Source organism: Salmo trutta, chromosome 4 (assembly GCF_901001165.1).
Source record: "Salmo trutta chromosome 4, fSalTru1.1, whole genome shotgun sequence".
In the NCBI taxonomy this organism is placed as follows: domain Eukaryota; kingdom Metazoa; phylum Chordata; class Actinopteri; order Salmoniformes; family Salmonidae; genus Salmo; species Salmo trutta.
Window position 1 is genome coordinate 23,247,447 of NC_042960.1, and position 133,745 is coordinate 23,381,191.

The window sequence follows — 133,745 nt, forward strand, 5'->3', positions numbered from 1 at the left end:
TGTTTATGAAAAACTGTTTATTTCTGTATTACATGATTGCAACTTGCTGAAAAGTGTCAACAGTGTTCCTATCATCTGGATTAAGCAGTACATCAAAAATGGTACTTACAGAGTACATCAAACATGATTTAGACCTTGTTTGTGAAAAACTGTTTATTTCTGTATTTCATGATTGCAACTTGCTGAAAAGTGTCAACAATGTTCCTTTCATCGAGATTAAACAGTACAGCAAAATGGTACTTACAGAGTGACTCAAACATAATTGAGACCTTGTTTATGAAAAATTGTTTATTTCTGTATTTCATGATTGCAACTTGCTTAAAAGTGTCAACAATGTTCCTTTCATCGAGATTAAACACTACAGCAAAATGATACTTACAGAGTGACTCAAATATAATTGAGATCTTGTTTATGAAAAACAGTTTATTTCTGTATTTCATGATTGCAACTTGCTGAAAAGTGTCAACAATGTTCCTTTCATCGAGATTAAACAGTACAGCAAAATGGTACTTACAGAGTGACTCAAACATAATGTAGACCTTGTTTATGAAAAATTGTTTATTTCTGTATTTCATGATTGCAACTTGCTGAAAAGTGTCAACAATGTTCCTTTCATCGAGATTAAACACTACAGCAAAATGGTACTTACAGAGTGACTCAAACATAATTGAGACCTTGTTTATGAAAAACAGTTTATTTCTGTATTTCATGATTGCAACTTGCTGAAAAGTGTCAACAATGTTCCTTTCATCGAGATTAAACAGTACAGCAAAATGGTACTTACAGAGTGACTCAAACATAATTGAGACCTTGTTTATGAAAAACTGTTTATTTCTGTATTTCATGATTGCAACTTGCTGAAAAGTGTCAAAAGTGTTCCTATCGTCTGGATTAAGCAGTACAGCAAAAATGGTACTTACAGTGCATAAAACATGATTTAGACCTTGATTGTGAAAAACTGTTTATTTCTGTATTTCATGATTGCAACTTGCTGAAAAGTGTCAACAATGTTCCGTTCATCGAGATTAAACAGTACAGCAAAATGGTACTTACAGAGTGACTCAAACATAATGTAGACATTGTTTATGAAAAACTGTTTATTTCTGTATTTCATGATTGCAACTTGCTGAAAAGTGTCAACAATGTTCCTTTCATCGAGTTTAAACAGTACAGCAAAATGGTACTTACAGAGTGACTCAAACATGTGTTAGACCTTGTTTATGAAAAACTTTTTTAAAATATATTTCTTAATTGCAACTTGCTTAAAAGTGTCAACAATGTTCCTTTCATCGAGTTTAAACAGTACAGCAAAATGGTACTTACTTAGTGACTCAAACATGTGGTAGACCTTGTTTATGAAAAACTGTTTATTTCTGAATTACATGATTGCAAATTGCTGAAAAGTGTCAACAGTGTTCCTATCGTCTGGATTAAGCAGTACAGCAAAAATGGTACTTACAGAGTGAATCAAACATGATTTAGACCTTGTTTATGAAAAACAGTTTATTTCTGTATTTCATGATTGCAACTTGCTGAAAAGTGTCAATGTTCCTTTCATAGAGTTTACACAGTACAACAAAATGGTACTTACAGAGTGACTGAAACATGATTTAGACCTTGTTTATGAAAAACAGTTTATTTCTGTATTTCATGATTGCAACTTGCTGAAAAGTGTCAACAATGTTCCTTTCATCAAGATTAAACAGTACAGCAAAATGGTACTTACAGAGTGACTCAAACATAATTGAGACCTTGTTTATGAAAAACTGTTTATTTGTGTATTTCATGATTGCAACTTGCTGAAAAGTGTCAACAATGTTCTTTTCATCGAGTTTAAACAGTACAGCAAAATGGTACTTACAGTGACTCAAACATGTGTTAGACCTTGTTTATGAAAAACTGTTTATTTCTGTATTTCATGATTGCAACTTGCAGAAAAGTGTCAACAATGTTCCTTTCATCGAGAATAAACAGTAAAGCAAAATGGTACTTACAGAGTGACTCAAACATGATTTAGACCTTGTCTATGAAAAACAGTTTATTTCTGTATTTCATGAGTGCAATTTGCTGAAAAGTGTCAACAGTGTTCCTATCGTCTGGATTAAGCAGTACAGCAAAAATGGTACTTACAGAGTGAATCAAACATGATTTAGACCTTGTTTATGAACAACAGTTTTTTTTATATTTCTTAATTGCAACTTGCTTAAAAGTGTCAACAATGTTCCTTTCATCGAGTTTAAACAGTACAGCAAAATGGTACTTACAGTGACTCAAACATGATTTAGACCTTGTTTATGAAAAACTGTTTATTTCTGTATTACATGATTGCAACTTGCTGAAAAGTGTCAACAGTGTTCCTATCATCTGGATTAAGCAGTACATCAAAAATGGTACTTACAGAGTACATCAAACATGATTTAGACCTTGTTTGTGAAAAACTGTTTATTTCTGTATTTCATGATTGCAACTTGCTGAAAAGTGTCAACAATGTTCCTTTCATCGAGATTAAACAGTACAGCAAAATGGTACTTACAGAGTGACTCAAACATAATGTAGACCTTGTTTATGAAAAACTGTTTATTTCTGTATTTCATGATTGCAACTTGCTGAAAAGTGTCAACAATATTCCTTTCATCGAGTTTAAACAGTACAGCAAAATGGTACTTACAGAGTGACTCAAACATGATTTAGACCTTGTTTATGAACAACTGTTTTTTTTATATTTCTTAATTGCAACTTGCTTAAAAGTGTCAACAATGTTCCTTTCATCGAGTTTAAACAGTACAGCAAAATGGTACTTACAGTGACTCAAACATGATTTAGACCTTGTTTATGAAAAACTGTTTATTTCTGTATTACATGATTGCAACTTGCTGAAAAGTGTCAACAGTGTTCCTATCATCTGGATTAAGCAGTACATCAAAAATGGTACTTACAGAGTACATCAAACATGATTTAGACCTTGTTTGTGAAAAACTGTTTATTTCTGTATTTCATGATTGCAACTTGCTGAAAAGTGTCAACAATGTTCCTTTCATCGAGATTAAACAGTACAGCAAAATGGTACTTACAGAGTGACTCAAACATGATTTAGACCTTGTTTATGAAAAACTGTTTATTTCTGTATTTCATGATTGCAACTTGCTGAAAAGTGTCAACAATATTCCTTTCATCGAGTTTAAACAGTACAGCAAAATGGTACTTACAGAGTGACTCAAACATGATTTAGACCTTGTTTATGAACAATTGTTTATTTCTGTGTTACATGATTGCAACTTTCTGAAAAGTGTCAACAGTGTTCCAATCGTCTGGATTAAGCAGTATAGCACAAATGGCACTTACAGAGTGCATCAAACATGATTTAGACCTTGTTTATGAAAAACGGTTTATTTCTGTATTTCATGATTGCAACTTGCTGAAAAGTGTCAGCAATGTTCCTTTCATCGAGTTTAAACAGTACAGCAAAATGGTACTTACAGAGTGACTCAAACATGATTTAGACCTTGTTTATGAAAAACTGTTTATTTCTGTATTTCATGATTGCAATTTGCTGAAAAGTGTCAACAGTGTTCCTATCGTCTGGATTAAGCAGTACAGCAAAAATGGTACTTACAGAGTGAATCAAACATGATTTAGACCTTGTTTATGAACAACTGTTTTTTTTATATTTCTTAATTGCAACTTGCTTAAAAGTGTCAACAATGTTCCTTTCATCGAGTTTAAACAGTACAGCAAAATGGTACTTACAGTGATTCAAACATGATTTAGACCTTGTTTATGAAAAACTGTTTATTTCTGTATTTCATGATTGCAATTTGCTGAAAAGTGTCAACAGTGTTCCTATCGTCTGGATTAAGCAGTACAGCAAAAATGGTACTTACAGAGTGAATCAAACATGGTTTAGACCTTGTTTATGAAAAACTGTTTATTTCTGTATTTCATGATTGCAACTTGCTGAAAAGTGTCAACAATGTTCCTTTCATCGAGATTAAACAGTACAGCAAAATGGTACTTACAGAGTGACTCAAACATAATTGAGACCTTGTTTATGAAAAACTGTTTATTTCTGTATTTCATGATTGCAACTTGCTTAAAAGTGTCAACAATGTTCCTTTCATCGAGTTTAAACAGTACAGCAAAATGGTACTTACAGTGACTCAAACATGATTTAGACCTTGTTTATGAAAAACTGCTTATTTCTGAATTACATGATTGCAACTTGCTGAAAAGTGTCAACAGTGTTCCTATCGTCTGGATTAAGCAGTACATCAAAAATGGTACTTACAGAGTACGTCAAACATGATTTAGACCTTGTTTGTGAAAAACTGTTTATTTCTGTATTTAACCTCTCTGGGCTATGTGGGACGATTTCGTCCCACCTACGTAACAGCTATTGTAATTCCAATGGCGCGATTTTTGAATCGTTAGAAATACTATTACTTCAATTTCTCAAACATATGACTATTTCACAGCTATTTAAAGACAAGAATCTCGTTAATCTAACCCCACTGTCCGATTTCAAAAAGGCTTTACAACGAAAGCAAAACATTAGATTATGTCAGCAGAGTGCCCAGCCAGAAAAAATCTGACACCCATTTTTCAAGCTAGCATATCATGTCACATAAACCCAAACCACAGCTAAATGCAGCACTAACCTTTTATGATCTTCATCAGATGACACACCTAGGACATTGTGTTATACAATACATGCATGTCTGTTCAATCAAGTTCATATTTATATCAAAAAACAGCTTTTTACATTAGCATGTGACGTTCAGAAAAAAAACCACCGCAAACTTCCGGTGAAATTACTAACAGTTTGCTAAAATACTCACGATAAACGTTCACAAAAAGCATAACAATTATTTTAAGAATTATAGATACATTACTCCTCTATGCACTCGATATGTCCGATTTTAAAATAGCTTTTCGGATGAAGCACATTTTGCAATAATCTAAGTACATAGCCCGGCATTACAGGGCTAGCTATTTAGATACCCACCCAGTTCAGCCTCCACCAAAATCACATTTCCTATAAGAAAAATGTTCTTACCTTGCTTGTTCTTCATCAGAATACACTGCCAGGACTTCTACTTCAATAACAAATGTTGGTTTGGTCCCAAATAATCCATCGTTATGTTCCAACAGCGACGTTTTGTTCGTGAGTTCTAGACACTATCAGAATGCTTTTTCACGGTCCCGCGCATGGCGCGTTGGCTTGTCAAAAATGTCTAAATATTCCATTACCGTACTTCGAAGCATGTCAACCGCTGTTTAAAACCAATTTTTATGCCATTTATGTCGTAGAGAAGTGATAATATTCCGACCGGGAGTATGCATTGAGCCTAAACAGCCGAATAAAATTTCTCCTCAGAAGCGACTCATGCACGCGCATCATTGAAAGGTCCTCGGAGCAGCCACTTACAAAAGGCGATAATATGTTTCAACCTGAGGCTCCCTCGTAAACCTTCAGGGTTTTCGCGGGCTCTGAGAGCCTATTGGAGCCCTGGGAATTGTCACGTTACAGCTAAGATCCTTACTTTTCAATAAAAAGAGGTAAGACGCACGACTCCTTGTCAGACAGGGTACTTCCTGCTTGAAGCCTTGTCAGGTTTTTGCCTGCCATAGGAGTTCTGTTATACTCACAGACACCATTCAAACAGTTTTAGAAAATTCAGAGTGTTTTCTATCCAAACCTGAACAATAATATGCATATTCTAGCTTCTGAGTTGGTGTAGGAGGCAGTTAAAAATGGGAACATATTTTTCCAAAATTCTCAATACTGCCCCCTATACCAAACAGGTTAATGATTGCAACTTGCTGAAAAGTGTCAACAATGTTCCTTTCATCGAGTTTAAACTGTACAGCAAAATGGTACTTACAGAGTGACTCAAACATGATTTAGACCTTGTTTATGAAAAACTGTTTATTTCTGTATTACATGATTGCAACTTGCTGAAAAGTGTCAACAGTGTTCCTATCATCTGGATTAAGCAGTACATCAAAAATGGTACTTACAGAGTACGTCAAACATGATTTAGACCTTGTTTGTGAAAAACTGTTTATTTCTGTATTTCATGATTGCAACTTGCTGAAAAGTGTCAACAATGTTCCTTTCATCGAGATTAAACAGTACAGCAAAATGGTACTTACAGAGTGACTCAAACATAATTGAGACCTTGTTTATTAAAAACTGTTTATTTCTGTATTACATGATTGCAACTTGCTGAAAAGTGTCAACAGTGTTCCTATCATCTGGATTAAGCAGTACATCAAAAATGGTACTTACAGAGTACATCAAACATGATTTAGACCTTGTTTGTGAAAAACTGTTTATTTCTGTATTTAATGATTGGAACTTGCTGAAAAGTGTCAACAGTGTTCCTATCATCTGGATGAAGCAGTACAGCAAAAATGGTACTTACAGAGTACATCAAACATGATGTAGACATTGTTTATGAAAAACAGTTTATCTCTTTATTCATCAATTGCAACATGCCTAAAAGTGTCAACAATGTTCCTATCATCGAGTTTAAACAGTACAGCAAAATGGTACTTACAGAGTGCATCAAACATGATTTAGACCTTGTTTATGAAAAACTGTTTATTTCTGTATTTCATGATTGCAACTTGCTGAATAGTGTCCCCATCGTCCCCAGCACTAACCTTTGACAATCTTCATCTGATGACACTCCTAGGACATCATGTTACACAATACATGCATTTTTTGTTTGATAAAGTTCGTATTTATATATATAAACAGCATTTTACATCGGCGCGTGACTTTCAGAAAATATTTTCCCTCAAATGCCCCCGGTGAATCAACGCTACATTTTACAAAATTACAATTCGAAAACATTGGTCAAATTTAATATTGTCATTCAAAGAATTATAGATTAACATCTCGTGAATGCAACCACATTGCCAGATTAAAAAATAACTTTACTCGGAAATCACACTTTGCAATGAACGACGTGGTATGCTCAGAAAAATAGGCTAGGCGATTCAGGTTAGCGCCATCTTGGAGTCATCTTAAATCAAAAATACTATTGTTAATATTCACTTACCTTTGATTATCTTCATCAGAAGGCACTTCCAGGAATCCCAGGTCCACAACAAATGTAGTTTTGTTCGAAAAAGTTAATAATTTATGTCCCAATAGCTCCTTCTTCTTAGCGCGTTCCGAAGGCTACTCATAATGTACGAAGCACGCGGGACTTGTCCTCACGAATGTGCAATTTTTATTTTATTTACGTTCGTTCAAACATGTCAAACGTTGTATAACATAAATCTTTAGGGCCTTTTTCAATCAGTACTTCAATAATATTCGAGGCGGACGATTGCATTGTCTTACTAAACGTTTCGGAACGAAAGAGTACCCACGGGCACGCGCATCATAGTAGTAATGGCCCTCCATCTATGACAAACTTTCCAGGCCTTTTGTTCAGTCAGTTATTACCGGAGAGGACTCAAACCACTTTGTGATTAGTGTAGTGTTAGTGTTAGTTAGCTAGCTACATAGTTGTCTTTGCTGTCTTTGTATCTAAGATAATTGTGTAGTTTAGAGTAATTATCGAGGTTAGCTAGCCAGCCGCGATGCGACGCCGTTGTCCAGACTCCAGACTTAGTATACACACCTAGTCATCATCAAACCCACTGCTAGCTAGCCAACCATTACCGACTAGCAGCGCTAGCAGCGCTGTAGATACTAATACATTACAACGGAACGATTTGACTTGTGCAGTGTTAGCTAGCTAGCTACATAGTTGTCTTTGTCATAGCTTGATAATTGTGTAGTTTAGAGTAATTATCGAGGTTAGCTAGCCAGCTATTTTCGTCCCCCGCGACGCTATTTTTCCAAACCTAGCCAACTATTACCGACGAGCAGCATTGTAGAAACTAAATACATTACAAAGGAATGTCTTGATTAGTGTTATGTTAGCTAGCTACATAGCTGCTTTTGTATCATGACAAGGTGTAGTACTGAAACTATCGAGGTTACCTAGCCAGCTACACGTTCAAACAAAGTCAACAACGCAGCCACTGCTAGCTAGCCTTCTCCACCAGCCAGCAGTACTGTATCATTTTCGTCATTTTAGTCAATAAGATTTTTGCAACGTAAGCTTAACTTTCTGAACATTCGAGACGTGTAGTCCACTTGTCATTCCAATCTACTTTGCATTAGCGTAGCCTCTTCTGTAGCTTGTCAACTATGTGTCTGTCTATCCCTGTTCTCTCCCCTCTGCACAGGCCATACAAACGCTTCACACCGCGTGGCCGCTGCCACTCTAACCTGGTGGTCCCAGCGCGCACGACCCACGTGGAGTTCCAGGTCTCCGGCAGCCTCTGGAACTGCCGGTCTGCGGCCAACAAGGCCGAGTTCATCTCAGCCTATGCTACCCTCCAGTCCCTAGACTTCCTGGCGCTGACGGAAACATGGATTACCACAGATAACACTGCTACTCCTACTGCTCTCTCCTCGTCTGCCCACGTGTTCTCGCATACCCCTAGAGCATCGAGCCCGCGGGGTGGTGGCACTGGAATCCTCATCTCTCCCAAGTGGACATTCTCTCTTTCTCCCCTGACCCATCTGTCTATCTCCTCATTTGAATTCCATGCTGTCACAGTTACCAACCCTTTCAAGCTTAACATCCTTATCATTTATCGCCCTCCAGGTTCCCTTGGAGAGTTCATCAATGAGCTTGACGCCTTGATAAGTTCCTTTCCTGAGGATGGCTCACCTCTCACAGTTCTGGGTGACTAACCTCCCCACGTCTACCTTTGACTCATTCCTCTCTGCCTCCTTCTTTCCACTCCTCTCCTCTTTTGACCTCACCCTCTCACCTTCCCCCCCTACTCACAAGGCAGGCAATACGCTTGACCTCATCTTTACTAGATGCTGTTCTTCCACTAATCTCATTGCAACTCCCGTCCAAGTCTCCGACCACTACCTCGCTTTCATCCAACACTTCTCACTCTGCCCCTACTCGGATGGTATTGCGCCGTCCCAACCTTCGCTCTCTCTCACCCGCTACTCTCTCCTCTTCCATCCTATCATCTCTTCCCTCTGCTCAAACCTTCTCCAACCTATCTCCTGATTCTGCCTCCTCAACCCTCCTCTCCTCCCTTTCTGCATCCTTTGACTCTCTATGTCCCCTATCCTCCAGGCCGGCTCGGTCCTCCCCTCCTGCTCCGTGGCTCGACGACTCATTGCGAGCTCACAGAACAGGGCTCCGGGCAGCCGAGCGGAAATGGAGGAAAACTCGCCTCCCTACGGACCTGGCATCCTTTCACTCCCTCCTCTCTACATTTTCCTCTTCTGTCTCTGCTGCTAAAGCCACTTTCTACCACTCTAAATTCCAAGCATCTGCCTCTAACCCTAGGAAGCTCTTTGCCACCTTCTCCTCCCTCCTGAATCCTCCTCCCCCTCCCCCCCTCCTCCCTCTCTGCGGATGACTTCGTCAACCATTTTGAAAAGAAGGTCGATGACATCCGATCCTCGTTTGCTAAGTCAAACGACACCGCTGGTCCTGCTCACACTGCCCTACCCTGTGCTTTGACCTCTTTCTCCGATCTCTCTCCAGATGAAATCTCGCGTCTTGTGGCGGCCGGCCGCCCAACAACCTGCCCGCTTGACCCTATCCCCTCCTCTCTTCTCCAGACCATTTCCGGAGACCTTCTCCCTTACCTCACCTCGCTCATCAACTCATCCTTGACCGCTGGCTACGTCCCTTCTGTCTTCAAGAGAGCGAGAGTTGCAGCCCTTCTGAAAAAACCTACACTCGATCCCTCCGATGTCAACAACTACAGACCAGTATCCCTTCTTTCTTTTCTCTCCAAAACTCTTGAACGTGCCGTCCTTGGACAGCTCTCCTGCTATCTCTCTCAGAATGACCTTCTTGATCCTAATCAGTCAGGTTTCAAGACTGGGCATTCAACTGAGACTGCTCTTCTCTGTGTCACGGAGGCTCTCCGCACTGCTAAAGCTAACTCTCTCTCCTCTGCTCTCATCCTTCTAGACCTATCTGCTGCCTTTGATACTGTGAACCATCAGATCCTCCTCTCCACCCTCTCCAAGCTGGGCATCTCCGGCGAGGCCCACGCTTGGATTGCGTCCTACCTGACAGGTCGCTCCTACCAGGTGGCGTGGCGAGAATCTGTCTCCGCACCACGTGCTCTCACCACTGGTGTCCCCCAGGGCTCTGTTCTAGGCCCTCTCCTATTCTCGCTCTACACCAAGTCACTTGGCTCTGTCATATCCTCACATGGTCTCTCCTATCATTGCTATGCAGACGACACACAATTAATCTTCTCCTTTCCCCTTTCTGATAACCAGGTGGCGAATCGCATCTCTGCATGTCTGGCAGACATATCAGTGTGGATGATGGATCACCACCTCAAGCTGAACCTCGGCAAGACGGAGCTGGGAAGGACTGCCCGTTCCATGATCTCGCCATCACGGTTGACAACTCCCTTGTGTCCTCCTCCCAGAGTGCTAAGAACCTTGGCGTGACCCTGGACAACACCCTGTCGTTCTCCACTAACATCAAGGCGGTGACCCGATCCTGTAGGTTCATGCTCTACAACATTCGCAGAGTACGACCCTGCCTCACACAGGAAGCGGCGCAGGTCCTAATCCAGGCACTTGTCATCTCCCGTCTGGATTACTGCAACTCGCTGTTGGCTGGGCTCCCTGCCTGTGCCATTAAACCCCTACAACTCATCCAGAATGCTGCAGCCCGTCTGGTGTTCAACCTTCCCAAGTTCTCTCACGTCACCCCGCTCCTCCGCTCCCTCCACTGGCTTCCAGTTGAAGCTCGCATCCGCTACAAGACCATGGTGCTTGCCTACGGAGCTGTGAGGGGAACGGCACCTCCATACCTTCAGGCTCTGATCAGGCCCTACACCCAAACAAGGGCACTGCGTTCATCCACCTCTGGCCTGCTCGCCTCCCTACCTCTGAGGAAGCACAGTTCCCGCTCAGCCCAGTCTAAACTGTTCGCTGCTCTGGCACCCCAATGGTGGAACAAGCTCCCTCACGACGCCAGGACAGCGGAGTCAATCACCACCTTCCGGAGACACCTGAAACCCCACCTCTTTAAGGAATACCTGGGATAGGATAAAGTAATCCTTCTAACCCCCCCCCCCTTAATAGATTTAGATGCACTATTGTAAAGTGGTTGTTCCACCGGATATCATAAGGTGAATGTACCAATTTGTAAGTCGCTCTGGATAAGAGCGTCTGCTAAATGACTTAAATGTAAACGTAAATGTTTGTAAAGACTGTTGAATACTAGTGGAAGCTTTAGGAAGTGCTAAATTAATCCTAACTCACGGTGTGTTTCATAGGCAAAGTGTTGAAAGTGATTCCACAAATCAGATTTCCACTTCATGTTAGGATTTGTCTCAGGGTTTTGACTGCCATATGAGTTCTGTTATACTCACAAACACCATTCAGTTATAGAAACTTCAGAGGGTTTTCTAGCCAAATCTACTAATTATATGCATATTCTCGTTTCTGGGTATGGGTAGTAACCCGTTTAAATCGGGTACGTTTTTATCCGGCCGTGAAAACACTGCCCCCTATCCCCAACAAGTTAGATTAACGAGAGTCTAATCTTTAAAATGGTGTAAAACAGTTGATTGTTTGAGAAAATTTTATTGTGATATTTTAGTTGGTTTTGTATTTTGCGCCGTGCGATGCCATTGGCAGTTGGCTAGGGGTTCCGCTAGCGGAACGTCTGTCCTCAACAGGTTAAACTAGTGGATAGGAACACTGTGGATACTTTTCTGCAAGTTGCAACCTTGTAAAACAGAAATAAACACTTTTTCATAAACATGGTCAAAATCATGTTTGATGCACTCTGTAAGTACAATTTTTTCGGAACTGTTTAACCTCAATGATAGGAACACTGTGGACACTATTCAGCAAGTTGCAACCTTGTAATAGAGAAGTAAACACTTTTCATAAATATGGTCTAAATAACATTGATGCATTCTGTATGTAGAATTTTTGCAGTACTGTTTAAACTAGATGATAGGAACACTGTGGACACTTTTCAGCAAGTTGCAACCTTGTAAAACAGAAATAAACACTTTTTCATAAACATGGTCTAAATCATGTTTGATGCACTCTGTAAGTACAATTTTCTCGGAACTGTTTAACCTCAATGATAGGAACACTGTGGACACTATTCAGCAAGTTGCAACCTTGAAATACAGAAATAAACAGTTTTTCATAAACAAGGTCTAAATAATGTTTGATGCATTCTGTAAGTACAATTTTTGCAGTGCTATTTAAACTAGATGATAGGAACACTGTGGACAATTTTCAGCATGTTGCAACCTTGAAATACAGAAATAAACACTTTTTCATAAACAAGCTCTAAATCATACTTGATGCACTCTGTAAATACAACTTTTGCAGTACTGTTTAAAAACTATATGATTGGAACACTGTGGGCACCATTCAGCAAGTTGCAACCTTGAAATACAGAAATAAACACTTTTTCATAAACATGGTCTAAATCATGTTTAATGCCCTCTGAAATTACAATTTTTGCAGTACTGTTTAAACTAGATGAATAGGAACAACATGGACACTTTTCATCAAGTTGCAAACTTGTAAAACAGAAATAAACACTTTTTCATAAACAAGGTCTAAATCATATTTGATGCACTCTATAAGAACAATTGTTGCAGTACTGTTTAAACTATATGATAGGAACACTGTGGACATTTTTCAGCAAATTGCAACCTTGAAATACAGAAATAAACACTTTTCATAAACATGGTCTAAATCGTGTTTTATGCACTCTGTAAGTACAATTTTTGCAGTACTGTTTAAACTAGATGATAGGAACACTGTGGACATTTTTCAGCAAGTTGCAAACTTGAAATACAGAAATAAACACTTTTTCATAAACATGGTCTTAATCATGTTTGATGCACTCTGTAAATACAATTTTTCCGGAACTGTTTAACCTCAATGATAGGTTTTGCAGTACTGTTTAACTTCTTTGGGAAAGGGGGCAGTATTTTCACCGCCGGATAAAAACCGTACCCGATTTAATCTGGTTACTACTCCTGCCCAGAAACTAGAATATGCATATAATTAGTAGAATTGGATAGAAAACACGCTAAAAGTTCTAAAACTGTTTGAATGGTGTCTGTGAGTATAACAGAACTCATATGGCAGGCCAAAACCTGAGAAGATTCCATGCAGGAAGTGGCCTGTCTGACAATTTGTTGTCCTTCTGTTACATCTCTATCAAAATTACAGCTGTAACGTGACACTTTCTAAGGCTTCCATTAGCTCTCTAAAGCCGCCAGAAAGTGGAATGGGGTGTCTGCTGTCTCTGGGCAAAGTATAGGAGCAGAGTTTGTAAGTGGTCAGTCTGGGGACAGTGAGACTGGAGATGCGCAGTCACGAGAACTCTCCATTTTTTTCTTTCTCTCTTTGAATTAATTCAACGTTGCCTGGTTGGAATATTATCGCTATTTTACGAGAAAAATAGCATAAAAATGTACTTTAAACAGCGTTTGACATGCTTTTAAGTACGGTAATGGAATATTTAGAATTTTTTTGTCACTAAATGCGCTCGCGCGTTACCCTTCGGATAGTGACCTGAACGCACGACCAAAACGGAGGTATTTGGATATAACTATGGATTATTTGGAACCAAAACAACATTTGTTGTTGAAGTAGAAATCCTGGGAGTGCATTCTGATGAAGAACAGCAAAGGTAATCCAATTTTTCTAATAGTAATTCTGAGTTTAGGTGACCCAGAAATTGGCGGATGTCAAAATAGCAAGCCGTGATGGCCGAGCTATGTACTCAGAATATTGCAAAATGTGCTTTTGCCGAAAAGCTATTTTAAAATCGGACAGTGATTGCATAAAGGAGATCTGTATCTATAATTCTTAAAATAATTGTTTTGTATTTTGTCAACATTTATGATGAGTAATTTAGTAAATTCACCGGAAGTTTTCGTTGGGTATGCTAGTTCTGAACATCACATGCTAATGTAAAAAGCTGGTTTTTGATATAAATATTAACGTGATTGAACAAAACATGCATGTATTGTATAACATAATGTCCTAGGAGTGTCATCTGATGAAGATCAAAGGTTAGTGCTGCATTTAGCTGTGGTTTGGGTGTATGTGACATATATGCTTGCTTGGAAAATGGCTGTGTGATTATTTGTGGCTAAGTACTCTCCTAACATAATCGAATGTTTTGCTTTCGCTGTAAAGCCTTTTGAAATCGGACAATGTGGTTAGATTAACGAGAGTCGTATCTTTAAAATGCTGTAAAATAGTTGATTGTTTGAGAAAATAGAATTTTGGTATTTTAGTTGGTTTTGTATTTCGCGCCGTGCGATGCCATTGGCTGTTGGCTAGGGGTTCCGCACCTGTTGTGGATAGGGGGCAGTATTTGCACGGCCGGATATAAAACGTACCCGATTTAATCTGGTTACTACTCCTGCCAGTAACTAGAATATGCATATAATTAGTAGATTTGGATAGAAAACAATCTAAAGTTTCTAAAACTGTTTGAATGGTGTCTGTGAGTATAACAGAACTCATATGGCAGGTCAAAACCCTGAGACAAATCCTAACAGAAAGTGGAAATCTGATGTGTGGAATCACTTCAAACCTTTGCCATTGAAACACACAGGGACTTATTAATCATTTAGCACTTCCTAAGGCTTCCATTAGATGTCAACAGTCTTTGCAGAGTGGTTTGAGTCTTCTATCGTAGAAACTGACCCAAAGAGAGGCTTGGGAAGTTGGTCACAGGGGGAGGGCCATTACTGCTATGACGCGGGCTCCCATGGGAACCCTTTTGTTCCGAAACATTTAGTAAGACAATGCAATCGTCCGCCTTGAATATTATTGAAGCTCTGGTTGAAAAAGGCCCTAAAGATTTATGTTATACAATGTTTGACATGTTTGAACGAACGTAAATAAAAAAAATTGCACATTCATGACGACAAGTCCCGCGTGCTTCAGTACATTATGAGTAGCCTTCGGAACGCGCTAACAAGAAGGAACTATTGGGACATAAATTATTAACTTTTTTGAACAAAACTACATTTGTTGTGGACCTGGGATCCCTGGAAGTGCCTTCTGATGAAGATAATCAAAGGTAAGGGAATATTTACAATATTATTTTTGATTTTAGATGGTTCCAAGATGGCGCTAACATGTATCGCCTAGCCTATTTTTCTGAGCATACCACGTCGTTTATTGCAAAGTGTGATTTCCCAGCAAAGTTATTTTTAAATCTGGCAATGCGGTTGCATTCACGAGATGTTAATCTATAATTCTTTGAATGACAATATTACATTTTACCAATGTTTTAGAATAGAAATTTTGTAAATTGTAGCGCTGATTCACTGGAAGCATTTGAGGGAAAATATTTTCTGAACGTCACGCGCCGATGAAAAATGCTGTTTTTATATATAAATATGAACTTTATTGAACAAGAAATGCATGTATTGTGTAACATGATGTCCTAGGAGTGTCATCTGATGAAGATTGTCAAAGGTTAGTGCTGCATTTAGCTGTGTTTTGGGTATTTGTGATGCATCTAGTTGCTTTGAAAATGGCAGTGTGATTTTTTTTGGCAGGGTACTCTCCAAACATAATCTAATGTTTTGCTTTTGCTGTAAAGCCTTTTGAAATCGGACAACGTCGTTCGATTCAGGAGAGGTGTATCTATAAAATGGTGTAAAATAGTCATATGTTTGAGAAATTGAAGTTATAGCATTTATGAAGTTTTGTATTTCGCGCAACGCGATTCCACTGGCTGTTGACTAGGGTGGCAAGCGTCCCACGTTCCCAGACAGGTTAAATGTCTGGTTCTTTTTTTCCTGACACCGTAGGCTCATGTACTTTGACGTGAAGCGGTCAAATTAGCGCTCTATTTTAATTTTTTACTTTTTTTCCCCCAGAAAAATGGCCTTAACTCAAAAAGCGTTGAGGCCTCGATTCCATCTTGTTCGGGGCCAACTGCCCATTATGCCAAACCAATGCTCACCAAGTTTCGTCTTCGAAATATTTTCCGTTTGGAGAAAAGGCCACATCGTGATTGGTGATGTTTGTTACATTTGCAATATGATTCCATTCGCCCTCCTGTGGTATAATCCGGGACAGGTGAGAAATGAAAACATTTTGACATTTTTATCAAACGGAAACCGAACATCCGAGAGACTCCGTTCGATGACTTCCCGGAAGATCCGGTCCCGACGCCGTCCGCGAGATTTACAAACGTTTGCGGACGTCTAGTAAGGGACCATACATTTGCAATATGGACTTCCTCACTAATCATACAGCAAATGCCGAAATGTTCCCTTCAGGGAAGCACCCTCCTACGGACCCGAGTCAATTGTGGCCGGCATGAGTGATTTATGGAGATTTTGAAAAAAAACATAGTCTGTCAGTGTCCACATACTTTGTCGGCGTGGTGATTGAATGGGAACAAAACACTCAAAAATGTTTTAAAAGCATTCAGTGGGCATCAAGACCTCCATGCCCACTATGGGAACGCCATACTACGGACCCACTCAAAAACGTTTTAAAGACAAGACTCTCCTTTATCTAACCACACTGTCCGATTTCAAAAAGGCTTTACAGCGAAAGCAAAACATTAGATTATGTCAGCAGAGTACCCAGCCAGAAATAATCAGACACCCATTTTTCAAGCTAGCATATAATGCTGTTCTTCGTCAGAATGCACTCCCAGGACTTCTACTTCAATAACAAATGTTGGTTTGGTTCCAAATAATCCATAGTTATATCCAAATACCCGCGTTTTGTTGTGCATTCAAGACACTATCCGAAGGGTAACGAAGGGTGAGGCGCCCGGCGCGTTTCATGACAAAAAATTCAAAATATTCCATTACCGTACTTCAAAGGCTGTTTAAAATCAATTTTTATGCGATTTTTCTTGTAAAAAAGCGATAATATTCCGACCGGGAGTCGTTGTTTTCGTTCAAAGACTGAAAATGAAAACATGGAGTCGTCTCGTGCACGCCAGTCTCATTGTTCTCAGATCGACCACTTATCAAATGCGCTACTGTTTTTCAGCCATGGCCTGCAAAGTCATCATTCAATGTTCTGGAGCCTTCTGAGAGCCTATGGGAGCATTAGAAAATGTCACGTTACAGCAGAGATCCCCTGTTTTGGATAGAGATGGTCAAGAAGGCCAAGAAATGGTCAGAGAGGGCGCTTCCTGTTTGGAATCTTCTCAGGTTTTGGCCTACCAAATGAGTTCTGTTATACTCACAGACACCATTCAAACAGTTTTAGAAACTTTGGAGTGTTTTCTATCCAAAGCTAATAATTATATGCATATTCTAGTTTCTGGGCAGGAGTAATAATCAGATTAAATTGGGTACGTTTTTTATCCGGCCGTGAAAATACTGCCCCCTATCCATAACAAGTTAACTAGGCAGAAACTTGGCTATGAAGTGAGGTTCAGTCTAGAAGAGTTGGTCAAATGGAGAGCGCACACTTCAAAGGACTATCTATGTTCAAAGACCCTTTCCCCATTTGAAGCAACTTTATCATTTTTCAACAAACAATAAACCTAGATAGTAGCGCCTGATTGATAGAGCCTGTTTTGGGTTACATACTAGGAAAGGGGGGGTTCTGTTCTCAAACAATTGGAATAGAGGTGCTACCTTACATACTAGGCCAGGACAGACCAGGGGCTGTATAAAATTTAGCAACCCTGTTGTCAGAGTAGGAGTGCTGATCTAGGATCAGTTCCTCCCTGTCCATGTAATCTTGGGTTCATTACCTGTTGTCACGACTTCCGCCGAAGTCGTCTCCTCTCCTTGTTCGGGCGGCATTTGGCGGTCAACGTCACCGGCTTTCTAGTCATTGCCGCTCCATTTTTCATTGATCCATTTGTTTTGTCTTGATCATTTTCATTCCCCAATCGCACTGCATGTATTTATTCCTCTGTTCCCCCTCATGTCTTTGTGTGGAATTGTTTGTGTTACGTGTTTATTGTTGAACATAAATGAGTGTGATTGTTTTACGCGTTTTGCACTTTTGCCTATGGGCTGGAGGTTTTTGACGCAGTTGCGTCCGTCTGTTGGTTTCTCATGCCTCAAAAAAGTGTGCGCCTGTTCACAACTCTCTGTTCTCCTGCACCTGACTTCGCTACCAGTACACACACACCTGACAGAATTCCACACCACCCATGGAGTCAGCAGGACAGATACCCGGTCAGAGGAGTCGAGGAGCGCGTCCAGGAACACTTGGCAATGCTACAACATCTCGGTACCACGATGGATCGCGTTGTCCAGACCATGGACCGCTGGGAGAGACAGGAAGTCTCTCCAGTGCCTCGACCAGCACAACCGGGGTTACCTCTACCCGTCCCTCCTGGATCCAGTCCCAATGGGATGCGTCTCTCCCTTCCCAGGGAGTATTATGGGAGGGCAGCACAGTGCCAGGGGTTCCTATTACAGCTGGACCTATACCTGGCTACCGGTTCACCCAGCTCCCTCGGGAGGCATGAGACGAGGGCGGAGTCTACTCTCATCCAGAGTCCTCTGTTGTCCAACTGTTTGTACCTGTTTATTTTCCTGAGTTTTCCCCGCATTCCCAGCATAAGGAGCTCGTCGATTCAGGCGTGGCTGGGAATTTTATCGACAGATCGCTCGCCCTTTGTTTAGGGATCCCCATTATTCCTGTGGTTAGACCTTTCCCGGTATACGCTGTGGATAGTCGACCATTGGGGTCCGGGCTAATCAGGGAAGCCACCATCTCCCTGGCCATGGTGATGCAGGGGGGTCACGAGGAGAGAATCAGTCTCTTCCTCATTGAGTGTCCTGCGTTTCCCGTGGTACTAGGCATTCCCTGGTTAGATCGTTATGACCCCACCATTTCATTGCAACAGAGGGCTCTCACGGGGTGGTCGTGAGAGTGTTCGGGGAGGTGTGTAGGGGTTTCCGATGGTGCTACCATGGTGGAAAGTCCAGACCAGGTCTGCATCGTGCGCATCCCCCCAGAAAATGCCGATATGGCTCTTGACGTCTGTAAAAAGAAGGCGACTCAATTACCATCCCATCGACCACCCCATCGGGGATTGTGCAATAAATCTCCTGGTAGACGCTGCACTTCCCAGGAGTCACGTGTATCCCCTGTCGCAAGCGAAGACTGCTGCTATGGAGACATATGTCTCCGAATCCTTGCGTCAGGGGTACATTCGGTCCTCCACTTCACCCGCCTCCTCGAGTTTCATTTTGTGAAGAAGTTTGACAGGTACTCGGGTGCCAGAGCTAAACCACGTCCACCCCCAGGTTACGGCCTCCAGCCTCAGACCAGGACTCCTGGCTTTTCTGCTCTATCCTGCTGCCTTTGCATCTATAAGGAGGGGAGAGTGTTGAACTTGTCAAACGTAACAGCTGTATTGCTCTGTACAACACTGTATTAGATTTGGGAGGGACGGTATCTTGTGAAACGATTTAGTAGAAAGATCACAGAAGTTGTTGCTTTTGAGTAATGGGTGTCTTATCAGTTTATTCTGGTGCTTTGCACTTACTGAGCAGCTCAATACCAACACAAGGGTCATTTTCACTAAGTATAACTGGTCATTATTAATCTGCACTAAATCTGAAGAATAAAACATTTTTGACTGTTTAATGCAAATTCTGGTTGCCCAAAGCCTACATCTGTGTGCTTTTTTCTTCATAGAAATGAAAATAGATAATTGTAGGCCTACTACAGTGACTTTGAGGGTCTTAATAATGGGGAAAGGTTGTCATGAGGTTTAAGGGACACTGCCTCTGACCACAGAGGGGCGCCATTACATAGCTTGTCATAGTGCCTTAATGCAGGGCCCATAAAACAACTGTCAACTCTAGGGCCATAACAGAGTGCAATGGGAACCACATTTACTAGTTCACATAGTGGTCTGTGGAAACGTATGTTACATGCATAATACAATTTAACTACATGTACATGGGGGAATCCCAGACTGACAAATGGCCTGTAAAGTCGTTTTGTTCACTCACAGCAATGGACAGTTTCCAGGCATTGCACGTGAAAATAGCCAAACCGATGGGAAAAGCTGGAAAGAGTTATTTGAGTGATTTTGTGTTTTGGTATTTCACATGCATTTCGAGTGAGATCAATGGTGACAAATGGCTTAAAGTGGATAAGTAGTTGGCACCGCAATATTAAGGGAGATTAACCGACAGGGGGAGGGAGAAAGCGTGACGGGGAGAGAAGGGTGGTGCACAGCGCAACAGTTCTCGCAACACCGAGTCCAGAATTCATCGTTTTTAACAAAAAGAAGACGTTTGGGTTTAAATTGGGGATTTCAATCGGGTGAGTTCTGTTGGTGTACATTCACGAGGTAGCCTTTACTTTACACAGTACATTTAAAAAGTGTGCAATTAGACGGCCTAGAAGTCATTCAAACCCTTGTGCTATGCTTGGTAAATCCGCTAGCGAGCGCTTATGGCGCATGGGACGTCCAGGGTTACCGGTTGATGGGCACAATATTTGCCATATCTGATTAATATATATCTTAAAACTGACATGCTCTACTGCTTATTTGAATTCATATTTGAGAGAGTAGCCTACCATTCACATTCTATTCCTTATTCTGAGCCATAGGCCTATCCATGCTTTTACGTTTAAGGTGCTTAGCAGTTTCCACTGGTCCAAAGTTGGCGACACTTTAATTGGATTGGTAATGTATTTTTATTCCAGTTTACTTTAGCTAGGTGAAAAACAACTCTGACCAATTATTATACTATATCTACCTCAACTCGGACTTTCTGTCTGTGCATATGTCTAATGACCACCCCTACTCCCTCCAAAGCTCCCTGTGTGCGTGACAACCAGCTAATATGAAATTTCGAAGTTGCCGCTTATTTTGGGTTTTAATAATTTTCGACGGGTACATTTGTGTCTTGTGCCATGTTTGCTTGGTAAGTGGTTAAATCCTGTTGTATCTGTTAGTGGTGCCAAAAGTATCAAATTAGAGGAGATGTACTACTGTGATGTTGGATACAGTTTGCATGTTGGATGCAGTTTGCACGAGGCAGGCTTGATGATGATGACAATGGTGATGATGAGTATGAGACAGTGCATTCCAGTCTCAGATGGTCAACTTCTATTTTATTTAACTAACTCGCACAATAGAGAGGGCCATACAGTCAGCCATAAACATCCTGACCGTAATGGAACTGTCTTTAGTTCACCACATAGCTACTAAGCCTTGAACCCTCTCAAAGTCCCGCTGCCAGCTGTTCACCTCTCCTGTCATCTCTTTACCACAGCTAGTACACTACTCTGTCCTCAGTTTCCTTGTTTGTACCTACTTGTTTTGCATTGTGTCTGGTCTGTGTCCCCCATTGAGATATGACCCACATCACCAGTCACAAAACGAGTCCCTCCCCATGCAGTTAAAAGACAGCTGGATGGGTGTAAACAATAGCAGCGTCCTCTATACCAGCTGGCAGTAGCCTGAGAACCATATCCCTGATAGCCATCCAATTCTTTCAGGTCAACAGAAAGTTGTCAATAAGAGCCTATTATTAGGGGTGAGGAATCAGTTTGGGATTGGGTTTAAGATATTACCACCTGTTACAGATGGCCCAGTATAGGCCTACTGCAGTGTTTCCCAGTCCTTGTCCTGGGGACCCCAAGGTGTACACATTTTAGTTTTTGCCCTTACACTGCACACCTGATTCAAATAATCAACTCATAATCAAGCTTTGATTATTTGAATCAGGTCACTGTGTAGTGCTAGGGAAAAATGTGCACTGCCTGGGGTCCCCAGGACCAAGATTGGGAAACACTGGCCTACAGTACATGGTCTTCTTGGTATCTAACCCACAAAACAGACAGGTGTGAAGATGTGTGCCATGATTGTTTCCTACATACTCTTGTTGTTCAGAATCTACACATAGAAGGCAGATGATGGTTCTTGCCAACTGGTTTCCCAACATTTTTTCCAGAGAAAGTCAGAAACATTTCAGATGGTTAAGGTCTCCTTTTGTGATGGCCTCTCAAGAATTTGGGTTGATGAACTCAAATCTCAATAAAACAAAACTTTATTTGTCTCATGAGCCGAACATAACAAGTGTAGACCTTACCATGAAATGCTTACTTACAAGCCCTTAACCAACAGTGCAGTTCAAGAAGAGTTAAGAAAATATTTACCAAATAAACTAAAGTAAAAAATAATAAAAAGTAACACAATAAAATAACAACAATGAGGCTATATACAGGGGTACCAGTACAGAGTCAATGTGTGGGGGTACAGGTTAGTCGAGGTAATTTGTACATTGAGGTAGGGGTGCAGTGACTATGCATAGATAATAAATAGTGAGTAGCAGCAGTGTACAAAACAAATGGGGGGGGGGGGGTCAATGTAAAAAGTCTGGTGGCCATATGACTAATTGTTCAGCAGTCTTATGGCTTGGGGGTAGAAGCTATTAAGGAGCCTTTTGGTCCTAGACTTGGCGCTCCGATACCGCTTGCCATGCAGTAGCAGAGAAAACAGTCTATGACGTGGGCAACTGGAGCCTCTGACCATTTTTTGGGCTTTCCACTGACACCGCCTAGTATATACAGTGGCAAGAAAAAGTATGTGAACCATTTGGAATTACCTGGATTTCTGCATAAATTGGTCATAAAATTTGATCTGATCTTCATCTAAGTCACAACAATAGGCAAACACAGTCTGCTTAAACTAATAACACACAAACAAGTATATGTTTTCATGTCTTTATTGAATACACTGTGTAAACATTCACAGTGTAGGGTGGAAGAAGTATGTGAACCCTTGGATTTAATAACTGGTTGACCCTCCTTTGGCAGCAGTAACCTCAACCAAACGTGTTCTGTAGTTGCGGATCAGACCTGCACAACTTTGGAATTTTGGACCATTCATCTTGACAAAACTGTTTCAGTTCAGCAATATTCTTAGGATGTCTGGTGTGAACTGCTCTTGAGGTCATGCCTTAGCATTTTAAATCGGGTTGAGGTCAGTACTGTGACTGGGCCACTCTCCAGAAGGAGTATTTTCTTCTGTTGAAGCCATTCTGTTGTTGATTTACTTCTGTGTTTTGGGTTGTTGTCCTGTTGCATCACCCAACTTCTGTTGAGCTTCAATTGTCAAACAGATAGCCTTACCTGTAGATAGCCTCCTGCAAAATGTCTTGATAAACTTGGGAACTCATTTTTCCATCGATGATAGCTAGCTGTCCAGGCCAGGAGGCAGCATGCCTGCCCCAAACCATGATGCTACCTCCAGCATACTTTACAGTTGGGATGACGTTTTGATGTTGGTATGCTGTGCGTGTTTTTCTCCACAAATAGTGTTGTGTTCCTTCCAAACAACTAATCTGTCCACAGAATATTTTGCCACAAGCGCTGTAGAACATCCAGGTGCTCTCTTGCGAACTTCATTAAAGAAATTGGGACAGCAGTGGCTTAATCTGTGGTGTCCTCCCATGAACACCATTCTTGTGTAGTGTTTTATGTGTCATAGACTCGTCAACAGAGATGTTACCATGTTACAGAGATTTCTGTAATTCTTTAGCTGACACTCTAGGATTCTTTTTAACCTCATTGAGCATTCTGCGCTGTGCACTTGCAGTCAGGACGTCCACTCCTAGGGAGAGTAGCGACAGTGCTGAACTTTCTCCATTTATAGACACTTTGTCTTACAGTGGACTGTAAGATACATTTGTAACCCTTTCCAGCTTTATGCAAGTCAACAATTCTTAATCTTAGGCCTTCTGAGATCTTTTTTGTTCGAGGCATGGTTCACATCAGGCAATGCTTCTTGTGAATAGCAAACAACATTTTTGTGAGTTTCTTTTATAGGGCAGGGCAGCTCTAACCAACACCTCCAATCTTGTCTCATTGATTGGACTCCATGTTAGCTGACTCCTAACTCCAATTAGCTTTTGGAAAAGCCATTAGCCTAGTGGTTCACATACTTTTTCCAACCTACACTGTGAATGTTTCAATTATGTATTCAATATAGACAGAAAAATGCAATAGTTTGTGTGTTATTAGTTTAACCTCTCTAGGGTTTTACATTGGCGTTTTACATTGGCGCGTGAGTTCAGGAAATATTTTGCCTCCAATACTGCCGGTGAATCAGCACCACAATCTACAAAAATACTCGTCATAACATTGATAAAATATTAAACTGTAATTCAAAGAATTATAGATTAACATCTCCTGAATGCAACCACATTGCCAGATTTCAAAATAACTTTACTGGGAAATCACACTTTGCAATAATCTGAGTACTGTGCTCAGAAAAAAACACCAGGCGATACAGATAGCCGCCATGTTGGAGTCATCTAAATTAATAAATAGTATTAGAAACATTCCCTTACCTTTGATGATTTTCATCAGAAGGCACTTCCAGGAATCCCAGGTACTAAACAAATGTTGTTTTGTTGGATAAAATCTATAATTTATGTGCAAATAGCTTATTGTTGTTCGCGCGTTCAGTTTAGCTACTCCAAATGTGCGCGTGGAAAATGTTACGCCGAAAACTAAAAAAAAATGGTATTTACGTTCGTTCAAACATGTCAAACGTTGTAAAACATCAATCTTTAGGGCCTTTAGAACGTGAAGATTCAGTAATATTTCAACCGGACGGTTCCTGTGTCTTGAAAAAGGTTTTGGAACGGAGGATCCACCCTCATGAACGCGCGCCAAGAGGTGATGTCATTCCCTGCCTCACCAACTTCCCCACCTTCTCATTCGGTCTCTGTTTATCTTAGATGCTTCAAACAACTTCCTAAAGACTGTTGACATCTAGTGGAAGCCTTAGGAAGTGCAAAATGAACCCTAACTCACCGTGTGTTCGATTGGCAATGACTTGAAAGGACTACCAGCACCAGAATTCTCACTTCCTGCTTAGATTTTTCTCAGGTTCTGGCCTGCCATATGAGTTCTGTTATACTCAGACATCATTCAAACAGTTTTAGAAACTTCAGAGTGTTTTCTTTCCAAATCTACTAATAATATGCATATTCCAGTTCCTGGGCCCGAGTAGTAGGCCGTTTAATTTGGGTACGTTTTTCATCCGGCCTTGAAAATACTGCCCCCTATCCTAGAGAGGTTAAGCGCACAGTGTTTGTCTATTGTTGTGACTAAGATGAAGATCAGATCAAATTTTATGACTAATTTATGCAGAAATTCAGGTAATTCCAAAGGGTTCACATACTTGTTCTTGCAGCTGTAGGTCCTGGATGGCAGGAAGCTTGGCCCCAGTGATGTACTGGGCCGTACGCATTACCCTCTGTAGCGCCTTACAGTCGGAAGTCGAGCAGTTGCCATACCAGGTGGTGATGCAACCGGTCAGGATGCTCTCAAAGGTGCAGCTGTAGAACTTTTTGAGGATCTGGGGACCCATGCCAAATCTTTTCATTTTACTGAGGGGGAAAGGGTGTTGTCGTGCCCTCTTAATGACTGTCTTGGTCTGTTTGGACCATGATAGTTTGTTGGTGATGTGGACACCAAGGAACTTGAAACTCTCGACCCGCTCCACTACAGCCCCGCCTGTCCGGCCCCCATTTGATGTAGTCCACGATCAGCTCCTTTGTCTTGCTCACATTGAGGGAGAGGTTGTTGTACCCTTACCACCTGCGGGCGGCCCATCAGGAAGTCCAGGATCCAGTTGCAGAGGGAGGAGTTTAGTCCCAGGGTCCTTAGCTTAGTGATGAGCTTCGTGGGCACTATGGTGTTAAACACTGATTTGTAGTCAATGAACAGCATTCATTGGTGCTCCTTTTGTCCAGGTGCGAATGGGTATTATGGAGTGAGATCAAGATTGCTTCATCTGTGGATCTGTTGGGGCAGTATGCGAATTGGAGTGGGTTTAGGGTATCCGGGAGGATGCTGTTAATGTGAGCCTTTCAAAGCACTTCATGGCTACCGTTTAGGCAGGTGACCTTTGCTTCCTTGGGCACAGGGACTATGGTGGTCTGCTTGAAACATGTAGGTATTACAGACTCGGTCAGGGAGAGGTTGAAAATGTCAGTGAAGACACTTGCCAGTTGGTCCACGCTTGCTTTGAATACACGTCTTGATAATCCGTCTGGCCCCACGGCTTCGTGAATGTTGACCTGTTTAAATGTTTTGCTCACATCGCCTTCCCGAGAGCATTATCGCACAGTCGTCCAGAACAGCTGGTGCTCTCATTCATGCTTCAGTGTTGCTTGCCTCAAAGCAAGCATAAAAGGCATTTAGCTCATAACTGGGCAGCTTGTGTCTGGGTTTCCCTTTGTAGTCTGTAAACGTTTTCAAGTCCTGCCACATCCGACGAGTGTCAGAGTAGGATTCAGTCTTAATCCTATATTGACGCTTTGCTTGTTTGATGGTTTTTCTGAGGGCATAGCAGGATTTCTTTTAAGCATCCGGATTAGTGTCCCACTCCTTGAAAGCGGCAGCTCTAAGCCTTTAGCTTGATGCGGATGTTGCCTGTAATCCATGGCTTCTGGTTGGGATATGTGCATGCGGTCACTGTGGGGATGATGCCATCGATGCACTTACTGACGAAGCTGATGACTGAGGTGGTATACTCCTCAATGCCATTGGATGAATCCTGGAACATATTCCAGTCTGCAAAACAGTCCTGTAACGTAGCATCTGTGTCATCTGAGCACTACTGAGTGAGTCACTGGTACTTCCTGCTTCAGTTTTTGCTTTTAAGCAGGAATCAGGAGGATATAATTCTGGTCAGATTTGGCAAATGGAGGGCGGGCTTTGTATGCATCTCTGTGTGTGGAGTAAAGGAGGTCTAGAATTTTTTTCTCTCTTGTTGCACATGTGACATGCTGGTAGAAATGAGGTAAAACGGATTTAAGTTTGCCTGCATTAAAGTCCCCGGTCACCAGGAACGCCACTTCTGGATGAACATTTCAGTAGGTGGTTCAGGTAAGTCATGACATGGCACAACTGGGGTGGTGGGCCTTTCCTCTTTTGTTCTTTGTTGCTCCTCTATTGTTCCTCAAGCAAGGGGGAGGCCAATGACATCATAACTTCCTATCAAACCAAATCCTTGAATGCCCTACTCCTTGAAGTTTGCAGTTGTGTCAAAAAAACACTATTTTGCTCAAAACATATTTGAAGAATCTCAAATATAAAATATATTTTTATTTGTTTAACACTTTATTCTTTACTACATGATTCCATGTGTTATTTCATTGTTTTGACGTCTTCACTATTATTCTACAATGTAGAAAATAATACAAATAAAGAAAAACCTTTGAATGAGTAGGTGTTCTAAAACGTTTTACCGCTAGTGTCACGACTTCTGCCGAAGTCGGATCCCTCTCCTTGTTCGGGCGGCGTTCAGCGGCCGACGTCACCAGTCTTCTAGCAATCGTCGCTCCACCTTTCATTTTCCATTTGTTTTGTCTTGTTTTCCTGCACACCTGGTTTACATCTCCTCATAATTACTATGTGTATTTAGCCTTCTGTTCCCTCCATGTCTGTGTGGGGTATTGTTTATTGTCAAGTTTGGCACGCTTCCGGCTGGTTTGCGCCGGGATCTGTTTTGTACCAGTGCTTTGTGGCAGCCGGTACTTTGTACTTTGTTGTTGTACTTTGTGCTGCCTCACTTGTTCTTTGGGCATTTGTTTTGTGACGCCTTTGCGTCTGTTCTAATAATTGCCTCAGTAAAAGTGCTTTGTCCACTCATCTCTGCTCTCCTGCGCCTGACTTCCATGCACCAGCTACACCCATCGTTTGACAATATGGTTGTATTGTATGTCATGTGAAGTATTGATCACAATATCAGTCCTCGCATTCCCAATCCTAACCTTAACCTTTGCGAAAAACAAATGTATTACTGAATAGGCACTTTCCAACATGAGTTCATCAATCCAAATTCTTAACCTCTCTGGGAAATGTGGGATACACTATTCAACAGCCAGTGAAATAGCATGGCGGCAAATTCAAAACAACAAAAATCTCATAATTCAAATTTCTCAAACATACAACTATTATATCCCATTTTAAAGATAATCTTCTCGTTAATCCAACCACATTGTCCAATTTCAAAAAGGCTTTACAGCGAAAGCATAATATTAGATTATGTTAGGACAGCACGTAAACAAGAAAAACCACACAGCCATTTTCCAAGCAAGGAGAGGCGTCACAAAAACCAGAAAAACAGCTAAAATGACTCACTAACCTTTGATGATCTTCATCAGATGGCACTCATAGGACTTCATGTTACACAATACATGTATGTTTTGCTCGATAAAGTTCATATTTATATCCAAAAAAAACATTTTACATTGGCGTGTAATGTTCAGAAATGTTTTGCCTCCAAAAACTTCCGGTGAATGAGAACATCAATTTCCAGAAATACTCATCATAAATGTTGATAAAATATAGAACAGTTATTGAAAGAGTTATAGATACCCCTCTCCTTAATGCAACCGCTGTGTCAGATTTCAAAAAAGCTTCACGGAGAAAGCACACTTTGCAATAATCGGAGTACGGCGTTCAGAAAACAACAACCGCCATTAGAGAAAGCCGCCATGTTGGAGTCAAAAAAAGTCCGAAATAGTGTTATAAATATTCACTTACCTTTGGTGATCTTCATCGGAATGCACTCCCGGGAATCCCAGTTCCACCATAAATGTTCGTTTTGTTTCGATAATGTCCATATTAATATCCAAATACGCGTTTAGACGAGTTATCCAAATGTGCCATGCTCGCGCATTTTGTTGAGACGAAAAGTCCAAAAAGTTATACTACAGTTTGCAGAAACATGTCAAACGATGTATAGCATCAATGTTTAGGATGTTTTTATCATACATCTTCGATAATATTCCAACCGGACAAATCCTTTGTCTTCAGAAAGGAAAAAGAGAGCACCACGCGCTGACGGCCACACGCATGAATGATCTAATGGCACTCAGCCAGACACCTGATACAAATGTATCTCATTCCCTTCCAGTTCACAGTAGAAGTCTAAAACAACGTTCTAAAGACTGTTGACATCTAGTGGAAGCCTTGGGAACTGCAAAATGACCCCTAAGTCACTGTAGAATGAATAGGGAATTAATTTTTTTTAAACTACAAGCCTCAGATTTTCAACTTCCTGGTTGGATTTTTCTCTGGGTTTTGCCTGCCATATGAGTTCTGTTATACTCACAGACATCATTCAAACAGTTTTAGAAACTTCAGAGTGTTTTCTATCCAAATCTACTAATAATATGCATATCCTACCTTCTGGGCCCGAGTAGCAGGCAGTTTAATTTGGGCACGTTATTCATCTGAATTTCCGAATACTGCCCCCTGTCACCAAGAAGTTTTAAGGACATTATTTTGGCTATACTTCATTCCAGAATAACTTTAACTGTCTATGGCCCAATAGAATCAACCAGTAGCCTGTTTAGCTAGGCCTATTCCAATGACCTTGGCCAGCACAAACCACTCCAAATGCTTATGCTAGTATGTGACCATAAAACCCTTGGAATTACAGTGACCTTCGCCAAGACCGGAAGTGAAAAAATAACCTTCCAACAGAGTGGTCAGTCATGCATGTAAGCCCTAATCACTGACACGGTGATCTAGCATTTAATCAGTATCTAATCAGTAAGGTCCGGCCCTGACTCCCTGCCTTCTGCCACCGTGATCAGTTTAATGGAGTATACCACTGTGAGTGAGAAGTGATGGCCAACCCTATGCTACTTAACCAAGCTAGTCCCCCTCTCACCACATTGAGCATGTGTGTGTGCTTGTATGTGTGTGTTAGCGTGTGTGCACGTGTGTGTGATCTTGACTGGTGAAGTCACAAGCCTATTAGCCAGCAGTCTTATGTTTGCCTCCCCTCACTCACCATCACATAGCTGTGCTTACTAATCCTGCGCTTATTCATTCTATCTGCTGGGATTTAATGGGTTAATTTGACAAGCCACAAATCAGATATTGTTATGGAAATGTGATTGTTGGTTGGATAACTAGGTGGGATCTGTCTGTGTGACAGCAGGTGATGTTGTGGGGGTTAATGGTAGAGGTTTAGGTTGGATAAGGGATAGTAGGGGAAGGAGAGGGACGGGAGCAGAGAGTGAACTGAACTGTCCCTAATTTAGTTAAGCTCTGGGATTTGGGGATTACCTTTGGCAATGAATCTTGTTATGTGTCTGTGCACAGTGAGAGGAGGGCACAGATGTAGGAAGGTTGGAGTGTGTGTGGCATAATGCAGCCTTGCAGGGAGGTATACATATGCATATTTAATAGAGCGGGTCTTGTGTGCATGTTAGTATGTGTGTGTGTGTGTGTATGTTCATGCATGTGTGTGTGCCAAACAGCCAGCCTGTGATGGAGTCAGAGGGATTAGTGATGGACACAGTGGGCATAAGAATGAGAGTTTCACTGTACCTCAACACACTCACGCTATGAACCAAGAGAGGAAGGAGGGAGGGAGGGAGAACAAGATAGGGGGACACGGAAGGGAGGAGAGAGATTGGGTTGGTGAGAGGGAGGCAGGGGGTGAGGAGGGAGGCATGAAGGTATATTTTATTTTATTTAGGATCCCCATTAGCTGAAGCCAATGGAAAAAGCTAGTCTTACTGGTGTCTGACACATAATGAAACAGACATTACAGACAAAAATACTTTACAATCTACATACATTTAAAACAATTAACATGTAGACATACCAGATGTGTGTGTGTATCTATCAGTTACACATACTGTACATGTCAGTACATACACACAAAAAGTAGGAGAGAGAGAGATAGAAAGAGAGCTAGAGGGAGACAGATTAGAAGCCGAGGCAAAGCCTTATCCCTTAGGCTTTGTTTTAAATGAAGGGACAACAAGAGAGTGTCACAACTTCCGCCGAAGATGGTCCCTCTCCTTGTTCGGACGGTGTTCGGCGGTCGACGTCACCGGTCTTCTAGCCATCGCCGCTCCACCTTTCATTTTCCATTTGTTTTGTCTTGGTTTTCCGCACACCTGGTTCACATTCCCTCATCTGACTAAATGTATATATCACTCTGTTTCCCCCCCATGTCTGTGTGTGTAATTGTTTGTTTGTTACAAGTGGTTTGCATCAGGCTGGTTTGTGCCGGGTATGTGTTTGACCCGTGTGTTTTGTTTATTGAACCGTTTGTGTACTTTGGGCGTTATCGCTGTTTTCCTTGGGCATGAATAAAGTGCGCTTGTTATCACCCATCTCTGCTCTCCTGCACCTGACTTACCTTCAACCAGTTGTGCACATCGTGACAGAATTCCACACCATCTATGGAGTCAGCAGAAGCAGGTACCCCTGTTGTAGGGGTTGAGGAGCGTGTCCGGGAGCACACGGCGATGCTCCACCATCTCGGCGCCGTCATGGACCGCGTCGTCCAGACAATGGATTGCTGGGAGAGACAAGGAGTCCCTCCAGCACCCTCCCCAGCACAACAGGGGTCTTGACTACTTGCCTCTCCTGCACCGGGTCCCAGTGGAATTCGTCTCGCACCTTCCAAGGGAGTTTGATGGGACGGCGGCACGCTGCCAGGGGTTCCTGCTGCAGCTGGAACTGTATCTGGCGACCGTCTACCCGGCTCCTTCGGGATGTGAGAGGGTGTCCGCCCTCGTCTCGTGCCTCTCGGGGAAAGCCCTGGAGTGGGCCAACGCCGTGTGGGTAGAAGGAGATGCGGCGCTGGACCACTTTGAGGGTGAATGTCTTTTCCACCTGAGGCAGGGGATGAGGAGCGCCCAGGAGTTCGCCTTGGACTTTTGGACCCTGGCCGCCGGAGCAGGATAGAACGACAGGGCCTTGATCGACTACTATCGCTGCAGCCTACGCGAGGATGTCCGTTGGGAGTTGGCCTGCAGGGACACCACCCTCACGTTTGATCAGCTGGTGGACCTGTCCATCCGGCTGGATAACCTGCGGCCACCCGTGGACGTTCAGATGCAGCTCTGTCGGTTCCATCTCCCAGCACCACCGCTCCGGTGCCTATGGAGCTGGGAGGTGCTGCGCTCAGGGAGGCCAGAGGAGGGGCCTTCACGTGCACCATCTGTGGCCGCAGAGGGCACACTGCCGGTCAGTGTCGGGTCGGTTCCTCTGTGGGTTGAGGCAGCAGGCAAGGCACTCTGGCGTCACCCCAGGTGAGCCTTCACCATTCTCATCCAGGGCCCTCTGTTGCCCACCTGTTTTTGCAAGTTAACTTTCCTGAGTTTTCCTCGAATTCCCAGCATAAGGCGCTCGTTGATTCAGGCGCGGCTGGGAATTTCATAGACAGATCATTTGCCCATAGTTTAGGGATCCCCATTGTTCCAGTGGCTAAGCCCTTCCCAGTTCACGCCTTAGACAGTCGACCAATACGGTCAGGGTTAATTAGGGAGGCCACCGCTCTCCTGGGCATGTTGATGCAGAGGGGTCACAAAGAGAGAATCGGTCTCTTCCTCATTGACTCTCCTGCGTTTCCCGTGGTGCTATGTCTACCCTGGTTTACCTGTCATGACCCCACTGTTTCATGGCAATGGAGGGCTCTCGCGAGAGTGCTCGGGGAGGTGTTTAGGGGTTTCCATTGGTGCTACTACGGTGGAAAGTCCAGACCAGGTTTCCACCGTGCGCATTCCCCCCGAATATTCCGATTTGGCTCTTGCATTCTCCAAGAAGAAGGCGACTCTACCACCCCATCGCCAGGGGGATTGTGCGATCTGTAGGTTCATGCTCTACAACATTCGCAGAGTACGACCCTGCCTCACACAGGAAGCGGCGCAGGTCCTAATCCAGGCACTTGTCATCTCCCGTCTGGATTACTGCAACTCGCTGTTGGCTGGGCTCCCTGCCTGTGCCATTAAACCCCTACAACTCATCCAGAACGCCGCAGCCCGTCTGGTGTTCAACCTTCCCAAGTTCTCTCACATCACCCTGCTCCTCCGCTCTCTCCACTGGCTTCAAGTTGAAGCTCGCATCCGCTACAAGACCATCGTGCTTGCCTATGGAGCTGTGAGGGGAACGGCACCTCCGTTCCTTCAGGCTCTGATCAGGCCCTACACACAAACAAGGGCACTGCGTTCATCCACCTCTGGCCTGCTGGCCCCCCTACCTCTGCGGAAGCACAGTTCCCGCTCAGCCCAGTCAAAACTGTTCGCTGCTCTGGCACCCCTATGGTGGAACAAGCTCCCTCACGACGCCAGGACAGCGGAGTCAATCACCACCTTCCGGAGACACCTGAAACCCCACCTCTTTAAGGAATACCTAGGATAGGATAAAGTAATCCTTCTAACCCCCCCCCCCTTAAAAGATTTAGATGCACTATTGTAAAGTGGTTGTTCCACTGGATATCATAAGGTGAATGCACCAATTTGTAAGTCACTCTGGATAAGAGCGTCTGCTAAATGACTGAAATGTAAATGTAAATGTGCGATAAACCTCCAGGTAGATGCCGCACTTCCCAGGAGTCACGTGTATCCCCTGTCACAGGCGGAGATGGCGGCTATGGAGACATATGTCTCAGAATCTCTGCGTTAGGGGTACATTCGGTCCTCCACTTCACCTGCTTCCTCGAGTTAATTTTTTGTGAAGAAAAAGGAGGGAGGTCTGCGCCCATGTATTGACTATCGAGCCATGTATTGACTATCAAACCAGATCACTGTGAAGTACAGTTACCCGCTACCTCTCATAGCCACAGCGATTGACTCGATTCACTAAACTAGATTTCAGGAGTGCTTACAACCTGGTGTGTATCTGGGAGGGAGACGAGTGGAAGACAGCGTTCAGTACCACCTCAGGGCATTATGAGTACCTCGTCATGCCGTACGGGTTAATGAATGCTCTGTCAGTCTTCCAAGCCTTTGTGGACAAGATTTTCAGGGACCTGCACGGGCACGGTGTAGTGGTGTATATCGATGACATTCTGATATACTCCACTGCATGCGCCGAGCATGTGTCCTTGGTGCGCAAGGTGCTTGGTCGACTGTTGGAGCATGACCTGTATGTCAAGGCTGAGAAATGCCTGTTCTTCCAGCAGTCCATCTCCTTCCTAGGATACCGCATTTCCACCTCAGGTGTGGAGATGGAGCGTGACCTCATTTCAGCCATGCGTAATTGGCCGACTCCCACCACGGTGAAGGAGGTGCAGCGTTTCCTAGGGTTTGCCAACTACTACCGGAGGTTTATCCGGGGTTTTGGTCAGGTAGCTGCTCCTATTACCTCACTGCTGAAGGGGGGCCCGGTGCGTTTGCAGTGGTCGGCTGAGGCGGACAGGGATTTTGGTAACCTCTGGGATCTGTTTACCTCGGCTCCCATGCTGGCGCATCCGGATCCGTCTTTGGCGTTCACGGTGGAGGTGGACGCGTCCGAGGCTGGGATAGGAGCCGTGCTCTCTCAGCGCTCGGGAATGCCACCGAAGCTCTGCCCCTGTGCCTTCTTCTCGAAGAAGCTCAGCCCGGCGGAGCGAAACTATGATGTGGGGGACCGGGAGCTGTTGGCTGTGGTCAAGGCGTTGAAGGTGTGGAGACTTTGGCTTGAGGGGGCTCAACACCCTTTTCTCATCTGGACTGACCACCGCAACCTGGAGTACATCCGGGCAGCAAGGAGACTGAATCCTCATCAGGCAAGGTAGGCAATGTTTTTTACCCGTTTTGTTTTCACCCTTTCTTTCAGACCAGGTTCCCAGAATGTTAAAGCAGACGCACTGTCCTGGCTGTATGACCATGGATCCTACCCCCATACTCCCGGCCTCCTGCCTGGTGGCAGCGGTAGTATGGGTAGCTCAGACTACTGGAGCGGGCCAGCCACCACCGGCCTGAGGAGAGACACATGGAGCGAGGGGTTAATACGGTAATCGGGGGGAAGCTATAACCGGTAACTAACCTTGTTCAGTCTCCTCAGGACTTTAAATGGCCCCATAAACCGCAGCCCCAGCTTCCGGCAGGGCAGGCAGAGGGGCAGGTTTCGGGTCGAGAGCCAGACCCGGAGCCACTGCGGAGCCTCACTGCGGTGACGGTCTGCTCTGGCCTTCTGGTGCAGCACGGCCTGCTGGAGTGAACATGGGCGGCGTCCCAGGTCTCCTCCGCGCACCTGAACCAGTCATCCACCACAAGAGCCTCGGTCTGACTCTGATGCCAAGGCGCCAGAACCGGCTGGTACCCCAGTACGCACTGGAAGGGGGAAAGGTTAGTAGAGGAGTGGCGCAGTGAGTTCTGAGCTACTCGGCCCAGGGCACGAACGCCGCCCACACCCCCGGCCGGTCCAGGCAGAAGACCACAGAAACCTACCCACATCCTGGTTCACTCTCTCCACCTGCCCATTAATATTGGGGTGAAAACCCGAGGTAAGGCTGATCGAGACCCCAGACGTTCCAAACGCCCTCCAGACCCTTGAAGTGAACTGGGGACCCCAATCAGACACTATATCCTCAGGCACCCCGTAGTGCCGGAAGACGTGTCTAAACAAGCTTTTTCAGTGTATCGAACTCCCAACCTTCCAGTCTCAGGGCAGACACTCGAAACACACAAGGCCACTGAGTTGGTTAGCAGCAAACCTAACCCTATCTAGTTTACTTACTTACCAGGATGTTTAGAATTTATGGAATATTAAAATATTTCTTAAACTACTCGAAAGTGATTGCTCTTTTGTCTCCTCTGCATTTTAGCTGAGCTGCGATGCAATTGGCCAGTGTGCAAGCGCGGCCCCGTCGGGCGGCTGAGGAGAGAGAAGAGCCACCCCCAGGACCCGCCCCTCCCTCCACTCATCACTCTGACCACCAGTTCAAGAATATGAAGAGCAAGTTCTTCAACGAACTCACCCACATGCCAAGTGAGCCCTGAACACAATGAACACACACACACATCCATCCATCCATCGCTCATTCTGTGTGTGTAATTTCGTTTCACATAATGTCCTCTCATCCTTTCTTCTCTTTCATTTCATCCCCTGCTTTTCCTCCACGTATCACAGATCATAAACTCAAAAGTAAGTTAATATTGTTTTCCCATCGCTTGTGCTCTCCTTTCCATCCCTCCTCACAATAACATGTCAAATATCATTATTCCATAACATAAGGCTACACGAGGCCTATGTATGTTGTGTTATACACTAAGTGTGCAAAACATTAAGGACACCTGCTCTTTCCATGACATACACTGACTAGGTGAATCCAGGTGACAGCTATGATCCCTTTGAATATTTGTTTTACAAAGTCTTTATATAATGTATAGTCTGTATTCCCCTAACTGTTGTCTGTAATGTTTGGATACTCTGTTGTATACTCCGTTTTTCTATATTGTATATTTTGAGTTGCTTAAAAAAAGGGTAAAATTAAATACATGATCCCTTATTGATGTCACTTGTTAAATCCACTTCAACCAGTGTAGATTAAGGGGAGGAGAAAAGTTAAAGAAGGATTTTTAAGTCTTGGATTGTGTATGTATGCCATTCAGAAGGTGAATGGGCAAGACAAAATATTTAAGTGCCTTTCAACAGGGTATTGTAGTAGGTGCCAGGTGCACCGGTTGGTGTCAAGAACTGCTGGATTTTTCCATGCTTAACAGTTTCCCGTGTGTATCAACAATGGTCCATCACCCAAAGGACATCCAGCCAATTTGACACAACTTTTGGGAGGCATTTGAGTCAACATTGGCCAGCATCCCTGTGGAATGCTTTCGCCCTATATTGAAGCTGTTCTGAGGGCAAAAGGGGGAGGGTGAAACTCAATATTAGGAAGGTGTCCTTAATGTTTTGTACACTCAGTGTATATGTCATAACTCTACATAAAGCCTATGTTGTATAATAGATAGCATAAGGCTACATAAGTATTATATGTATGTTATATGTATGTTGTTATGTATGTTGTATTATAGATGTCATAAGGCTATATAAGGCTTATGTCTCTCTCTCCCCCAGTGCCCATGTGGGCAATAGGAGCCATAGTGGTGGTGGTGCTGGCTCTGGTGGCCTGTCTAGGTTTCTGTATCTGGAAGAAGTGCATCAACAAGGGCAAGAAGCCCAAGAAAGCACGCGAGAGGAAAGGAGGCCGAGGCAGAAGAAAGAAGGAGGGAGCCGGAGAAGGAGAGGAGGGCAAGGTGAGAGGAGACAGAGGGAGGGAGGGCAATATAGTATGTGGTGTAATGGGTTCAAGTACTTAATTTGCAACTGGGTTTGAAATTATCTGAAGTGATTTCCAGATGTAGTGTCAGTAACTGTGTGAAGGGAGAGACTAATGCAGTGGCTGATAAATGATTGATTCTCTCTCATTAAGGAAGGAGAGGGTAAGGAAGGAGAGGAGGAGGAAAAAGAGAATTTCGGAAAACTGGAGTTCACCCTGGACTACAACTTCACTGACAACCAGGTGTGTGTGTCTGTGTGTGTGTGAGTATGCATTCGTGTGCATGCGTTTGTGTGCATTTCTGTCTTGTCCTCCTTCACATTTGACCTCCTTGATGTGAAGTGTCTGACTAATAACACGTCTAAAGGCTCTCTGACCTCTGTTCTTTGTCTGCTCAGCTCTCAGCTTTAACCTCTGACCTCTTATTTGTGTCCTCAGTGACCTATGACCTTTTCCTCTTAACGGCTGAGCATTAAGCTGTGACCTTTAGAGGGGACATTTTCTATCTGCTAAACCGCTCTTACATTTAAAAGTCAGTTTAAGTGCACTGCGATATTATGCGGCTTGAATTGAATCCCGGTAAACATTGCATATATGTGACAAATGAAATCATTTTTGGGATGAAGTCCTGTGCCGTTGTTTTGAAGTGTTCCGTTTGTGTTTGGAAAATTCTCAGGTTTAATTTTGCTGCGTTTCCGATTGAGAGGTAATTTGCAGCATTTATCATTCCCTTTAAAAGCTGCATCGCAATAGCCCTATATGGATTGAATCCCGGCCTAAATCCGCCTAAATTATCACTGCGTTCAGTTCTTACGGACATTGTTAAAAATATTTTGACTGCCATTGTTTACCTCTGACCTTTTCCCCCTCTCTGCCCCCTCTGCCAGCTGATCGTGGGTATCCTTCAGGCTGAAAACCTGCCAGCCATGGACATGGGCGGCACCTCAGACCCCTATGTCAAGGTCTACATGCTGCCAGACAAGAAGAAGAAGTTTGAGACCAAAGTCCAGCGCAAGAATCTCTGCCCCGTGTTCAATGAAACCTTCATCTTCAAGGTCAGTATGGGGTGCTGGAGAACAGACAGTGATAGAGAGATGTGGTATTCATTCATGTGTATATGTAAAAGCCTTAGAAAAGCTCTTACAGTACTGAGGTTTATGTAGTCGAGAACACTGTCCTGATCATCTCCTTCCTGTTCTGTGTGTTCCTCCACAGATCCCCTACCAGGAGCTGGGCGGTCAGACTCTGGTCCTACAGGTCTTTGACTTTGATCGCTTTGGTAAACACGACGTGATTGGACAGATCTCCATCCCCATGAACAGTGTGGACCTGGCTCAGCCACTCCACGAATGGAGGGATCTGGTTGGAGGAGAGAAAGAGGAGGTGAGGACGGATGAATACAGTCTGTTTGGGTTTAGGGTGCATGTTTTTTACGTCTACCTGTCTGTCTGTATCTGTCTGTCTCTGCATATCAAACTATATCGAACTGTCTGTTTAAATACATCTTTCTATCTTCGTGCCTGTGTGTGTTTGTCTGGTCACAGGTAGAGAAGTTAGGGGACATCTGTATCTCTCTGCGCTACGTCCCCACGGCCGGTAAATTGACCATCAACATCATGGAGGCCAAGCACCTGAAGGCAATGGACTGCGGAGGCTTGTCAGGTGACCTTCTATTAGTCCTTATACTCTCCTAGTCAATACTAGCCATGCTGTGACGTTTCACTCTTCTAGTCAAAACTAGACAAAACTAGACAGTAAACTCAACTAGCCATGCTGTGACATTACGCTCTCCTAGCAAATATTAGCCATGCTGTGACCTATTAATGACATCTGGTTGCCTACATTTTGTTGAAGTAATTCAACTTAAACCATTGGGCAGCATTACAGAGTTGCAGACACTACACATGAATCTACTACACAATCATTTGTACTCAATGTTTTTCATCCAAGTGGCTCACCCTCTGTTTGACCTCTGTAACTAACATTCCTCTCTGCCCCATGCCTTCTCCTACCAGATCCCTTCGTTAAAGTGGTGCTGCAGCACCAAGGCAAGCGGCTGAAGAAGAAGAAGACAACAGTCAAACAGAACACTCTGAACCCCTACTTCAACGAAAGCTTCAGCTTCGAGATTCCCTTTGGCCAAATACAGGTATGTACAACAAACTTCCCATAAGGAAGACATCTTGGGGTCGTGATAACAGGTTTTCCTGTGGGTTGGGCGACCTGTGTTTGATGACTCTCCCGGTGTTTCTCTAGAACATTGCACTCTCCTGCCATTTCCTGCTGTATGTTGAACAACACTGTACGGGTGGTGGTATTTTGATTTCATGTGACTTTTTTAACTTGACGCTTTTTCGCTCTTCCCTTTCCTCTTGCAGAAAGTCCAAGTGTTGATCACGGTGTACGATTACGACAAGCTGGGCAGCAACGACGCCATCGGGAAGGTTTGGATCGGCTTCGGTGCCTCAGGGGTGGGCCTTCGGCATTGGTCAGACATGCTGGCCAATCCAAGACGTCCCGTGGCCCAGTGGCACGCCCTGTGTCCTGAGGAGGAGGTGGATGAGGCCCTGAAGAAACCCATCCGCTAAACGAATACTGATACGTTACGGAACATTCTTGTACATGTTAAAACAAACAAAATAAGACCTGAAAACTACACAACAGTGGATAAGCTCCACCCAAAGACCACAATAGTGCTGATCATGACATTACGCAATACTCCCAGTAGAAACTCCAAGAAATCCAAATTTAACCACCACTCAAACACTACAACCCATCTGACATTTCTGATACATTTTTGGGGTACTCTCTCCTTCCTTATTATTCTCCATAGAAAATCTAAATAATGAACATTTTTGGCCTATTAACTAATTGTACTGTATGTTTTTACTTTTGTGTCCCTTTTGACCATTTTGATGTTAAGTTATGAGTATGGCTGACTGTTTCGTGGCTTTTTGTGAGCGAGATAAGGCAGTATTGTGTGTATGAATGTGTGTGCGTGTGTCTGTGCGTGTGTGTTCGTGTTAAACCATAGTACATGAAAGCTTTCTCTTATTTATCTCCTGAATGTAATGTGAGTGGTTGTAAATAACTAAATAAATAATTCCCCAAATTACCAGATGGATGGTCAGATAGATTTGCAAGCTTAAGTATTTATTTATTTGACCCTTATTACAGATGAGCCCTGAATTACATTCGATCACACCGACAGCGTCATTGCCTTTTGGTACACCAGAATTACATTAATTTCCAATGAAACGCTGCATTTGCCTTGCAGCATTGCTTTGCAGAGGCAGTTGCAGTGTCGGTGTGGTGCATACGTTGGATTTATAGAACGTATGCGTCAAACTGTATATGTAGACAGCTTGACAGAAATGGTAGCAGATGTTGAACTTTTGTTGCATACATATCCAGATGACGCTGTCGGTGTGTTCGAAGCGTAAAACTCACTGAAATAGAAATGGCATTCAAACTTAAATTTGATCCAATCCCATATCATCATACTATTACTATTTATTTTCTATTTATCCAAGTAATCCCCACTTAGATCAAAAGAGGAGGGACACCTCACCTAAAATGACAGCATACACATTGGTGGTCATTAAAACAAATTAGAAAGTGTGTTCAGTACTGTATTTTGTAGTATTTTCTATCTTATTAAAAAAGGGGGGTTGAATTTTCCAAAGTTATCAAGTTATATTTACAATTTGAGCAGCTGAGCGAAATCTGTGGGATGGCTGGATTATTTCTACGTCCTCTTCCCTCCTCCCTCCCTCCCTGTCTGTCGGATGGACGAACTGGACAGGCCTCAGCCAAACATGTGAGCAGGGATTTAGAGATGGAGGAGGGAGGGGGGAGGAGGAGCTGGTGAAGATATACACAAGCGGTAAAAAGTTTTAGAACACCTACTCATTCAAGGGTTTTTCTTTATTTTTATTATTTTCTACATTGTAAAATTATAGTGAAGACATCAAAACTATGAAATAACACATATGGAATAATGTAGTAACTAAAAAAGTGTCAAAATATATTTAATATTTGAGATTCTTCAAAGTAGCCACCCTTTGCCTTGATGACAGCTTTGCACAGTCTTGGCATTCTCTCAACCAGCTTCATGAGGTAGTCACCTGGAATGTATTTCAATTAACAGGTGTGCCTTGTTAAAAGTTCATTTGTGGAATTTATTTCCTTCTTAATGCGTTTGGGCTAATCAGTTGTGTTGTGACACGGTAGGGGTGGTATACAGAAGATAGCCCTATTTGGTAAAAGACCAAGTCCATATTATGGCAAGAAGAGCTCAAATAAGCTAAGAGAAACGACAGTTAATCATTACTTTAAGACATGGTCAATCAAAAAAATGTCAAGAACTTTGAAAGGTTCTTCAAGTGCAGTCGCAAAAACCATCAAGCACTATGATGAAACTGGCTCTCATGAGGACCGCCACAGGAAAGGAAGACCCAGAGTTACCTCTGCTGCAGAGGATAAGTTCATTAGAGTTACCAGCCTCAGAAATCATCAATTAATTGCACCTCAGATTGCAACCCAAATAAATGCTTCACATAGTTCAAGTAACAGACACATCTCAACATCAACTGTTCAGAGGAGACTGTGTGAATCAGGCCTTCATGGTCGAATTGCTTCAAAGAAACCACTATTAAAGGACACCAATAAGAAGAAGAGGCTTGCTTGGGCCAAGAAACACGAGCAATAGACATTAGACCGGTGGAAATCTGTCCTTTGGTCTGATGAGTCCCAATTTGCGATTTCTGGTTCCAACCACCGTGTCTTTGTGATACGCAGAGTAGGTGAACGGATGATCTCCGCATGTGTGGTTCCCACTGTGAAGCATGGAGGAGGAGGTGTGGTGGTGTGTTGGTGCTTTGCTGGTGAAAATGTCTGTGATTTATTTAGAATTTAAGGCACACTTAACCAGCATGGCTACCACAGCATTCTGCAGCGATACTCCATCCTATCTGGTTTGTGCTTAGCAGGACTATCATTTGTTTTTCAATGACCCAAAAATATACCTCCAGGCTGTGTAAGGGCTATTTGACCAAGAAGGAGAGTGATGGAGTGCTGCATCAGAAGAACTGGCCTCCACAATCACCCAACCTCAACCCAATTGAGATGGTTTGGGATGAGTTGGACTGCAGAGTGAAGGAAAAGCAACCAACAAGTGCTCAGCATATGTGGGAACTCCTTCAAGCATTCCAGGTGACTACCTCGAGAAGCAGGTTGAGAGTGTGCCAAGAGTGTGCAAAGCTGTCATCAAGACAAAGGGTAACTACTTTGAAGAATCTCAAATATAAAATATATTTTTATTTGTTTCTATATATATATATATATATATATATATACAGAGAGAGAGAGAGAGAGCAAGAGAGAGAGAGCAAGAAAGAGGAAGAGCTGGATGAAGAAAAGATGCATGATAGAGGAGATAATCATTACTGTAAGAAATCACGTAAAAAGAGAGATGAAACCTCAGGCCTCACACTGACTGGATATGTCATAGCTCCAACAATACTTACCACAAAAAACAAATCATCATACTATTACTATTTATTTTCTATTTATCAAAACTATGTATTACTGTCATAGTTATGGAAGACTCTGCTCCCGATAATTATACATGTTAGAGGGCAAATGGTGCTGTAGTTTCCAAGCTAACAAGTCATTCAACAAAATCACTGCTACTAGCATTCAGCAGTGGCAGTTTGGTGACAAGAGTTAAGGCTCTATTGAATCCGTATTGAGGAAATTCAGTGTTACAGCGTGATTGAAATTTAAAGACAATGTTCTTGCGTTAGCGGAAAACGCATTCACGGTAAATGCTGCATATGTCGGCTCAATGAGAAATTACCTTTACATTTCTATCGCAGAATCCGTTATGCTTCAGTGATACAGATTGAATGGAGCGTGTGTGTGTATATGTGTTCCTCCACACATGTGAGACAGACAGTGTCATTACTGAGCTCTCTGCAAGTAGATCAGGCCTATAATTCCCTTCTGCCTGTCTAGTATGTGTTGATGATTACTAGAGTCTGCTGTAATAATGGTTTCTAGTATCAGGTGTGTTGTGTGTTTAAACCAGAGTGTGTCTTAGTGGTTACACATCTCTCCAGCTGAGGGCAGTGTTTCCCTAGTTGAGTAATATGGGAGCAGGATGACGTTGGCCAGCCTAGACACTGATACAAGGTCGATTTTGAGTCATTATACTTTCTCCCACGCTCCCAATAAAGTAATAAAAGTGTGTGTGTGTGACAATTTCCAGAGGAACATCAAGCTAGCAATCTCAGCGAGTGTACACAGTTTTATTATCAATACATTATTATAACTTGAATAATATTGCATTACATTATTATAACTTGTATTTTTCAATAACACATTAGGACATGCAAAAGAAGAGGGTGGCCACAATAAGAGAGGAAAGAGGGGATGGTGGGATCTCCCTCCTTTCTTGTTCCCTCCAAAGTTGTCTTCTCCCTTCGGCCCTATGAGAGCGGGAGCTTCTTTACTTCCACCGACCGCCAACCTTCCCCTTACCATGGACCTTTTTACTACAGGGGAGAGAGATAGGGAGAAAGAGAGCTAAATTCAGAAACAATTACTTGTAGATAAATGCAAACACAGGTTACTGTGTCATACAAACACGTTACTGAAAAAAGTGTCTAAAAAGTTCATATAAAGAAATCAAAAATAGAGTTACTGTACTTACAATTTCTGGGCACTCGTGATTCTATTCAAGAGAACGATAATCTGCACACAAAAAAATTATACAAGAGATCACATTGCATCAGTGATTTCACGAATACTACACAACAGTCGTACACGGTCGCTCACACACAAGCCTAAACATCTATGGATTCTGCCTTTGGTACATGTGTCCAGGTCTTCCCACCTGATATTTCTGTTTCTTCATGTGATCAATGAAGTCAAACTTATTCGACTCCAGTGTGTAGATCCAGTTCCACATCTCCTGAGCTCGTTGCCTGGGAGACCAAGAGAAGGTGGTAGCTTGTATGTAGCTTTAGTCTTTCATTTTCAATCAAGAAGCCCTCAACAGTCTTGACTATGGAGTCAGCTGGTAACCATAGCAACACAGTTGGCAGCCAGGTGTGTGGGCTTTGGACATGAATTGTAGAAAACTCTGATGTGGTGGTGTGAGGAAGATTTTGGCCCATGTGTATTTGGCTTGGGGAGGCGTGTGTGATCGGCCGGGACTCACTTCAGGGCGTCCTCTCTCAGGTTGTCGATCTCCAGTGTGGGTCGTCTCTCAGCCAAGGTCTTCTTCTTGATCTCTCTCCCCGTTAGACGCTTCCCCCTCCCCCGATGCTCCACCTGAAACATATGTCAAACACATCTATATGGTTTTAAGTCACAAACTTAAAACCATATAGAATGTTGTGATTCTATTTCTATGTTTAAAACAGTATGACAGAACATTTGGCCCGCAACTGTAAGTTGACCAACAAAATAGATATTTATCTTCATAAAACACATTTACTGTATGAATCCAAAAATCTGTTCCTAAAGCTAACAAGCGAATGACAGTGGACATAAGTACCTTTTGCAGGAAGCCCCCAAAGTTGGCCCCCATGTTGGAAAGAACCTTCTTCTTCTTGGCCTCATCATCGTTCTTCTTTTTAGCCTCCTCATCTTCCTTTCTCTGCCGTTCTTCCTGAGCATGAGAGAATGATAAAGTTAGAAAGGAAAAATACATTCTTAACACGACACAAGTCTATCTGTTGCTTAAAACCAGGGGTACCACAGGTGTGTACCCGGCCATACCACAATCCCGAGGTACAAGAGGGGTGTTGTCACGTTTTGACCAATAAAAGGGGTCATTTATAATTGTAGTATGGTCAGGGCGTGGCAGGGGTTGTTGTTTTTGGCGTGTTTTGGGGTTGGTTTGTTTCATGGGGATTTGTTCTATTTTCATTTTCTATGTTCTTTTTCTATGTGTGGCCGAGTATGGTTTCCAATCAGAGGCAGGTGTCTTTCGTTGTCTCTGATTGGAAGCCATATTTAGTCAGCCTGTTTTTTCCTGTGGGTTGTGGGTGGTTGTTTCCCGTATAGTCTGTGCACCTTACGGAAATGTTTTGTCATATTGTTTATTTTTTGGTTAAGTGTTCACGTTAATAAAAGAAGATGAGCACTTTACACGCTGCGCCTTGGTCCAATCCTTCCGACAGTTGTGACAGGTGTATATTCAGGCCTACCGCGACCCTGGGGTACCACAGTGGTGTCTATTTGTCTCTACCACCACAGGGTTGTGAAGTTGACCCTACCACAACCCTGGTGTATCACAACGGTGTGTTTTGGACTACCGCAATCCTGTTCTGCCGGTCCCGCTCCTTCTCCGCTCGAACTCGCTGCACCTCTGCCCTCTCAAACCGACGCTTCTCCTGTGGGAATGAGAGAGGGAAAGGATGAGAGGAAAGGACTTGGACTTTTTCATATCAACGTTTTTGATCATGAACTTGTGCGCTCCTTGACCAGGATCGTGTTCTGTTGGGACGAACCGTAAAAAAAAAACATTGTTATTGGACAAGTTCAGGTAGTTAAGGTTATACTTCCTCTGTTCTATTTCAACACTTCAACATGAAGTAAACAGGGAGTTGACTCACAATTCTGTCCTTCAGCCCAATGAGCTCCTCCTCCTCCTTCTTCCTCTGGTCAAAGTGGACATCAATCAGACTCTGCAACTCCAGGAGGTCCTTCTCCATCCTCTTCCTGTGGATGTCCTGAGAGAATGAGAGAGGGAAAGAGAGAGGATTGAGATTAAATAGATTATTATTCAGAGATGTGGTGTAAAGCGGAGCTACAAGCATCTATATTAATGTTCAGTAGTGAATTTGAAATGGAAGGGGAACGGCCAATCAGATAGTGGGCCAATTCCTTGATATGAGATGGCATCACTCACATCAAAGTCCACCCTATCCCCCTCTGGAATCTTGGGAGGGGCTAGCTGGGGCACCATGGGCCTTAGAGAGAGAGAGAGAGAGGAGAAGGGATGAGAGAAAATAAGTGAAATAGAGGATGAACAGAGAAATAAATGTTTTGACTTATTTGTCATACATGCACACAAAGCAAAATTGCCACACAGAAAAGTGAACATACTTGGGTAATGGGAGTTTCTCCTCTGTATAGAGAGAGAGAGAGAGAAGTATTAACACATGAAAGCACAGAAACATATATTCTTGTTCTCATTCTAAAGACCGTCCTGAATAAAATAGAGGACACAATTCTCAAAAACAGGACAAAAAGACAAGACAATATGTTTTGCGTGAATCATAAGTTGATATCAAGAGGATGTACCAAAAAATATTTGAGTTATGCCTACAGATCTGACGTTAGTATTTGACCTCCAGAGTACAACAGGAGCAACAACATGCACTATCATCATCATCATCACCATCATCATCAATGAAGTGTCAGTGTGTGCAGCTACAGCAACAGTACAGCTTTGTGGATGCGGCCATTATTTTTTTTCTAAAAAGAGAGAGCGATATACAGTAGATATTGAGAGAGAGAGAGAGAGAGAGAGAGAGAGAGAAAAGAGAGCGAGATATACAGTAGATAATGAGAGCGAGAGAGAGAGAGAGAGAGAGAGAGAGAGAGAGAGGGGGGGGGGAATGGTGAGAGAAAAATAGAGATGGGATAAAAGATTGAAGAAGAAAATTAATAAAAGAAGAAAGGAGTTAAAGACAAGTGCAAATAGGAAAAACAGGGAAGGAGGGAGGTGCAAGAAGACAGATATGGAACGATTGAAGAGAGAGTAAGTTTAATGCAGTGGTGCCGACAAGCTTAGGAAAACTCACATTTCCCATCATGCACAGAGGGCTAGGCCACATCATTGACTACAACTGTGTGACCCCAACAGCTACTAGAGGGAAATGTAGTTTTCTAAGAATTGTACTGTACAAGCTTTCATAATTATGAAAACACATGTTCACACATGTACATGCAAGAAGTAATTGCAAATGTTCTACATATGAGGATATACACTAAGTGTACAAAACATTAGGAACCCCTGCTCTTTCCGTGACATAGACTGACCAGTTGAATACAGGTGATCTCTTATTGATGTCACTTGTTAAATCCACTTCAAGCAGTGTAGATAAAGGGGAGGATACAGGTTAAATAAGGATTTTTAAGCCTTGAGACAATTGAGACGTGGATTGTGTATGTGTGCCATTCAGAGGGTGAATGGGTAAGACAAAATATTGAAGTGCCTTTGAATGGGGTATGGTAGTAGGTGCTAGGCGCACAGATTTGAGTGTGTCAAGAACTGCAAAGCTGCTGGGTTTTTCACACTCTTTAGTGTCCTAAGTTTTCATAACTGTTACCTTAATTGCCTACCATCTGTAAGCTGTTAATGTCTTAACGACCATTCCACAAAAGCATGTTCATTAATTGTTTATGGTTCATTGAACAAGCATGGGAAACAGTGTTTAAATCCTTTACAATGAAGATCTGTGAAGTTATTTGGATTTTAAGAATTATCTTTGAAAGACAGGGTCCTGAAAAGGGATGTTTCTTTTTATGCTGAGTTTATATAAAAACAACAAGAAAATAATTTTTGGGGGAATAAATCCAATTAAGAACCCAAATAGCATTAATGCACTACCTTTAGCCATAGTCACATGGAGAAAGGCACATGGTTCCAGTCTAAAGTGGTGTAGTGTTATACAGGATAAAGGGTGTAATTTGAGACAGCCATTGTTAAGTTAAAGTAGTAGTGTTGTAGGGGATATAAGGTGTAATTTGGGACACAGACAGTCTAAAGTAGTGTTGTGTTGTGGGGGATATAGGTTGTCATTTGAGACACAGCCAAAAGTAGTGCAGTGTTATTGTACATACAGGGTGTCATTTGAGACAACTAGTCTCACCTCCTCCATCCTCCTCCTGCGATTCTTCTTCTGGCTCCTCCTCTGGCTCCGCCTCCTGCTCCTCCTCAGCCTCCTCTGGAGAGAGCGAGAAAGAGAGAGGGGGGGGCAAATGGAGAGAGAAAAAGTCAGAGAGCAGTTCAGAGGACAAGATAAGGGACATGGGGCACTGATGAAACCAGGGCAGTGTGGTAGACAGGGAAAAAACTAAGACAAAGTGTGGAGAAGAAAAATACACAAATATGAGATAAGGGGATGGAGAGAGACATTAGAATGATGATTAAAGAGATAGAATATTAAAGGAATGGAGGGAGATGGAGAGTGAAAAGTGAGATGGAGAGTGTGTGGCTAATATGGTGAGGGAAAAAAGTATTTGATCCCCTGCTGATTTTGTACGTTTGCCCACTGACAAAGAAATGATCAGTCTATAATTTTAATGGTAGGTTTATTTGAACAGTGAGAGACAGAATAACAACAAAAAAATTCAGAAAAACGAATGTCAAAAATGTTATAAATTGATTTGCATTTTAATGAGGGAAATAAGTATTTCACCCCTCTGCAAAACATGACTTAGTACTTGGTGGCAAAACCCTGGTGCACTTCACAAAATAGATGGCATCATGAGGTAGGAAAATTATGTGGATATATTGAAGCAACATCTCAAGACATCAGTCAGGAAGTTAAAGCTTGGTCGCAAATGGGTCTTCCAAATGGACAATGACCCCAAGCATACTTCCAAAGTTGTGGCAAAATGGCTTAAGGACAACTAAGTCAAGGTATTGGAGTAGCCATCACAAAGCCCTGACCTCAATCCTATAGAAAATTTGTGGGCAGAACTGAAAAGTGTGTGCAAGCAAGGAGGCCTACAAACCTGACTCAGTTACACCAGCTCTGTCAGGAGGAATGGGCCAAAATTCACCCAACTTATTGTGGGAAGCTTGTGGAAGGCTACCCGAAACTTTTGACCCAAGTTAAACAATTTAAAGGCAATGCTATGAAATACAAATTGAGCGTATGTAAACTTCTGACCCACTGGGAATGTGATGAAAGAAATACAAGCTGATATAAATCAGGAATTGTGAAAAACTGAGTTTAAATGTATTTGGCTAAGGTGTATGTAAATTTCCGACTTCAACTGTTTGTATGTTGTATCACACTCCTTTGTTTGGTCATGAGTGTCTCATGAGTATTGGTCATCCTTTTTTGCTACCCTCTCTAAAGTTATTGGTCTTGACCTGTTGCCTTGTCCTTTGATAGCTACATTTGGAGTTCCATCTGTGCTGCAGTCTCACCAAAACTAAAGCAGATGTTGTAGCATACTGTAGCCCACCGACAGATCTTACTTCACTTGATGTCCTCCAAACCATCCACTGCATCAGCCTGGTTGAAAGACCTAATGTATTTTCTCAATTTAGAAAAAATGTAATACACAGAGCATGTACTGATAACTTTTTCCTTAGATGGCGACCTTTACTTTCCTTTTTTTAAACAATTACACTCTGTTGGTCAGGAGTAAGAATTTTGGCCGACAGGGGAAGGGAGGGGACAATATATTGTGATGTGTTTTAATATTATGTCTTTGTTTTTTGGGGGCTCCTTTTGTTTGTTTTCACTTTGTTGGGGGGGAGGGTGGGGTGGGGGTCTTGTTCCAATTACAAAATGATATGTTTGTAGTTATACCACAAATTGTAAATTGTATGCCTTCATATTTCCAATAAAAATCTATATATAAGAAAATAATGGGTGTTCACACAACATAGAGAAAGACACACACAAGGGGATTGTGTGTGTTGGACCATGGGGATTTCTGCTATAAATTGTCCCAGGGTGCTGACATCTTCCTTGCTGACAAGCAGAGATTGACAGCGTGAACAGGTGAGAATGTTACGGCCCTAAACACAATGAGGATACAGTTTCTAGCACTTCTTCAGTTCCCCTTCTTTATTTCTCTCCTCTATTTCCCATTCCTATTTGTCATCTTGAACAATAGACCAATAGATGACTTTGCTGTGATGTAGAGTAAACTTGATGGTACACAGCAAATTGGCTAGTGTTCATTTTTCAGTGTAACATTTCTAGCATTGATTCACTCTATAAGAGTGAAATTAACACTCAGTGGTGCAAAATAATCTCCTGCGTTGGTGTTGATAGCCAAAATTAAAACAGTCCCATCAAGACCACCACCATCATTATCATATTTCCCAGCATGCTCTACTGCAGGTAGCTTTTTTAGGATTGTTTTTAATATCTGTGTTTTTGCATGTACATTGAATAATCTTATGCTGGACAAATATAAATAACATTTTTCTAAACAAATCCAGTCAGTTAGTAGGATTTATTGCACTTGTTACTGAAATGGTTGTTCTGGTTTAAATGGTTTACGTAGTCTTTTAAAAAGAAAAATCAAGCTTCCTAACCCTGACAGTCATTCCGAATGCAGGTTAATAAAAATTCCAACTGTAGGATATCCTAACTTTGTCTGGATTCCAAATAGGAATTACACATTACTTTGCCAGCCAGCATAATATGATTTAGGCCATCAAAGTAAGGCCTTATAATATATGTAATGTAAAGTCAAAAAGTTTAATTTGTAAAATATTCACCTAGGTACTAATTTGGTGAAAGCCATAGGCCTTTAAATAGAAAGGTTTCAACAAGAATTTAACACTAACTCTAGATTAACACTGAGTGTTAATTACCCCACATTTGAGTAATACTGGCAAGTGTAATGCAGTGTTACACTACCAAGTGTGTAATTAACATGCAAATTGTAACACTATAATCAGAGTACTTTTTACACTCTGTAGAGTGGGCCCATATGTCATTTGAGGTAGTGTTAAAATGTACTCTAACCTGTCTGGGATGGGGGCAGTATTTTCACTGATAAAAAACGTACCCCATTTAAACTGGTTACTACTCTTGCCCAGAAACGAGAATATGCATGTTATTAGTAGATTTGGATAGAAAACACTCTAAAGTTTCTAAAACTGTTTGAAAGGTGTCTGTGAGTATAACAGAAATCATATGGCAGGCAAAAACCTGAGAAGATTCCAAGCAGGAAGTGGCCTTTCTGCAAATTTGTAGTCCTTCTGTTGCTTTTCTATCAAAACTACAGTATCTGAGCTGTTACGTGACACTTTCTAAGGCTTCCATTGTCTCTCTAAAGCCTTCAGAAACCGGATTGATGTGTCTCCTGTCTCTGGGCAGATAACAGGAGCACAGTTTGTCAGTGACTGCCTGGTGAGAGAGAGATTGGAGATGCTAATATAAAAAGTTGTTTTTGATATAGATATGAACTTGATTGAACACAACATGCATGTATTGTATAACATAATGTCCTAGGTGTGTCATCTGATGAAGATCATCAAAGGTTAGTGCTGCATTTAGCTGTGTTTTGGGTTTTTGTGACATATATGCTTGCTTTGAAAATGGCTGTGTGATTATTTTTGGCTGTGTACTCTCCTGACATAATCTAATGTTTTGCTTTCGCTGTAAAGCCTTTTTGAAATCGGACAATGTGGTTGGATTAACAAGAGTCTTATCTTTCAAATGGTTTAAAATAGTCCTATGGTTGAAAAATTGAAATTATAGAATTTTGGGAGAGAATTTTGGGAGAGAAATACAACCACCTCCTGGGATTAAGAGAATTAGTGAATGACCTCACTGAACAAGAGGGGCAGGTGGAGAGAGAGAGAGACACAGACACACAGAGAGCGAAAGGGGAGAGAGAGAGAAAGGGGAGACAAAAGAGGGATGAGAGGAGCATACCAGGGCCAGAAATAAATGCCCAGCAATAGGTGGGATGAGTATTTTCTTCCCTCTCTTTCCACAAATAGGGTCTTCCGTTGATAGAGGGACTCCGGGAAACGTAGTAAAACAACTAAAACCCATATTAAAGAGAGTTGAATGGGGTATTGTTGGGATACATGTTGATTAACTGATTGTTATGGCTAAATGTGGCTGGTGTGATAATGAGAATGCATGGCTAATGTTTAGTGTGATAACTCTTCATTTATCAAAGATGAACTGAAGTGATTTGAACTTTAGCACTCACAGACCGTGATAATAACAGTTTTATTTTCATATACAACAAATAGATATCAATATCTGACATTCTGTTTCTCCATGAAGACACCACACCACTTGCATTGTCACCGTGAGAATTTGTGGAGAGAGAAAGGGGAGGGAGATAGAGCGAGAGAGGAGAAAAAATATCAGACATCATGTGTCAGTGAATAGCTGTACTGTGTTTAAGAATGTGTGTGTGTGTGTGTACCTATGTGTTGGTGTTCTACTGTGTTACGCTGCCCTCCTGGTCAATGAAGGGGATGAAACAGTCCAGATGAAAGGGAGGGCCGGGCATTCAGGACCAGCCTGTCCTCCCCAAGGTCCAGAAAAAGGGAGAAAGAGGAGGCCTGGAAAGAGGAGGAGGGAGGGAGTGAAGGAGAGAGGACAAGAGAATGTTGCTGATATTCGTATTAATATTGTAACACGCATCCAAAGTTGACCAGAAAAAAACTCTGGGCCCTATTAAATCACTGCCACTTATGTTGATTGGATAAATATTTTAAAAAGGTGTGTTGGTGCTGGGCTGGAACAAACCCCAGCACATCTTGTGGGTCCCCAGGACCAGCTAAGAAGAATACTGGCATAGAGTATAGGAAGGGAGTGAGTAAGCAGTTTAACACATTGAGTATATGGAATTATGAATGGGTTCACAACAAAGTATATAGATATAGGGTAAGGAAACAGTTTGAGCATAGGTGGTGAAGGATGGGTTCAGGACATAGTCTATAGGGAAGGGGTGTCGAAACTCTAAATTATAATGATATGATATGGCTTGAGAGGGGGAATAATCCGGCCCCAGGGTGGTTTGAGTTAAATAAAACTAAAAACGCAATATACTTTAAAATGACTAAATAATGGACCTACATTCATATGGTTTCTTGACTGTGTCCAGCTCGCTAATAATCACTAGAAAGTCTGGGAGAATCGAAAATTCCCCCAAACGATGGATAGAGGACTATTTTTTACAAATTTTGACTGTGAGGAAATACAACAGATTTTTTGTGCGGCCCTCCGAATGCTTCCCCTGGAGCAAAATGACTGATACCCCTGCTATAGAGGAAGAGATTAAACACAGAGTATAGGGGGAGAGGGATGTGTTTAGGACTGGGCTTGTGTCTCTTGTTCTGGATCGGTGTCCCGTCTACGGGACAGCTGTTGCTCAATATGCATAATGTGACTAGAACGTTGCTGTAAACAACAACCAATTTCCCGGTACATATAAGTGTCTTATATGGGCAGAAAGCTTACACTCTTGTTAATCTAACTGCATTGTCCAATTTACAGTAGCTATTACAGTGAAAAAAATACCATGCTATTGTTTGAGGAGCTAGCACAACACAAAACACTTATCACGGCGACATGTTTGATACATTCACATCTGAAGGTAAATAATGTACTTTACGTTCTGAAATCTTGCTCAGATTTGTCATCTTAAGGGTCCCAGTGATAAAATTTAGTATAGTTTTGTTTGATAAAATCCTTTTTAATTTCCTAAAAATATCCATGTAGTTTGCACGATTGATTTTGAATTTCCACTCGTTGAACTTGCAAAGAAAGACATCTGTGAAAATCGAACGCAAAACTTTGTTTCAACCAGTCAAATTAGGTTTGTATTTATACCTCAGACGCTCTTAACTAAAAGTAACCAGCCTTTGCTATATCATTCTGCATTCAGTATATCCTATGGCAAGCCAATTTTAGCCAGGAAGACATGACATCACTTGATTGACTGTGTCACGTCCAGACCAGTAAAATGGGTTATTTGTTCTTATAGTTTGGTCAGGACGTGGCAGGGGGTATTTGTTTTATGTGGTTCAGGGTGTGTTTGTGTATGTGTTCATGTAGAGGGGGTATTTGGTTTATATGGTTCGGGGTGGTTGTTTATGTAGAGGGGTATTTGATTTATGTATTCCGGGGTTTTTGGGTAATCGTTCTATGTTAGTTTATTTCTATGTTCTGTCTAGGTGTTTGTATTTCTATGTTTTGGTAATGGGGATTGGGGCCTTCAATTGGAGGCAGCTGTCTATCGTAGCCTCTGATTGAAGGTCCTATATTTAGGAGTATGTTTGTCATGGGATTTTGTGGGAGATTGTTTCCGTGTATAGCTTCATGCCTTACAGGACTGTTAATCGTCGTTGTGTTTTTGTATACGTGTTTGTTTTGGTTTTCCTTCTTTGTCCTCAATAAAAAGAAGATGAGTATACATTTTCCCGCTGCGTTTTGGTCTACACCCTACGACACCCGTGACTGACTGTATCTTGGTCGAATGACCATCTATCGTTTTGAAACATAGCTAGCTAGATAGCCAGTGCTTTACAAGGGTATGTGTTTCGAAACAACTTACAATATAGCTACTAATACTGGAAAAGCTAAATCAAAGTCCAGGTATACAGATTTTGGACGATATTATAGCAGAAATCTACCAGGAAAGTGTCATGGACTAAGTTCGTGAATATAGTTTAGATTCAACAGCTAAAGGAGAGGACGTGACCTTTGACTGGTTGGTGAAATACGTTTTTTTTATATTTATATATATATAAAATCCCGAATGAAATATGTGCATGAATACTAAACAAGGTACTCGAAAGCCATATCATGTTAAAGTCAACATACAATACACATCGGGCTCCTGGGTGGCGCAGTGGTCTAACACACTGCAGTACCTTGTTTCAAATCCAGGCTGCATCACATCCGGTCGTGATTGGGAGTCCCATAGGGCAGCGCACAATCGGCCCAGCATCGTCCGGGGTAGGCCGTCATTGTAAATAAGAATTTGTACTGACTTGGCTAATAAAATAAAGAGACTTGGGACCAGCAGCACAATCTTGTGTAGAGGACTCAAGGTGCTCTAAATAGTGTGTAAATGTTACTTTGTGTGTGGTTTGTGGTGTGTTCACTTATGACATTAGATCAGTGTTGGCTGCTAACTTGACCCTTATCTTAAATATTTCACTTCTGTGTTTGGAGACATTGGATCAGCATTCTTGTCACGTCTCCTGTTAGTACATTTTATGTAGGGAAGCTAATGATCCATCATGTATGACATTCCTGGGAGTGTGTAAACTTGTATTTTTTATTAACATAGCATTTTTGTATGTTTTCTATAGTTATGTTCTTGAAAATGTATCTATTTACCAATTCGGCCACTTGGGTACATTTGGGCAAATCGTGAGGGGCACCTGGGTGACTTTTTATTTTATTTTACCTTTATTTAACCAGGTAGGCTAGTTGAGAACAAGTTCTCATTTGCAACTGCGACCTGGCCAAGATAAAGCAAAGCAGTTCGACACATACAACAACATAGAGTTACACATGGAATAAACAAACATACAATCAATAATACTGTAATGTCGTGTGTGTAGGTGGCAGGGAAGTCAGGCGCAAGAGAATCGAACTTGGTATAAATGGAGTAGTTTAATAACGTTTAACAAAACTCCAAAACCAAAGTATATAATAAATAAAAGTGGGTACACGACGTCCTCGCGCAGACTGCTGCGGTAATGGTCAATCAGGGCCCTGTTGTTCCATCCCGCGCCGGCAGCCAGGGTCCTAAACTCCAGGGCAAACTCCTGGGCTCTCCTCATCTCCTGCCTCAGATGGTAGAGGCGCCCGGAAACAGTGGGTGAACTCCTCAAAATGGTCCAACACCGCATCTTTCTCTCCATACACGATGCTGGCCCACTCCAGGGCTTTCCCGGTGAGGCACGAGACGAGGGCGAAACTCTTCTCATGGTCCGATGGAGCTGGGTGGACGTGGCCAGATAAAGGTTTAATTGGAGGAGGAAACCCTGGCAGTTGGCAGCACCTCCGTCATATCCCTGTGGCATGGAGAGACGGATCCCACTGGGTTCAGGTGGGAAAGGGGTGCTCAGGATAGACCCCGGTTGTGCTGGTGGATGCGCTGGAAGAACTCCCTGTCTCTCCCAGCGGTCCATATTCTGGACAACGCGATCCATGGCGGCGCCCAGATGGTAAAGCCTCTCCGTATGCTCCTGGACGTGCTCCTCCACCTCCATGGCCGGGGTACCCTCTCCTGCTGACTCCATAATTGGGTCAGAGATTCTGTAATGTCGTGTGTTTAGGTTGCAGTGAAGATAGGCGCAGGAGATTCGAACTTGGTATAAATGGAGTAGTTTAATAACGTTTAACAAAACCAAAGTAAATAATAAATAAAAGTGGGTACAAGAACCCGTCGCGCACCAATCCATAATACACGAGCAATACGAACAAACAATCTCTGACAAGGACATGAGGGGAAACAGAGGGTTAAATACACAACATGTAATGAATGGGATTGGAACCAGGTGTGTAGACAAAACCAATACAAAACCAATAGAAAATGAAAAATGGATCAATGTTGGCTAGAAGACTGGTGACGTCGACCGCTGAGCACCGCCGTAACAAGGAGAGGCATCGACTTCGGCAGAAGTCGTGACAAATACAGTAGAAAAATCTATATACAGCATGTGCAAATGAGGTAGGATAAGAGAGGTAAAGGCAACAAATAGGCCATGGTGGCAAAGTAAATACAATATAGCAATTAAACACTGGAATGGTAGGATGTGCAGAAGATGAATGTGCAAGTAGAGATACTGGGGTGCAAAGAAGCAAAATAAATAAATACAGTATGGGGATGAGGTAGATTGGATGGGCTATTTACAGATGAGCTATGTACAGGTGCAGTGATCTGTGAGCTGCTCTGACAGCTGGTGCTGAAAACTAGTAAGGGAGGTAAGAGTCTCCAGCTTCAGAGATTTTTGCAGTTCATTCCAGTCATTGGCAGCAGAGAACTGAAAGGAAGAATTGGCTTTGGGGGACTTCATACTAAATGTCATGTAGCTTGCTCATTCTTGAAGTTATCAGTCTGAAACTTTGCACATACACAGTTGCCCACTTGGGACACCATCTAAATTACCTCCAGCTTCTTAGCTGAATGTGGGGCTTTTCTTTTTCACGTAAAAGTTGGTGCAACAAAAATGAAATAGAAAACATATTATTTTCTTTGTATTATCTTTTACCAGATCTATTGTGTTATGTTCTCCTTCATTCATTTTACATTTCCACAAACTTCAAAGTGTTTCCTTTCAAATGGTATCAATAATATGCATATCCTTGCTTCAGGTCCTGAGCTACAGGCAGTTAGATTTGGGTATGTCATTTTAGGCAGAAATTGAAAAGAAAGGCCTGATCCTTAAGAGGTTTTTAAACACAGAGTATAGGGGGAGAGGGATGTGTTTAGGACTGGGCTTGTGTCTCACCACTCCAGGCAGCTGTATCTCTGCTATCAGAATCTCTGGATCACCTATAGGGGGTTCCACTAGCAGACAGAACTGGCCTGGAGATGGATGGAGATAAGAGAGGAGACAAGATGAGATGGAGAGGAAGAGAGAGGTGGGTTAGAGCAAGAGTGAGAAAGAAGGAGAAAATTAATATGTTCCAGTTTGGAATGTGACAATCAAATCCACAGTGGGCAACTCAGACAGACCTACCGTTTGGCTGGTTCTGGAGGTGTGTGAGTATCCCTGTGGAGAGAGAGAGCGAAAGAGAGATTGAAGGGGGGGGGGGGGCGAGAGAGAAGATTGAACTCTTCCACATACAGACTGTAGTTAACTCTACACCATGCTCTAGTGGTGAAGTATTGATAACAGAAGTGAGTTTTGTGTGGTGTGTGTGTGAGTGAGAGTACAAGAAAGAGTGAGAAAGAAAGAGCAAACAAAAACATACTTAGGGTCAATTTCCTGAATCACCGGTTTGCTCTTGGTGTGAATATTCTGTTCGTTCACAGAGAACAGAAACGTCCTGTTCTTCAGAACCTTCCAGTCTGGGAGGGAAGGAGAGGAATACACATGAAGTAAGGAGAGAAACAGAGGAATATTACCTCATCTGGAGCAGAACACACAGAACACATGCCTGATTAATGTTCACACACACAAAAATGTTTTAATAAAATCCATATTCAAGCTTACACACACACACTAAAGATACAGGCACACACACCTCGGCTGAGCTCCAGGTTGTATTTGTTCTCCGGCCCCTCTAATGACACAGCGATCAGAAACTTCTGGAATAGAGGATCCTTCTACAAACACACAGACAGGAGATACACACACACACACACACACACACACACACACACACACACACACACACACACACACACACACACACACACAAACACCTGGCATTTCTCGAAGAACTCTTCATTGATGACCACGTCGTAGGCTGTGCAGCCTTGGGAGTCTGTGGGGACAGGACACAACCAGAGGTGGGCCCAAGTCACTATTACTTGAGTTACAAGCAAGTCAAGTCACAAGGTCCGAGTCTCAAGTTGAGTCCCAAGTAGAACGGGTCAAGTCCAAGTCATGCATTCTATGAGCAAGTCAAGTCAAAAGTTTTTTGAAGTCACAAAATTTATCTATACATGCAATGACTGAAAATCTTTATTTATTGAGGCTACCAGACAACCCTTTTCATTATTTTGATGACGTAATTGTAAAATAGGGACCTTGTAGCAGTCAGTAATAAGGGCAGGAAATCAGCACAAGGCAAGGCATGTAAAAGTGCTCAGAGTGTAGATATTATTTACAGGTCTTGGTGATCCAATGGTAAGAGCTCCATATCATACAAAATATATAAGTCAATTTACCAAATATACACAACCAAAAAATATTGCTTCTGTATCAGGCTTGACTTGTCCTATCTGAATGGACAAAGGTAGAGGGAAAAACAGCACAGTCTCCCCTTGAGAAACCAAATCGAATTTGTCTAACAGCTCAAACAGGTAAGTGCCTTCAGAAAGTATTCACACCCCTTGCCCTTTTCCACATTTTGTTGTGTTACAAGGTGGGATTAAAATGGATTTAACTGTCATTTTTTTGTCATCGATGTACACAAAAAATATATATATACTGCTCAAAAAAATAAAGGGAACACTTAAACAACACATCCTAGATCTGAATGAAAGAAATAATCTTTTTAAATACTTTTTTCTTTACATAGTTGAATGTGCTGACAACAAAATCACACAAAAATAATCAATGGAAATCCAATTTATTAACCCATGGAGGTCTGGATTTGGAGTCACACTCAAAATTAAAGTGGAAAACCACACTACAGGCTGATCCAACTTTGGTGTAATGTCCTTAAAACAAGTCAAAATGAGGCTCAGTAGTATGTGTGACCTCCACGGGCCTGTATGACCTCCCTACAACGCCTGGGCATGCTCCTGATGAGGTGGCGGATGGTCTCCTGAGGGATCTCCTCCCAGACCTGGACTAAAGCATCCGCCAACTCCTGGACAGTCTGTGGTGCAACGTGGCGTTGGTGGATGGAGCGAGACATGATGTCCCAGATGTGCTGAATTGGATTCAGGTCTGGGGAACGGGCGGGCCGGTCCATAGCATCAATGCCTTCCTCTTGCAGGAACTGCTGACACACTCCAGCCACATGAGGTCTAACATTGTCTTGCATTAGGAGGAACCCAGGGCCAACCGCACCAGCATATGGTCTCACAAGGGGTCTGAGGATCTCATCTCGGTACCTAATGGCAGTCAGGCTACCTCTGGCGAGCACATGGAGGGCTGTGCGGCCCCCCAAAGAAATGCCACCCCACACCATGACTGACCCACCGCCAAACCGGTCATGCTGGAGGATGTTACAGGCAGCAGAACGTTCTCCATGGCGTCTCCAGACTCTCTCACGTCTGTCACGTGCTCAGTGTGAACCTGCTTTCATCTGTGAAGAGCACAGGGCGCCAGTGGCGAATTTGCCAATCTTGGTGTTCTCTGGCAAATGCCAAACGTCCTGCACGGTGTTGGGCTGTAAGCACAACCCCCACCTGTGGACGTCGGGCCCTCATACCACCCTCATGGAGTCTGTTTCTGACCGTTTGAGCAGACACATGCACATTTGTGGCCTGCTGGAGGTCATTTTGCAGGGCTCTGGCAGTGCTTCTCCTGCTCCTCCTTGCACAAAGGCGGAGGTAGCGGTCCTGCTGCTGGGTTGTTGCCCTCCTACGGCCTCCTCCACGTCTCCTGATGTACTGACCTGTCTCCTGGTAGTGCCTCCATGCTCTGGACACTACGCTGACAGACACAGCAAACGTTCTTGCCACAGCTCGCATTGATGTGCCATCCTGGATGAGCTGCACTACCTGAGCCACTTGTGTGGGTTGTAGACTCTGTCTCTTGCTACCACTAGAGTGAAAGCACCGCCAGCATTCAAAAGTGACCAAAACATCAGCCAGGAAGCGTAGGAACTGAGAAGTGGTCTGTGGTCCCCACCTGCAGAACCACTCCTTTATTGGGGGTGTCTTGCTAATTGCCTATAATTTCCACCTGTTGTCTATTCCATTTGCACAACAGCATGTGAAATTTATTGTCAATCAGTGTTGCTTCCTAAGTGGACAGTTTGATTTCACAGAAGTGTGATTGACTTGGAGTTACATTGTGTTGTTTAAGTGTTCCCTTTATTTTTTTGAGCAGTGTATATATCTTTATTACATAAGTAGTCAACTCCCCAAGTCAGTACATGTTACAATCACCTTTGGCAGCGATTACAGCTTTGAGTCTTTCTGGGTAAGTCTCTGAGAGCTTTGCACACCTGGATTGTACAATATTTGCACATTATTCTTCTAAGAATTCTTCAAGCTCTGTCAAGTTGGTTGTTGATCATTGCAGGCAGCCATTTTCAAGTCTTGCTAGAGGTTTCCAAGCCGATTTAATTCAAAACTGTAACTAGGCCACTCAGGAACATTCAATATCATATGTGTGGCTCAGTTGTGTGTGGCTCAAGTTGGTAGAGCATGGTGTTTGCAACGCCAGGGTTGTGGGTTCGATTCCCACGGGGGACCAGTACGGAAAAAAAATATATATATGAAATGTATGCATTCACTACTGCAAATCGCTCTGGATAAGAGCGTCTGCTAAAATGTAAATGTAAATCTTGGTAAGGAACTCCAGTGTGTATTTGGCCTTGCGTTTTAGGTTATTGCCCTGCTGAAACATGATTTCTCTCCCAGTGTCTGTTGGAATGCAGACAACCAGGTTTTCCTCTAGGATTTTGCCCGTGCTTAGCTCTATTCCTTTTATTTTTAGCCATTAAAAACTCCCTATTCCTTGCCAATGACAAGCATACCCATAGCATGATGCAGCCACCACCATGCAGCCACCACCATGCTTGAAAATATGAAGTGTGGTACTTAGTGACATGTTTTGTTGGATTTGCCCCAACATAACGCTTTGCATTCAGGATATAAGTACATTTCTTTGCCACATTTTTTCCAGTTTCCCATTAGTGCATTATTGCAAACAGGATGCATGTTTTGGAATATTTTTATTCTGTAAAGGCGTCCTTCTTTTCACTGTCATTTAGGTTAGTATTGTGGACTAACTACAATGTTGTTGATCCATCCTCTGTTTCCCATATCACCTCCATTAAACTCTGTAACTGTTTTAAAAGTTAAAATTTGGATTCTTACATATAATTCTGTGTGTGTTGTACAGAGATAAGATAGTCATTAAAAAAAGAATGTTAAACACTATTATTGCACAGTGAGTCCATGCAATTTATTATGTGACTTGTTAACCTCTCTGGCGCATGTGGGACGAACTCGTCCCACCTACGTAACAGCCACTGAAATCCAGTGGCGCGATTTTTGAATCGTTAGAAATACTATTACTTCAATTTCTCAAACATATGACTATTTTACAGCTATTTAAAGACAAGAATCTCGTTAATCTAACCCCACTGTCCGATTTCAAAAAGGCTTTACAACGAAAGCAAAACATTAGATTATGTCAGCAGAGTGCTCAGCCAGAAAAAATCAGACACCCATTTTTCAAGCTAGCATATCATGTCACATAAACCCAAACCACAGCTAAATGCAGCACTAACCTTTTATGATCTTCATCAGATGACACACCTAGGACATTGTGTTATACAATACATGCATGTCTGTTCAATCAAGTTCATATTTATATCAAAAACCAGCTTTTTACATTAGCATGTGACGTTCAGAAAAAGCATAACCCTCGCAAACTTCCGGGGAATTTACTAACAGTTCGCTAAATTACTCACGATAAACGTTCACAAAAAGCATAACAATTATTTTAAGAATTATAGATACATTACTCCTCTATGCACTCGATATGTCCGATTTGAAAATAGCTTTTCAGATTAAGCACATTTTGCAATAATCTAAGTACATAGCCCGGCATCACAGGGCTAGCTATTTAGATACCCGGCAAGTTTAGCCTTCACCAAAATCGCATTTCCTATAAGAAAAATGTTCTTACCTTGCTTGTTCTTCATCAGAATACACTGCCAGGACTTCTACTTCAATAACAAATGTAGGTTTGGTCCCAAATAATCCATCGTTATATCCAAACAGCGACGTTTTGTTCTTGAGTTCTAGACACTATCAGAATGCTTCTTCACGGTGTCGCGCATGGCGCATTGTCGTGTCAAAAATGTCTAAATATTCCATTACCGTACTTCGAAGCATGTCAACCGCTGTTTAAAACCAATTTTTATGCCATTTATCTCGTAGATAAGTGATAATATTCCGACCGGGAGTATGCATTGAGCCTAAACAGCCGAATAAAATTTCTCCTCAGGAGCGACTCGTGCACGCGCCTCATTCAAAGGTCCTTTGAGCAGCCACTTACAAAAGGTGATAATGTGTTTCAGCCTGAGGCTCCCTCGTAAACCTTCAGTTATTTCCCGGGCTCTGAGAGCCTATTGGAGCCCTGGGAATTGTCACGTTACAGCTAAGATCCTTACTTTTCAATAAAAAGATGCAAGACGCACGACTCCTTGTCAGACAGGGTACTTCCTGCTTGAAACCTTGTCAGGTTTTTGCCTGCCGTAGGAGTCCTGTTATACTCACAGACACCATTCAAACAGTTTTAAAAAATTCAGAGTGTTTTCTATCCAAACCTGAACAATAATATGCATATTCTAGCTTCTGAGTTGGTGTAGGAGGCAGTTAAAAATGGGAACATATTTTTTCCAAAATTCTCAATACTGCCCCCTATCCTCAAAAGGTTTTAAGGACAGTTTTACTACTGAACTTATTTAGGCTTTCCTTAACAAAAGTGTTGAATACTTATTGACTCAATATATTTCAGCTTTCCATTTTTTATTCATTTGTAAGATCCTTCTTGCTCAGTTTGGTCGAACATCCAGCTCTAGGCAGTTCCATATTTTTTCAATTTCCCACTGTGCTCCTGGAAACTTTCAACACTCTATAAATTGTTTTATACCCTTCCCCAGATATATGCCTCATCACAATTCTCTCGGAGTGCTCCAGACAGTTCCTTGGACCTCATAGTATAGTTTCTGCTCTGACATGCACTGTCAACTGTGGGACCTTATATTGACAGGTTTTTTTTCTAAGTCATGTCCAATCAATTGAATTGACCACAGGTGGACTCCAATCAAGTTGTAGTGACATCAAGGATGATCAAAGGAAATTGTATGCACCGGAGCTCAAATTGGAGTGCCATAGCAATGGGGTGTGAATATTTATGTAAATGTCATATTTCAGCATTTCATTTTCACTTTCATTATGGGGTATTATGTGTAGATGGGTGAAATACAACATATATTTAATCCATTTTGAATTCAGGCTGTATCACAAGAAAATGTGGAATAAGTCAAGCGGTTTGAATACTTTCTGAAGGCACTGTATAACAAATGGGTACTTTTTCCACCACTGACCATCTCAACAAGAGAACAAGCACTCTCCACTGGTGGGAGTTTGGAGAGCGCCAGTGGAGAGACGTGCCTTCGCCGATGTTGACATATCAAAAGACAAGTAGACCTACATATTGCTTGACGCTCCATTGATGGTGAGCTTGCAAAGTAAATAGTTAATATTCTTGATCACCAAACTATTTTTGGAACTGCATATTACTTTGTTATGGCAATCCGCTGTTCTTAGAATTTGATGTTTGTGCTGCACCCCATCCTATAGCTGTGCAGCAAATCAGCAATCTATTCGCTAGCTCACCCAACCTGTGTTGATTGACAGTTTGCTGATCCAATCAAAGGGCCATGTGTGCGTTTCACTAGCCAATCTGTTGCAAGTTTATTTGCAAGGATGATGCTGCGGCTGTCTCTGGCTGCATGGAGAGTAATCCACGGAGACACTGTACCACAAAATACGTGACAAAACCTGGCCAGATAATTTCAAGTCATCAGTCTCAAGTCAAAGATGAGTCCCGAGTCTTATGTGAGAAATGGCGGATGAAACGCATCTATGTGCAAATTAGGCCTGACCCCATTTAGTCGACTGTCGGTCCAACAAGATTTTTTTTAGTGTAGCAGTCGCAAATAGATATTTTTTTTCATGGCACACGAGACACCGGTCTGATTCGCCCCTGTCTCAGTGGACTAATCCATTGGGGAGGCAGTGGGAATGGCACTGTCCAAGAACAAGGGGAGTGTGGCTAAGATGCACAAGGCATGTCTCTCTCTCCCGCCATTTTGTGCGCATTCATTGTTTCATAACTTCCTTGTGTGAATTGTTTGCCCTTTGATTGTTAGTGGTTATCAATTCCGCATTACATATCACCAGCAGTACATTTACCGTTAATTCCCATAATTTCTCATTTACAATGTTTGTTTGGTTGCGGTAATTTATGTTAATGCTTTCAATATATTATTATTACAGTCATTTACCAATCTCATTGTTGAAGTGGACACCTTGTTTGCAGAGAACTTGTGAGAAACAAGTTTTGGTTTATTTCATTCCATTTACGAATTTTGTCAATTTATTAATGATATTTTGTTTGGATTGCTCCTGTCAATGTTGAGTAAGGACACGCACCTGATTATGCATATAGAAGTAGGCCTAGGCTACCAGGCCTGTGTGCAAATGTAGGCCTATAAAATGTGCCCATTTGGGGATGTCTAATAGGATTTCTGATTGTTTTAACCCCCCACGTACTAATGAGTTGTGGAGCTTTTCAAACAGCTTCTCAAAGTATTTTTTTCTTCACCTCAAACAGCAAGTAAACAAAGTATGTTTTTAGAATCCATTGAGAATGACAATAGTTCCTTAATATATTTGAAAAATATTTGAATCTCTCTCCCTTTCGATAACCATTCGGCATTAAAGAGAAATGTAATGCTCTGATCCAGTGGAAATGTCTTAAAAATACCTGATTACTTCTTATCGCTTGCACGGAAACCCTGAGGGCCCCAGAACATGTTATACAATGTTGCAAGTTTGCTAGGGCAAGCTTAGGGCCAGACCCATTTAATAATTGCACAGCCCTACCGCAAATATTGATATGGCATATAATATTATTGATATAACCATCATATCGAAGTAAACTTGGAAGTGACGTGATATGTTGTGTGGTCCTCCCACTACGACTCGGAAAAGCATGCAGTTTATTAGGCTACACATGAAATAAGTTATTTAAAAAATTGTGGTGACATGATGATTGATGCTTGGCTGCCATTTGACCCCAAAAATATAATCTCACTCTTATCCATAATGATCTTGTAGGTAGACTACCCATGCCAGGACCAGAATGGGCATAATTGTGTATATAATGCAACAGTTTTTGTGACAAAACCATCAGTTGGAGTTGATAACGCGATGGAAACCGATTTAACTTGTATTTTTTATTAGATACATGAGAATTTACATGCAAGAGTTCTTATGTGTACCATGTCATCACGCACAGCCTTTTATCTGCAATAAGTCAGTTCAGGTTCTGAAACTAACTTTTTGGTCCACCAGCCTCACATTTTTTACTAGCCAAAATATTTTTGACATGAAAAAAATATGAAAATGCTTTGTAATGTTTCTAAAACAATAAATGTGTTACCAGTTAAAAGTGATGTGGTAAATTGTTACATTTTATTTCATTTTTTTGTGACCTGATGAGACAATGAGACAAATGTTCAGCTGCCCCTATAAGGGCAGAAGGTTACCGTGGCAATAAGGGGCAAGAGAGCAGCTCTAGTCATCAGTGACAGTGTGCCTGTGAGATTCTGACTAGTAGCAGTTTAAGCAAATTCAAACATTGAAAAACAACCTAAGCAATGTAAATTGCCAAGAAACATAGTCTCACTTCTGTAGACTTTCAAGTAAATTAGACCAACTTTTATGCCTGTGCACAACGCTTCTAAAAATGACTCTTTTGCACTTCAATCGCAGTGCACACAGCTCACCTGTATAAGACTATTTCAAAGATAAATACACAACGCAGAGACAGAGGACGTGAAGTCAATAGAGTAATAACGATCAAGGGAAATATTGTTTATTATGTGATAGGGAATTATCAATGGAAATAGATGGTTTTCAGTTCAACATCTGTTAGGAATGTCAGTCCTGAACTTATAGCTACGCAACGTGTGGCACACTCTCATTGGTCCAACCTGAAATAGGATACTTGTTATTTGGCCATTGGCCCAGTTTTATTGCAAGGAATTCAAATTGGTCAATCACAGGCTAGGGCTGGGTTATAAACTACATACTGTCCCTTTGTTCAGGGGAGAATCACTGAGAGAGCATTGAGGACAGGGGAGCATGAACATCTACCATCTACTTCCAAGCATGATTTGCCCGCTTTGAATAAACCAATTTTCCTCCCCCTGATTTGCTTTGGGACCTGTGTTATTAAAGAAGAGTCATCCGTTGGAAAACCCTGAGTTTATCTTATACACAGACAGTTCAAGCATTGTGGAGGGGGGTGTGAGGAAGGCAGGCTGGGCAGTTACTACAGTGGGGGAAAAAAGTATTTGATCCCCTGCTGATTTTGTAGGTTTGCCCACTGATAAAGAAAGTTTCTAAAACTGTTTGAATGGTGTCTGTGAGTATAACAGAACTCCTATGGCAGGCAAAAACCTGAGAAGGTTCTGTTCAGGAAGTACCCTGTCTGAACATTTCTTGCCCTTGTTGATTCTCTCTATCTATTACAAGGGATCTCTGCTGTTACGTGACACTTCCCACGTCTCCAATGGGCTCTCAGAGCCCGGGAAAAACAGGAATGACGTAATTCAAAGCCCTGGCTGAAACACACGAGAGCAAAAGCTAAGTGCTCTATCAGTGGAGAAATGCTTACGCTCGTGACCTGCCCCGCCCCTGTCTTTCGGTTTTTCCCTCAGTTTACAGACATGCAGATTCCCGGTTGGAATATTATCGCTTTTCTACGAGATAAATTGCATAAAAATTGGTTTTAAACAGCGGTTGACATGCTTCGAAGTACGGTAATGGAATATTTAGAATTTTTTTGTCACGTTCTGCGCCATGCGCACGACCGTGATTTACCATTGGGATAGTGTCTAGAACGCACGAACAAAACGTCGTTGATGGAACATAACGATGGATTATTTGGGACCAAACCAACATTTGTTATTGAAGTAGAATTCCTGGGAGTGCATTCTGATGAAGAACAGGAAAGGTAAGACCATTTTTCTTATAGGAAATGTGATTTTGGTGAAGGCTAAACTGGTTGGGTGTCTAAATAGCTAGCCCTGTGATGCCGGGCTATGTACTTAGAATGTTGCAAAATGTTCTTCATCCGAAAAGCTATTTTAAAATCGGACATATCGAGTGCATAGAGGGGTTCTGTATCTATAATTCTTAAAATAATTGTTATGCTTTTTGTGAACGTTTATCGTGAGTAATTTAGTAAATTCACCGGAAGTGTTCGGTGGGAATGCTAGTTCTGAACGTCACATGCTAATGTAAAAAGCTGGTTTTTGATATAAATATGAACTTGATTGAACAGACATGCATGTATTGTATAACATAATGTCCTAGGTGTGTCATCTGATAAAGATAATCAAAGGTTAGTGCTGCATTTAGCTGTGGTTTTGTTTTTTGTGACATTATATGCTAGCTTGAAAAATGGGTGTCTGATTATTTCTGGCTGGGTACTCTGCTGACATAATCTAATGTTTTGCTTTCACTGTAAAGCCTTTTTGAAATCGGACAGTGTGGTTAGATTAACGAGAGTCTTGTCTTTAAATAGCTGTAAAATAGTCATATGTTTGAAAAATGGAAGTTTTCGGATTTTAGAGGAGTTCGTACGCCCATCATTGGATATTGGAGCAGACGTTCCGCTAGCGGAACATCTAGATGTAAGTTAAGCATGTCCCAGTTTAGGTCACCTAGTAGCACGAGCTCTGAAGATAGATGGGGGGGCAATCAGTTCACATATGGTGTCCAGAGCACAGCTGGGGGCCGAGGGTGGTCTATAGCAGGCGGCAACGGTGAGAGACTTGTTTTTAGAGAGATGGATTTTTAAAAGTAGAAGTTCAAATTGTTTGGGTACAGACCTGCATAGTAGGACAGAACTCTGCAGGCTATCTCTGCAGTAGATTGCAACACCGCCCCCTTTGGTCATTCTATCTTGTCTGAAAACGTTGTAGTTAGGGATGAAGATTTCAGAGTTTTTGGTGGACTTCCTAAGCCAGGATTCAGACACGGCTAGGTTGGCAGAGTGTGCTAAAGCAGTGAATAAAACAAACTTAGGGAGGAGGCTTCTAATGTTAACATGCATGAAACCAAGGCTATTACGGTTACAGAAGTCATCAAAAGAGAGCGCCTGGGGAGTAGGAGTGGAGCTAGGCACTGCAGAGCCTGGATTCACCTCTACATCACCAGAGGAACAGAGAAGTATGAGGATAAGGGTACGGCTAAAAGCTATAAGAATTGGTCGTCTGTGACGTCCGGAATAGAGAGAAAAAGGAGCAGGTTTCTGGGGGCGATAAAATACCTTCATGGTATAATGTACAGACAAAGGTATGGTAGGATGTGAGTACAGTGGAGGTAAACCTAGGCATTTGGTGATGATGAAACCAGAAGATGTCATAGCATGTGTGGGTGGAGGAACTGAGAGGTTGGATAAGGTGTAATGAGCAGGGCAAGAGGCTCTACAGTGAAATAAGCCAATAAACACTAACCAGAACAGCAATGGACAATGCATATTGACATTAAGGAGAGGCATGCTTAGCCGAGTGATCAAAGGGTCCAGTGAGAGTTAGATAGCTAGCCGAGCCATAGGTAGCAAACTGGTAGAAGATGGAGGAGGTCTGTTTTTAGCCACCTCGTGCGATTCCGTCTGTAGATTAGTGGGGTTCCGTGTGGTAGGGGGGACCAGTCCAATTGGTAAAATAATTAGTTATCGTGGCCCAAGAAAATAGTTCGATAGACCTATTCAGATAGCAGCCGATAAGATAGCTAATGATTAGCGGGCCGCAGATGGGCATTCGGGTTATGTCGCGACGGAGGGGCCAGTTGGATAACTCCCTCGGGCAGATAATGTCGGTGGTCCAGTCGTGAAGGCCCGATGGGGCTCCGCATCGGCAGTAAAACGGGTCCGGATAGGTGATTGTAACCCAGGAGAGGCTGATGGAACTCTTCAGCTGGCTAACTCCAGAATAGCCCAAGAGTGGCTGATGAAACTCTTCAGTTGGCTAGCTCTGGAATAATTTATGTTAACTCCGGGACCAACGTTGCCAATAGTCACTCAGGTAGCAGCTAGCTAGCTGCAAGATCCAGGTGTAAATGTCCAGAGCCTGAGGTAGAAATCCGGGGATATGGAGAGAGAATAGGTCCGGTAAGCTCTGGTCTGAGTCGCGCTGTACAAAAATTGCCGATAGCTTTTCGAGCTAATGGATAGCTGAGGACCGCTAACCGTGGCTAGCTGAACTCCAATGTTAGCCAGTGAACTGGCTAACCTCTGGCTAGCTTCTGTTGTGGATTTCAGATTTGAGGTAAATAATACTTTTATTTTTTAAATTGGTGAGGCGGGTTGCAGGAGAGTGTTTTGAGGTTGAGTTTTTAGAAAAAAAATATGTAAAAAGATATGCGAAGAAAATATGTAAATATATATATATATACACGGGACACGACAAGAGGAAGACAAAGGACGTCTGAACTGCTACGCCATCTTGGGATGAAAGAGATGATGATAATCTACCATCTGAAGCTGAGGCAATGTCCCTTGACTGTACCTGAAATGATACAAGATCACCAGTGAAGTGTTCATTAGAGAAGTCCTTATCAACCAGTGGAACGGAAGAAGAATTCCTCACTAACAGGCAGACTGTCAGAACATAATTTCTAATAGTTATCTATGATACCAGTGTAGAAGAGTGTAGAAGACTGATGTGTAGAAGACCAGTGTAGAAGACTGATACCAGTGTAGAAGAGCTGATCACTTTTCAGACTGATACCAGTGTGGAAGAGCTGATCACTTTTAACCTCTATGGGACCGGCGGGACGAATTCGTCCCACCTACGTAACAGCCAGTTGAATCCTGTGGCGCGATTTTCAAAACGTTTGAAATGCTATTACTTCAATTTCTCAAACATATGACTATTTTACAGCTATTTAAAGACAAGACTCTCGTTAATCTAACCACACTGTCCGATTTCAAAAAGGCTTTACAACGAAAGCAAAACATTAGATTATGTCAGCAGAGTACCCAGCCAGAAATAATCAGACACCCATTTTTCAAGCTAGCATATAATGTCACAAAAACCCAGAAGACAGCTAAATGCAGCACTAACCTTTGATTATCTTCATCAGATGACACACCTAGGACATTGTGTTATACAATACATGCATGTCTGTTCAATCAAGTTCATATTTATATCAAAAACCAGCTTTTTACATTAGCATGTGACGTTCAGAAAAAGCATACCCCCCGCAAACTTCCGGGGAATTTACTAACAATTTACTAAATTACTCACGATAAACGTTCACAAAAAGCATAACAATTATTTTAAGAATTATAGATACATTACTCCTCTATGCACTCGATATGTCCGATTTTAAAATAGCTTTTTGGATGAAGCACATTTTGCAATATTCTAAGTACATAGCCCAGCCATCACGGGCTAGCTATTTAGACACCCACCCAGTTTAGCCTTCACCAAAATCACATTTCCTATAAGAAAAATGGTCTTACCTTTCCTGTTCTTCATCAGAATGCACTCCCAGGACTTCTACTTCAATAACAAATGTAGGTTTGGTCCCAAATAATCCATAGTTATGTTCCATCAACGACGTTTTGTTTGTGTGTTCTAGACACTATCAGAATGGTAAATCACGGTCGTGCGCATGGCGCATAACGTGACAAAAAATGTCTAAATATTCCATTACCGTACTTCGAAGCATGTCAACCGCTGTTTAAAATCAATTTTTATGCCATTATTCTCATAAAAAAGCGATAATATTCCGACCGGGAATCTGCAATTAGCTAAACAGCCGAAGGAAAATACTGCACGGGGTCGAATCGGGCACGCGCCTAATTCCATTGTCCTCTGATGGGCCACTTGGAAAAGGCGATAATGTGTTTCAGCCTGAGGCTGCCTCGTCATCGTTCATGTTTTTCTGAGACTCTGAGAGCCTATTGGAGCCGTAGGAATTGTCACATTACAGCTAAGATCCTGACTCTTCAATAAACAGAAGCAAGAACAACAACACCTTGTCAGACAGGGTACTTCCTGCATGAAACCTTCTCAGGTTTTTGCCTGCCATAGGAGTTCTGTTATACTCACAGACACCATTCAAACAGTTTTAGAAACTTTAGGGTGTTTTCTATCCATATATAATAAGTATATGCATATTCTAGTTACTGGGTAGGATTAGTAACCAGATTAAATCGGGTATGTTTTTTATCCGGCCGTGTAAATACTGCCCCCTAGCCCCAACAAGTTAAAGGACTTGGTGAATGATAACCTTGCCAATAGGAAGATTGAATATTATTGTCTTGTAGACAATAATATTTTGGTGTGAATTTCCTCCTCAAATAAAATCTAATTTTATTGGTCACATACACATGGTTAGCAGATGTTAATGCGAGTGTAGCGAAATGCTTGTGCTTCTAGTTCCGACCGTGCAGTAATATCTAACAAGTAATCTACCAATTTCACATCAACTACCTTATACACACAAGTGTAAAGTAATGAATAAGAATATGTACATGTAAATATATGGATGAGCGATGGCCGTGCGGCATAGGCAAGAAGCAGTAGATGGTATAGAGTACAGTATATACATATGAGATGAGTAATGTAGGGTATGTAAACATTATATAAAGTTGCATTGTTTAAAGTGACTAGTGATACATTTATTACATCCAAATTTGTATTTTTAAAGCGGCTAGAGATTTGAGTCAGTATGTTGGCAGCAGCCACTCAATGTTAGTGATAGCTGTTTAACAGTCTGATGGCCTTGAGATAGAAGCTGTTTTTCGGTCCCAGCTTTGATGCACCTGTACTGACCTCGCCTTCTGGATGATAGCGGGGTGAACAGGCAGGGGATCGGGTGGTTGTTGTCCTTGATCTTTTTGGCCTTCCTGTAACATCGGGTGGTGTAGGTGTCCTGGAGGGCAGGTAGTTTGCCCCCGGTGATGCATTGGGCAGACCTCACTACCCTCTGGAGAGCCTTACGGTTGTGGGCAGAGCAGTTGTTGTACCAGGTGGTGATACAGCCCTAATACAGGATGTGGTAGGAATTGTAAGGGACATCATCATTACACCTGTTAATACTTATTTTCTATAACTTTGTTTGAAATCTATTTCTTATTGTAACAGCATGTACAATATGCCCTTTGTGTTTCAAAGAGATGCAAGGTGTTTAATAAAAAACTTTATGCTTACTGCTAATGTTTTTTATACTTGTCACGACTTCCGCCGAGGTCGGGTCCTCTCCTTGTTCGGGCGGCGCTCGGCGTCGGCTGTCTTCTAGCCATCATCGATCCACTTTTAATTTTCCATGTGTTTTGTCTTGTTTTCCTCACACCTGGTTTCAATCCCCTCAATCACTTGTTGTGTATTCAACCCTCTGTCCCCCCCATATGTCTTTGTGTGGGATTGTTTATCTGTTTCATGTATGCGCACGTTAGACTGGTTGCGCTGGGTTATGTCAACCCGTATTGTATTTCGTGTTCGTTGTGCCGTGTGTTTTTGGTTCGCCTAAATAAAAGGCTCCGTTTGCTACCCAATATCTGCTTTCCTGCACCTGACTCCCTTACAGCCATTTACGCATACCTAACAGAATCCCACACCCCCACATGGAGTCAGCAGGAGCAGGTACCTATGGTAGCGGAGTCGAGGAGCGCGTCCAGGAGCACACGGCGTTGATTCACCATCTCGCAGCCACCATGGACCGTGTCGTCCAGACGATGGACCACTGGGAGAGACAAGGAGTTCATCCAGCACCTCCACCAGCACAACAGGGGTTCCCACTACTCGTCCCTCCTGTACCCGGTCCCAGTGGGATGTATCTCGCCCTTCCTGGGGAGTATGATGGGACGGCGGCACGGTGCCAGGGTTTCCTGCTACAGCTGGACCTATACCTGGGCACCTTTTACCCGGCTCCCTTGGGAAGGGAGAGGGTGTCCGCCCTCGTCTCGTAAATCTCAGGGAGAGCTCTGGAGGGGCCATCGCCGTGTGGGGAGAAGGAAATGCGGCGTTGGACGACTTTACGGAGTTCACCCGCCGCTTCCGGACAGTCTTCGACCGCCCGCCCAAGGGTAGAGTGGCGGTTGAACGTCTTTTCCACCTGAGGCAGGGGACGAGGAGTGCTCAGGAGGACGACAGGGCCCTTATCGACCACTACCGTTGCAGCCTGCGCGAGGATGTCCGTCAAGAGTTGGCCTGCAGGGATACCACCCTCACCTTCGACCAGCTGGTGGACATGTCCATTCAGTTGGATAACCTGCTGGTCACCCACGGACGTCCAGAGAGGGCTCTGTCAATTCCCTCTCCCAGCACCACCGCTCCAGTACCTATGGAGCTGGGAGGTGCTGCACTCAGCGAGGCCGGAGGAGGGGCTTTCACGTGTACTATCTGTGGCCGCAGAGGTCACACTGCTGGTCGGTGCCATGTTGGTTCCTCTAGGGGTCGAGGCAGAAGGCAGAGTACTCTGGCGTCGCCCCAGGTGAGCATGCACCACTCTCATCCAGAGCCCTCTGTTGTACACCTGTTTTTGCATGTTTATTTTCCTGAGTTTTCCCCGCATTCCCAGCATAAGGCACTCGTCGATTCAGGCGCGCCTGGGAATTTTATCGACAGAGCATTCACCTATAGGTTAGGGATCCCTATTTTTCCAGTGGTTAGGCCTTTCCCAGTTCACGTTCTGGATAGTCGACCAATAGGGTCCGGGTTAATTAGGGAAGCTACCCTCCCCTTGGACATGGTGATGCAGGGGGGTCATGAGGAGAGAATCAGTCTCTTCCTCATTGACTCTCCTGTGTTTCCTGTGGTACAAGGCCTTCCCTGGTTAGCTCGTCATGACCCCACCATTTCATGGCAACAGAGGGCTCTCACGGGGTGGTCGCGAGAGTGCTCAGGGAGGTGTTTAGGGGTTTCCGTTGGTGCTACTACGGTGGAAAGTCCAGACCAGGTCTCCACCGTGCGCATTCCCCCCCGAATATGCCGATTTGGCTCTCGCCAAAAAGAAGGCGACTCAATTACCACCCCATCAACGTGGGGATTGTGTAATAAATCTCCTGGTAGACACTGCACTTCCCAGGAGTCAAGTGTATCCCCTGTCACAGGCGGAGACGGTGGCTATGGAAACATATGTCTCCGAATCCCTGCGTCAGGGGTATATTCGTTCCTCCACTTCACCTGCCTCCTCGAGTTTCTTTTTTGTGAAGAAGAAGGAGGGAGGTCTGCGCCCGTGTATTGACTATCGAGGTCTAACCCAGATCACGGTGAGGTACAGTTACCCGCTACTGCTCATCGCCACAGCGATTGAGTCAATGCACGGGGCATGCTTCTTCACAAAATTTGATCTCAGGAGCACTTACAACCTGGTGTGTATCCGGGAGGGAGACGAGTGGAAGACGGCGTTCAGTACCACCTCAGGGCATTATGAGTACCTCGTCATGCCGTACAGGTTGATGAATGCTCCATTAGTCTTCCAAGCATTTGTAGACGAGATTTTCAAGGACCTGCATTGGCAGGGTGTAGTGGTGTATATTGATGACATTCTGATATACTCCGCTACACGCACCGAGCATGTGTCCCTGGTGCGCAGGGTGTTTGGTCGACTGTTGGAGCATGACCTGTATGTCAAGGCTGAGAAATGCCTGTTCTTCCAGCAGTCCGTCACCTTCCTAGGGTATCGCATTTCCACCTCGGGGGTGGAGATGGAGAGTGACCGCATTTCAGCCATGCATAATTGGCCGACTCCCACCACGGTAAGGAAGTGCAGTGGTTCCTAGGGTTTGCCAATTACTACCGGAGGTTTATCCAGGGTTTTGGTCAGGTAGCGGCTCCCATTACCTCACTGCTGAAGGGGGGCCCGGTACGTTTGCAGTGGTCGACTGAGGCAGACAGGGCTTTTGGTCACCTGAGTGCTCTGTTTACCTCGGCTCCCGTGCTGGCCCATCTGGATCCCTCTTTGGCATTTATGGTGGAGGTGGACGCGTCCGAGGCTGGGATAGGTGCTCTCTCAGCGCTCGGGTACGCCACCGAAGCTCCGCCCCTGTGCCTTCTTCTCGAAGAAGCTCAGCCCGGCGGTGCGAAACTATGATGTGGGGGACCGGGAGCTGTTGGCTGTCATCAAGGTTCTGAAGGCGTGGAGACATTGGCTTGAGGGGGCTAAACACCCTTTTCTCATCTGGACTGACCACCGCAACCTGGAGTACATCCGGGCAGCAAGGAGACTGAATCCTCGCCAGGCGAGATGGGCCATGTTTTTCACCCGTTTTGTTTTCTCCCTTTCCTACAGACCAGGTTCCCAGAATGTTAGGGCAGACGCACTGTCCCGACTGTATGACACAGAGGAGCGGCCCATGGATCCCACTCCCAGCCTCCTGCCTGGTGGCGCTGGTAGTGTGAGAGCTGGACGCGAACATTGAGCAGGCGTTACGTGCAGAGCCCGCTCCCTTCCAGTGTCCCCCACTGGGCGTCTGTACATTCCGTCTGTTTTCCGTGACCGGTTGATCTATTGGGCCCACACGTCACCCTCCTCTGGTCATGCTGGGATCGGTCGGACGGTGCGCTGTTTGGCTGGGAAGTACTGGTGGCCAACTTTGGCCAAGAACGTGAGGGTTTATGTTTCTTCCTGCTCAGTGTGCGCACAGTGTAAGGCTCCTAGGCACCTGCCCAGAGGGAAGCTACACCCCTGACCCGTTCCACAGCGGCCTTGGTCACACCTGTCGGTGGATTTTCTTATCGATCTCCCCCACTCACAGGGAAACACCACGATCCTGGTCGTTGTGGATTGGTTCTCTAAGTCCTGCCATCTCCTCCTTCTGCCCGGTCTCCCTACAGCCCTACAGAGTGCGGAGGCCTTGTTTACGCACATCTTCCGGCACTACGGGGTGCCTGAGGATATAGTGTCTGATCGGGGTCCCCAGTTCACTTCGAGGGTTTGGAAGGCATTCATGGAACGTCTGGGTTCTCGATCAGCCTTACGTCAGGGTTTCATCCCGAGAGTAATGGGCAGGTGGAGAGAGTGAACCAGGATGTGAGCAGGTTTCTGCGGTCGTATTGCCAGGATCGGCCGGGGGAGTGGGCAGCATTCGTGCCCTGGGCCGAGATGGCTCAGAACTCGCTCCGCCACTCCTCCACTAACCTCTCCCCTTTCCAGTGTGTACTGGGATACCAGCCGGTTCTGGCGCCTTGGTATCAGAGTCAGACCGAGGCTCCTGCGGTGGACGACTGATTCCGGCGTGCGGAAGAAACATGGGACGCCGCCCACGTCCACCTTCAGCGCGCTGTACTGCGGCAGAAAGTTGCCGCAGACCGTCACCACAGTGAGGCCCCGAAACGTGCCCCTCCACCTGCCCTGCCGGAAGCTGCGCCTGCGGTTTGTGGGGCCATTTAAAGTCCTGAGGAGAGTGAACGAGGTTTGTTATAGGTTACAGCTTCCCCCCGATTACCGTATTAACTCCTCGTTCCATGTGTCTCTCCTCTGGCTGGTGGTGGATGGCCCGCTCCAGGAGTCTGAGGTGCGGGAGGTTCCATACTCCGTTCGCTCTATACTGTATTCGAGGTGTCGGGCAAGGGGCCTTGAGTACCTCATGGAGTGGGAGGGGTACAGTCCGGAGGAGAGGTGCTGGGTTCCGGTGGAGGATGTGTTGGACCCTTCAATGCTGCGGGAGTTCCACCGTCTCCGTCCGGATCGCCCTGCGCCTCTCCCTCCGGGTCGTTCCCGAGGCTGGCGTCGGCGCGCTGCTGGAACCGCGCGTCAAGGGGGGGGTACTGTCATGACTTCCTCCGAGGTCGGGTCCTCTCCTTGTTCGGGCGGCGCTCAGCGTCGCCGGTCTTCTAGCCATCATCGATGGATGATTAAATGATAGTGTCGTTGACTATCATACGGTATTGCACAGTGTATAATATAGATACAGTAATATTACACTGTTGGCTTCATTTTCCAGTATTGGGCTGAGTTTTTGTTAGCCCAACCATAGTGAAATTACACTGGTGTTTTTTTTCGCACAGTTGCTAGGTTGCGATAATTTTTGTTACACTATTTTACAGTACAGACAGTTTCTATCATAGTTTCCCCATGGAAACTCACAACTCAGCTCTATTACACTGAGGGTTTCAGTGTGTAGCTGTGTTTACTATAGTTATATTGCACTACTTTACAGTACAGACAGTAACTATCCTTTAATTGGAAACAGACAGCTCTATTCCACTCAGTGGCGATTTTAGCATGAATCTCTGTGGGGCCAAAAAATAAACAAATAATTATGCATGCCAGCGAAGCCACTACACAACACTAAACAATTGTGTTTTCCACGAACTGTTAGGGCCTACATAAAGCTGTCCCAACAGCAGAGTCCCAAAAGTAATCTCAACACCTTACCACTGCTACACCTGGCTATCAGCGGAGCCTTGTCTGGTAGCAAAAAAGTTAATTCAGCCTCATTTACTGTCTTTTAAAAAACATAGCTGATATGGCTGACTTGTTTAAACGAATGTCGTTTCTACTGACAATTGAGATGTACAAACTATGGCAAAAGGGAACGTCGAGCAGATAAGAAGCAATCTGTAATTTGGATTGAGACAATGAGAGAGCTAGGACGGAAGTTGTCAATATAACTATTTGTTCAGCACTTTTGAAATGTACAGGGATAGAATTCAGAACATGGGCCGTTCTTACAGTATTCTCCCTGTACACCAACTCAGAACCATAGGATAAATAACGGGGGCATATAAACAGACAACAAAAGCTTGTACAATATTCGATGATTACATGTCTCTAAAAGGCTATAGGCTACATGTGCACCACCAATTCCAAATAGTAGGTGAAATTAATAGGGGAAAAGGGACCAAATGATTAGCGTAAGGCACATAGGCTACTAACAGCTTACTACACAACATACACTTAAGTATTACTTTCTTAGCTACAGTATACATATCTCCCTGGCATATTACATCATTTATGCAGCAGAATACAGTACATTTTTGGACTCACCTTGTTGTGCTGTGCTCACTTCCTTCCAAACCACTCATTGTTGAATATGCAATTTCCAACTTATTGTGTAATGTGTATGTCCAATGGCCGATGACCGCCGATACGTTTTATCGACCATTTCCCTTCATTATTTATCTTCATATGACAAGGATTGAAAAGTAGATTGCCAGTAGATTGTCGACTTGATTCATGACGATGACTGCTCGCTAAGATTTTGAAAGTATGATGTTGACATGATCAGTCCAATCAAAGCGAATCTACAAATAACCTGATTTGACGTCATTTTATCTTAAGCCTTCTTGGATGGCCACTTATAATGTAATTCTATGTCAGCACCCAAAGGGCTAGAATTTTCGAGGTCTCCCCTTAGACTTTGCAGTGACGTAATGTTCCCATGAGTGACAGAACACTGAGCCAATCACGGCGCAACTCTCCGTATTTTCTGCTGGCTTGCCCCACCGCCACAGAAAGCACTGAGCTAGGCTGAAACACCTGCATTTTGGAGCTGCCTTAGTCAAAAAAACAAAAAAGAGAGACCATGTTTGTATGCGGCTTTATTAACTCAATGATATACTGTATATATTTTTTACATTGTTTGCAAACTGATGTGACATGTATTAATGCTAAAATAACATGCAAAACAAGCATGCCCCCCCCCTGAATGAAGGGTCACCACTGATTACACTACTGTTTTTTTCACACAGTGTGTGAAAAACTAGCTGTAGCTAGTTTTTCAGTTGCACTACTTACAGTAGTCTACACACAGTAACTATCCTAGTTTCCCTTGGAAGCTCACATCTATTACACTGAGGGTTTCAGTATATAGCTGGGTTTACTATAGTTTTGTTACATTAGTTTACAGTACAGACAGTAACTATCCTAGTTTCCCTTATAAACTCAGATAACAGCTAGATTACACTGCTGGTCTTACACAGTGTGGCGCTGGAGTTGCCATATTATTTTGTTATACTGCAGGGTATAAACTACCCATCTCTTCTTCCCACAAAGAGAAAGTACCATTTCCAGTATGGTTTTTCGCCTTCAGAAATGCAAGCTGTCCCTGCCCACAAGAAGTGTGGCACTCAGCAGTCACAATGAGGTGCTTTCCGCTGAGAGAAAGGCAAGTGGAGTCTCCATGGGCACTGAATACAGTGATGGAAGGCTACAAACTCCAATTCCGATGCTGGCCACCGCTATAGTTATGGCGCCTCAAATGTCTCAGGGTCTTCTAGTGTTGACACCCTGGTTGACTGATTGTGTCTGAATGAGTTCAGATGAAGGGGTGTCAATCTACATCCAAACCCCTCATTCTGGCCAATGGTTCTGTCTGACAGACACGTTAACCGGCCTTTACAGTTGTTCATACACGCCCCTCTCGCTGTTGCGGGTGAAATAGGGGCTTCCCCCAGTGTGTTGTGCCCAGCTAGGGCAATGGACACTTTTCATAGACACAGGCAATACGAGGGTTGGGCCAGGGTCTATCCAACCAGACTCTCACATTGCATGGTGGACACTGTTACTGCAGCATTTTGGCTGGCCCGCCAGCCTTTGCCTTTTCCTGTGGTGGCACATTCTACTGGGGGAGTAATTGCCTTACCTGGACGATTCAATAGTCTGCCCCATCCAGGGAACAGGCCACGAAGAACACGAGGACCCTCTTGAACCACATTGGAGTTCTGGGCCTCACCCTAAATGAGGAGAAGAGTCACCTGACCCCCTCACGGAAGGTGATCTACCTCGGGATGTCCATAGACTCGACTCATGAGGGCACGTCTCCCTCAGGTGAGAGTAACAAAATCCTATCCTACCTCAACTGTTTCTGGCTCGGACGAGCCATGTCAGTGTTAGTGTGCCAACAGTTACTCGGACTACTGACAATGGCTTCACTGTTGGTTCCGCTGGGCATTCTCCATCAGGCCACTCCAGCGATGGTTCAACTCCCATGGCCGGCACCCAAAACAACACAGACAACTGTTGGTGATTTGTGCATGTTTGAGGATTCTATCGAAGTGGCTATCCAGCTCCTTCGTAGTAAAGGGTTGAGCCGGATCAGTGTCCAACACAGAGGGTTGGTGTGCACTGAAGCCTCTCTGACGGGTTGAGGTGCCGTGTTCAGAGGCAGATAACCGCTGGATCCCCCCATGGAGTGGTCAACACATCAATGTGCTGGAGCTCAGAGTGGTTTGCCCAGATCTTCAACAGTTACAGCCCTCCCTGGTAGGACAGCATTTCCTGATCAAATGGCTCGGGAGCTCTTGCCGTGGGCCCAGACCCGCTTGGCATCGCTGCAAGCAACACATATCCCTGCGGTCCTGAACAATGCAGCGGACATGCTCTCGAGAGACGACCCGCTGGGGGGGGGGGGGGGGGGACTAGAATCTACGCCCTCAGGTGGTGCTACAGCTTTGGGACAGGTTCAGGAGAGCACAGGTGGACCTGTTTGCATTTCAGGAGAACACTCATTGATGTCGGACCCTATGGGTCTGGATGCCCTCGCTCAAAGCAGGCCAGCAACGCCCCTTTACGCTTTCCCACCATTTCCCCTGATCACAGCTACACTAGACAAGGTAATCTTGATTGGGCACCAGCTGCTCTTGATAGTTTCATGCTGGCCGAGACCACTATTGTTAAGTCTGCTGTTGTCTCTCCTCTCGGGTACCCCATGGCAGCTGCCCCTAAGACCCAACCTCTTCAGGCTGGGGGGACACTGTGGCATCCGGACCCACACCGCCTCCAGCTTCAGGTTTGGCCTCTGAAAGGCGTCAGTAGACCAGTCTAGGCCTGCAGGACAATGTGGTGAACATGTTTTGGAGAGCCAGGGTTTCTTCCACTAATGCGTCATATCAAATGTGGTGGGGCATATGCTGTAACTGGTTTGAGAGCCATATGTGCAAATGGTTTTAAGTTTTTCACAGTCACTGCATGATGCGGGCCGAGTGGCATCAACATACGACTTGGGAAAGCATGCAGTTTAGGCTACAGATGAAATTGGCCTAAATTTTGAATTTATGAAAAATGTGCAGTTTTACAGCTAATATCCTGCAATTCTACACATTATTGCCATAGGATGGAGTCAAATATTTTCTGTTTTTAATAATGATAATTAATGATCATGGTAATTCGACCATGCTTACTACAAGTTTCGATAGCTGGACTAACTTACCAATAAAACATTGGTTTTGGTGACATGGGCTAATTGAGTGACTGCTGATGCACAACAACATTTCTAAATTGCACGTTGTGCATTCTATTATTCTAACTGTCAACAGTAAATTGAGACCCGAGTGAGATACATTTTTATGCATTTTTTATTGTGAAATTGGTCTGTGGTCCTACAAAAGAGGGGGCATGCGGCCATCCCTGATGTACCCGCACTGTATCTGCTAGGTGTTGGCTAGCCTGTTGAGGAAAGACGTTCCATCATCGGAACCCCTCACCAACAGCCAATGAAATAGCAGGGCGCCAAATTCAAAACAATAAAAATCTCATAATTCTAATTTCTCAAACATACAAGTATTATACACCATTTTAAAGATAAACTTCTCGTTAATCCAACCACAGTGTCTGATTTCAAAAAGGCTTTACGGCAAAAGAATACCATTAGATTATGTATTACAGAGAAATTATTTTATAGAATAGCATGTCATATCACTTAATCCGGCATAAAACACGACACGTTACAAGTGGAGACAGACACATCGGGGACGCAACTGCATCCTTCTTATCGAATTCCGAGGCGCATATTGAAGATGTTAGAAGAACTGTCCACATTTCGTTTTCATCAGCCAATAAGATGAGTAGGCCTAATGAACAGCATAACCACTAGCCTATATCAATCTACTATCCCCCATAGTACACAAGTTGACCTATTCTATGGGTCAACTTGTCCTTCTGTGCGAGAAAGAAATGTGATTATGCATGTAATGCTTTAATATAAAAGGTGAATTTTTATGGTGAAAATTATCTTCCCCAAACTTGAAACTCACGCACCACCTATATATGCCAATTAGGCTCTACACCGGTTGTAAAGCGGATTAATGTGCTTCATTTTAAGAAGTTATTTGTCCACTTTAGTTGTGATAAAAACCTTATCAAAACATATAGGCCTATTGGCTAGGCTACATGAGGTGTGCAACTATGATTTGAAAAAGTCGCACTCTTTCTTGCCTTAACAAGTGATAAGATTAAATTAAGAATAGTCTGATAGGTGACAATATTATCACTTGTGAATGATGTATTATCACTTGTGAATGATGTATATCAATGATCAATACATCATTCACAAGTGATAATACATCTTTCACAAGTGATAATATTGTCAACTATCAGACTATTCTTAATTTAATCTTGTCTTTACATAGACTAAATAATATACGTGTGAAATTAGTTTTGATTTAGAATGAACCAATTTCATGCACCTATCTCTGCACAGGGCCAGGGGGGAAAAAAATGGAACCTATGCACTTAAATGGCAAATGGAGGACGCTTTTTCCGTGGTTTATTTTCATGCCAGCCAGTCAGGCAATACTCCTGTTGTAAAGTGGTTGTTAGGTAATAATGCAAGATACGTTCTGAGCAAATAATGTAAGAAATAACACACGCAAAAAAATACTGCAAAGTTGTCTCGACACCATTATTATCACACACACCCACAACCTCCCTCACCCTCCTTGGTCCTTCCTTACCCTCATGCGGCTGATCCTCTTCTTCCAGGAGCGCAGGCCAGAGAGGATGATCTGGGACAGGGCCTGGTAGGAAAGGCGCAGGCCAATCCCCTCAGGGGTGATGGTGAACTGTAACGCCACTGCCTGGTGGGCCTCCGCCATCTCTATGGAAACAGGACCAGAGTTACATACAATAACCTGCTCTACTTAGTCACATATTTCACTCTACTAGTAGTCTAGAGTCACACATGCCACCACCTGGTGGGCTTCTGCCATCGCTATGGAAACAGGACCAGAGTCACATACAATCATCTATTAAACAGGAAATTACAGTTAGAACTACAGTACCATCACTAAAGAAACAGGACCATACAGTTGCATAAAATATTCTACTGATGGTCTAAATCAGGGTTCACCAATCCTGTTCCTGGAGATCTACTGTCCTCTAGGTTCACTCCAACACTAATCTAGCGCACCTGATTCTAATAATTAGCTGGTTGATAGGTTGAATCAGGTTAATTACAACAGGGGTTGGAGAGAAAACCTACAGGAGGGAAGCTTGCCAGGAACAAGGTAGCAGAGCCCTGGTCTACATCTTCGAGTTCAAGGCCAACCGGGATAATGTTTTTAGAAAGCAGGATTCCCCATTTTAGTCATTGGGAGTATGGTGGTCTTAGTGAGAGAGAGAGTGAGAGATGAAGAAAAAAAATCATAACACAATCATGGTACCAATACTTGCTTCTATTTCACCAGAAGTATATCTTTGAACTTTTTTTTAAATTTTTTTAATTGCACACAGAAGTTATAACGTTAATTTGCAGCCTGCAGTACAACTTGAGGTACTCACTGAGCTAGCCTGCAACATCACTTCCTGGAGTAGCTCAAACTGCACATGCAACGTTTCCAAAAACTCCTCCATGAAGCAAGATGGTGACAGGCTAAAACTACACATTTTCATGTTCAAATGCGCCACTGAGACTTCACATAGGAAACAATGGGGCGGCGTCATCAATGGCTCCATCCATTCTTTTTACAGTCTATGGGCCTACCACTGAGTCCACTGATAATCCCTGACAATAACGTTCCACAGATGTCTGGGACATTTCAACCATAATACTAATACCTATCCAATAGAGCCGGGACAATACCAGTATCGCGATACTTGTTAGTGTTGTGGCAAGGAAACAAAAAACACAAAAGCGGATTTAACTTCTTTAGGAAAAGAGCCCTAATGTTGGAAACAAACATCATTATGTTGTCATCGAGTCACATTTATTTATTTTACAAGCTATTGCACACAATACTGTACGTGCAGCAGGTTATTAAAGGACCAAATAGTTTGGCCTGCTTCATGTTTTCATTTTTGCCATGTAAAAAATATTGTGATAGTGGTATCGTCACAGTCTATATAGAAGAGAAAGAAAAAACATTGGCATGTCCAATCAAGTGCTCTCTGATGGAATCAAGTTTTGGTGAACGACAATGTGCCACTGTATTAGTCTATTACCAATATTTTCAGATCTACATAAATAACCTAGGTAGGTCTACATGACTTCTGTCAATGACTACCTGTCTGTGCAGTTATAGTCTCTGTCATTCCTTACATGGTTGAAATGAATCATTTGCAAATGTCAAAGCTATAAGTGTAGCCTATACTGTAACTGTGCCGTGAAAAAAAGATGCACAGATGTGTGGGGGCACACACACAACAGGGGTAAAGTTCACTGGTACAGCTTGCCACTGTTGTGTGACAGTTCACATCATACCAACATAACTGAACTGATTCCAGTTGTAATAGCTACACACCGACACACACATCCCTGCCTATGTACACACAGGATTTGACGGTTCACCTATACACCCACATTTAAAATAGCACACAGAAGGAATTATAAATATAATTTGTCAGCCTTCAACTTGAGCTACTCAATGAGAGAGGGCAGCACTGAGCTAGCTTGCAACGCAACTTCCTAGAGTAGCTCAAACTGCACGAGAGAGAATGTGTTCGCATGTGTGTTGGAATGCATATTTCGCCCTTCTGATGGGGTTTGCATCTCTCTTTCTCTTCCCATCTGTCTCTTTCGAAAACCAGAGAGAAAGAGGCAGTAAGAAGAGCGAGGAAGTAAGAGGAGCGAGAGAAAGAGAGAGAGGAAGTAAGAAGAGCAAGAGAGAGAGAGAGAGAGAGAGAGAGATTGAGAGGAATGAGGGAGTGGGTGTTTAATCTCGGAGACACAGTAATTTACAAAGAATCCATGCACACACACACATCAAAATGTGGAGGTGTGCACACACACAGATGAAATACATAAAAAATGTGCATGTGATACAAGTACAGAGAATAACAACACAAGGTATTGTGAGAATGAAGGAGAGGATTGTTATTTAGCATAAGAATCTTCCATGCTTAGGGGAAGGCAGCTGCCATGCCTCCCGCTCCTCTCCTCAAGAGAAAGACTCCATCTCCTCTCTGCAAGTGAAAGACTACATGCCTGCCCTGCATCCACAAAGCCTGAACAGGTTCAAACATTGAATTCTACAGTGTGCAAACAATCCAGATGAGTTCCTGCGTTATTAATCTACATTTGCAAAGTAATTGGGAATAGTTTCAGAGAACACTGGTTCAATACTGTGTGTAAAACCCCCCAGCTATAGCTCTCTATGTGGGGTCTTGGAAGCCTTACATTGTAAACAGCACTGAATTAAACAATGGAAATACAACTATAATGTAGGCTACTTTTCCTGGCAAGGTTGTGAAACAAGTTACAAGTTTACAAATAACCTTTGCACTCAGTAGCCTGCAAACAGGCATCTTGGAAATGAAATACTATGCGGTAAAGCATGTTTGGCGTGATCATTGGGATAAAAGAAAGAAATCGCTCTAATGTTAAAAATACTCCATTCACAATGGGCAGACTCAAACTGCGGGAACATGTGGTGCGCCGCATACAGTTGTTTATACTACATGTTAATTGATAATACATGAAATCAATTAACTGTGTGTAGGTCTGTATTATACAGAATATAAAGGATAGGCCTACTTTCTCCACCTATATCTGATTGCAGTGACATGAATTGTGCAAGAAATTCAAGCGAAGGGAAGAATTATTTTAACATTTTGGGCTAAACAGTTGCCCATCCACTTCCTACCTGTGTGTAGGCCTATCAGCAACACCTTTCAGTTGTTATGAGGTGTCTATAGGAAATCTACAGTCCAATTTAGGCCCTAGCCTACTTGTAGCCAATAGTCTAAATTTATGCAACATTCCTACAAACTAGGGAAGCATTATGTTTTAGCCCCCCAAAAAAACTTGTTGCAAACAGTGGTGGAAAAAAATATCCAATTGTCATACTTGAGTAAAAGTAAAGATACCTTAATAGAAAATGATTCAAGTGAAAGTCACCCAGTACTGTACTACTTGAGTAAAAGTCAAAAAGTATTTGGCTATAAATATACTTAAGTATCAAAAGTAAATGTAATTGTTAAAATTGTTTCAAAAACGATTGATAGGCAGTTTAAATGTCTTGAATTCAACCATTATTGGATTCAAATACACATTTAGATGTGTGAACAGCCATCCACAATAATCACAATCCGTAAAGCGCAAATAGCTAAATGAAACAGCAGCATTGTGATTTACATCGACTGTAACCTACAAAAGCCTATTCCTGCTCTTTTCCCACGATCCATCAAACACATTTGGTGTGTTTCATAGTGGTCTCTGATTTGTGGCCAGACTCGCCCAGGTGGAACAAATTTACATTTGCGCTTTTTTCAATGCTGAATTGAATGGCATTAAGAAAACAGAAGTGTTTCGCAAACACCCTTTCTGAAATTAAAAGTAATCATCTAGTTTTTCTAAAGTATCTGTAATCTGATTACAATATTTTTGCTGGTAATTTAACGGATTACAGTTACCGTTTTTTTGTTGTTGTTTTTTTACGGATTACAAGTAATCCGGTACTCCTCAACCCTGGTTCCACGTCCCTACAACGAAGGGTGAGTTCATTCAATATCGCACATTCGTCGCTCGCTACACACAAAAGCACAGCTTCTGGTGCAGCAATGAAATGTGTGTATGGGAAAACATTTATCCAAGCGCACTGAACACTGAAAACCACGCCCAAGGAAAACCACAACGAGTAGCAACAAATTTGATAGAAATACCTGTTTAATCCTGAAATGTCTTGTCGTAAAAGCACACCAAATAAGAAGTTATTCAAACACCGAATCTCTTTTTTTCCCTTCAACCACTCCTCTCACTTCCAGTGAAAACAGACTGGTGTAGGTGGGCAGCGTCGCCAGAGAGCCACATACATGGAAGACTTAACGCGCACAACCCCGCCTCTTTTTTTGTCACATGGTACGCGGTAAACACCCTTTGCGAGCGCATTTATTAATGGAGTCAATACAGTAAATTATCAATCAAGAATTGAGGCAGTTTCTTAACTTCTGATGTAGTTTATTGTTCTTTATTTATCACAGGCAATAATAATCATAATAGTGCACTTTCATTTTTTTTTTAAATATAATACAGACATTTCTTATATAATCATCCTCCTCATGTTGTTTCCCCCCCACATTACTGTTTTAAATATTTAAGAATTGTTTTGATCTACTGTGTATGAAGGGGGGGGGGGAATTACAGTTTTACAATCTTGGAATGATCAATAATGATGACAATAATCATATTGTGAGTACAGTGTGAATAAAGAATCAAGATATGGTTTCATACTTACTGTATACAATGGACAGAGACATGGGGAGGGGTGTGATTATATAAGGATGGGGTTGGGTTGAGGTATTTTCATCTGGATGAGAGGGTGGGGGGGTTTAAGAAGAGATGAGGGTATAGGAAGGGTGCAAGGAGGGAGTTGGGGTGGTTGGAGAGAAGCGGCCTTTTCGCTGTAAGATTCACCCACAATGGGGTTTGAACGGTTATTTACACAGAATGTCTAAGGGTTTCGCTCTAGTTGTGTCTCCAGCCAGTATTTCTCCTAGTTTTTGTTTTCAGGCGAGGAAAGGCGGGGCGTCAAAGCTCTCAGTAACAGCAACGTCCAGGCCCTCTGGCCTCAACAACGCCAATTGAAACCAATAGAAGCCAAACTCTTTTAAACGTGAAGCAACAGAGCTGGGAAGGGAGAGGCCTACCCCACCTATACAAAAGGTAAGGGTAACACGGTCTCCCACTAACTGTCTCTGTTTTTTAGCACAGGGTAATGGAAAATGAAAGACTGTGGGGTCGTGGGTCTTGTTTCACATCTATCTCCCATTCAAATGACCCTGACCTCTGACCTAGAATGTGGCGGGGGGGAGGATGAGGGCTCTGAGAGGTCGTGCACATACAATCTCACACAGACACCGGACACACACACTGACAGGTCGAGCAAATATAACAGACAAGTACCTCCCTCCGTACGTATCATCTTAAGGCGCTCAAACTAATTCCTGGCTATGCAAACTCTTACTACTACTATTCTGTGCAGGACGGTGCTGGATTCATAAGCCACCTATATTAATGCAGTAAAAAAACATTCACTGTCATCATCACCTACAGGGCCACATTGCTTTCCAGTAGTATCATGCAGCATTTCATTGCAGACTAGCTCGGCTAGCCTGGTTACACCTTCACAATAGTTCCTGGAACCATGCTGGAAAGGACAATGTGAAAGGAAAATATCCAAGACAGCACAGTTCGACACGATAGTAGGAAAATGGGTACATGATTCCTGCCAAAAGGCCTTGAGTGAAGGGTGTGAGCTACAATGAGAGGTGAGCTACTAAAGTCAACAAGCTATAATCATGTTCTTTGCTGTGTGGAAGGGGAGCGAGATGAGCCCCAGGTAAGGAAATCGACGAAGACTGCCACCCACTCTTTTCATATTTCATAGTAAATGGTCGATTCACACCGATTAAGCGTACAGTACAGCCGTTATAGACAGTATGATAAATAAAGAGTTACAATAACCTACTGTTCTAAGTCTCCTGGCTACAGAATCGCCCTGTTTGCTGTACAAGCAGTTGTGTGCTACGGTAGCAGTGTGTTGACTCCGACTGATATGAAGTGTGATGATGGCTGATGGGGACGTGGTATAACGTGCAGCGGTGAGTCTTAGTTACTGTGCTGTGGTCACAGCCAAGGAATGGTGAGGTAGGGTGAGACTGATAATAGGGGCTTAATGGCAGTGGCATGAAACATGGTGTCGACTGACGAGGGACTAGCGAGGGACTAGGGGAGCGACTAGAACGAAACCTGTGTTTTCTTTTGGTGCTCTGTGCAAGGGAATAGGAGTATGAGGGGGGACATAATGAAGGAGTTGGGGGGGGGGCAAGGCAGTGGCCAAGGGATGGTAGAGGGAACCACTTTATTTGTTTTGTGTCTTTTAGGACAGTGCATTCCAATTTTAAGGTCCAGTTTATAACAGTTTTTTTTTCTCTGAAAGAAAAGGAGGGTTCATGTGTATATGAATACTGCTTGTGTTCTGCACGTGGTGTTGGGCCCTCAGTCAGTGTTTTTATGTGGTGTGTCCATATCTTTGTACACTTAAGTAACAACATTCTAGCAGAATATGACAGAGAAGGACTACCCCCACCCTTTCCTGCTCTCCTCTGCTTTTTCAAGTGTCTATGAGATAATTTTGTATTTACTTCCTGGAAGATTCATATTTTTTGCCATCCCAGAAATTCCCAAAGCATCAAATCTATCCTTGGTTCATTTCTTAAAATTTGTTTTGTTGCTTTAAATGGGAAATCTTCATTATACCAAACAAAGACATCAACAAAAAAGACATCAAAAGGAGCTGGAAGGATTTTTGCAGCATTGGTTTCTAAAACATTGAAGAATGAATGGACAAGAGGTTGTTTTCCGTCTCGCTCTGGAAAAGAGGGTTCAATCTGGTTTCAACTACAGCAGCCATTTTGTCAGTTTCAAATGCTGTGCCAATATTCCAACAGAACTTTCCCCTCTATTTTTGTCAGTATCTTCCCTTTCCACTACATTTCCTCTTTGCAATATATACTGCTCAAAAAAATGAAGGGAACACTTAAACAACACAATGTAACGATTTAGATGCACTATTGTAAAGTGGTTGTTCCACTGGATATCATAAGGTGAATGCACCAATTTGTAAGTCGCTCTGGATAAGAGCGTCTGCTAAATGACTTAAATGTAAATGTAATGTAAATGTAACTCCAAGTCAATCACACTTCTGTGAAATCAAACTGTCCACTTAGGAAGCAACACTGATTGACAATAAATTTCACATGCTGTTTTGCAAATGGAATAGACAACAGGTGGAAATTATAGGCAATTAGCAAGACACCCCCAATAAAGGAGTGGTTCTGCAGGTGGGGACCACAGACCACTTCTCAGTTCCTATGCTTCCTGGCTGATGTTTTGGTCACTTTTGAATGCTGGCGGTGCTTTCACTCTAGTGGTAGCATGAGACAGAGTCTACAACCCACACAAGTGGCTCAGGTAGTGCAGCTCATCCAGGATGGCACATCAATGCGAGCTGTGGCAAGAAGGTTTGCTGTGTCTGTCAGCGTAGTGTCCAGAGCATGGAGGCACTACTAGGAGACAGGCCAGTACATCAGGAGACGTGGAGGAGGCCGTAGGAGGGCAACAACCCAGCAGCAGGACCGCTACCTCCGCCTTTGTGCAAGGAGGAGCACTGGCAGAGCCCGGCAAAATGACCTCCAGCAGGCCACAAATGTGCATGTGTCTGCTCAAACGGTCAGTAACAGACTCCATGAGGGTGGTATGAGGGCCCGACGTCCACAGGTGGGGGTTGTTCTTACAGCCCAACACCGTGCAGGACGTTTGGCATTTGCCAGAGAACACCAAGATTGGCAAATTCGCCACTGGCGCCCTGTGCTCTTCACAGATGAAAGCAGGTTCACACTGAGCACATGTGACAGACGTGACAGTCTGGAGACACCGTGGAGAACGTTCTGCTGCCTGCAACATCCTCCAGCATGACCGGTTTGGTGGTGGGTCAGTCATGGTGTGGGGTGGCATTTCTTTGGGGGGGGGGGTCGCACAGCCCTCCATGTGCTCACCAGAGGTAGCCTGACTGCCATTAGGTACCGAGATGAGATCCTCAGACCCCTTGTGAGACCATATGCTGGTGCGGTTGGCCCTGGGTTCCTCCTAATGCAAGATAATGCTAGACCTCATGTGGCTGGAGTGTGTCAGCAGTTCCTGCAAGAGGAAGGCATTGATGCTATGGACTGGCCCGCCCGTTCCCCAGACCTGAATCCAATTGAGCACATCTGGGACATCATGTCTCGCTCCATCCACCAACGCCACGTTGCACCACAGACTGTCCAGGAGTTGGCGGATGCTTTAGTCCAGGTCTGGGAGGAGATCCCTCAGGAGACCATCCGCCACCTCATCAGGAGCATGCCCAGGCGTTGTAGGGAGGTCATACAGGCACGTGGAGGCCACACACACTACTGAGCCTCATTTTGACTTGTTTTAAGGACATTACATCAAAGTTGGATCAGCCTGTAGTGTGGTTTTCCACTTTAATTTTGAGTGTGACTCCAAATCCAGACCTCCATGGGTTGATAAATTGGATTTCCATTGATTATTTTTGTGTGATTTTGTTGTCAGCACATTCAACTATGTAAAGAAAAAAGTATTTAATAAGATTATTTCATTCATTCAGATCTAGGATGTGTTATTTTAGTGTTCCCTTTATTTTTTTGAGCAGTGTATAAATCAACAAATAAATACATAAATAAATATAAAATAAATCTATGACATAAATAAAATAAATAAATACTGTCACAATAGTGTTTGTTTTTGACATTCACTTGGTTAGCGTTATCTCCATTTTGTTGGCGGCAAACATCAAACTCATTTGTGCTCAAATCACAAACAAAAGGAGAAAGGAAACAAAAAACTAAATGGATTTCATTCTTTTTGTATGGTCTGTTCCTTTCCTCTCCTGGGAATGAGTGTGCAGCGGTTACAATGTTTTTCTCTCTGTCATCCTTAAGTTAAAGTCTCTTTTGTTGTTTCTTGAAATTAGCTTTTCCACCTCCTCATTTCCCCTCTGCTCTCTTAACAAAACAAGTCAGTTTAGGTGTATAGAGCCTTTTCAAAAGCCGCATCATTCAGTGCCCCATGTCGGCTATATTGGGAATGTAAGGGAGGGAGGGTTGGTTGTTTTCTGTAGAAAACAATAATGGATGTGGAGTGCTTGGTTCAGTCCTCCTGGAATAAACAACTGATGAAGATAACTTCCTGTGAACTACATCTTCTTCATCTTCCATTGGACTGAAGTGAACTGAGCTCATCATTCAGAGGATCTGCTGAAGGTTCCATTCATAGTATCAGAATTACTCTAATGATTCTAGTTATATCGTTCCATTATCTGTTTGAAATCTCTACATATTCCAGATGTCAGTTGTAGTGGGGGCGTTGAGACTTTCTTCCATGCCTTGTCTGTTATTTTTCTTCAACTTGGGTGATATCTATAGAGATATCTGTTGCTTAATCCTCATTTAAAGGCAAGATGGTTTTCATAAGTTTGTTTCAATTGCATTTTAGGAATCATACAATTGTGGTGCTTAGTTAGAGAAAACAGATATTTGTCTTTATTTTGTTCAAATAGCTGTATTGACATCTTTGGAGCTACTTGGATGCAAAGATGCATTTGGATGCTTCATTCTGATTTTGACGCAGTCTTCCTCATAATTATCTTAAATTCTACCATGTTTCTGTTCTCGTAACTTATCGTTAATGAGAATCCAGTGAAAGGACCCAACCTGTCTGTTTCCTTGATATCCACTGAATTAACTTGACCCGTAATATTTCACTCTCACTGACCCAAAAAGCGATGTTAGGTTAAACTTAAGTGGAGCCACATCAACTGGGAAACACTTATAATTGTTGATATTATTTCGGAATTTCCACAAAGGTTTTCATCTTATTGGTTGTAGACCGGATAACTTTAAAAAAAAATCAATTTAGCCTTTAACCATTCAGAGCCTGCCATTCCCCATAAGTCTGCCCGCTTATTTTACTGGCTACATATTGTTGTTGACAGTTAAATGATGTGTTGTACTTCAAACGTACAATTAGAAATTTTTCTGATCTTGGCTTCTGTTCTGAAGCAAATCTGAGTGACACTGCATTTTCCTCTCATCCTCTCTTTTCTATCTTGGTGGGCCCATTTCAGGTTGAAGCAGTGGTTTGTGATGATTGCTGGGTTAGGTGGTTTGGTAGATGTGGTAGTGGTGATGGTGGTAGTCTGAGGGGGGTTGTCTGTGTTGTTCTCCAGGGTCATCTCTCTCCATCTGTCCTATCCTGTTGATGTCTGTTTCCAGAATGTTCCCTCAGGGCTGGGACTGTGTCCCGTTGGAGGAAAGGAGTCTGGTCTTGTCTTTGCCCGAGCCCCTCCTCTGAAGCACGCTCCCACTGCCCCCTATCCCTGCGTCACCACGCTCACACCTCTCGCCCCGGTCCCCACCTCCTTCCGAACGTCGGGAGTTTTGCCGGGTCGGGGTGCTGGGCGGACGCGAGGTCAGCTGCCCATTCTTCTCATCTGGGGAAAAAAATATAAAAAAGACATGAGTTTGATGAAGACAGATATATAAATAGTGTGTGTGTGTGTGTGTGTGTGTGTGTGTGTGTGTGTGTGGACCCACCAGCCAGTGCCTGCACAGATGGCTGATCATGAGTACTAAGTAGCTGGGCTTGAATCGTTTCCACCACTCTCTTGAACCTGCGACTTGGACCTAAGGAGAAAGACAAACACTCAGTCAAGGTATACACTGCCCCGCATCAATATTTTAGATTAATTACCTACATGTATAGTGAGTTCTGTTAACCTGTTGGGGTGTAGGGGGCAGTATTTTCACAGCCGGATGAAAAACGTACCCAATTTAAACAAGTTACTACTCTGGCCCAGAAACTAGAATATGCATATTATTAGTAGATTTGGATAGAAAACACTCAGAAGTTTCGAAAACTGTTTGAATGGTGTCTGTGAGTATAACAGAACTCATATGGCAGGCAAAAACCTGAGAAAAATCCAAGCACGAAGTGGAAAGTCTGAGAATTGTAGTTCTTTTGATTCTCTAATCGAAACTACAGTGTCTGTGGGGTGACGTTGCACTTCCTAAGGCTTCCATTGGCTGTCAACAGCCTTCAGAAAGTGGTTTGAGCATTCTCCTGTCACTGGGCAGATAATAGGAGTTCAGTTACTGAGTGGACTGCCTGGAGACAAAGGGATTGGATATGCGCAGTCACGCGAGCGCGCCGTTCCTTCTTTTTCTTCTTGTAATGAATATGCTATTGTCCGGTTGGAATATTATCGCAATTGTAAGTTAAAAATACCATAAAGATTGATTTTAAACAGCGTTTGACATGCTTCTAAGTACGGTAATGGAACATTTTGACTTTTTGTTTCTGGTACCGCGCGGTATGCCTTTGGATAGTGACCTGAACGTACGAACAAAACAGAGGTATTTGGACATAAATATGAATTATTTCGAACAAAAAAACAAATTTCTTGTGGAAGGAGCAGTCCTGGGAGTGCATTCTGACAAAGATCAGCAAAGGTAAGACAATATTTCTAATACTAATTCTGAGTTTAGGTTGCCCCGAACTTGGCGGGTGTCTGTATAGCTCGCTGTGATGGCTGAGCTATGTACTCAGAATATTGAAAAATGTGCTTTCTCCGTAAAGCTAATATAAAATTTGACACAGCGGTTGCATCCAGTAGTCTATCTATAATTCTTTAAATAATTGTTATATATTTTGTCAACGTTTATGATGAGTATTTTTGTAAATTGATGTGCACATTCCCCGGAGGTTTTGGTGAGAATACATTTTCTGAACATCACGCGCCAATGTAAAATGCTGTTTTTGGATATAAATATGAACTTTATCGAACAAAACATAGATGTATTGTGTAACATAATGTCCTAGGAGTGTCATCTGATGAAGATCGTCAAAGGTTAGTGCTTCATTTAGCTGTGTTTTGGGTTTTATTGACACGTCCTTGCTTGGAAAATGGCTGTGTGATTATTTTTGCCTATGTACTCTCCTAACATAATCTAATGTTTTGCTTTCGCTGTAAAGCCTTTTTGAAATCGGACAATGTGGTTACATCAAGGAGAAGTGTATCTTTAAAATGGTGTAAAATAGTTGTATGTTTGAGAAAGTTGAATTATGACATTGTTGTTTTTGAATTTGCCGCCCTGATATTTCACTGGCTGTGTCCCGCAGGTGGGACGCTAGCGTCCCACGTAGCCCATAGAAGTTAACTGTCTTGACAGTTGTGGTATATGTTGGGGATATATTATAGGATAAAATCATGCCAAACATTTGTTACCAAACACTGATTATACATTTTTGCCAATAAAAGTATCATAGACTAAATTAAACTGCAACTTCAGGCAAATCATACCATCCGCTTAAGTCACATTTTCACTTGAAAATCCTACTCCCATTGAAATCAAATGCATAACTAAGTGACAATACATCTTAAGTGAAAGTTAGGATTTACCCCTTGGTTGGTTGCAAGAACACTTTAAAAAAGTCTTACAATAACACAAACAAGTTTGGGAACCACTACCTGATATGAGGGTGAAAGTCACACTGTAGATGCCATTTTCCCTCTTTCCTTCCCTCTCGGCTCGTTCCCTTTCTCTGTCCCTCTCTCCCTCAGAGAAGGCAATGTCCACCTGGAACTTAACAGGCTTCTGGAAGACGGAGGGGCCACCAGATGACTTATACTCTGCTCTGAAGCTGGTCTGGGAGACGACGCTGTGACTCAGGGACGGGATCTGGACAAATGTAATGTAACACAGCATTGGAAACAGAGGTGGAAACAGCTTTACAAGCTTTCCATCTATGTTTGTGTCCATGTTTTATGAATGTGGTTGTGTATCTTTGTATCATGGCTGTACAGGCCTTTCACTGAAACGGAGTAGGGGAAGGTACAGAGGAGAGGAGAGTAGGGGAAGGTACAGAGAAGAGGAGAGAGTTGTCAGAGAGAGATAGAGGGGAAGAATGAGTGATGATAGAGGATAGACAGAGATACTCACAGACAAGAAGGCATGGACTATATCAGCTTTGATGGAACTAAGCGGTTTGTCTCTAATGACAACAAATATCTGTTCCTCCTTTTCCAGGCTGATGAAGTTCCCAAACCACGACTTCTTGGCCAGCCTGCCAGTCAGAAGCAACAGTCATATATTAATCTTTTTTTAAGAATCTACATTTCAAATGTTAAAGAGAGGTGCTTTTATAAGCATTTATAATGGCTTATTCAAGGAAGTTGATTTAAAGTGTTACCTAACATGCAGCATAGAAACGTGCTACAGGCTAGCAGATAGCATTTTACATGACAGGCAGGACAGTCATTCTGATGGATATAGATACACAGTCTATGTCTATGATTATCTACTTACTCTGGGCTTGATTCTGGAGTTAGACTGGACATGTCCTCCGGTGTTGGAACTACAGGAGAGCAAAAGGAGAGAGATGGAGAGAGAGAGAAAAAAGAAGAGAGAGATGGGGGAGTTATATATGGAGGGAAAGATAGAAAAATAAGGAGAAAGAGAGGGGGAAGTAGAACTTGATGACACACTTGATGAGGTTCAGTTTCATTGATTTAATTACCAATCTGTCTAATTAATTTGAGCACCGTATAGTACACTACGGTCCTTCTGCAATGGTAGAAGAGACTGTGGCTACTTTGAGAACAGAATATGCACATACTGGTAATAATGTTTCCATACTGTTTTACCCAATTCATGTGTATTTACTGTCATGGCTCATCCTATATACAGTGCTTTCAGAAAGTATTCACACCCCTTTACTTTTTCCGCATTTTGTTGTATTACAGCTTGAATTTAAAATGGATTAAATATCTATTTTCTTTACTGGCCTACACACAATACCCCTTGGTGTCAAAGTTAAATTATGTTTAGACATTTTTACAAATGAATACAAAATTAAAAGCTGAAATGTCTCGACTCTTGTAATCAACACCTTCGTTTTGGCAAGCCTAAATTGTCACACACACACACTGATGTTTCACCTGTCTTTGTGATTGTCTCCACCCCCCTCCAGGTGTCACCCATCTTCCCCATAATCCACTGTGTATTTATACCTGTGTTCGTCTGTTGCCAGTTCGTCTTGTTTGTCAAGTCAACCAGTGTGTTTGTTCTCAGCTCCTGTTTTTCCCAGTCTCTCTTTCTCACCATCCTGGTTTTGACCCTTGCCTGTCCTGACTCTGAGCCCGCCTGCCTGACCACTTTGCCTGCCCCTGAGCCTGCCTGCACCTTTGCCCCACCTCTGGATCTGCCTACCCTGAGCCTGTCTGCCGTCCGGTACCGTTGCCCCACCTCTGGTTTACTGACACCTGCCAGCCTTGACCTGTCTATTGCCTGCCCCTGTTGGATTATTAAACCATTGTTAATTCGACGTTGTCTGCATCTGGGTCTCACCTTCATACCTGATATAAATAAGTTCAGGAGTAAAAATGTGCTTAACTCACATAAGTTGCATGGACTCACTGTGTGCAACAATAGTGTTTAACATGATTTTTGAATGACTACCTCATCTCTGTACCCTACACATACAGATAATTGTAAGGTCCTTCAGTCGAGCAGAGAATTTCAAACACAGATTTAACCACAAAGACCAGGGATGTTTTCCAAAGCCTTGCAAAGAAGGGCACCTATTGGTAGATGGGTTAAAAAAAAAGCAGACATTGAATATCCCTTTGAGCATGGTGAAGTTATTACACTTTGGATGGTGTATCAATACACCGATTGACTACAAAGATACAGGCATCCTTCCTTACTCAATTGCCGGATATGAAGGAAATCGCTTAGGGGATTTCACCATGAGGCCAATGGTGACTTTAAAACAGTTACAGTTTAATGGCTGTGATAGGAGAAAACTGGAGATGGATGAACAACGTTGTAGTTACTACACAATACTAACCTAATTGAAGCCTGTACACAATTTAAAAAAATATTTCAAAACATTTGCAACAAGGAACTTTTTGTAATACTACAAAAAGTGTTTGGGGCAAATACAATATAACACATTACTGAGTACCACGCCATTTTTTCAAGCATAGTGGTGGCTGCATCATGTTATGCTTAATGCTTGTAATAGTTAAGGACTGGAGAGTTTCAGGATAAAAAAAAGAAACGGAATGGCGCTAAGCACAGGTGAAAACCTAGTTCAGTCTGCTTGCCACCAGACACTGGGAGATTAATTCACCTTTCAGAAGGACAATAACATAAAACCCAAGGCCAAATCTAAACTGGAGTTGCTTACCAAAAAGACAGTGAATGTTCTTGACTGGGCAAGTTACAGTTTTGACTTAAATCTGCTTGAAAATCTATGGCAAGACTTGAAAATGGTTGTCTAGCAATGATCAACAATTAATTGGACAGAGCTCGAAGAACACCATTATATACTTAAATATTTATATTCATTGCTCGTTCTGAAATGTCTGATTTTATTTTTGGGATTTGTGTGTATTGTTAGGTATACTGCACTAACTAATTGAAAATATGAATCACAATGCATATAATTGTTTATATCATATAATGTACTTTAGATATCCAAACATCAAGGTTTGGCCCAAATCTGTTTTGACTCCAAATGAAATGAAATACATTGAATTGCCAAATTCCTGAATTGAAATAGAATTGACCCCTCTCCCCCTGCAGTTTGCCAATAACCCGTCCCACTCTCATACTACAGCTTGCACACACTCCCCCCCCTCTCTCTCACCCTGCAGTTTGCGTCGGTGGAAGCGTGGCGATCCCAGCAGGTTGTTCTTAAAGGAGTTGAGGCGTGTCCTCCAGTGGGCGGAGCTACTGGCGGCCAGCCCCCCGCTGCCTCCAGGGCTGGAGGGTGGGGTTAGGGAGAGGGATCCGCCTCCACCCACACCCCCGCCGCCTCCCTCCGCCCGCGAGGAGGAGGACGATGACGACGACGAGGGAGGGGTGGGCGGGGGGTGCTGGGGGTGGTGGACGGGGGTGCCCAGGGGGGTGGGGAGTGGAGACCCCTGAGGGGTGACCTGTGGCACAGGGGCAGAGTTAGGATAGACGTTCTTAGTGACCGACCTAAAGACGGAGGGGGCGGGGAAAAAGAAGAAGCGAGGGATGGGGGAGAGGATGGGTGAGGGGGACGGAGAGGGGGGAGCTTGGAGAGGTAGTGACTTCATGGACTGGAGGTGAGTGCGATCGGGGAGCCCTTTGGAGGGCAGAGTCTGGGTTTTGGGGTCAGGCACGGTCGTCCGTTGTGACGGCCGGGGAGTGGTGGCACTTCCTGGTTTGGGGTCTTTGGAGTGGGTGGTGGAGGCGGAGGTGACTTCTGATTGGCTGAAAGTGAAAACTGGGCTCTGATGTGTGGGAAGAGAAAGGACAGAGGGATGGAGAGGAAGGAAGGAGAGAAAGGAAAGATGAAGAGAGCAATGGTCATGAGTTATGATTTATGAATATACTAAAGACTTCTGATTGTACTTACGTTTCTAATTGTAGGGATTTATCAAATGAATATTCTGTTATTCATCTTATTATGTAAATTTAATAGCGTCCATTTTGAATAAAGGTGCAGAGACCCTTTCAATTTGAGGGCTAATATATGATCTTATCGGTGTGTGCCTCTTCTCTTGTGTGCCTCTATTTGGAATGTGTATGTGTGTGTGTGTGTGTGTCTCTAGTGTTCCTCTATTGGTGTGTGTGAGTGTCTATGTTATGGGTAATGGCTCAGAATGGGACAGTATGAGGGTGATGGACAGTCTCAGAAGAACAGTTACAATTACACTTCAGTACAGAGAAACACAATCAAATCACAGTAGTGTAGATGTGCAGTAGCACATTTCACCATGAACAAAAGGTAGTCTGTACAAAAATATACTGATATTACAGGTATGGTATTTTATAAATTCTTCAGTAGAACCACCTCAATAATAATCAGGTAGTGTAAGTGTGTCCATTTGTAAAAGAGTTGGTCAAGCATGGTAAGATAAGAGTTGGCCAAGCGTGACTTACCCTGGGACTGCTGAGAGGACTTGATGAGAGCCCTGTTGAAGCGCCACTGACTGAACGAGACCTGAAGGACAAAAATCCTAGTATCAGACAACACATAGCATAGTCTCCCTTATGGAAAAACCACATGAATTTCACGTGATCTTATGTGAAGTTAATGTGATAACATGTGGCAACATGTGATAAAATGAAACTACACGTCACAACATTTCAAAGTTTTCCACATGTGAAAGTGCAAATTCGATTTTCACATGTGAAAATGCAATTCCACATATGAGAGTTTGATTTTCAGAAGTGAAAACTGTTTACATATGAAAGTGCAAACATTTTACTCTTCTCACATGTGAAAGGGTGGTGTTAGCATGTGAACTCTATATTGAATACATGTGAAGAACTGACCTAATGTGCCTCTTATTTTATCCATGTAAAAATGTCAGCTTCACATTTTTTTTAAAGGGAAGTAAATAAATGGTATGGGGGTTTTAAGGTAAGTGGTACGCTGTTGAGCTAAAATGTGTAATAAAAAAAAGGTATACAAATCTTTCAATGACAATATGCTTACATTTGACATATTCACTTAGTACTGACTTTTCAATATGACCCCAGATTGGATTTGAACTCACAACCTCTTGATTACGCTGATCTTGCTGCTGCACCACAGTCTAAGAAGTCACATACACATTCATTACCTATAATACATTTCTGCACATAGAAAACGAGTGTCATCTGCACTGCTATTTTAGTTATCAGTTGACTATTCTCATCATTGATATAATTTACTTTTTTCAGCAATTTGAGGGTTTTCTGTATAGTTGTCTAATGTTGGTGGGTATATTATTCTGTTTTAATGTTACTCCTGAATATAATCGTTTTTCTTGACTGTATTATGCAAAGCTGAGATTTACTTTTAAGTCCAAAGTGTAGGAATACATGTGAAATCAGTCATTGACACAGACATGGTGGTGTAACAGGAAGATTGTAATACTGTGACCCACGGGATCGTGAGTACAAATCCCAGTTGAGGACCTGTTGAAAAATAATTACTCTATAAATAACCATACACAATGTAATCAAGTGTGGAAACCACTGCAGCAATTTTGTGACATCCTATTAACTTTGTTTGCAGGTCATCATGTGAAAGGTTATATGATCACATGAAAATCCACATGTGAAACTTTGTGAGCTATCACCACGTGAAGTGTTCCAAAACCACATGGTTTCACATGTGAAATAGAATTTTGCAGGTGCAAAACATGTGGAACTTTCACATATGAAAGGATGTGATTTTCCACATGTGAAATGATGTTTTTCCCATGACTACACTAGTACAACACAAAGCATATATATATATACACACACACACACACACACACACACACACACACACACACACAGCTGTGAAAAAACATTTGCCCCTTTCCTGATTTCTTTGCATATTTGTCACACTTAAATGTTTCAGATCAAACAAGTTTAAATATTACACAAAGACAACCCAAGTAAACAGAAAATGCAGTTAAGTGATGATTTTATTTATTAAGGGAAAATGCTATCCGAACCTTCATGGCCCTATGTGAAAAAGTAATTGCCCCCAAAACCTAATAACTGGTTGTGCCACCCTCAGCAGCAACAACTGCAATCAAGCGTTTGCGATAACTAGCAATGAGCCTTTCACATCGCTGTGGAGGAATTTTGGCCCACTCTTCTTTGCAGAATTGTTTTAATTCAGCCACATTGGAGGGTTTGAGCATGAACCGCCTTTAAGGTCACGCCACAGCATCTCAATCGGATTCAAGTACAGACATTGACTAGGCCACTCCAAAACCGTCATTTTGTTTTTTTTAAAGCCATTCAGAGGTGGATTTGCTGGTGTGTTTTGGATCATTGTCCTGCTGCAGAACCCAAGTGCACTTCAGCTTAAGGTCACGAACATTCTCCTTCAGGATTTTTTGGTAGAGAGCAGAATTCATGGTTCCATCAATCAAAGAAAGTCATCCAGGTCCTGAAGCAGCCCCAGACATTCACACTACCACCACCATATTTGACTGTTGGTATGATGTTCTTTTTCTGAAATGCTGTGTTACTTTTACGCCAGATGTAACGGACGCACACCTTCCAAAAAGTTCAACTTTTGTCTCGTCAGTCCACAGAATATTTTCCCAAAAGTCTTGGGGATCATCAAGATGTTTTTTGCCAAAAGTGAGACGAACCTTTGTTCTTTTTGGTCAGCAGTGGTTTTCGCCTTGGAACTCTGCCATGGATGCCATTTTTGCCCAGTCTCTTTCTTATGGTTGAGTCATGAACACTGATCTTAACTGAGGCAAGTGAGGCCTACAGTTCTTTAGATGTTGTGGATCCTTAAGTGACCTCTTGGATGAGGCATCGCTGCGCTCTTGGGGTAATTTTGGCAGGCCGGCCACTCCTGGGAAGGTTCACCATTTTCTCCATTTGTGGATAATGGCTCTCACCGTGGTTCCCTGGAGTCCCAAAGCTTTAGAAATGGCTTTGTAACCCTTTCCAGACTAATAGATGTCAATTACTTTGTTTCTCATCTGTTCCTGAATTTCTTTGGATCGCAGCATGTCTTGCTTTTTGAGATCTTTTGGCCTACTTCACTTTGTCAGACAGGTTCTATTGAAGTGATTTCTTGATTCAACAGGTCTGGTAGTAATCAGGCCTGGGTGTGGCTAGTGAAATTGAACTCAGCTTTCCAAAAAATGTGATTAAGCACAGTAAATTTGTGATTTAACAAGGGGGGGCAATTACTTTGTCACATAGGGCCATGAAGGTTCGGATAATTTTATTAAAGGAAAAAAGATATAACTTAACCCAAGCAAACACAAAATGCTGTTATTTTTGTGTAATATTAACATTTGTTTGATCTGAAACATTTAAGTGCGACAAATGAGCAAAAAAATAAGAAATCAGGAAGGGGGCAAATGTTTTTTCACAACACTGTATATATGGTGTGATATATACTTTGAATCAGGTAGCATTTGTGTCCAGGTAGCATTCAATGTCCAAGGGCATTGAAATATTTTATATTGATTTATACACTTTGTTCTGTTGGAATTTAGAATTCCCTAATCAAAGCTTCTTCAAATAGCCACCCTTTGCCTTTGACAGCTTTGCACACTCTTGGCATGCTCTCAACCAGCTTCATGCAGTTTTGAAGGAGTTCCCACCTATGCTGAGCACTTGTTGGCTGCTTTTCCTACACTGTGTTGGGTCATTGTCCTGTTGAAAAACAAATGATACTCCCACTAAGCACAAACCAGATAGGATGGCGTATCGCTGCAGAATGCTGAGGTAGCCATGCTGGTTAAGTGTGCTTTGAATTCAAAATAAAATCACAGACAGTGTTTCCGGCAAAGCACCCCCACACCATAACACCTCCTCCATGCTTACGGTGTGAAATACACATGCAGAGATCATCCGGTCACCCACACCTCATCTCACAAAGACACAGCGGTTGAAACCAAAAATCTCCAATTTGGACTCCAGACTAAAGGACAAATTTTCACCGGTCCGTTGCTAATGTCCATTGCTCGTGTTTCTTGGCCCATCAAGTCTCTTCTTAATGGTGTCCTTTAGTAGTTATTTCTTTGCAGCAATTTGACCATGAAGGCTTGATTCACACAGTCTCCTCTGAACAGTTGATGTTGAGATGTGTCTGTTACTTGAACTCTGAGGCATTTATTTGGGCTGCAATTTCTGAGGCAGGTAACCCATGAATTTATCCCCTGCAGCAGAGATAACTCTGGGTCTTACATTCCTGTGGCGGTCCTCATGGAATCCAGTTTCGTCATAGCGCTTGATGGTTTTTGCGACTTCACTTGAAGAAAGGTTGAAAGATCTTGAAAATTTCCGTATCGACTGACCTTCATGTCTTAAAGTAATGATGGACTGTCGTTTCTCTTTGCTTATTTGAGCTGTTCTTTCCATAATATGGACTTGGTATTTTACCAAATAGGGCTGGCTCTCTTCTGTTTACCCCCCCCCCCCCCCCAACTTGTCACAACACAACTGATTGGCTCAAATGTATTAAGGAAAGAAATTCCACAAATGAACTTTTAATAAAGGCACACCTTTTAATTGAAATGCATTCCTCATGAAGTTGGTTGAGAGAATGCCAAGAATGTGCAAAGCTGTCATCAAGGCAAAGGGTGGCTATTTGAAGAATAGTTTTGATGTCTTCACTATTATTCTACAACAGAAAATAGTAAAAAATAAAGAAAAACTCTTGAATGAGTAGGTGTTCTAAAACTTTGACCAGTAGTGTATCTATGTCTAACCTCTGGCTGTGTGCGGAAGTGTCTAGCGCCCTGCGCGTGGGTGTGGGGGAGCCCTGCTCCGTCACACTCAGCACCTCCAGACTCTTCCTCTCCGGCCGGCACCGGCCATGACGGGTCAGCATGGGAGAGTCCACCCGTTTCCTAGGGGGATCTGCTGGGAGACCTTAGAAAGGTTAGAATCCAGGTCTCAGAGGTACACAGAAAGGTTAAAGCACCTCTAACGTATGTTATTTAAAGCACTGGTGCTTTGTCGGGAGGTTTTGACATGCTGGACATGTTTCCAAAAAAACTGTTTTGTCACAGGACAATTATTTTGAAAAGTTTCATTGTAGCTCTTTTATTTTGAAACAGAATCACCAGATGTTGCTTATTGTCGCTAGCTTCACAGATACCTATCAGTAAGTCAGAGTTGGCTAGAAATAGAATGTTTCAAATTATTTCTTAGAATGTTATGTTAGAATAGAATATGAATAGCATGTTTCTGGGAGTGCTCAGAGCACACGGTGGACACTTCGGAGTAATCAGTGTCCAATAAGTATAGGTTAAGAATGTTGTTTCTTTCTAATATATGTTGTCTAAAGGTTTTCTAATGTTGTCTAAAGGTTTTCTTTCTAACCTATATCGTTCCTGGGCGGCAGGTCTTCGTCCTCACAGCTGGGGTAACGCTCTTTCCTGTCCAAGAGGAGGTAGTAGATCATCTTCTCCTGGTTGTCTCTTGGAAAACGAGAGGGAGAGAGCGAGAGATCGTAAGAGACATTCAGGGATTGAAAAAGAGTGTTGTGATATCTGGGGTTAATATCCGACCAGAAAATAATTGACGAAACAGTTTTAGTATAGTTACAGCCTGAATAGTTCACTCAGAACTAGAGCATAATTCGAATGTGAGAGTTGGAGGGACAACAGTAGAAGGAGAAAGAGCCATTGTTTATATCTTTGGTCATGTTTATGCTTTGCCAGAGTGATGTAACATTTGACGTGCCAAAAAAGCAGATTAGATTGGTCAGTCAGTCAGTCGAGAGAGAGATCAGAAAGAGGAAGGACCCTGTCCAAATACTCCACAAAGTCCTATTTCCATAGGTCAGATTACCTTTACTTCTCCAGAGAGAGACAGAGAAAAATACTAGGATAGAGAGGCAGGAAAACACTAGTAGAGAGCAAGAGAAAGAGAGAAAGCGAGAGAGGCAGACAGAAAATAATTATCCTATTCCTACTTCTAATAAAGAGGTGCCAGAGACACAGAGATCAAGAGTTCGTTTCCACAGCAACCAGTGAATGGTGACACTACAGGGGCCACATCAAGGGACACTCAGCGCAGGTCCCGGGTCAGCTTTCCCCAGTCTAAAAGCACCCCAGACAGTACTCACTCCTCACACTGCAGATCCTGAGTCAGTTTTCCCCGGTCTCTGAAGCAGCCCAGAGAGTGCATGCTGTCCAGTACATCGGGGTCCAGCTCTGTCAGCGACACAATCCTCTTCACACACACACGCCTGGGAGGAGGCTGCTCAGGACACGGCTCGTTACGACCACCACTGACAAGGGAGAAATATGGAAAGGGGGAAAGAGATCGTGTGAGTGTGAAAAGAGAGACAGAGATCGAGATCGAGATAGAAAGACAAATGGAGGGGAAAGATTATAGATGAGTGAAGAGTTCCGTGAACAAGGTCACATACACAAGCAACTCAACTGACTGTTTCTTTTATTCTTCTATTCAGAGAGAAGACAATGATACGTTTTTTTAAATTTAACCTTTATTTAACTAGGCAAGTCAGTTAAGAACAAATTCGTATTTACAATGACGGCCTAGGAACAGTGGGTTATCCGCCTTGTTCAGGGGCAGAACGACCGATTTTTACCTTGTCAGCTACGGGGATTTGATCTAGCAACCTTTCGGTTACTGGCCCAACGCTCTAACCACTAGGCTACCTGCCTAGTGGCAGAGAAAGCCAGCTGTGGGTGAGAAAGTAGAGAAAATAGAGTAGAATGGGATGAGTGTACTTACAGATACCAGGAGTGTTTTTGTATTGCTTCTAGCTGTAAGAGAACACAGACACAGTCAGTTAGTTAGTTACCTAAACAGAACAGAGTACTCCTACATCTAATCAGTACCGTGAGTCTCTCACCTCCACCCTTTCCCCCCCCCCTCTCCTCCCCTGTACCGTGAGTCTCCTGTCAGGGTTGACCTCAATCATGCCTTTGAGCAGGGCCTGGCTCTCCTTCGCCCCATCATCATTCTCCCTCTCTCCATAATCCCCTTCCCTCTCCCTTCCACCATCCTCCCCCTCTATCCCCCTCTCCTCCCCCATACCGTGAGTCTCTTGTCAGGGTTGACCTCAATCATTCCTTTGAGCAGGGCCTGGCAGTCTGGGGGGATGAAGTGGGGCATGTGGAACACCCCACTCTTCACCTTCTCAAGGAGCTGGCGCAGGTTGTCATGGTCAAAGGGTAGAGCTCCCTACACACAGGAGAGGAGAGAGGGGAGTTACAGAGCAGAGACAGAGGGGAAGAAAGATGGAGAGAGAGAGGAAGAGGCTCTTACCACCAGCAGTGCAAAGAGGATAACGCCACAGCTCCATACATCTGCCCTGCGACCATCATACTTCTCCCCCTGCAATACAAGGAGACGGCACTACACTCACTTAGAATAAAATATATTCACTGTTCAATCATACAGTATATACACACACATATTGTAGGTGCATGCACCTTGACAACCACAGACATACAGAGAGAAAGGGAACTTACCCTGATAACTTCTGGACATGCATAGTGAGGAGATCTGTAATCATTCAGAAGAAAGAAAATAAAGTTCTTAACATTCATAAACATACTGTACATCACTAAGGACACCCGCCTCTCCATGCACGCCCACACAGTACTCACCCACAGCTGGTCTCTAGCAGGCTGTCCCCCACCTGTAGGGAAGCCATGCCAAAGTCAGCGATGCGGATGTTGTTCTTCTCATCCAGGAGCAGGTTCTCAGGCTTCAGGTCTCTATGACTACACACACACACACGTTAGAGAAACAGGTCTGTTCTCTTCTTTCACTTATTTTTTTACCTCCCAATCTCTCTAGTTTAAAATGGATTGATTTAAAATTGTGGCTGTGTATACAGTTCAAGTCGGAGGTTTACATACACCTTAGCCAAATGTCGATATGGGACTCGTTTTACTGTGGATACAGATACTTTTGTACCTGTTTCCTCCAGCATCTTCACAAGGTCCTTTGCTGTTGTTCTGGGATTGATTTGCACTTTTCACACCAAAGTACATTCATCTCTAGGAGACCGAATGCGTCTCCTTCCTGAGCAGTATGACGGCTGCTTGGTCCCATGGTGTTTATACTTGCGTACTGTATATATAGATATAGCTCTAACCATATAGAGTGGCTGTGTATACACTGACTTATCAGTTGAATCCAGGTGAAAGCTATGATCCCTTATTGATCTCACTTGTTAAACCCACTTTAATCAGTGTAGATGGGGAGACAGGTTAAAGAAGGATTTTTAAGTATTAAGACAACTGAGACATGGACTGTGTAGGTGTGCCATTCAGAGGGTAAATGGGCAAGACAAAAGATTTAAGCGATTTTGAATGGGGTATGGTAGTAGGTGCCAAGCGCCCTGGTTTGAGTGTTTCAAGACCTGGAAAGCCTTTCTGGGGTTTTCACGCTCAACAGTTCCCCCTGTGAATCATGAATGGTTCACCACCCAAAGGACATCCAGCCAACTTGACGCAACTGTGGGAAGCATTGGAGTCAACATGGGCCAGCATCCCTGTTGAACGCTTTCGACACCTTGCAGAGTCAATGCCCCTACGAATTGAGGCTGTTCTGAGGGAGGTGCAACTCAATATTAGGAAGGTGTTCCTAATGTTTGGTATACTCAGTGTTAATTGCTATATACAGTATATTGCTGTATATACTGCATTGCTGTAGTGTCTGACCATCGAGTGGCTGTGTATATATTGCTGTATACAGTATATACTGTAGTTTCTGACCATATAGAGTGGCTGTGTATACATTGCTGTATACAGTATATTGCTGTAGTGTCTGACATTTACATTTACATTTTAGTCATTTAGCAGACGCTCTTATCCAGAGCGACTTACAGTAGTGAATGCATACATTTCATGCATTTTTTGTTGTTGTTGTTTGTACTGACCATATAACGTCACTATGTATATATTGCTGTAGTGTCTGACCATCGAGTGGCTGTGTATATATTGCTGTATACAGTATATTGCTGTAGTGTGTGACCATATAGAGTGGCTGTGTATATATTGCTGTATACAGTATATACTGTAGTTTCTGACCATATAGAGTGGCTGTGTGTATATATTGCTGTTTACAGTATATTGCTGTAGTGTCTGACATGTACATTTACATTTTAGTCATTTAGCAGACGCTCTTATCCAGAGCGACTTACAGTAGTGAATGCATACATTTCATGCATTTTTTTGTTGTTGTTTGTACTGACCATATAACGTCACTATGTATATATTGCTGTAGTGTCTGACCATCGAGTGGCTGTGTATATATTGCTGTATACAGTGTATTGCTGTAGTGTGTGACCATATAGAGGGGCTGTGTATATATTGCTGTATACAGTATATTGCTGTAGTGTCTGACCATCGAGTGGCTGTGTATATATTGCTGTAGTGTCTGACCATCGAGTGATTGTGTATATATTGCTGTATACAGTATATTGCTGTAGTGTCTGACCATATAGAGTGACTGTTTATATATTGCTGTATGCAGTATACAGTATTTTGCTGTAGTGTCTGACCATATAGAGTGGCTGTGTATATATTGCTGTATACAGTATATTGCTGTAGTGTCTGACCATATAGAGTGGCTGTGGATATATTGCTGAATACAGTATATTGCTGTAGTGTCTAACCATATAGAGTGGCTGTGGCAGAAGTCCAGCGCTGAGATGATCTGTCTGAAGAACTTCCTGGCCTCTTTAGGTGTCAGTCTGCCCTTCTTCACCAGGTAGTCAAATAACTCTCCTCCTGAGACATGCTCCAACACCAGATACCTGGGAGAGGGGGATAGGGAGGGAGGATAGAAAAAAGGTGGGGTGATTGAAGGAAGTGGGAGGGATCAAATGCTGTATGTTCAAGCATATAAAAATAACAAACTATATACCCACTGTACATGCTCATACATACACTCATGCACACTCATGCACTCTCACACATTCTGATGTGTACATGCTTGAACATAGGCCTGTATAGGCCTGTTCATATGCTCACACTTTCAGTACAGCACCAATTATCACTCACACACATTCATGCGCACACACACATACAGTTGAAGTCGGATGTTTACATACACCTTAGCCAAATACATTTAAACTCAGTTTTTCACAATTCCTGACATTTAATCCTAGTAAAAAATGCCCTGTCTTAGGTCCGTTAGGATCACCACTTTATTTTAAGAATGTGAAATGTCAGAATAATAGTAGAAAGAATTATTTATTTCAGCTTGTATTTCTTTCATTACATTCCCAGTGGGTCAGAAGTTTACATACACTCAATTAGTATTTGGTAGCATTGCCTTTAAATTGTTTAACGTTTCTAGCGCAGGCGTTCCGCTAGCAACCCACCTCGACAACACCTGGTGAAATTGCAGAGCGCCAAATTCAAAATACAGAAATAGTCATAATAAACATTCATAAAAATACAAGTGTTATACATCGGGTTAAAGATTAACTTCTTGTTAATCCAGCCGCTTTGTCAGATTTCAAAAAGGCTTTACGGCGAAAGCATACAATGCGATTATCTGAGGACAGCGCCCCGCTTACAAAAGCATAGAAACATTTTCCAACCAAGTAGAGGAGTCACGAAAGTCAGAAATAGCAATAAAATGAATCACTTACCTTTGAAGATCTTCATCTGGTTGCAGTCACAAGAGTCCCAGCTACACAATAAATGTTTGTTTTGTTCGATAAAGTCCCTCTTTATATCCTAAAAACTCAGTTTTGTTGGCTCGTTTTGTTCAGTAATCCACTGGCTCAAAGGCGGTCAAAACATGCAGACGAATACATCCTAATAGTACCGGTAAAGTTCGTCGAAACATGTCAAACGATGTTTATAATTAATCCTCAGGTTGTCAATTGTCAAAAGAATCTATAATATTTCCTCCCGACAATAGCGTATTCAATAGAAAGGAAAAACAACGAAGGTAAACCAGCACTGCATGATTCTACAGTCCACTGAGAGAAAGGTCTTATTCTTCTTCATTTTTCAGAAAACAAGCCTGAAACAATGTCTAAAGACTGCAGTTCCTATGGCTTCCACTAGATGTCAACAATCTGGGTCCTAACCGATTAGATACTAGATAGGCATTCAATTGAAAATACCCACATCAAAATAAATCCCACTTCCTGGATACATTTTCCTCAGGTTTTCGCCTGCCATATCAGTTCTGTTATACTCAGACATTATTTTAACAGTTTTGGAAACTTTATATGCATATCCTAGCTTCTGGGCCTGAGTAACAGACAGTTTACTTTGGGCACGCTTCTCATCCAGATGTCGAAATACTGTCCCCAAGCCATAAGAAGGGTCAAATGTTTCAGGTAGCCTCCACAAGCTTCCCACAATAAGTTGGGTGAATTTTGGCTCATTCCTCCTGACCGAGCTGGTGTAACTGAGTAAGTTTGTAGGCCTCCTTGCTCGCACACGCCTTTTCAGTTCTGCCCACAAATTTTATATAGGATTGAGGTCAGGGCTTTGTGATGGTCACTCTAATACCTTGACTTTGTTGACCTTAAGCCATTTTGCTACAACTTTGGAAGTATGCTTGGGGTCATTGTCCATTTGGAAGACCCATTTGCAACCAAGCTTTAACTTCCTGACTGATGCCTTGAGGTGTTGCTTCAATATATCCACATCATTTTCCTTCCACATGATGCCATCTAGTTTGTGAAATGCACCAGTCCCTCCTGCAGCAAAGCACCCCCACAACATGATGCTGCCACCCCCTGTCCTTCACGGTTGGGATGGTGTTCTTTGGCTTGCAAGCCTCCCCCTTTTTCCTCCAAACATAACAATGGTCATTATGGCCAAACAGTTCTATTTTGTTTCATCAAACCAGAGGACATTTCTCCAAAAAGTACAATCTTTGTCCCCATGTGCAGTTGCAAACCGTAGTCTGGCTTTTTTATGGCGGTTTTGGAGCAGTGGCTTCTTTCTTGCTGAGCAGCCTTTCAGGTTATGTCGATATAGGACTTGTTTTACTGTGTATATAGATACCTTTGTACCCGTTTCCTCCAGCATCTTCACAAGGTCCGTTGCTGTTGTTCTGGGATTGATTTGCACTTTTCACACCAAAGTACGTTAATCTCTAGGAGACCGAACGCGTCTCCTTCCTGAGCAGTATGACGGCTGCTTGGTCCCATGGTGTTTATACTTGCGTACTATTGTTTGTACAGATGAACGTGGTACCTTCAGGCGTTTGGAAATTGCTCCCAAGGATGAACCAGACTTGTGGAGGTCTATAATTTTTTTCTGACGTCTTGGCTGATTTCTTTTGATTTTCCCATGATGTCAAGCAAAGAGGCAGAGGCACTGAGTTTGAAGGTAGGCCTTGAAATATATCCACAGGTACACCTCCAATGGACTCAAAGGATGTCAATTAGCCTATCAGAAGCTTCTAAAGCCATGACATATTTTTTGGGAATTTTCCAAGCTGTTTAAAGGCACAGTCAACTTAGTGTCTGTAAACTTCTGACCACTGGAATTGTGATACAGTGAATTATAAGTGAAATAATCTGTCTGTAAACAATTGTTGGTAAAATTACTTGTGTCATGCACAAAGTAGATGTCCTAACCGACTTGCCAAAACTATAGTTTGTTAACAAGAAATTTGTGGAGTGGTTGAAAAACGAGTTTTAATGACTTCAACCTAAGTGTATGTAAACTTCCGACTTCAACTGTACATGCAAGCACGCACTTACGCACATACACACACAGACATACACACAGTATATTATTGAGTTTTAGTACAGTACAAGAGACAGGCAGAAAGAGAGGGAGAAAGAGTGTGAGTGAGAAAAGAGGATAATATACTTACAGGTATTTGTTATTCTCATAAACATCATGCAGCTTCAGCACATGAGGGTGCTCTATTAGTTTTAGAATAGCTATCTCCCTCTCCACCTGGAGATAGAGAAAGAGAGCAAGAGATAGAGAGAGAGAGGAGGTATGAACAGAGAGGAGGTAGAGAGAGAGAGCGAGGAGATAAAGATAGCAGGAGCAAGAGGGGAAGAGAGAGAGAGAGAGAACAAGAGATAGAGAGAGAGGGAGAGAGAGGGAGAGAGAGAGCGAGCGAGAGTGTGTCAGTGAGCAAATGTGACAGAGAGTTTGTATACACACGGTGCACAGCCTATACACCTCAAATAACCCAAAAGTAGAATACAAAGAAGAACCAAAGAGGAAGAAAAAGCTGATGATATATTGTATATCAATACCTTAATTATTAACGACAGCACGCTGGCTGTCTATATAATGTGCTTCTACAAATGCATATTAGCAGGCTCATGGCTCTCTCTGTAGGCTACTGGACCTTCAGAAGGACAGACTCAGAGAGCGTCTGAGTCCCAATTGGCACCTTACTCCCTATAAAGTGCACTACTTTTGACAAGCGCCCATGCTCTGGTCAGAAGTAACATATGATGTAGGGAATAGGGTGCCATTTGGGACGCAGGCAGCTTCTCTGGGTTCATACCTTCATAAGGACAGACTCAGACAGCTTCTCTCGGTTCACAATCTTTATGGCCACCTTCTGTCCCGTAATACAGTGGACTCCCAGCTTCACCAAACCTAGGAGAGAGAGGGTGGAGGAGGAGATGGGGGGAGAGAGTGAGAGAAATAGAGAGAGACAAAGACCGAGATAGAGAGAGCAAAATAGAGCAGAAAGAAAGAAAAGCTTTGAGTTTGTCTTGTTTGTTTTAGTTACCTTTATTTTCAACACAGCTCAATTCTCATTCATAACAAGTGAACCAGAACCAGACCATACAGGAGACACAGTCCACCTGTGACCTCACCCATACCATATTGACTTGACTATGCAGAACCTAATAGCCTAATTCAGCGACTGCAGTCTACATCAATCTGTTTACAGTTCAACCAGTTCAATCCACTAAGGCTACACCAGCCTGTTTCCAGCACTGACATCTGATACGAAAAGTCTACCACTTACTCACCAAAACCTCTATAATAAACCAAGCAATTTCAGTCTTCTCTATCGATTTAAATTCAAGTAAGCTGGTCACATTACACAGGTCTAAAAAAGTATACCGAGGGCCAGACTCCCAGACCAGGATTAAGTCTACTCCTAGATTAAAAAGCATGCTCAATGGAGAAAGTATTGTTTAGTGCAGGAATAGAGAATAGACAATCTGGGACTGGTACATCAGCCCTTAATAGATCAGTTCAATCTGCTAGTCCAGTCGCCACAGTCTAGTAGCCTACTTTACTATGGTGGAGGGTCATTTAACTCCAATATAAAGGTCCGGTTTCCCAGACACAAATTAAACCTAATCCTGGAATAAAAAGTCCTTTCAATAGAGAATGAAGCCCTGGACTAGCCTTAATCTGGACCGGGAAACCACCCTTTATGTTGGAGTTAGTTAGATTTCAGAGCACCAGGAGATAAAAGATAACAAGATCTGCCTGACTGTGTCCACAACTGTACTGTATTGTCAATGAGATCCACACCTCAGAACACATGGATTCATTCATTCATAAAGGACTTACACACATACACAAACAAGCAGACACATACATACAACTACTCCCACAATAATATTACATGCAAAATTATACACATGTAAAACCTGTGACAGCATGCTTCACATTACTGATCACAGATATTTGTCAATATCAATAATATTGGACATATTGGCCCATTCATGTCAGTTGAACCACTACTGGGACATACAATCAAATACACACAAATATCAATACTGAGGACATAATGTCCAGGTGCACAAAGAGTGGACTCTTCAGATGACCAATTGTATTTCTCGGCCTAATATACATAAATAGTTATAGATATGACTATTTTCATCTACCATGCACTAATATTAGCAGCTTTTTCGCGTGATGATGTGTTTAAAGGGAGCGGTGCAAGTATGCTTACCTGTCTGCCCCTTCCCAAGGGTTTTCTCCAACCGGTAAGGCCCGACGTATTGGGCCGACTGGCTTACGGACAGCTCCTTGCTTGTCATGATGTCCGTGCGTTTAAGGCGAAATTATATGATGATAAGGAGATCAAATCACTGTTGTTTTCAATAGGAATTTATAGCTATCGGTCCTCGGGGTTGAACGGCTCCACGGTAATAGCATTACAGACGCCTAGCGATATTGTCACAGGGAGGAATGGAGAGAGCGGTTGTAGTCGTGATGACAATTTCGTGGCCTATCGTCTCGGCTAGGCCCATGCACTTGCCTTTTTCTATGCGGTTACCGTTATATAAATTCGGTAAACTCCAGTTTATTATCAACGACCGTGAATTAACTAAGCAGGAATGAAATAATGGGATGTTAGAAAGTGGAAGAGAGAAATTCGTAGGGAAAATTTGACAGGTGCATATTTGAGAAGTCCAAAATGATGGCAGTTATTATGAATTACAATTATTATTAACAATATACGAAATAAATGTGTCCTATTGTTAATATTAGTACAGGCAGATAGATGTAAGGAGCTGGAATAGCCTATCAAAAATGATTGAATCAGATAGGCTCCATGTAACGGCTAGATTGCACACAATTCTGCACCTCATAGCCTACATCCGTTACTGTCATCAGTGATCCTTATAATAACATACTAATGGCATGTGTAAAGAATCGTATTATCGTAACATATTTTAGTCTCCCTCCACCTCTTGTTGTCCCATTTTGGTATGTAGACTATCTCTGCTCCGTCCTTTAGGCTATATGAATAGTAATATTCCGTTATAGCCTCAGAGGGATGGTTTCCCAATATCCGGTGCACTCTTCGGATTATCCCAGGGCCTGGTATCAGGAAATAGAGGTGAACAGAGCGTCAAAACAGCCACCCTGCTATCCGCACCCGTTCGGTCTAGGCTACACTTCTTTCAATCTGTATTCTCCAGTCAGCGTCTGTCAACAATTTCACCTTGCGTTTCTGTTCAGACCAAAATAATATTTTTCTTTCGAGAAATAATCGTTTTCTCTATTATGTAAAATGCTCGATTGGATGGTTGTAATAAATCGTGGTTCTACAAAAAATAACAATCTTTAGCTGGTGTAGTACTCTCCTCCCTCCCTCTCCTTTCCCTTGCTCTCTCCCTCCCTCGCTGTCTATGGACATATCACAGCATCCCCGCTCGCGCTCCTGCCGCCGCTGGTTTCAAGATTCATCCTTCACCTGCGTCCTTGTGCAGAAAGATGTAGCTTCAGAAGCAATTCGAAAAATATCTGCTTGTCTGTCGAAGTTCTTTGCATCCACAATCCGTCACGGGATAGCCTCCCTTCTGGCCGCAAACCCGTTTTATTTTTTGTCTCTCCCCTCTTCCTCTCCTCATCCGATAAGGCAGCATCAGCATCCGGGTTCCGCCCCCCGCTCTCTCCTCCACCCCATCCTTTCCCTGTCTGCCTCTCCTTAAAATATTCTCTCCGTCGCCTCCTATCCGCTCACCTACTTCTCTTTTCAAACATACCAACTTTTGAAGGGCTGAGGGGTAAACGCATGAAAATACCCTTTCCATCATCTAATGGTGTAAAGAAAAGAAGATACACTTGTTGTTGAATGTTCTTGTAGAATAGAATAGTATAGTATAGAATAACAAACCGATTCATTTACTTCCTTTTAATAGTATTTGTACGTCCCTCTTTGATCCATTTCCACGTATTTCTTATTTCATCCCAGGCAACACAACATATAATACACGCCTTTACAAGTGTTTAACTAAAAGTATGTTTCTCTTGATCTAGCCTATTGATTGGTAAAATCAGACAGATATTATTAATCTCACGTCATTTCTATGACGTGTCTAGTTTCTCTCATTAGATGCAACAACAGTCGTAGCGAATGGATGGATACCAGTATCCATTAATAATAGGCTAATAGGCCTAGCATGTTGTCACACCATCATGCAGTTCCGCACTTGTACAAAGGGCGGCAGTACTTGTTCATGGTCCTGATTTGGCAGAAAGTAACATACAACATTCATTTAATTGCATGATTTAATTAGATTATTTTTGATTGATTTATTGGGCCAATTATTATTATTTGGTATGATGGATTTATTATTACAGTGTCTTGCGTCATCCAGATGCCCAGTCCATATATGGGCTTATTTTCGACACTAAGCTTATTCAGTGTATCGTTTACAGTGTGTGAATATAATGGTACTTTGTGTGAAATACATTACATGGACTGCCTGCGTCTTCCTTTATCCCGACGCAGTTAAGCCAAAACCACACCCCGTTATTCAGAGAGGGGCGCTCTACTATGCTCCCATTGGCTAGCTAGCGTTGTCTCACTCACTGGCGATCAGCACAGAGACAGTGACCTTCCAAAGTAAGGATGGAAAGTGTAATTTAGCAATTAGCTGCCTACCGAAATGCAGGCTTATTATTATCATGTTTGGTAACATTTGTCTCAGAGAACTCTGCTGAATTCCCTCAAATTGAAGGTCAGCTAAGTTAACCTAGGCTACTTAACATTACTAGCTCGGTATTTGAAGTTGTTATATTATCATTAGTAGTCAATTATCAGGTAAAAGCATATGCTTATTATTAATAATTTCTCAAATATTTATTAGCTAATCATTCAGTCAAATACGCTATGCTACAGCCATTGAATCTGTCTTTGAGCATTAAGGCACGTTAATGGCTAGCTCGGTCCACGACATTATGTTATTATATTTTTCAATCTTAAAAAACAAGGGCAAATGTTATTAATCAGTGACTGAAATTTCGTGCTACGTGATATTCACTTCCGGATTTGGAGACTTGGAGAGCGCTCAAAGCGTTGTAGAACGCCCCTCTGAATAACGGGACGTGGTTTTGGCTTAACTGCGTTGGGAAAAAGAAAGACGCGGACTGACTTCTTAAAATGCCTTCCTAGACTAGGGCCTGTATACATTTGAGTGTCTGGGCAGTAGGTACAAACATGTATTTTACTGCAGTTCTCTTCATAACCACCAGGGGTCAGACTATATGAACAGGCAGATGACATGAAGGTGTAATTCATGGTTACCAACCGGTTGATCGCGATCCCTGCTCACCAGGTAGACAAAGTGTATCCATTTGGAACCATTTAATTTGTCTGAAAACACAAACTCCATCGGACCAGGAGATCTGTGGAGATCTGCGACCGAGTGTGCCTACTATGCTGGCCAATTGGATAGCTCAAATCACCGTGCCAACAGCTTCGAAGACCCGGCAAAGTTTGATATTAGCCAATTTGAGATTTCATGACTTTTAAAACCATGACCAGAGAGAGACTGTCAAAGAATACAGCAAATAGCTGCTGTTTTTATGAGCAACTTTTGATTCAGCACTGTCAACACTGTTTTTATTCAACACTATTACAAAATATAAAACGGTTTCTCCCTACGTCCACTAACACTGCAGTTGCAATGAATGAGTAGCCAAGTGTATCGATAGCCTTGCATTTTTATTATTATTAGCAGCTAGTTGCGTCTATTTTAATATCGAGGAATATTTAACTTTCTCTGGTCATAGGAACAACATGAATTTGTGCTTGAGGCAGATGAGGTGCGGCTCAAGTTTCGCCATCAGGTGAAGATGGTGTACCCTCTCTATGGTCAGTCTCACCGGAGGAAAGGTAGGAGAGAGCAGAGACCCTACCTCCACTGAAACTAATGTCGTGTTCAAAACTGGGAACTCGTAAATCTCATACATCCGACTTAAGTGCATTCAAGACATCCGGGAACTCGGAAAAAAACAGATCAGACTGGGAAGAAATAGTTTTGAATGGTCATTCAACTCGGAATTTCAAGTCGGAAACTCAGGCATCTTTTCTAGAGCTCCGACTTTCCGACCTGAATATCACTGATGTCATGATTTGACCTCGTTTTTCTAGAGTTCCCAGTTGTCTTGAAAGCACCATGACCATGATGCAAGGTACATCAGTCCAGTAAAATAAAAAAGCAATTATTTCAATTTATGCTCAGCTGTGCCTCGCAAGTGCTAGCTTCACCAAATTATATATTTTATTATCAAAGCTTGTGTTTGAAATATAATATGGTCTGAGAAGAACAATATCGCTGGTATATATAGCCAGTATGCTGTGTTCATGTAATAGGTCTACTGCACAAACCTCATTCCTACAGAACTGTTTTTATTAGGATAATGTTTAAAAAAATGTAAGACATGTTTTAAAAAAAATCTGAGTGGTAGAGCTTGGCTTGCTTTTTGACTGCGAAAGTAATCTTTACTCAGAAAAGGTTGGTGACCACTGGGGTAATTGATTGAAGTCTTTTTATCCCGTGTGTATCCACAGACAGTAAAGTCAATCCTGTTAGTGTCTTTACTAGTAATCCTTCTCAACAACAGATAGAGTTTAGACTCTTCACCAGTCAGGTCAAACAGGTATAGTACTATGTTGTACTACTATGTACCCTAATACCCTATGTGCCCTAATAGACCAGTGGGGCGTTTAAATTGTATGTACCCCCGCCCCTCCACATTCAGTACACTACCCCCTCCCCTTCTCACCACTCCCTTTCCATATGCCTCCCAGTAACGTGGGCGCTCCTCGTCTTTATCCCTAGTCAAGTCAAGCAGGTGTACTAGTCTGGTGTACTACTATTTACCCTAATACCATCCTCTATCCTTTTTAAAGTCCCGTGTGAAAGTTTACCAGCGGGCAGTTTAAAACGGTATGTACCCCCATCCAACCCTCCACAAAGACTACCCCACCCCTTCTCAACACCCCCTTTCCATATGCCTCACAGTAACGTCCCGCCCCTCGTCCTTATCCCCCTGACACATAACTCTGGGATGAACCGAAATATCTCCTCCCTCAGCAAAATTCCACTCAGGCATAGGAGTCCCACTGAAGATCCAGGGGTCCAACCAGGGGTACAGTGGTTGAGTAAATATGTCTGGAATGAGCACTGTCCTGCGGGGTATACGAAGCAAGCTAGATCTACTCAGGGTTTTCTAAAGCTAACCAGCTTCAGTTAGCTTCACATTCCAGTTCAGGCTTCATCTGTACTACGACGGTGTATATTGCGCGCCGAACTCTACATTGAGACAATGCTAAAACATCAATTCATAGGCGAGTCAGTGCCACATTTTAATTTGTGCCTTAATTAAAATGACAGAAAAGTTTTCTAGCAAATTCAGCAAGCTATGGTGAGAAATATGCTTTTATTAGTGCCATCTTTATTTTATTACTTATCATTGTCACGATCGTCATATTATTTATATTTATTATTTATATTTATTGGACCAAGGCGCAGCGTGAGTAGAGTTCCACATTTTAATAATAGTGAAACTTCTCAAAACAACAAAGATATAACAATGTGAAATACGTTACGCACATAAGCACACATACAAAACAATATCCCACATCGCAGGTGGGAAAAGGAACACACTAAGTATGATCCCCAATTAGAGGCAATGATTATCAGCTGCCTCCAATTGGGAACCATACACATACACCAACATAGAAATATACTATCTAGAAACCCCCCTAGTCACGCTCTGACCTATTACACCACAGAGAACCCCGAGGGCTTTCCACGGTCAGGGCGTGACAATCATTAATGCTAACTTTGATGTGCTTATCAATGCACTATCACCTTTTTTCCCATTCCTATCATTAAAATAATCATATTAAGTCATACAAAAGTCAGCGTTACTGTGCGTGAAGTTTAAAATGCATTCTGTCATTACTAAATTTGCAAAGTGATATATTGTAACATTACTCTTTTTTAACACAAAACATTTGATTAATAAAATATTGAATCAGTCTTCCTCAAATCAAGGGGATGATGATGCAATCTTTGCAAGAGGGAGGGAATCTGATTTCAATGGTCCTCAACTCGTGGTTCAGACATTTCATTCAGGGTAAGTGGAGTTAGCCTGCCCTGGAGCTGGTTAGTTCTAAAGGATTTGTTGCCGTAGAAATTTACCTGGCTAAAAGGTGAGCCACTTTTGTATGACCGGTTATCCCAAGTTGACCAATGTTGCCTCGCTAACTCCTTAAACCTGCTTTGTAGGATACCCCTCTGGTGAGTGGTTTGTGTGTCAGGAGGAGGGTGGGGAGGATGGGATAAAGGTATGGTCTTTCACATGGAACATTCCTGGGAACACAGTGAGAGCAGGCCACAGTTGTTACGCACACACACGTACACACATGCACACACACCCTCTATCTCCCACATGCATGTACAGTACCACCACCTATATTGCCATATCTCCTCTCGCCATTTGCTCTCTCATACACAGTTCACACACGCATACTGACCATAATGCATAGTTAGTGTATCTCCTCTCTCACACACTCAGTTCACAATGCATTTAACTCACATTTACAAATATCAAATCAACTACAAGAGGTAGGCTAACGCTTCGAACACACTGACAGCGTCCTTGCGCACAATAATACTCAGCATCATCTGGATATGTATGCAACAAAAGTTCAACATTCAACATCTGCTACCATTTCTGTCAAGCCGTCGACCCATACAGTTTGATGCATACGTTTGATAAATCCAATGTATGCACCACACCGAACACACTGCAACTGCCTCTGCAACGCAATGCTACAAGGCAAACGCAGTGTTTCATTGGAAATGAATGTAATTCTGGTGTATCAAAATGCAATGACGCTGTTGGTGTGTTTGAAGCGTAAGACTTCATGGGCTGGCGTCCACTTATGTGCCACTCCTAGTTCTGTTTGTTTTACGCTACTGCTACTCTCTGTTTATCATATATGCATAGTCACCTTAACCATACCTACATGTACATACTACCTCAATCAGCCCGACTAACCGGTGCCTGTATATAGCCTCGAAACTGTATATAGCCTCCCTACTGTTATTTTTCACTGACTTTTTTTACTGTTGTTTATTTCTTTACTTATCTATTGTTCACCTAATACCTTTTTTTTACTTAACAATTGCACTGTTGGTTAGAGCCTGTAAGTAAGCATTTCACTGTAAGGTCTACAACCTGTTGTGTTCAGCGTATGTGACAAATAAACTTTGATTTGCTATGTCCCACTGCCCAGCCCCCTTCACACACATAACCTCCTTACATGCACACATTGTCCTTGCATGCAGTCCCATCTCTCTCTCTCCTGTCAGCTGTCTGATTCCGGAGCCCCAGGAGGTAGATTGAAACTTTCATGTACTCAGGCATCCTGATTGGCCTTGGAGTCTACTCACACCGTAGAAAGTGGGTGTGTCATACCTCCCTGAACCCCACTTAGTTCTACACCCTTTTCCAGAAGTGTACTTGCACTTTTCCCATCATGTTTTTAAAAGCATATGATTGGTGTAAGCATTAGCTGGAGTCAGTTTACACCATTGTTCAATCCATATGAGAAAGAGCAAGGGTACAGTTTGGTAGAAGGGTGGAAAATGGGGATGCAGGCTGTGTCCAGTGCCTAGTTCAGACTGCGTTCATGGAATCAGTCAGAATTAAGTGTATCAGTTGCATTTTACAGATTAAGGGTTAACTGCATTAGTCAAATTAAGGGTTTATATCCCATCTCCTGGTCCTTTAAACCTATTACAAAGAGACAGAATAGTCCCAGGTTCAAACGCTTTTGGATTAATCAGTTGAATCTTAAAGTAAAAGTGCAAAGAGACGGCATCTTAAAATTAGACACATTCAGCTTTTGATGGTCTGAGCCCGTATTCATAAAGCACCTCAGAGTAGGAGTTCTGATGTAGCATCATGTCCCCCCAATCTCATTCATTAGGCTCTAAAACGCTAAACTAATCCTAGATCAGCACTCCTGAGAAGCTTTATAAATAGGGGCCCTGGTCGGCAACAGGTCATTAAAGTATCAAACAGATGCCATAACCCAATTCAGAATATGAAACTGTAGAGAGGGCTAGCTGACAACGTCAGGAAAACGATGAGCACGCTTCAATGGGGCAGAAGTCTGTGGGTTGCGACTCTGGATGGTCAGATAGCCAATAACTATGACAATAAGCTTCCATGTGGAGAATCGTCAGGGGCTTGTTTCAGCTAGTTCTTGATACCATGGTCTTGTTTTGAGGAGTTAACTGATGTCACATCTATGCTAATATTGCAAGAATTTGCTTGCTAGCTAACCAAAAATTAACAATATATTTGATACAAGTGCACATTTGTTTTCAATAAACATTGGAGATGAAACAGTGTTTACATGTTGTCAACAATCTACACCAACCCAGTCTGTTTTGCCCCATAGCTTCACACGCGTTGGTTGTGTTGCTAAACAACCAACCCGTCTATTAAGGTTACAAAACTGTTCAAAGAGCCAAGAATGACATTTCACATCACATTCAAAAAGAGAAGCAAAGCAAGAGGCAAAACGTTATACCAATTTCTTTTAGACTTTATTATTCCATTTAAATGTATGCATCTCAAGTGGACAATTTACATAAAACCCATAGGCTCTCCGGAATTGTCTACCAATGGATGTACTCAGCCACGGTGGGAGCAGCGCAGCGGCATAAATCAGAAGACACCATTTAAGCTTCAAGGGGGGTTGGTGAGGGAGGTAAAGAGGTGGATGGTTTCTGCCAGGCGCCGAACACCACCAGTATCATTCAGCCCAGTGCTTGATGTGCAGAAGGGAATGCTGGGAAACGTGGAGGACCCTGTGCATTGGACCTGGAGAGAGAGTGAACAAGAGAAAGTGTGCAGAATTAGTTTCGGTCGTATTGGCTTAACATCTGCCTGCCTGGCTAGAGTGGATAGACTGGCTGGCACACCATTGGGTTGTTTACACCATAAGCCAGATCCTGCAGGCTATTCAATTCACATTCCATGAGTGAGCCCCAATAGTCAGCTAAGCATTTCCTTTGGCATTACAGAGAGTCCATTACTGGACAAAGAAAGGTTGGCTTTAGTAGTTAGGAGCCTTATCAGAACACATCGCCCCTGCATGTGAACTTACATTTCGTGTGAGTCTAGCTCCTCCTTTCCTCACGGCGCCTCCGCTGCACTCTTCAGACAGGCTGCAAATGCCTCCATCAGATCCTTACAGTCACCCCCCTCCTTCACACTGTAGAGAGAACACAACATGGTTAGGACCTCTGAGGGAGGGACCTTGGATCCTCTCCTCCAACAGTTTGACAGTTATGGAGCCAATAGTGATCTTTGAAGCATTTAGATAGGTTGGCCATCGAGCTCAGCACCAAATGATCCCGGTCAACTCAACTAAAGATGTTTTGGTGTCAAGCTGTCAGCCTGGAAGTGTCCTAGGCTTACCCTGTCTTAGTATGAGCTTTTCTAAACAATGTTGGTATTCCTCAGATTGAACCAAGTCAGACTGGTCCTACAGACAGACACTGCCCTCACTAAAGGAGTGAACTGGTTACATAGGTAGAAAGTGTTGGCAGACTGGTCACTAGAGAGGACAGGGAGAGTGTTGAGGGAGATTATTTCAGGAACTCGGCACCAAACAGCGGGCAGACACTGACACAACGCATTAGGGTGATACGGCGAAAGGGAGCGAGGGAAGAGAGGACGGCGGGGAGAGAGGGATGGGGATAAACCCATCTGTGAGGGAAGGTGGGCATTAGGGAGAGTGATTGCGTGACAATGCAAAACAGATGACGAAAAGGCCGGGTAGGAGGGTGATGGTCAGAGACGGCAGGAGGGGATGGAATGACTGACATGACTGTCTGCAACTCCACACTACCTCACCATTCTCCCATTGGTTCCACGCCTCTTCTTCCCCCACATCCCCTTGTCGCTGGGCTGATCTCTATGATGTAACTCACAGCTGGTCTCTGCAGATTAAAAAGGTTTATGCAGCCGATTGCTACAGGTTTGAAGAAAGGTCGTTTGTGTAGTGTGTGTCGAGTGAGTCACTGAAACGCATAAGAGTGTACGTGTGTATGGTAGGAAGAGGCATGGAGAGGGTGGTGGGGCAGTGATGCGAGGCAGCAGAGATGACCCAACAGCAGCACAGAGGACCTGGCCCTGAGGCTGTGTGGCCAGATAATCCATCCACCATAAACATCCCCTGCTTTTACCACAGAGAAAGTGCTTAAAGACTGGACCAAACCTACTATGAGAAGCAGGGGAGATAAACACAGCCATTTTAATAATCAAATGACATTGAACTGTAATGGAGGGAGGGGAAAGAGGGATGATAGAAACACATTCATTCTGCCACTATAAGAGCGACACTGGGTCTGGGTGCCCCACAACTGTAGCCCGGGGCCTCGTCAACCAAAGAAACCAATTAGGCTTCGTTATGTAATGCTGCCTGAACAGAACAGAACTCCCCTGTCTCTCCATCTTAAGCTCCACACAAACAAATGGGGGAATCCTTTGTGAATGAACCAAGGGGAGAACTTTGGGGGTTTGAATATACTGTACATAAAATATTAGTTTCAAGTTAACATTTTAGGATTGAGTGATCAACATACAAGAGTAATCTGCTGCAGAGTGTTACCTCTGGATGTCAGAGGTTGCAGGGGCAGCGAACTGGTGACATCACCCAGGGGGTGGGGGGCATCAGTCACGTTACGGCACCACCACCATGTTGGCATGGCAATGGGCACCGACACTTTAGGGCGCATCACAGAGCAAATTAAAGAGGGTAGGGTGGCAAGGGCTGGGTTTGTATGGGAGGAGGATGACCGATTGGGTGGTTGGACTGGTGGAAACACTGCCTTTTACAATCAGGAAATTAAGATGTGAATTATTTAGGGCTGTCGGCCGGCCACTAGTTGTGCACAGGTCAGTGGTTTGTTTAACCACAATTGCTAATAACCCACCCGTAACCGCCCGACTATATGTGATAAAGTGAACATTTGTTTTTGCCCGATTTAGATATGTTTTTGCTTATAATTTCCAACATTTTGGTAGGCTATTTGTTAGTCAACTTGCCTGTAATTAGATACATGCAGCTTCTGTCATTATATGTTGCCCTAGAAGACTAAATAAATCCTTGCTCACCAGAATGTCATAAAATCAATAGAATGCTTCACTCTAGTTGACATTGGTAAAGTTCTGTAATCTCTGCATCTTTTGCAGAGCAAATACATTTAGGGAGTGGGAAGAACATGCCATAACCACAGTTTGATTGGTTTCAAGGAAATATACTGAACCAAAATATAAACGCAACAATTTCAAAGATTTTACAGAATTACAGTTCATATGAGGAAATCAGTCAATTGAAATCCATTAGGCCCTAATTTATGGATTTCACATGACTGGGAATACAGATATGCATCCGTTGGTTACAGATACCTATTTTTTTTTTTTTTAATTTTTAAATGGGCCTCACAACAGGCCTCAGGATCTCATTGTGGTATTTTTGTGCATTCAAATTGCCAAATCGATAAAATGCAAATTGTGTTAGTTGTCTGCAGCTTATGCCTGCCCATACCATAACCCCACCGCCACCATGGGGCACTGTTCACAATGTTGACATCAGAAAACCACTCGCTGTGGGTGGACGTACTGCCAAATTCACAAAAACGTAGTTTGAAGGGGGATTATGGTAGACATTTCTGTAGTCAGTATACCAATTGCACGCTCCCTCAAAACTTGAGACATCTGTCGTATTGTGTGACAAAACTGCACATTTTATGGTGGCCTTTTGTCCCCAGCGCATGGTGCACCTGCACCTGATCATGCTGTTTACATCAGCTTCTTGGAACCAACAATTTACATGTTGTGTTTGTATTTTTGTTCAGTGTAGAAAGATGTGAAAACAACCCAACATGTTTCTGATAAGATTTCAGTTCTGTTTAGATGCATATTTTGTGTTTGAAGTACTAAATCAGCTTTTATGATGCTGATAAAGACAGCATCTCTACAGACGGTATCTAACACATTCTCTGAAGATGGTAAAATAAATAAACCATATTTCTCCACTCCTGTACCCGAGTCAAAATTTTGACTACATTTGGTGTATCATTTTACTGCAAGAAATGCTTAATTCTGCATGAGTTAATATTATGGCTATGTGAGAGGTTATAGTACAGATTTCAGTTTCCATTTAACCCATCTGAACAGTAGGCTTCAGTTCCCTGGACATGCCATAGGCCTATTTGAAGTCCCCATCTTATGACTGTCAAATTTGTATAGCGCCTCACAATCAAACAGCATCGGCTTTTACCACTTCACCAAATCTTTCCCTTGTTAGTGCCTTAAAGGAACTCCTGCTCAATTCTGACTATCAATAAAGTTTGCAAAACTCAGACTAAAAAAAGCATTGGTTTGGAGTATTAAATATAATATGGTCAACAGTATAATCTGAATTGAGCTTCAATAGTGAGTGCAAACTGTGTATAGAATGTGTATAACTAGGCTGTCCTAATGGAAAATAAGGGATCCTTAGAAAAGGGCACCAAAGAGGGGGGAACCATCCAGGCCAGTATACTAAAGAAAAGAGAGTAGGGACACGGAGCCAATATCATCTAGCTTGTGAACAGCTTTGAAGTTGGTTACTGGGCCTGTCTGAGTAGGGAACTAAGAGCGACCTAAAGTCACTACGCTGAAGAGTTCAATGGCATTGGGACACCTGCGAGTGAACAATAGAGGGAACTAAGGGCAGGCCTACAATGATAGGGATATCATTCTAGGACCAATACAAACATTGTCTGAGTCTCAAATAACACCCTTATTCCCTATATTGTGTGCTCACTGGGCTCTGGTCAAAATAAGTGCACCAAATAGGGAAAAGTGTGTAATTTGTGACAGAATAATTATCTATGGAGCAGGAGGAGAAGAAAGATCAAAGCTATGATAAAAATAAATACAATTACTGCGAATGACTTGGTTGATTTCCAGTTGGAGCCCTGTTGTAGCTAAGGGGTCTCAAATTGCAGTAACACTAGATTCCATCAAGTAAACCACATTTTCAGTCAAGCAGAGCAAGCACACACACGTCTACATACAAGCCAGGGGCCAGGGTCTGTGTGGAAGGCTAGGGTGTTGGCTTACAAGTTACTCAGTTAGACTACCAAAGTTACTACAGAGTTACTACAGAACCAAATTTCAAAGTACACAGCAGGACCCACACAGGTAGTAGACATCTGTAACATGGTTAATATTAATATTTAAAGCGGCAGTTAGGTATCCAAGTCATACATTGACATGTATAATCTATACATCTCAATGTCCTGACTAGGGGATACGCTACGCACTGCAGATAACAGGGGCATCAGTAAGGCACCTACAAAGCACACAAACACCTTGTCACAGGTTCAAATGTCAGTCAACGCAGGTTCTAGAATGTTTAGGCCGGGTCCACAAGCTCAAAGTACTTTCCAGAGGAGTTGTTTGGCCCATTACCAAAATGACCTCTAGACCCTAAGGCATGTGTACTTGTGGATATCCGAGGATAAGACAGGTGTAATTAACATGAAATTTGTTTGCGTTTGAAGGCGTCAAGGTGGTGACTCCAACTAATCCATGTATTTCTAGGTGACATGTTAGGGCAGGCCAAGCCAGCCAAGATGGCTGCAGTGCAGTCAGCTGTGCATCGTGTAAGGCCGTTTAAAAATATATACCTTTTCAGGTTCAACGGCAAGTCAAAAACATGATCATGAACTATAGCCATGGGATCCTGGACATTTACACACCAACCCATGCATGACTATTTAGGATTCAAGAGTGGAGCTATAAATACATCGTCCTGTTATACATTACTCAGTCAGCCCTCTGGTACAGCTAGCTACGCTGCCTTCAGCAAGTCCACTGCCATCATGTGGACCATGTTACAGGATACAGTATCATTTGGGCCCATCAATGACAAACCAAGAACCATGAGGTTAACAGTAGAACCCTGGCCTGAGGGTTAACGGTACAACCCTTGACTGTAAGGTAAACAAAGTGTCCTGAAAAGTTTCACCATAACAGCACAAGGCCCTTGACTAAACTTCAAAGTAGATGTTATTTACTGTGGCATAGACCAAAGCGCTGTACATTGTACAAAACAATTGTGCTTGACCCAAGTGTTGAGAAAGCCTTCATCTAGTTTCTAATGCAACATTGACAAATTCTAAAAGTATAAATACTGAGATAAAGGGCATCTAATGCAAAGTGAACTATAAGAGGCCTACAACGAGTATCAACACTACAGTCCATTCATTAAAAGGTGGCATACAACAATTCGATGACATTCAATTCACCATGGCTCAAGACCGCTATAGGCACCCTGAAAATGTTACTAAAACAAAACTTTACAACCAGCAGCCAACCTAGCCCATCCCTAGCATGCCCTGCAACCTACCACCCCCTAAAACCTGCATCCTTATCTCATCCCTCACACCCGTCTGGACTTATCTGACCTATACAGCCTGGGACACTCCAGGCCCTAGCCTAGCTCCAAACCCTGCAACAACACACAAGGGTCAAAATGCATCTAGGTTTGGTGAAATGTCAATGAAGATAGACAGAGTTGAAAACCGCTGACGGCTTGAGTAGACGCGTTACATCAGCCATTGAACCGGGCTTTGACTGTCATTGAGCCCTCACACACAACCCAACCATCCAGGTTTCTACGCATTTCTAGAGATACAACTCACAACAATCTCACTCTGCACTAATTTTGCAGAGGGAGGACAGAGGAAAGGTGCACACAGATCGGGACAATGAAGCAGTGAGTTAGCGCTGGCTAACGCTCACTCAGCGCTGTCGACACAGCAAGGCCAGAAAAGCTGAGCGGGGACAGGGGTGGGTGGGGAGCAAGTAGGAGAGAACATGTTGTAGGCAAATTCCCTGCCTTCGATCAGGCGTGTGCGAGAGACTGCCGTGCTTTGACCCGAAGACCCCTACGTGCGTACCCCCCAATACACTACAATAGTAACCCCCCACAACCTGCCAAGACAGTTTATATTCAGTTACATTTAGAAAATTTGAATTTTGTATCATACACTGCCCTACTCAACTGCTCCACCATTTTATCATGGCGCAAACCAAGGATTCCAAACATCAACTCATCATGCACTGTTATAGCCTTCCTCCAAGCGACGGGGGGAGGGTAGTCACTTCAATTAAAACACAACTCAACACTGAAATCCACTTGGAGACACTGGGAACTTCCAAGTGAAAAGCACTAGAAGCACTGCGGCTTTGCCATGTCCATCCAATGAGTTGGAAGCCATGGATGGGCATCCTGGAGACGTTGGTCCCGGTGGCAATGGCGGACAAAAACAGAAAACCACATCCGTCCGTACAGACACTCACCATTTGTCCAGGTCTGCCTTGATGCTAGCACATGTGGCAGGGACGGGGGCCTCAGTAGGAACGGCGGTCTCAGAGTCCGACATGTCTGTAGAGTTGCTGTGTATGTGTCAGTTTCTCCTCTGTATGCCTATGGGTTGCGTGTGCCAGAGAGAGAGGAAGAGAGTGAGAAGAGTGCAGAGGAGCGTGTTAGTGGGAGGGGCAAGTGAACACACATGAGGGGAGGGAGGGGAGAAAATGTGACAGGACAGAACACATGTGAAAATAAGGGTCAGCTCAGTGACCCAGACAAAGTTCAGTGGGAAAATAAATCAAGTGGAAAGATGAAGTAGTGGAGAAGACAAAAAAATTACACTTCAAATACCATGAAAAGTCAGATGGATACCCTTAATGTTCATGTAGGCCTACAACTCATTCACCAACTGAATGTGTCAACCCATACCAACAACCGTCTATACAAGCAACTATGCAAAACTAACATTCTTTTTACACGCACTTCGCTACAGATGTGCACGTTTCGGGGCCCGTGCGCACACATGAAGATGGAGCACTGAGCGCTGGAGAAGGAGAAAAAAAAGTAGTCAAGCCAGCAAAGCAAAAGGATCCCCGCATGACCTATGGACGAGTGCCACCTACCGGCCTGTTCAAGAAATGACGCACGCATCCACTGTCATTATTAATTGCCCCAAATAAATGACGGAATACGCATGCATCAGTTGGAAAGCAAAGCACGAGTCCTACAACTAGCCAATAGATAAACTTAAAGCAATTATTACAAAACAAGTATATTTGAACTACTATTCAGTAGGCCATACAGGTGTTAAACACCAGAAGCGTGTTTAGTCTATGGAACATAATGGGAGTGTTTGACTGGTAAGGCGAAAGCAACCTACCGTAGACGAAAGTCGAGGAGTGAAGTCGGGGGAGGTGCATCCGGAAGTCAGACACCAATGTGGTTTTTGAACAGCAAGGCTCAGATCAACAAGCCAGTTTTGCCGTTGTTTATAAGTTTCTTTATGTCGAAATTAACATGGCTCCAACCCACATATCACACTCACAAACTAAACTCATATGCGTGTTCCTTGTACAATCAATGAGACAGAAAGCCTGAAATATCACATTAATTTGTATATAGGCTATCAACTGTATAGCCTACATGAAGTTGGCTCCTGTTTCAGTCATGTCTTTGGTCACATTTGCATTGGTCAAACAAACATCCTAATGATTGGTTGAAAATAGAGCATCCCACAATGCAGTCGATGGCTGCAGGATGAAGATGGCAAGAGCAACTGCAAAAACATGCAGTCAAATCTTCATGACCTTTGATCACATTATTTATGCATTTTATTCAGTCCACATGTAGGCGCAAGTTGGAAATATTTTAACCCCATAATGCAACGCACTTAAAGGCAGTGACCAACTATGGTCCCAGACCAGACAAAAGCGATCCTCTCGAACGCGCCCATTTACTCGGCAAAGGCAGGAGTCAGTGAGGCCCCTTAAGCACCCTTGCATGAACAGAAATAGGATTCTCAAGGGCATGGACATACAACCGAGGCGAAGTTGGTTTTATATTCACACAGTCGGACATTGACATTCGCCAAAATCAATAACTAATTAACCGTTTGTCACAGAATCATCAAACTAGATATGATTTATCTATAAATGTCTAGCATACTTTTACAACCTTTGTTTTGACTAGAAATTCCAGTTTTGATTTGATAGAAATACATAAAATGCCATTTAAAGATATAAATCAATAACGTTTTCACAGACTGACAGAACCATCAAACTAGGTATGATTTATTCTATTAATGTCTAGTATACTTTTATAACCTTTGCTTTGACTAGAAATCCCAGTTTTGATTTGATAGAAATACATAAAATCTCAAATATTGCATTTGAAATCTAATTCAGTGATTGTCTCAAAGTGAAAATATGCATTTATTTGCAATAACTTTAAAGAAATTTTAATTTCACGTGCAATTTGTTCTTTATGAAGTTAGACAATATTTACATAAAGTTGTACAATGTTTACGATATTAAATTGTATGCCAAATCAATGTTTGCATTTTTAGTGCAACAGTTCCACATTTTAAAGTAGTTACAAGGCACAGTAGTCATTTATTTCTACATTTCTAATTTAACAGCTAAGAAGCCCCTTCCAATCTGTTACGAATCCCTTTGGCCCAGCAGTCTAGGGGGGGACACGAGACCCGTAACATAAATACTGCAAATTATAATAGTGATAAAGAACAGTGAGAACCAAAAACCACAGACAACTGAAATCTACCGTCAAAAGGTTTATTTTAAACACACGGTAAAGGGGTGTGAGAAAAGGGGCTGAGCTAGAACCAAGCAAAGAAACAATAAGCCAAAAACACCCCTAAGCTAGACTAGCCTATTTCCACAACAGCTAGCTAACTAACCAAACACAGAGGGTGATCCGCCCAGTTCTAACTAGGGTACTTAGACACAGTATTCCTACGGGTAATGTATGCCCATGGGCGACTTGTCTTGGTACCCCCTTTTCCCACCAAACAAACAGTCAAACAACACTCACAGGATTACCGGACAAATGTGACATGTAGTTGCAAAAACAAACGCGATCAATACAGAGCTAGAGTGAGGGGGACACCGAGCGAGAGATTGAGAGAATGAACACAAAGATTGATCTGGGGAGAAAACAACTGACTGGGTTTTTAAACCAAGGGAAAGGGGCTGTGATAGGTTGAGGGAAAAGGAACAGGTGTCTTCTGAATGGGTACTGATTGATGACTGATTGGGGAGTGATGATTGTCACCTGTGAGGAGGAGAAGGAGAGAAAAGAAGCACACACCGGATACATAACGTAACACAATCATTTTCTATTTTGGCTTTGTTGAAGTCCTTCTTTGTCATCCCCAGACAAGCTGAATGGTACCATCTCTGGCACACAGAGCATTCTATCTTCAGTATTAAAAACATAAAACAGGGTTATGTTTATTTACATGTAAATTACATTTCTGGAATACCCAAATTCTGTTGCATGCTTTTGCAATTAGGAAAATTTTTCAATTGAATTGGGATTGTTGTTCAATTGCTATATTGAAGCACACATCATTCTGGTGTTAATCATCGTTGAGTATTCAGGCAATATAAATCATATTGTAATAAAGGCATACATTTGGGAAATTTTGCTTAACTCATTTAAAAAAAGTTTGCTTATAACAGCGAACCTTTTTTTGTGGGATACACATAAGGCAATTCTAGGTCTTGGGGCATATTTTGGTTAAACTATTTTTATTTTACCTTTATTTAACTAGGCAAGTCAGTTATGAACAAATTCAAATTTTCAATGACGGCCTAGGAACAGGGGCAGAACGACAGATTTGTACCATGTCAGCTCAGGGATTTGAACTTGCAACCTTTCGGTTACTAGCCCAACGCTCTAACCACTAGGCTACCCTGCCACCCCAAACTATCCCCAATTCAATGGAATTGCAATCCTCTGCATGCACAGTACATTCTTCCATCACAATTACAGCTGATTCTCAAGATCTTGCACACTAATGAGATGCTATTGAGCCCACACAAACTACACTGTTTGAGCCAAGGACTACATGCTTTCTGGTAAGTTTTGATTACAATACTGGGTGGGGTGAATATATTTTATATGACATACATGATTTTTTGTTAACTAGTAAATGGTAGCCTACACCAAAGTGTGTTTAAATCATTTCTAACTTGCCATCAATTTCTGCTAGTTGGTTTTTGTTCCAATGTGGGGGTTAGCTTGCTTGAGCCTGTTAACTGAGAAGTGTTAATTCACCTGTTTCCGTACATATTTCATTTCAAAACATTTATCTTACAAACGAGTTGTTTAATCTATCTGCTTAACTATTTATCTGTATATTGAATTGTATTTGGTATTTTT

General features: G+C 42.7%; 3 protein-coding genes and 2 long non-coding RNA genes across 8 annotated transcripts; 1 reads left to right on the forward strand and 4 right to left on the reverse strand.

Moving 5' to 3' along the window:
- Positions 1 to 20,248: 20,248 nt before the first annotated feature.
- On the forward strand, positions 20,249 to 40,212 carry LOC115192085 (synaptotagmin-2). Of its 2 annotated transcripts, XM_029750203.1 has the most exons (10): positions 20,249 to 20,353; positions 35,625 to 35,788; positions 35,930 to 35,944; positions 36,875 to 37,053; positions 37,230 to 37,319; positions 37,964 to 38,131; positions 38,292 to 38,459; positions 38,621 to 38,738; positions 39,092 to 39,225; positions 39,455 to 40,212. In XM_029750203.1, exons 2-10 carry the CDS (start codon positions 35,635 to 35,637, stop codon positions 39,662 to 39,664), a joined length of 1,236 nt encoding a protein of 411 aa, XP_029606063.1. In that variant the 5' UTR covers positions 20,249 to 20,353; positions 35,625 to 35,634; the 3' UTR covers positions 39,665 to 40,212. The 2 variants fall into 2 exon arrangements, with proteins under 2 accessions (XP_029606063.1, XP_029606064.1); XM_029750204.1 differs by lacking the exon at positions 35,930 to 35,944.
- Positions 40,213 to 43,371: 3,159 nt separating this feature from the next.
- LOC115191624 (troponin T, slow skeletal muscle-like) lies at positions 43,372 to 50,394 on the reverse strand. Its single transcript, XM_029749412.1, has 11 exons — positions 50,383 to 50,394; positions 47,969 to 48,041; positions 46,197 to 46,218; positions 46,000 to 46,060; positions 45,704 to 45,820; positions 45,404 to 45,481; positions 44,641 to 44,754; positions 44,302 to 44,414; positions 43,975 to 44,065; positions 43,792 to 43,832; positions 43,372 to 43,633 (listed from the first exon to the last, which is right to left on the reverse strand). The coding sequence occupies exons 1-11, from the start codon at positions 50,392 to 50,394 to the stop codon at positions 43,588 to 43,590; spliced, it is 768 nt and encodes a 255-aa protein (XP_029605272.1). The 3' UTR covers positions 43,372 to 43,587.
- A 1,626-nt stretch (positions 50,395 to 52,020) lies between these two features.
- LOC115192086 (uncharacterized) lies at positions 52,021 to 87,457 on the reverse strand. Its single transcript, XR_003877872.1, has 7 exons — positions 87,282 to 87,457; positions 83,138 to 83,280; positions 58,031 to 58,273; positions 57,758 to 57,854; positions 57,523 to 57,555; positions 57,292 to 57,368; positions 52,021 to 52,380 (listed from the first exon to the last, which is right to left on the reverse strand). It is a non-coding gene; the product is annotated as an uncharacterized LOC115192086 (long non-coding RNA).
- A 5,376-nt stretch (positions 87,458 to 92,833) lies between these two features.
- LOC115192087 (serine/threonine-protein kinase BRSK1-like) lies at positions 92,834 to 115,993 on the reverse strand. Of its 3 annotated transcripts, none has more exons than XM_029750207.1 (19): positions 114,597 to 115,993; positions 113,181 to 113,275; positions 112,527 to 112,612; positions 109,345 to 109,485; positions 107,327 to 107,443; positions 107,189 to 107,222; positions 106,983 to 107,051; positions 106,752 to 106,898; positions 106,446 to 106,477; positions 105,811 to 105,975; positions 105,063 to 105,160; positions 104,447 to 104,597; positions 100,158 to 100,218; positions 98,893 to 99,505; positions 96,546 to 96,594; positions 96,180 to 96,303; positions 95,708 to 95,918; positions 93,774 to 93,863; positions 92,834 to 93,670 (listed from the first exon to the last, which is right to left on the reverse strand). In XM_029750207.1, exons 1-19 carry the CDS (start codon positions 114,682 to 114,684, stop codon positions 93,462 to 93,464), a joined length of 2,580 nt encoding a protein of 859 aa, XP_029606067.1. In that variant the 5' UTR covers positions 114,685 to 115,993; the 3' UTR covers positions 92,834 to 93,461. The 3 variants fall into 3 exon arrangements, with proteins under 3 accessions (XP_029606067.1, XP_029606066.1, XP_029606065.1); XM_029750206.1 differs by having other exon boundaries at positions 104,447 to 104,600; XM_029750205.1 differs by having other exon boundaries at positions 104,447 to 104,609.
- Positions 115,994 to 122,990: 6,997 nt separating this feature from the next.
- LOC115192089 (uncharacterized) lies at positions 122,991 to 130,008 on the reverse strand. Its single transcript, XR_003877873.1, has 3 exons — positions 129,833 to 130,008; positions 123,576 to 123,683; positions 122,991 to 123,289 (listed from the first exon to the last, which is right to left on the reverse strand). It is a non-coding gene; the product is annotated as an uncharacterized LOC115192089 (long non-coding RNA).
- Between the last annotated feature and the right edge of the window lie 3,737 nt (positions 130,009 to 133,745).

What these genes read in the sequence shown, in the direction of transcription:
- LOC115192085 (XM_029750203.1), top strand. Translation starts at nt 35,635, where the DNA reads ATGCAATTGGCCAGTGTGCAAGCGCGGCCCCGTCGGGCGGCTGAGGAG. An exon ending in ATGAAACCTTCATCTTCAAG is followed by an intron (nt 38,132 to 38,291) that starts GTCAGTATGGGG and finishes GTTCCTCCACAG; the next exon opens with ATCCCCTACCAGGAGCTGGG. An exon ending in GGACTGCGGAGGCTTGTCAG is followed by an intron (nt 38,739 to 39,091) that starts GTGACCTTCTAT and finishes TTCTCCTACCAG; the next exon opens with ATCCCTTCGTTAAAGTGGTG.
- LOC115191624 (XM_029749412.1), bottom strand. An exon ending in ACCGGCAGAACAGGATTGCG is followed by an intron (nt 44,755 to 45,403) that starts GTAGTCCAAAAC and finishes TCTCATGCTCAG; the next exon opens with GAAGAACGGCAGAGAAAGGA. An exon ending in CTGAGAGAGGACGCCCTGAA is followed by an intron (nt 44,066 to 44,301) that starts GTGAGTCCCGGC and finishes TTGGTCTCCCAG; the next exon opens with GCAACGAGCTCAGGAGATGT.
- LOC115192087 (XM_029750205.1), bottom strand. Translation starts at nt 114,684, where the DNA reads ATGACAAGCAAGGAGCTGTCCGTAAGCCAGTCGGCCCAATACGTCGGG. An exon ending in CCTTGGGAAGGGGCAGACAG is followed by an intron (nt 113,276 to 114,596) that starts GTAAGCATACTT and finishes TCTCTCTCCTAG; the next exon opens with GTTTGGTGAAGCTGGGAGTC. An exon ending in TCCTCTTTGCACTGCTGGTG is followed by an intron (nt 106,899 to 106,982) that starts GTAAGAGCCTCT and finishes TCCTGTGTGTAG; the next exon opens with GGAGCTCTACCCTTTGACCA.